Raw genomic sequence first — 116973 nt, forward strand, 5'->3', positions numbered from 1 at the left:
TCCAGGAGTTGGTGATGGACAGGGAGGCCTGGCGCTGTGATTCATGGGGTCGCAAAGAGGCGGACACGACTGAGCGACTGAACTGAACTGAATAGTAACATCAAAGGTCACCAATCACAAGTCATCCGAACAAATAAGAGTAACAAAAAACTTTAAAATATAGTGAGAATTATTAAACATGACATTGAGATACTAAGTGAGCCAATGCTGTTTGGGAAACCGCACAGCTCTGAGAGACGTGCTTAATGCAGGACTGCCACAAACCTTCAATTTGTTTAAAAAAAGAAAGGTTTATCTTGGAAGGGCAAGAAAGCAAAGCACAATAAAATGAGATATGCCTGCTTCACTGCCCTTCCCAAACCAATTTCAGCATAGGTCGACAGAGGGCGCAAGAAAACGGAGACCTCTTTCCTTCTTAACCACTGACGCCTTTCCAAGTGAAAGAGACCTTCAGGAGGTAAAGAGAGGAGGCGGGGACTAAGCTCTGCGCAAAAGAGCTGTCAAACCCAGGCGAGGATTGGCAGCGTCTTCCGGCATATCACGTGAGGATCCGTGATCAGCTGACAAGGGTCTAAATTCCGCAGGGAAGTCAGAGACGGAGCCAAAGGCTGAAGTTGATTGGTGGAGGAGGAGCCAGAAGGCTAGCCCCCGGAGGCGGATCCTTGGCGGTGAGGGCTACGATTGGCTTATGCGGAGTCACTTGGACTGTCAACCAGCGCACCAGGTACCCTAGGCAGACGTATGCGCATGCGTAAAAATCGGGTCTCTGATTGGAGGCCGTGAGTCACGAGGCGGCGTGCAGCGGCTGGAGAGGGCGTGGTCTGCGGGGCGCAAGCCGCGCTACGAGGCCGTTGGTTGGCCATCTCGAATCACGTGGTTCCTGGCCGCAGGAGGCGCGCGCTGGTGCGACGTCAACGCAGCCCACTAAGCTCCCCCGACCTGTCTCCTGCGACCCGGCCGTAGCTGAGTTCTTCGAAGGCCGGGCTCCGGCTGTTTGCTGAGTACTTTTGCGGCCGCTATGGACAACTCCGGGAAGGAGGCGGAGGCGATGGCGCTGCTGGCCGAGGCGGAGCGCAAAGTGAAGAACTCGCAGTCCTTCTTCTCGGGCCTCTTTGGGTAAGAACCGCGCGGAGGGGTCGGCCGGAACCTCGGCTGAGAGGACGGAGGAGTCATGCTCCGGGGCGGCGGTAGAGATGAAGGGCTCGAGCCTAAAGGACGCGGGGGATTGCGGGCTTACGGACATGGTCTAAGGCACCAGAGGGGACACAAGCCATGGCAAGGACGCCGGACTGTGGCACTGACAACATAATTTGAGGAGAGACTGTCCGAGATTGTGGAAGGGCTGTGGGCTGAGGACACCCGGGCCGAGGCGAAACCATCTGGAGGCAGGAAGGGGCCCCGGGCTGGAGACGGGCCAAAGGGCCAAGGGAATACAGCCGCAGGCCTTGAAGGGAATGTGGTCTGCGGGGACCGAGGGAGCCTGGAGGGAAGCCAGGCCAGGAAGCCTTTTGGAGCTCAAGGAGAGCCTATTTGAAAGATCCCAGACGGGAGTCTTGGGGCCTGAGACTGAGGACTTATGCCCGAGGGCGTCCCCTTTCCGAGACCTGGGGTGATGGATTTATGTGAACTCTGGCCCGGGCGTCAGGGCTAAGATGATCCTACGCTTGATGAACCCAGTCTCAGTTGCATGATGTGTTTCAGGTGAATGTGGCCCTGGTCACAGGTGACTAGTGTAAGGGGACCTGACTGCCAAGTGAGATCTGAACAGAGGAATCTCTGGGGTGGTGGAGTGAAGGCTGAAGAGGGCTGGGAGGCTGGAGACTTAAGTGGGGGTGAAACTTGGTTTAGGAACTGGTGGGATAAAAATGAGAGATGAGAGAGAGAAGGAAACCGAAGGGGCCGGACGTCTGCTGTGTGACCTTTCAGTAAAGATGGGGCGCTCAGTGTGAGCAGGGTGAGACTGGCATGCCCAGTTTAGGGAAACAGAAACACCTAATGCTTGTGGCAGATGTTTCACATGAGTTCATGTTGGCTCATAAAAGTTGTTCTGATGACCATCATTTTGAGGAATTTTAGTGGCTGAGGAGTGTCGAAAGCTCAGATCAGAAGCCTAGGCTCTGCCGTTTCTTGACCTTGGGCAAGCTGTTTAACTTCCCTTGTCATGGGGTGGGGGGGGCGGGACTTAGAGAAACCTGTCTCAGGCATTTGCCACTAGTATTGAAGTAGGACACATGTACAGTGTGTAGAATTGAGCCTGGGACGTGGTTATCACTCTGAAAGTGTTAGCTACCATCAGTGTCATTTCCAGGAAGGAAACAGCTGAGGAGCCTGTGCAGGGCTGATGGGGATAAAGGTGGGAGTCTGATGGGAGAAGTGGGGGTGGGGGGTGTCAGAGCAGGGAGAGACACTGTGATGAGTAAGGAGCTGAAAGGGGTTGGGGAAGGAACCGGGGCCATGGGGACTTGATAGGGTTAAGGAAGGGGGCTTGAGACCCCCCGGTGGAGAGAGCCAGGGAGGACTGAGGAAGGTTGTGTTGCTCTTGAAACTGGGAGGAGAGCTGCAGGGGAACAGGTGAGTGTGTAGAGAGTTAGGAGGAACCATGAGGAGGGACCGTGGAACCTGGCAGCAGAGAGGCAGAGACTGGGGAAGGGGTTTGTTTCCAGGGGGCAGACTGGGGCTTTAGGAGAGATAATGTTAGGAGGTTGGTAAGAAACGAGGAGGAGGGTTCTTCCCAGGAGAGGAGATGGGAACTGCTTATTGTTACATGCGGTGGATAATGTTTACTTATCCACCGCAAGAACTTGAGTAACCTGGCTGAGACCTACCTAGTGTGGAGAAACATCCGGGGCTGATGGACTGTATTGATTAGGTGAGGAATGTTTTCTTTTAGAGGCTGAGAGTGGGGAGAGGGTGTCTGTGTTTCTGCTTCCTTCACAAGAGGAGAAATTCCAGTGCAGTGTTTTGGAGTGGGGCCAAGAGCTCAGTTTTCGGTCAGATCATGGTGTTACTGGGTGGCTTCTGGTGTCTGGACCCTTTGGACTGGGGATTAGTGTACTGTTGGGCCATGCTTGGAGGGAGCAGCCAAGTCAGGGCCTGAAACACTTTGTCACCTGGCTGGGAAAGGAAGATGAAGACTTGATAACACTAGTAAAGCAGAATTGTCACATGTGATTAAGGGCTGAATTTTATCATTGGTGGGAGGTTCCTGACCTGAGAGGAAGCTGCATAAGCTTAAGGAAGGCCCTGGTGAGGAATGAGCTGGGCCCCTGGGAACCCTGGAACATGCCACAGGAGTGGGGGCTGGAGAGGGTGTTCCAGGCAGTGGGAGTTGTGTGAACAGAGGTCTAGGGTGAGGGGAGGTTCGGCCGGAAATGATGGGGAACCGAGATCCAGAGAGACCAGGGCTGGCTCCCTGGGGGAGAAGCCTCCATCTGGGAGGATGAGCAGGCGTTCCAGGGGTGCTCTCTGGTGGGAGAGCACTGCTTCCAACAGAGGAGGCAGCTTGAGCAAGGCCCAGATGTGTGAAGGTCAGCGTCTGAGGGTTTAATCCAGGGGGTTCTGTGTCAGCCCGTAAAGGTAGAACAGGCAGAAGGGGATGAGACTGAACTAGAACCAGGCCCCATCCCGGAGGGCCTTTTGGAAAAGGCTTGGATTTGTGGAGGTGCTGGAGGGCATTGAGGATCTTAATGGCTTGTTTTAGGCTGTTTGGGCTGCTATAACAAAACACTATAAGCTCAGTGCCTTATAACCATCAGAAATTTATTTCTCACATTTTTGGAGGCCAAGAAGTTCAAGATCATGCTGACAGGTCTGGTTCCTGGTGAGGGCCTTCTGCCTCACAGACAGCTGTCGTTTCACTGTGTTGTCACATTGTGGAAGGGCAGGAGACGGGGTGAACTAGCTCTTTGTGGTGTCTTTTGTAAGGGCACTAATCCCAGTCACGAGGGCCCCACCACATGACCTCCTGTTTCGAAAGGACTCCAGCAGCTGGTGTGGGGGAGAGTGAAGGCAGTAACAGTAATAACATCGGATAACATTTATTAAGGGGGCTCACTCTGACTCAGGCCTGGGCCAGGCACTTGATGTGCATCCTCTCATGTAGTCCTCACAACATCCTTCTGGAGGTGGACGGGTAGGGGTTAGAGTTGTGGATCGTTGTGCCCAGTCTTCCACTGAGTGGGCATTGGTGTTCATACCCCGGCCTGTCTCATCCCAGAGCCCTCTTGCTACCATCTAGAGGTTTTCTTTGAGGCTCAGGCCCATTTCTGGGCACTCCGTTTAGGAGGATGTTGGCAAACTAGGCGTCTCAGGGAGTTTCCTTCCCCTGGTTTCCCCATCTTTCCCGCCCACATGGAAGTTTTCTCCAAATGCCTGAAAGAAAGAAGAGCAGGTGTGTTCATCCCAGAGCCTTCAGCTCTAAGAGTACTTGCAGTGGTGCAGGGCAGGGTTGCAGATGGAGATCAAGGCCAGCGTGCCAGAGCCTGTCTGCCCGAAAGGCCAGCCCAGGAGGACATGCCTTGCGGGCAGGAACCACTCCTGACACCTGCCCTCTGGAGCTGGGGTTGCTTGGCTTCCACGTTTGACAAGCCATCTTTTCTCAAGGTCCCCCCATTCCAGGAATGCAGGAGGGAGTGTCAGGGCTCAACTCCTCCCTCCAGCTCCCCCTTCCCCTTTCAGGAACCTCAGTGATCCCAGTTTGAGAGGTCTGTGCTCAGATCAAAAGGGCCAAGCAGGGTCGCGCCTGCCTGGGATCCAAGGCAGCCTGGTTGCCTGGGATGTTAAGCCCTTTGCCCTTTGTTGTTTCAGGGCCGCCAACACTAGGGGGCTTTGGTGCACCAGCAGCCTGGGAGGGAGGCAGTACCAGCCGGCTCTCAGATCCAGGCTGCTTCTGTTCCTTGCCTCCTGCTGCCTTCCCCTCCCTCAGCTCCCAGACAGGGCTCAGGAGATGGGAGAGCGGCCCTGACTTCTGCCCTGGAAGCAGAAAGGTGGCGATTTCCCAAACACAGCGTAATTGTGGAAAAGGAGAAAGGAGAGGGAAAAAGCAAGATGTGCTTTTTCTTCCTTCTGGCTCCTGGTGGAGCAAGACTTCCTTGCTGTGCCCTTTCGGGATTTCAGACAGTGCTTCTGTTCCCCGGGGCTTTCCCCTCCCTGACATCTCCCCCTGACTCCCTCTCCTACATCCAAAACAAAAACTTCCTTCCACTCAGATACCAATGTGTTTAGCAAGTTTCTTCACTTGTGAAATGAAAGTCAGAGTGATACCTATTCCCTAGGGTTGTTCTAAGGAGAGATTGAGGTTATGCATGTAAAGTGCTGCGATCCTGGTGAGTGCTTATTAAGTGCTTGCTGCTGTTGTTAATATTAATATTAGGTATTGTGTTTAGAAGTTGAGCCTGAAGTCCTGGAGAGCTAGAGATAACAGAGTGCCATGTTGTATATACGGACAGCAGCCAGGAGATCATGGTGACATGATTCCTGCTTGAACTGTCGTTGGGCACCAGCAACCCTCAGGAGCCTGAAGGCTGGCTTTCCTGAGACCTGCCTGACCAGAACCTGGGGCCAAGGTCCAGGTGGGTGTCCCCTAGGCCCTCAGCTGAGCTTGGGATGGGAGTGACAGCTTCCAGACCGCCCTCCACCTGCAGAGCACGCAGAACTTCTGATGCCAGTGAATTGGGCACTGACTCACTGATCTCTGTCAACTGCCAGGATCCCCCACTCAGAACTCGGCGTCTCTTGCCCAGGCTCAGAGTGGAGGCTTTCCTGAAGGGACCCATGGTTTCCAAGGAACCCAGCCGTCATGTCACTGCAGTCTGAGGGTTCTGCCTCTCTTGGTGGACGTGGTCATACAGAGGTATGGATGCTTCTGTTCAGTCTGGGGCTACTAGGAAGCAAGGGCTTCCCTTGTGGCTCAGCTGGTAAAGAATCCACCTGCAGTGTGGGAGATCTGGGTTCAGTCCCTCAGTTGGGAGGATCCCCTGGAGAAGGGAAAGGCTACCCCCTCCAGTATTCTGGCCTGGAGAATTCCATGGGCTGTATAGTCCATGGGGTCACAAAGAGTTGGACACGACTGAGCAACTTTGACTTCACTAAGCGGCAAGGCTCTTTCAGAAACATTTTTTATTTAAAGTAAATACTTATTAGTTCTGGTTTCTTCCTTGCTGGGCAGGCTTTTCTCTAGTTACAGCAAGCAGGGACTACTCTCCTGTTGTAGGGCACGAGGTCTCAGTGGGCTCTAGAGCACAGGCTCAATTGTGTTGGCCTGACCCATAGCCGAGTTGCTCTGCGGCATGTGGGATCTTCCTGGATCAGGGGTCAAACCCGAATCTCCTGCATTGGCATGCGGCCTCTTTACCACTGAGTCCTCAGGGAAGCCCCAGAAACAGCTTTTAAGAACGGGAACCACTGGGTTCTCTGGCTGGAATGAAGGAAGCCTGTTGGGGGGCAGAGGAGATCAGCGTAAGAACCACAGGAAGGCGCCTGGCCCCTGCCTTTGAGCTCATGGTCAGGAGAGCACTGGGATGTGCTGGGGGTAGAGTAGATGGGAGGCCCCGGGCTCTGTGGAAACCGGGGGAGGGGTGCCCCTTGGCTTAGCTGGGAGTGGGGAGATGAAAGCCACGCAAGATGCAGTAGGAAGTGAACAGTAGGAATCTGCTCACTCCCCCAGCCTGGTGAGAGGGACGCACTCGTTGGCTCAGCACCTGCTGTGTCGTGGGCACTCTCCTGGTGCCGCCTGCGAGGTTCCTCGTGCCTCCAGCAGGCCTGCAGGGGTGGAGTCTTCTCCCCACTTCCCGACAAGGAAGCAGGGGCTGGGGCGCCACAAGCTGGTGCTGGAATCCAGGCATGCCTGACTGCGCTCCCCAGATTTTCCACTGACGCCAAGCGACTCTAGACTTCTTGCTGCCGGGTCGGCAGCCCTTGGAGCGTCACTCTCCTCCTTCCTATAACAGCGTCCAATCGCGCGTGCTCCAAGCCACGCTCTGTGCGGTGTGCCAAGTACTGCGCCTGTGTCGTCTCTGAGCCTCACAGACACCTCCCAGGTCGGGCTCGTCGTCTCCATTTTACAGATAAAGAAACTGAGGCGTAGGGATGGCTCGCTCAAGTCACGCAGCTCGCCGAGTGTCCGAGGCTGATTTCAGCCCAGGTCTCTGGGGCCCCAAGTCCATTCTCTCTCTCTTGCCCAGCCAGGCATTTCAGAGCTGGGTAGTTAGCGCAAGACACTGGATTTTCCCCTCCTCCCAGGGCCTGTGCAATCACGGTGGGGCCAGGCCCTGCTCTGCGGGATCTTGGCACACTGCAGAGCCAGAGAGGGGCTTAGGGCTTGTGGGCAGAGATGCTGAGGGATGACCAGAGACCCCGTGGCTCTGGCCCTTGACAGCCCTATGCAGTCAGCAGTGGGATGAGGCTTGGGGCTGGCTGCTGCTCCCTTGGCCGGGGGGCTTCTCTGTTGTCTGATGTTCCTTCACCTGCTGCGCTGCAAGGAGGGCTTGGGCTCTGGGGCGTAGGGAGGGGGTTGGCTTAGTGAATCCCTTCCCATTAAAAAGCAGAGACATTACTTTGCTGACAAAGGTCCATATAGTCAAAACTGTGGTTTTTCTAGTAGTCACATATGGATGTGAGAGTTGGACCATAAGAATGCCGAAGAATTGATGCTTTTGAACTGTGGTGTTGGAGAAGACTCTTGAGAGTCCCTTGGACAGCAGAGAGATCAAACCAGTCAGTCCTAAAGGAAATCAACCCTGAATATTCATTGGAAGGACTGATGCTCAAGCTCCAATAGTTTGGCCACCTATGCGAAGAGCCGGCTCACTGGAAAAGCCCCTGATGCTGAGAAAGACTAAAGGCAGGAGGAGAAGGGGGCAACAGGATGAGATGGTTGGATGGCATCACTGACTCAATGGACATTAGTTTGAGCAAACTCTAGGAGTTGGTGATGGACAGGAAAGCCTGGCATGCTGCAGTCCATGGGGTCACAAAGAGTGAGACATGACTGAACAACAACCCCAGCCGATAGCAGCGTCTCCTCCTCAGGCGAGGGGAGCCTGAGCAGTGCTGGCTGTTTAATCAAGAGGCGAGGCCAGAGCAGGTAGGGGCCTTGCCCCCTGCTTTTCCAAAGGACTCTCAGACACGGAAAGGAGGCCCCCGGATCCCTGAGTGAGCGAGAGGCAGGGCAGGGTTCCTGGCCCTGCCACTTGCTGGCAGCGCTGGCTTGGCGAGCCCTCGAGCCTCTGTGAGCCCCCGCCGCCTCTGTCTCCAGGCTCAGACCTGGAGGGTGACTGTGGGGATCACTGTGCAGTTTCAGGCAGCGCCCGGCTGGCTGCTGTACGGAGTCATGAGGATGGACAGTAGAGAAGGAGGGGAGGGCTGGACTGACCCACCTGGGCAGTGGCTGAGAATCAAGGTGGGGACCTCCAGACTGAGGAGAGGACCCAGGGCAGGTGGCTTGAGCACCACAGAAGGACAAGTCTTCCCTGGTGGCTCAGCTAGTAAAGAGTCCTCCTGCAGTGCAGGAGATCTGGGTTTGATCCCTGGGTTGGGAAGATCCCCTGGAGAAGGGAACGGCTACCCACTCCACTATTGTGCCCTGGAGAATTCCATGGACTGTATAGTCCATGGGGTCACAAAGAGTCGGACGCAACTGAGTGAGGACTTAAAGTGGGAATGAGTCCATCTGCATTGCCTTCCGAGGCCCCCCAGAGACTGCGGTGGGTGGGTTGTGACATGTGACGTGTTTCTGGGCTCCAGGAAGTGCCCAGGGGACCGAGGAGGGAAGAAGGGAGGCGGAGATGTTGCCCTGCAGACCCCCTGGCCCGGGTCCCACCAGGCCGTCTGCACTCCTGGCACGGCTCCCTCCCTCCATATGGTGGTTGCTGGAGGCTGGTGGCCGTGCCTGGGAGACCTGAGACCGCTTCCTCCGCCTTGGGAGGGAGGAGAAGGCAAAGCTGAGCGGGGGTAATTATAGACCGCCCTGCTCCAGGCCGGCCCAAACCGGTTCTGTCTATTCCTGGCGTGGCCCGGAGGAGCCGTGGGATGGGAAGCGGAGCACAGGCAGCTTGGGGGAAATCAGAGGGGGAGAGACAGCCAGCTGTCACAGGTGCTGCCCCCCGGGCTCATCAGTGACGCAGGGCCGGCCAGCTTCTCTGGCTGTTGGGCAGGGGTCCGAGGGAGGCCTGCTTTCTTTCCCTCAGGGAATTGGTGGGTTTTATCAGGGAGGCTGCCCTTGGATAATTGATATGAAGAGGCCTGACCTAACTCCTGACAGCCTGTCTCCTCAAGGAGAGGAGTCCTGTAGTGAGCCACGCAGATTTGTCAAGTGGCGAGACAGCTTGGAAAAGCAGAGGAGCTGGGATCTCTTTCTGCCCCTCCTTTCCTTTCCAAAACCCTCCTTGTTATAGGGCCTGGACCTGTCTCCTGGCTGCCAGCCTGGGGTCCCCCGCCTGCCTCTCCAGCCTCGTGGCCCGCCACTGCCTGCAGCGTACCCATCCCGGCCCCCTTCTCTTCCTTGCCCTGGCCTGGGTTGTTTGTGTCTCAGGGCCTTTGCACATGCTGTGACTGCTGCCTGCCGTGCATTTCCCTCTTCACATGGTGCTCCTAGGTCATCATGGAGGACTAAGCTGAAAATCGCAACAGTCACAGAGCCTTTCTCTGACCTGCCCATTCAAAGAAGCCCCTCGCCCCCTGGCCCTCTGGAAGGGTCTTGCTGATGTCCTGTTTACCAAGGTCAAGTCCCCCCCTTTGTGTGCTGCTGTCCTCTGCAGTGCCTGGCACATCCTAAATGCAGAGATGTTTGTTCCCCTGGAGAATAAATGGCTGTGTGAATGGCTTCTCTTCTGGGATCTGCCAGGGACCTGAGGCAAAACGACTTTCCCCTTCAGTGTCTCCACATCCAGGAGGCTGGTGCTCCAGAGAGTCTCCTGTCATCGCCTGGCCAGGGAGCTGGCCAGGACCCAAGCATTGAGGAGACCAGCCCGGAGGCCTGAGCAGATGTTAATCCTGTGGCTTTTCCACCCCACGGTTAGAATGACTGACCCAGCACAGAGTTGGCCCAGCTTAGCCTGGGATCCTAGAATTTCAGCCCAGCAGCCAACAGGCTCTGTGTCTGACTGCTCCATCGCGCTGAGCTGCAGGGAGCTGGCCGGAGCTGACTCTGCTCGTGGCTGATTACTCGACTTCGGGCCTTGCTGGCGTGGGACGGGCCATTCCTACTCATCTGGAAGCCTGAGGTTTCTCTGAGGACAGTGGGGTCTGGACAGGACTTCACTGCACCCACTGAGAAGGAAGGATGCCCTCGGGGGTCTGCGGGAGGGGGGCAGACCTGAGAGCACAGTCAGCGAACGCACCTGGTTGTTTCAGGAGAACTTTGCAGGGAAGGTCCCCCAGGGGACCCTTCTGAAATCTCTTCTGCCCAAAGCTGGTCCAAGTTCATCACCTCTCCAAGGCCAGAAGTGGATGCTGAGGAAGTCGCTCCAAATGGGCCCAGGCCCACAGTGTGTTGTGTAGCTGAGGTGGGAAGACAGTGGGGCCCAGCAGGGCGAGTGTGGGCGAGTGCGTCCTGGGGACAGCAGAGGGCAGGTGCAGTGTCTGCCCAGCCCAGAGGGCAGAGGGGAGACATTTCAGCTAAAGACCCTTACCTGGTGCAACTTGGATTCAGGAGGCCAGTCCCGGCCAGCCCGCCCTGGAGCTGTCGCCTTCCGACATCCCCTGATGGGACAGGTCACTGGTGGCTGCTTCCCAAGTGGTCGGTCTGGGTCAGCTTCTTTCCTCCCAGACTCGCCTGATCAGCTGAGTCATCTGGGGCCATGCTTGCAAATCCTGAGTCCAGGCCCCAGCCTGGGCCTACTGAGCCGAGTCTCCAGGGAGGGTGGCTCTGACTTGATTATTGCAGCAGACATCTGACATGGGTCCAAAGTATGGGCGAGCTGGCCCCACCACACTAGCAGTGCGGAGGGCAGGGGTGCTCCCCGCACAGCACCCAGGATCACCCCAGACATCCTCACCCTCTACAGCTGGGGTCAGCCAGGTTCCAGGGCCGGTTGACAGCAGAGATGAGGGGTGGGAAAGTGAAGATGATTTTGTGTCGTCTCATCAGAAAATACCCGCCTCTTCCCTTCAAAACGCAGCATTGCTCGATGTCAGGGAGGAGAGAACGTAAAATCCACTTGGCGGGACTCCCGAGCCCGTGCGTTTCATTCTCCTGAGTTACATGGGCGGTGGGCGTTCCGAACACTGACACTCACACCTCATGGGCTCAGCCTGGCTGGATTATTGAAGCTGAAACAGCAGAAGGACAAGGCGGGGCCTTATGGATGAGGCACTAACAGAGGGCCCCCCAGTTCAGGAAGAGGTTCATTTGTACTGCTTGGAGGTCCGAAAGCTGGGTAAAGCTGCCCATGTGGGGAGCTTTATTTTTTGAAAAAATGTACCTCCCCTGAACCTTCCAGGTTCCTACTGTTTCACAGTAAGTTTTTTGGAGGTTATTATTTTCCCATTTTACTTATTTATGGTCTCGCCACATGGCGTGCAGGATCTTAGTTCCCCAACCAGAAACTGAATCCCAGCCACGGCAGGGAAAGCACAGAGTCCTAACCACTGGACTGCCAGGGAATCCCCATGATTTTGCCACTTTAAACAGTCTTGTTTTGAGCATCCTTGCACCTTACTTTCGTAGGATAAATTGCTTGGGGTATGATTCACTCCTGGACCACGGGACCCAATGTAAGCCTTAATACTTAAATACATGCACTTTTTTTTCTCGAATAGGTAAAATATGTAGATACTTTTAAAATTCAGATAGTACTAAAAAGGAATATGTTTGTCCCCCACACCTGGCACCCACTTCTACAGACCCCACCTTAGAGAAAAGTATGGTAACTATTTTCTGTGCATATTTTTCCAGTAGTATGCTGTTTACATGTATGTTTCTGGTCTAACTTTTTTAACACAAGCGGGAATTTTCTGTATACTTATTTAAAAACAGTATTTCTTTGTGTGTGTGTATTTTTACATACCTGCCTAGTCGTGAATGGGTGGTGACACACTTTTAAGGTTGAGAGGGCTTCACTGAACAGCTGCAGGGTGCAAGGCACAGGGATAAGACTGAGGAAGGGACCCAGCACCTACGGCTGGACTCCTCTCCCAGAATGCTTTGCAGTCTCGTGGGGAAAGGGATTTGCAGAAAGCATGGGAGCCCCCGAGGATCTGAGCAGAAAGTGGAGGAGACTGTCGGAGGCGGGGCTTCTAGGGGTGGTCAGGAAGGGTCCCCGCCATGAGGGTGCAGCCTGGACCAGCCCATCGAGGGCCTGGACAAACTGTGGGAGGGGGTGAGGGCTGCCGGCTCTGTCTCCCTTGAGCTCACACAGAGTACCAAGCTGCAGCTGGACTCGCAAAGCTGGCTTCACAGGGAAGTGGGGGCCACCATTCAGACATGTAAGGGCACATTTCCACTGTCGCTGGGGCAGAAGGTGTGCTTTCTCTTTGGTTCCAGATCAGATCTCCTTACCTTTTTTTCCTTTCCTTTTTCCCAGAGGTTCATCCAAAATAGAGGAAGCATGCGAAATCTATGCCAGAGCAGCGAACATGTTCAAAATGGCCAAAAACTGGAGTGGTACGTGATCCCTGCTAGAGCCCCTCAATGGCTCTGTCTCCTCGTTTCCCTCGGCTTCCCTTCCCGAAGGCCTGGCTGAGGAGGTCAGCCTTGCAGGCCCCGTTCTCTTAATGCCATCACTGGCTCTACAGACCCGCTGGCCCACCGTCTGGTCGTTTTGAGCCCACTGGGTTGATTTACAGCTTGGGTTCCAGGGCCTGGGAGAGCAGACTTAGATGATAAGGATCAATAGATTATTGAATTCAGATAGACCCATGTGGATTGGTGAACTCTTGAAGGGGTTTCTCCTTAAATTCAGAATGTCAGGTTTCCAACAAGGATTGACTGTATAGCACAGGAATCTATATTCACTATCTCATAATAGCCTATAATAGAAAAGAATCAGAAAAGGTATACATATGTAACTGAATCACTTTGCTGTACACCTGAAACTAACACAGTATTATAAATCACACACACATCTACTTAAAAAATAAAATAGAATTTCAGGTTTCCCCAGAAGCAATTCCCTAATTCTTCCATCAGAGTCCTAATTCTGGGCTGAGGGACATTCAGGTGGGTCCAGCAATAACATTAACCATGGCTCCATTTACTGAGCACTCCCCTAAGCACCAGCAGGCATTGTTTAAGTGAACCATTACAGCAGCACCATGAAGGTCAGTACCATTAATATCCCCATTTCACAGACTTGAAAACTGAGGCTTGGCCCAGCCCTTTCCCCAACATGCCACGACGAGTGAGTGGCTGAAGCAGAATTCAGAAGCCAGAACTCCGGCTCTGGAGCCTAAACATCTCCTTGTAGCTTCCTGACCTTTGGAGTCCCAAGTGACTGGCATTTGTGTCCCAGCTCAGACTTGGCCACGTGACCCTGGGGAAGTTACCTGGCCTCTCTTCAGAGGACAGCAGGGAAGGTAACAGTCCGGACCCCGCGGGGCTGTGATGTGGGCCCAGCCGTCCCCACGCAGGGCGGTCGGCACAGCATGGCGGCAGCTCTACTCCCCACCCATGTCAGCAGCACCCCTCCCTCTGGAGGGGGAGGGAAAGCCCTTTGAGGACTCCGGTCAGCAGATTGGCAAACTGCAGGAGCGCTGACAAGGTCCCCGGCCTCGGCCATCTGTGCACGCTCACTCCAGCTGGAGCAGGATGCACACACGGACAGCGTCATAAGGGCCTCTACCTGGAAGAGGGCATCCCAGGTCACGTGGCTCTAGAGACTCTCAGGCCTGTGTTGGTGGGCGGAGTAGCCCTTCTGATCTGGCCAGGAAGATTATGGTCAGACCCTGGCAAGGCTGCGGCTTGAGCCATGTCCCCCGAGGAGAGGCGAGCAGGCGGGGAGGGGCTCCTTGAGGTCTGAGGGGCCAGAGATCTGTTTGGGAACTACCTGAGGGCCTGGAGGAGAGGTTCAGAAAGCCAATACTTGAGCCCTTCTGGGGCTACTTTCATAACAAGGCTTCAAACATCAGCAAGATTGTAACTAGTAAGGACCTACTGTATAGCACAGGGAACTCTACACAATACTCTGTAATGGTCTATATGGGAAAAGAATCTAAAAAAGAGTGTGTGTGTGTGTGTGTGTGTATGTATATATATATATATGCTGAAGCTCCAATACTTTGGCCACCTGAAGAGCCCCTGATGCTGGGAAAGACTGTGGGCAGGAGGAGAAGGGGGCAACAGAGAATGAGATAGGTAGCATCACCAGTTCAATGGATGTGAATTTGAGCAGACTCTGGGAGATAGTGAAGGACCGGGAAGCCTGGCATGCTGAAGTCCACGGGGTGGCAAAGAGTCAGACACGACTGAGCGCCTGCAAAACAATAATATGTATGCGTAATATGTATCACTGATCCACTTTGCTGTACACCTGAGACGAACATAACACATCACAACATCGTAAATCAACTATACTCCAGTTTTTAAAAAGACAGCAAGATTGAATCAAGAAAATCAAGCAAAGACAGTGTTGAAACCCAGAGAGGAACTTCTGACTTCTGACTACAAAGGAAATGAAACCTGGGACAGAGCTACAGAGGCGGGTGTGGAGGCTGTGGGCAAAATGGACTCTCATCCTCTGAGAGTATTTTTGGTTTTCTGAAAATCAGAAGAGTTTCTCCTGAGCTCTCACAGCATACATTGTGCCTGGAGCCAGATTCTGTGTGTATTTTTATGCACACCCCCAAAACAAAATACTGTTAAAAGAAAGATTTCTTTTTCAATCACGTGGATGTTGCTTTACTTCTAAAATTTGTCACCTCTCTCCCTCCCCCAAATAGTCAAACAAAAATCTTAAGCCATTTTTCCCCCCAATGATACTACCTTTCTGAAAATTCTGCACTCAAGTTTGGAGCCCTTAAAAATAGGAAAATCAGACACAGTGAAAACCTGAGCGGCTGAATTTAGTTTCCTGCTCTAAAGGTAGAGGACAGGGCCGGGCCCTCTTGTCCTCCTCCAACTCAGGAATTCCGTGATTTGGGCTCAGCTGGAGGAGGAGGAAGGGCAGGGGCTTCAGGAAAGACCTGGATGTGGCCATTGGAGCTCCCAGTTAACACAACTCCCACCCCTGGAAGAGGAGGGCTCCCTTTGTTTCCCTCAAGTCAAATTAAGAGATGGAGACGCGGGAACATACCTGTGGAAGGTGACAGGGCGCAGCTGAGTACAGGACAGCCCGGGCTTCAGGTGTGGTTGCTGCGGCTGCCCTCCACCCGTGGGCGTTGTCCCCACGCACTCAAGTTCATAGGGGCTTCCCTGGTGGCTCAGGGGTTAAGAATCCACCTGCCAGTGCAGGAGACGTGGGTTCGATCTCTGGGTCGGGAACATTCTCCTGGAGAAGGAAGTGGCAACCCCACTCCAGTATTCTTGCCTGGAGAATCCCAGGGACAGAGGAACCTGGCGGGCAACCGTCCATGGGGTGGCAAAGAGACACGACTGAGGGACTGAGAACCCATGTACACACAAGTTCACAGCGTCCACATCCCCTTTCCATTTCTGGACGTGAACCTCCTGGGGAACGGAACCCTATGAGTTCTCCCCAGGAGAGACTGGAATGTGGACAGAGGAGCTGGGGAGTTAGACCGGAAGGGCTGGGAGCCGTGGGGGGAGGTGAAGTCAGACTTGGAAAGGGGGAGGTGGTGGAGGGTGTTGTGTCTTGATTGCTCCTCTCTTCCCCAGCTCCCCCACCTGGCCCCATCCCAGGATGCAGTCTAGAATGCTGGTTCTAGGCTCCCCAGGGCTGGGGAACAGCGTCAGGGTGGGGGGGGGAGGGGATGTGGCACCGCTGGGATCAGGTGGCCTGAGGTCCAAGCCTGCACCTCGGCTCCCCTGGGCCAGTCTCCTCCTCTCTCAGGCACTCACTAGAGCTCAGCCCCCTCCCCAGGCGTCATCTGAGCGGCTTCCAGAGCCTGGAGCCCCCCTCTAAGGCAGGGCTCACCCTCTTCTGTTCCAGCTGCCGGAAGCGCTTTCTGCCAGGCAGCCCAGCTGCACCTGCAACTGCAGAGCAAGCACGACGCGGCCACCTGCTTCGTGGACGCCGGCAACGCGTTCAAGAAAGCCGACCCCCAAGGTGAGGGCCTCTGCGGACCCCGGGGGGCCTGGTGGACCCCTAGCACCAGCTGAGCCCCCTCCAGAGAAGGCCTCAGGTTTTCCGCCACGCCGCGCTGGGCAGCGCTCACACTTTAACTTGAGAATTGGCTCCTTTCCGCCTGGCATCCGTCTGCCTCTCTCTGGCTCCCAGCCTCCGCCTCCCCTCCTGCTCCGTGCCTGCAGCTGATGGCGCCCCTCCTGGAGCCCGGGAGCATGTGGGAGTGGGAGTTACATTTCAGACCCACCGCATGCCCAGGAGAGAGGAAAATCTGTTCTGTTGTCAGAATTAACACCCGGAGGGGGTGGGAGGGGGTGCTGAGACCAGCCAGGTAGGAGTCTCTGCCGAAAAAGGAGCGGAAATTATCCTAACCTGGCTTCCCTTACCCCCAGGGTGGGGGGATTGGAGAGAACCGAGCAGAGATGCAGTTGCCAGAGAGTAAGTTCCTTCAGATGAGAGCGTGTTGGGGACCGAAGCCCAGTTTGGGGCTGACTCACTGTGAGGAAACCGTGTTTGTCCCCCGCTGGGCTTATCTAAAGTAGATGCACGGTCCAGTGGGTACCAGACTGTTGGATTGGGGTGGGGGTGGGGGCTGGAATTTTAGTTGCTTTTTTTTAAAATTTTAATCTTAATGTCAGACATGGGTTGCCAACTTTTAATTTTAACAAGCAAAAGGCTTTTTTTTTTTAATGACCATCTATTGTCACTGTCCACTCACAAGAAAAGGGGAAATACACAAATATTAATTTAAAAAAAAAAAGGAGATGCATCATCTTGAAATAAAGGTCTGTCCTTCCCAAGAGAGGGCAGTTTGCACCAGTGCCCAGGGTCTTTTCAAGGATCTGTGAGCCCCAGTTCACATGCCAGCTCGGGGGGCATTGGTGATAAATTCATCATTGCCACTGATGTTTGGTTCCTAGTTGAGGGCTTGATGTCTGTGCGGACCAAATAGCTGTTCTCTGTCCCCAGTCTTGCTGGGCCGCTCCTCTGTAGCCGGGTGTCTCTCAGACGTTGGCCTCAGTGGTCACGTGGCATGCTCAGCCCGGCTCTAACCCAGGGGAAGCCTCCTGACCAGGTGTGTCCTGATGACTCTGCCCAAAGCTGAGCACACCTGGCTGGTAGCGCTGGGCTGCAGCAGGCTGCGTGCTGATGTGACGATGAGCCAGGGTTCAGGTCACAGGATGACCGCGATGCTGACCATGGGTTTGTTTTCAGCTTGAATCACCCCGGGAAGTCTGTGCATCCCCCTCAGAGGGTCCCACCCCTGCCCCCAGCCTTCCTTCTCTCTGGGGAACTGGTCAACCTGGAAATGCTGCCCGGGCACCTGTGACAGATGTTGGGCTGCTGCCCCGGAGTGACTGGAAGGACTGGTTCCTGGGGTGGAAGCTGAGGCCGGGCTTCTCAGCAAGTGCATAGGGCAGATTTGCCCTTAAACAAGCCCCAGTGCTTCCGGCGGACAGGCCCCACGGGTACTAACGTGATTTCTTTTCCCAGCTTTTGATCTGAGGCTTTTCAGCTGGCGCCAGGCCCTGCAACGTGTGGAGGGGGCGCTAGGGCCCAGGTGGGGGTGTGACCCGTGCCTGGCCTCCAGAAGCATGGAGGACAGCTGAGGTGTGTGGGCAGGCGGCAGTGGTTGGGTGTGACGTGCCCATCGTGGGGCACAGAGGGCGACTTGGTTTCTCTCAGCATCAGCCAGCCCGCTTCTCTGCCCTGGATGCGGAAGCTGGGAGGGGGCAGGTTTGGCACTGGGGGCGGCTCTCCAGGAACGGAAGGCCCCGTGGCGCAGGGGAGAGCCTCATGGGCAGGGCCAGGGTCGGAGGTTCTTATCGCTGAGCAGGGGGTGGTGTTGAAGGGTCTCCCAGCACCCCTGCGTCGTGACTGACCACCCACCCCCCACTCAAGGAGGGTGGGGCTCACTGGTCTCTGAGGCCCATGGGAGCGTGTTCTCCTGTGATCTGGGGCCATCAACAACGTCCTTTGGGTCTCCACTTCCTGGTCAGGGAAAGCAGAGATCACGTGTGAGCTAAAGCACAGATGGGCCCAGCCCGACACCAGCGTGGGATAAACATCCAGAGGGGTAGCCCCCAGCCCTTGTCAGGTGGGGACCTGGCCTGGCCACTTACCTTGTGAATCCCAGCCAGAGGGCCCATGTGGATCCCTGCCGGGTTTCCCCACACAGGTGGCCGGCTCCCTGGGGCCTTGCTGGCCTCATCTGCCTCATACACCTCTATCTGTCTCAGTGCTCCCTGCAGGAGTCCTGGAAGACCCCCACCAGCCCCCTGACAGGCAGCTGAGCCTGCGCCTCAGAGCTGCCAGGGCGGAAGGCGGGATTTGGCACCTGCCTTTGCTCTCCCTCTAGAGTCCGCCCTGAGTGTGGGCCACCCCCGTGGTGGCTGGGCATGGGGAGGTGCCGCCATAGCTGTCATTGGTTCCCCAGGGTTGCCCAGCTGGTTCTGGCGGCCGCTGTGAGTAGACTCAGGCCCGGGAGGCCCCTTACCCTGCCCACCTGGTGGCCAGGCACCGGGGTATGTGTGTATGTATCCCCACTCACCCTCTCCTGTCTGCTCCCCTAACCTCACTGACATTTTCTGGTATCTACTGTGTAGCAGGCACATGGCATCTTCCTTTTACCCATTCCGCTGCTTCCTGGGGTTCTGAGATTTGCCCCTGTTTTACTAAGAAGTCCAATCTCCCTAAGGCCAGTGCCTTCCCCTGTCTGGACCTCAGCACCGCCCTCTCCTCGCCTGCCCCCTGGGCTCCAGGTTTCTGCAGGTAGATGGTGGGGGTCAGGTTGCTGGGGTTTGCTGTGCTTGTCCAGGGCTGTGCGGGGCTGTTCACAGCTGGGGCCCCAGAGACTGGAGATAAGCTGGTTGTAGCCGCGTGTCAGCAGCTTGTCCGCTAGCGTGCCAGCTGGGGTGTCAGCTGGCAGCCTGCACTTCCAGGGACAGCTGTCCTGGAGTGAGGGGCCTCAACCCTGTGTGAATCCATACTGCTGGCTGCGTGTAAGCCGTCCTCCCCCGCTGCAAGGGCCCTTTGGCCCACAACACTCAGGCCAGCACCAGCGGGCCCCGGGGCGGCCGCTGTGGTGGTGATGGCGGAGGGGTTCCTGTCTTGCTTGGGAGCTTCCAGCCTCTCTGCCTCCAGGGCTCTGACCTCACCAGGGGCAGCCTTTGCCCCCTTGGCCTGCGGAGACCAAGCTGTGCGCCCCAGCATTCCAGGAGAAGGAGCCCCCGAGTCACTTACAGGGAGGCCCCTACTGGCCGCATCCAACCCCCAGGGTGGAGGACAGGGCAGGGTAGAGTGTGCAGAGCCCGTGCGCTACAGCCCTGCCGCCTGGCTTTTTAGCATCCTTACACTGCGTCGTTAGCTCCTCAGTTGCTTCGGGAAGTGCTCTGTCACAGAGCGTGTGAGAGTGTGTGTGTGAGCGTTTGTGTGTGTGTGAGAGACAGTAACACTGCTTCCTCCAGCTGTGTTTGTCCGTGGCGTTCTCTCCCTTTTCTCCTCCTCTCCTGCCCTCTTTTCCTCTTCCCTACTGCCCCAGGCTTCCACCTGTCAGCCTCACAACCTTCACCCTGTGGTGTACACTCTGAATCTTTTGGGGGGTCCCCCGAGCCCTTGCAACCAACCTCCTGACCCTCCATCCCTCAGAATAGTCCCCCAGAGTAGCTCTCAGACACCCCCTTTGGGCCTGTGAGATTAGGGGGTGGGGCTTGTGGACTCCCTGAAGAACCAACCACAGATCTGAGGCTAAGAGCCTCTGTTGACGCATCTCCCTGGGTAATGAGACTTTGAGCCCCCCCTTGAAAGCAGGCACCGGGCCTGGGCCTTCCTGGTGGCATCTCAGCCCGGTGGGCCCTGCTGACCCTGGAGCCCTAGGGGCAGGCCAGGAGCCTTCCCAATGCCCCAGACTACAGGTGAACACTCAGCCCTGCCCCAGCTCAGAGCCCACCCGCTGTGGTCTGTCTGGGCTCTGTCCTCCTCCTCCCACCTCCCCCAACGCCCTGTCCTCCTGAGATGCATTAAAATGATATTTAAAAAAACATCCACCCGAGAGCTCATCTCTATCTGCTAGAAAATGCCTCCCACTCATGCTTCTCTTTCCTCCAAATAACTTGGAGGAAAAAAAAAAAAACACCTTTCTCCAAGTTCCTAATTTAAAATGTCGCGCGAGAGAGTACAGCACAGGTACCCCAGTTCTTCCCAGCGCCACCCCGGTGTGTGTGTTTTATCAGCGACACCTGTGGTCTGAGGAGCTGGCAGGCGGTGGTGCTGGTCTGATGGGCACACGGGGATACGGCGGAGACCCCACGGCAGCGGCCTCGGGGTCACGGCTCCCAGCCGCCTCCTGCTGCAGTGGAGGCCAGGCCGGGGCAGGGCACACGGCTGGTTCAGGGTCCCACGTGGAAGGGTGGCAGAGCCCAGGCAGGACCTGGGTGTCCCTCCAGTGTCAGGCTTGGCTGCGTCTGCCGGCAGCTCGTCCCCAAGTGCAGGGCCTTGGCAGGTCTGGCCTCAAACCCCCAGGGAGTCTGACACGGTGCTGGCTGTGCCCTGTCCCACGGTCACTGGGAAGGTGATGACATCGTGGTGACCCCAGGGCAGAGGGCAGCCGTATGGGCAGGGCTCCCCGGAAAGCACATGCGCAGCAGGTCACAGCCAGCAGCATCAGTGAGTCAGACCAAGTTTCCTGGGGCTCGGGGGTCCCCTGCCTCCCCTCTGTGCCCAGAATCATCAGCCTGGCCCCTCCCAGTGCCCGCTGAGCCCTCCACGGCAGCCCCGTGCCTCCCTTCTCTCCTTAGCCTCTGCTGAAGTGACTTCACCTTCTCATTTCTCCTCCCCGCCTCCCTTGTTCTCTCTCCAGAGGCCATTAACTGCTTGATGAGAGCAATTGAGATCTACACAGACATGGTAAGGGTCACTGCGTGTCCTGTCTCCCTCCCTCCCCTTACCCCGCTTCAAGCCCTGCCATATTGCCTCCCCTTCTCTCCCTTCCTCTGGCCCTAAGAGCAGGTGAGAGACTGGGAGGGGAGGCGGAGGGGGACAGGGGACTGTCACCAGAGGCGGGCTGGGCTGGCTGGGTCCTCACAGAGCCCCGTGCCAGCCTGACTCCTAGTGGCTGCTCCCAGCACATGAGGGGGCAGACAGCCCCTCCCCAGGTCCTGTCTCCAGCCCCCCATAGGCCACCATTGTCCTCGCTTGCAGGCATTACCGCTGTTGGGGCCCTCACGTATCCATGGAGTTTCCCCTTCCCCAGCCTCCCCCAGCCCAGAATGAGCTCAGCCCCCGCCTGCCTGGGGGAGCATCCCCATCGACAGATGAGGCCTGGCTGCTGGTCTGAGCCCAGGGAGCCAGCCCGAGTCTCCAACCCAGGCCCCATCCGCGTCACATCCCCCCAGGCAGGGACGCTCGTCCTGCCCTGGCAGGTCTGGCCGATGCTGTCTGCTGTTGTGGTGTAGTTATCCCCGCCGGGTGCTGCAGGAGACACTGCGCTGGGCGGTTCTGTCTCCTGAGCGGCAGGCACTGGGACCACCACTGGGTAGAGGCGGGCAGAAGGCACTCAGCCCCTCTGGGAGCCAGGCTGCCTTGGGGAAGGCCCTGGGTGCCTGCGGGGGAAGCTGAAGAGTGGGTGGGTAGAAGGGCCATCTGACCACACGGGAGAGGGGAGGTCAGGAGGCAGGTGCGCTCTCGGGCAGCGGGGACGTTTGGGTTCTCAGCCTTGGACTCTGGGCTGTTCCTTCCGCCTCTCTGGACCAGTCACATGTGCCCCTGGGCTGGGGCCTCTGGCCAGTCTTGGTGCGCGTATTTCTGGTCTTGCCCCATCTGCTGTGCCCCCATGGAGGCTGGGTGTAGGGGGCATGCCCGCGGTCACCCAGTCGGGGCAGCACTCAGACCCAGGCCTGTCATGCAGGAGTCTCCCTCATAAGCCTCGTGCCTCTCAGGACCCTCCTTGGCGGACGCCCCTCCCACGGGTGGCCGAGGGCTGAATCCAGTTTCAGGGGACCGGGCGCCGAGGCGGGGGGTGTGTGATTGAGCTGGGAGGAGCACTCAGGACCCCCTCGTCACTGACGGCTCCTTCTCACGTCTCACCCAGGGCCGCTTCACCATCGCGGCCAAGCACCACATCTCCATCGCCGAGATCTACGAGACAGAGCTGGTGGACATTGAGAAGGTGGGCGGCAGGGGCCCAGCCTGGCCAGTGGCGGGGAGGGCTGCTGCAGCCAGTCCTCTGGGACCAGGCTGGGGGCCTGGGGCGCGGCAGAGCCGGGCCCGCAGGTGACAAAGGCCGCCTGAGCCCCTCTCCCCCACCCCATGTCCCCCCAGGCCATCGCCCACTACGAGCAGTCCGCAGACTACTACAAAGGCGAGGAGTCCAACAGGTACCCAGGCGCCCCCCTGCCCGCCCCCGGCAAGGGCCCCGGGCCCCGCTACCCCGACCTCCCTCTCCTCTCTCTGCCCCTCTCAGCTCGGCCAACAAGTGTCTGCTGAAGGTGGCCGGCTACGCGGCGCAGCTGGAGCAGTACCAGAAGGCCATCGACATCTACGAGCAGGTGGGGACGGCGGGGCCCCAAGCCCCGCTCTCCAGGGCAGGCACTGCGCTCCACCCTGCCAGCCGGCACCCCTTTTCCCCACCTCTCACCCTCCCCAGCGTCTCCCCCCTACTTCTCTGCAGCACCCTCAGTCATCCCCACGCCCTCAGCTTGGACTCGGCCTGGCTGAGCACCCTCCACCCATGACCCCATGCGGTATCATCACACTCTCCCTGGACAAGTCCTTCCCACACTCCTCACCAGGGCCTCCCAGGCAGACTGAGGGCGACTTCCAAACGGGGCCGGGAGGGGGCATCTCCGGGGAGTGTAGGCACCCTCCTGGGCGGGGCTCGGCCCCCTGGTGGGCTCAGCCTGGCCGGGAGACAGGCAGGCAGCTGGTCTCGGAGGAGCGCGGGGCGGGCACCGCCTCTCATGTTCCACAGCCTGCCGCCCCTCTGCCCACCGGCGTGCCAGCCTCCTGTCGGCCCAACAGCAGGGCCGCCGCCCCCATCACCCGCTCGGGTGCCTCCAGGAGCCCACGGACAGCTGGCCTCGGCCCTGGGGCCACACACCCAGCCCCATCATGCCCCTGTCCTGGGTCTCTCAGACCTGTGGCAGACTTGCCCGGGGCTGGTCTCTGGCTCCCCTGCCCCCGGGGTCCTGGGTTCACAGGGCGTCACTGGGCACGGACCTACTTCCCAGCTGCCCCCAAGTGCCTGGCAGTGACCCGGCCCTGTGGCTGCCTGCCGCCTCGTGCCCGCAGGTGGGGACCAACGCCATGGACAGCCCTCTTCTCAAGTACAGCGCCAAGGACTACTTCTTCAAGGCTGCTCTCTGCCACTTCTGCATCGACATGCTCAACGCTAAGGTGAGCCCAGGCCCCGGGGCCCCCCAGAGTTACCCCCACACAGAGTGACCACCGTGTGTGTCCCTAGACAGTCACCTGTCTACCTCTCAGGAGGGGCAGGTCCCTTGCCCCTCTCTAGCCCTGGCGGCTCCTTCGGGCAGGAGATGCTTGTTCCCACTGCATTTCTATCCATGACATCGCTCACCCTGCCTCTGTACCCTTTGCATTTCCAACTCCTGGCTTGCTCGGAGCCAGGCTTTTTCTTTTGTGGGAGCATTTTTGGAGTCCTTACCACAACCCATGAGGTTGGCACCACAGTCGCCCCACTTCACAGAGGAAGACACTGAGGCTGAGACCAGAGTCTCATTCAAGGCCATTTGGCTAGTAAATTGCCCCGGGAGTCCAGACCTTTCTGACTGCTGACGTTTGAACCAGAGCCTGCCTGCCCGCCCCACCCGTCCTCCGGGCTTCTCAGCACGAGCAAGGTCAGGGCTCGGAGAGGAGCTGGTGTTCTGCTGGAATCCGGGGTTTCTCAGGGTCTCCAGCCGCCCTACGCACCACGTGGTGTGCTTGAGCCCCACCCTCACTCACTCTGCAGGCATCTGCTGGGGCACTTGAGAGCTTGGGCTTTGGGGTCAGGCCGGTTCAGATCACCAGCACGTGTCCTGAGTCCTGCGCAGGTCACTGCTGTCTCTGGGTCTGTTTCCCACTTGCAAAACGGAGTCACCATCGTTTGACCCTCCTTGGGTCCTCATGAGGGTTAAACATGAGATGTCAGGCCTGGCTTGTGGATGTTTACCTGCCCTGGGGGCGCTGGGTGCAGGGAGAGGCCCCAAACGCCGGCCTGAGGAAGCCTTCTCCCTCCCCGGGCCCTTGTCCCCTGCCCTCCACCCCCCACCACAGCTGTCTCTGCAGCCAGGCTGGCGCTGAGCTCAGCTCTGGGGAGCCTCTCCACCAGGCACAGAGCCCCGTGTCTCTGGAGGCTGGGGTGGGGGTGCAGACAGCTGACTTAGGGCTGGAGTGGCCCCAGGTCCCTGCAGCTGCCAGGGGATCTTCATCAGCTCATTCCCTTCTTCCTCCCCTCCATCCTTGCTGATGCTCAGCTCGCTGTTCAGAAGTACGAGGAGCTCTTCCCCGCATTCTCCGACTCTCGGGAGTGCAAGCTGATGAAAGTGAGTGTGTGTGGTGGGGGTCGGGGGGCCTTGGGCTCCAGTTAGCACAGTCACTGAGATTTGTATGGTGTTTCTCAGGGGCCTTTTTTTATCTGCCCCCCAATCTCATCTACCATTCGGGTTCGCATTTTCTGGTTGAGACCAGTAAGACTCAAGCGGAGATGGAGATGGAGCCGGGGCCGAGCGGGGAGGCTGTGGGTTCTCATGCGCACATGGGCACGCGTGCAGGGGTGATACTCCGTGTCAGTGACCTTCCGAGCTGAGGGTGGGTTGGAACACAGCCCCTTCCTCCCGGTCAGCTTGGGCACCCTGACTCTCACCCACACAGGTACTGTGTGTGTGGAGGTCCTCTGGGTCAGGCCTCAGCCTGCCTGGCTCCTGAGCCCCGCCCCGTGTTCTTGCAGAAGCTGTTAGAAGCCCACGAGGAACAGAATGTGGACAGCTACACTGAGGCGGTGAGTGGCCAGCTGGGGTAGCTGCCCTCGCCAGACGTGGTCCTGTGAATTTCCTCCTTTTTGTCTCTGGCCCCAGCCCCTGGCTGTGGATTCCTTTTTCCCATCACCCCAGAATCCTCATAAGTAGTCCCAAGAGGTGCAGGGAGTGGTCTCCCCATCTTAGAGATGAGCTGGGATTCAGACCCACGTCTGTCTGCTCCTGAAGGCCAAGGTCTCTGCACCCCGCAGAGTCCCCCCGGGTGAGCAGTGAGGGGTCTCTTGGGCACTCTGGGTGACCCTGGAGGTGCGGGGAGGGAGGGATGTGTCATGTCGTCCCCCTTCCCTCCCCTCCCGGAAAGCTGGAGGCAGGTGGCACTAGGGGTGCAGGAGAGGTGGCCTTGGGAGGCCCCCTTCTAGGAACTTCTCTGATGACAACCTCCCCAAAGAGATGCTCTCCCCATCCTTACCCTGTTCTGAGCATTCTGGAACTGTTACATGCAGCCCAGGTGGATCTGGATCTGTCCTGTGTGACTCCCCGGGCGCCCCTCACTAATCATGGACCCCTGAATGATGTCAGGGACCAAGCTCAGCCGGTCCATCCCTCCCCAGACAGCTGGCCAGGGGCAGGTGGCGGGAAGCTCGGCGACAGAGCACAGGAGATGGGAGAGGAGGGGGCCCGACATGCGGGGGTTCTCTCTGCCCACCCCACTTCCACCCGCCCGCGGTGCTCAGAACAGGTCTTTGTCACATTTCCAAGCCTCAATTTCCCATCCATAAAGCAAGAAAGCTGGACCTTTTTTTTTTTCAGCTGTAAAATCTATTTTCCCCCCATGGGAGCCCTCATGCCTCAGCCAGTAAAGACACAAAAGGGAGAGGCTCTGACCGGGGTCAGCGCCACACATCCCCTCGCCCCTGCTCAGGGACAGGGGCTGACAGGACCGTCTAGAGGGTCCTGAACAGAGCCTGTGGGGGCTGGGACCGGGGACAGGGTGGGAGGTGAGGCCGGGCGCAGGGTGGCTGCTCACCCCGAGCCTGTTGCCCGGCGCGCACAGGTGAAGGAGTACGACTCCATCTCCCGGCTGGACCAGTGGCTCACCACCATGCTGCTGCGCATCAAAAAGACCATCCAGGGTGATGAGGAGGACCTGCGCTAAGCCCTGTGTGGCCCCCGGCGCCCGTCTCCCTGCCCCGTCCACTCTCCTCTGGCCAGCCCCTCCAGCGAGGATCGCCGTGTGAGCCCAGGGCGGGGGGGCCTGAGACCCTGGCTGCAAGACCTTCCCTCCTCCTACCGAGGACTCGGCAGCCACCACGCGGGCTCAGCATTGCTTCGGGGGCCCCCGAGGCTGGGCCCTCTGTTCTCGCTGCATCCCTCGTCCCCTGCCCCTTTATTTAAGCCCCCAGAGGTGCCCTTTGCCACCCCGACACGCAGGCTCTCTGGCGCAGGCCTGCTCACCGTGGGTGCTGCCAGGGGTCAGAGTCAGCATCCAGCCCCCCATCCCCCAGCCAGCTGAGTCGTGGAGACGGTGTCTCATCTCCATCTTCCTCCCTGGCTGAGCTCTGGGCCCATGTAGCCACCGTGATTCACTCTCACCGCTGGGGAGGGGGTGGATCCTTTCCCTACCCCGCACTGGGAGCCCCCAGCCTCCTGCAGCCCCGACCTCTCAGGATGGACCCAGCCCTGGAGCTGCGAGGGCCGTCCCCACGCCCACCCCTCCATCTCCTCCCCGCTCTTCCAGGTGTTGGTGGGAAGCTGCGGCTGCCCGAGGAAGGAAATAAAAGACAACACTTGTGCACGAGTCTCCTCCTCCTCACCTTTCTCCCCCTCGCCCTCAGGCCTGTGTCCTGTCTTCCTGGCCCTCCTGACCAGTCCCTGTCACCCAGCTTGGGCTCTGGGCACCCTTTGTGGGCAACAGGAGGGCAAGCTTGCCTGGCAGGATGCTCTGGGTCAGATCCTCCCAGAGGGGAGGCCCGGCATGGTGGGTCTAGGGAGGGGCCATGGGCCCTCTGGACCCTGACTTCCTCAGCTGGGATGATGGATGGCAGTGCCCTCCCAACCCAGGGATTGAACCCCAGTCTCCAGTATTGCAGACAGATTCTTGACCACCTGAGCCACCAGGGAAGCCAAGGCCCAAAAAAAAAAAAAGGTGGAGGAGGCACACCATGTCTCCCAGCCTCACACCCGACATCCGACATCCGTGCTTCCCTGGAGGGAAGGCCGAAAGCCCCAGTGGCACTGTTCCATCTGTCAAAGGTGGGGGAGGGAGCGGCTTTGGCAAGTAGAGTACAAGGACAGGTGGGTGTGGGGAGGGGGAGAGCAAACAGCAGGAACCCTTTGCCCAGGAAAGGAGGGCAGGGACCAGCCACCTCCTCCTGATCCAGCACGTGGACCGCTCTGTCAGGTGGATGGTCTGGTGTGCTTGTGCTTCCAGCCGGCCCTGGGCCAGGCCCGTCCCCACTGGGGGTAGGAGAACAGCCGGAGGAGCGTCAGTGCCAGAAGGCGGACTCAGTGTCACTGGTATGACATCAGGATGTGAACCAGGGCTGCCTGGGAAACCAGGGCAGGCTCCCCGGAGAGCTGCTCCAGCCTCGAGCCTGGAGGGAGCTCAGGAAAGGTTCAGGCTCTCCATGTGTCTAGAGAGAGGCCTCCATGTGACACTCCCCTGCTGCTCTGGCCCCCTCTGCTTCTCCCACAGCTCTAATCAATTGATAATGGCGGCCTCAAGCTCAGTTAAGACTCCTGAGACCTCAAATTGATTACCAGTGTCTGCCATGGCACTTGCAGAAGGCTAAGTAGTGTAGTGATTCTCAACCCTGGCTGTGCTTTAAAATCATATCAAAAGTGCTCAAGGGACTTCCTTGGTGGTGCAGTGATTTAAGAGTCTGCCTTCCCCAGCAGGGGACGCAGGTTAGAACCCTGGTCGGGGAACTAGATCCCACATGCTGCAATTAAGACCCAGCACAGCCAAATAAATTAATTTTTTAAGTTAAAGCCTGAAGAACACATTCTTTAGAAGTAGAAGAACAAGACTCCCCTCCCCCCATTTAATCCCCGAGTATCTATTAAGCACCTCCTGTGTGCCATGGCCTGATGCAGTCCCTGAGATTACAGCACTAACCAACATAGCTAGACCTGTGTTTGACACAAACTCCTTTCTTTTCGTCACCTTCCAGATCGAATCTTGCCTTGGAGAACTCTCTTGTCATGCCTCTTATGCAACAGTGTCCCAGGTGCTTGGCAAAAGGTCTGGTACATAGTTTGGGGATCTTAACATATTTACTAAATGCTCACTTCATGTCAGGCCTTGTGGTCCAGGTATTGGGGATTTGACTGTGAACAAAGGAGATCCAGTCACTGCCTTCACAGGTCTTGCAGTCTGCATGTGCATGCGTGTGTGTGTGTTCTCTTTCTGCCTGGAAGCAAGTGACAGGATATTATTCAAGGTGGCCAGGACAGCTGACCAATTCATGTCTTCTGGAAATAACATACCTGTATACACAGAGTCCCCACACCCTTGATGCTTTTCTAAGGACAAACATGAATATACATGAATATATACATGAATCCCAGAAGACCTCATCCTTTCTCCAGCACTTACTGTCACATCAGTCAAGGGATTTATTCTCCCCCAGCCTCCGTTTCGTTGTCTATAAGTTGGGATAATAAACTTTTTTCCAGGGTTGTTGTGGGAATTTATTGAGATAAATTCATAAAGGATATCTTGGCACAGAGTAAATGCTCAATACATGTTGAATAAATGAAGGCAGGGTGACAAGAATAGGATAGCTGTGAGGATTCAATGAGATCATCAGCCAACATGTCTGGCATAAAGTCAGCTTTCAGTAAAGAAAGACAAAGTGAAATGTTAGTCACTCAGTCCTGACTCTCTGTGACCCAACGGACTGTAGCCCGTCAGGCTCCTCTGTCCATGGAATTCTCCAGGCAAGAATATTGGAGTGGGTAGCCATTCCTTTCTCCAGGGGATCTTCTTGACCAAGAGGTCGAACCTGGGTCTCCAGCATTGTAGACAAATTCTTTACCATCTGAGCCACCAAGCCTTTTTCAGTAAATATGGTGGAGATTATTTGCCAGGACAGATAGCTAGAACTGTTTCCTTGGGGTAAGAAGAATGCATTTCACCACTTTAAAGGTGATGGGAGAGAATCCCCTGGCGGTCTAGTGGTTAGGACTAGCACTTTAACTGCCTAGGGTCTGGTTCAATGCCAGATGGGGGAACTAAGATCCCATAAGCAGCACTATGAGGCAAAAAAAAAAAAGGTTGAAAGTGATGTGATTAAAACAATAAACTACGGCGCTCTCGTTTGGCTTCCAATACTGACTGCGGCTTCTAACTGTGATCTTGGACAAATTACTTTGTGCCTCAGTTTCTTGATCGGTCAAACATAGTATCTACCTCTGCCTACTTACTGTGATAAATAAGCACTTAGTTCCTGGCATGTAAGGGTTATACTGAGTTTTATGTTTCTTATTCTGTCTTCAGCACAGCCCAGAGCAAGGGCTACCACGTCCAGTCTTTAGGTCATAATCTGCAAATCGCAGTCGCCTCGGCCCTGAAAATGACCAAGCAGGAGCGCGCAAGCGCGTTGAGGCAAAGTCTGGAGGGTGGCCCGGCTGGCGGCCATCTTTGTAAAGGGCAGCGACGGCAGCTTCTTCACGTAATCGGTCTGCGCGACCGGCAGGCGCCCGGCGATCCACCGGTAGAGCGGGGTGCTGTGGGGGCTCTGGGAATGAGTGGTTGAGGGGCATGATGGGGGAGGCGGCCGTGGCCGCAGGGCCTTGCCCGCTGCGCGAGGACAGCTTCACACGCTTCTCGTCGCAGAGCAATGTGTATGGGCTGGCAGGCGGCGCGGGCGGGCGCGGGGAGCTGCTGGCCGCCACCCTTAAAGGCAAGGTGCTAGGCTTCCGCTACCAAGACCTCCGACAGAAAATCCGGCCTGTGGCCAAGGAGCTGCAGTTCAATTACATTCCCGGTGCGTGGCGCCGTGGGGCTGAGGGGGGTCGGAACGTAGTGTTGAGAAGGTTTCTGAGGCTCTGTCTTGAGCCAGGTCACCATGATGGGCGGATGGGATTAGGGTGATGATGATTGAAGGGGGTCGAAGCTGGTAATCTGGAGGAACAGGGGTGAGAAGACAGGGATAACAGGGGCCTGAAGTAGTTCGGGTTCAGGATGACTCAGAAACCAGGATTCCTCCTACCGTGGTGATGGTGAGCAGGACCCACTGGGACCCAACAGTCATAATTTGTGGTGGTCAGAGATGACTGAGCCCTAGAGGTCAGGGGTCACCGTGGTTGGAAATATTGGGGTCACGAGCCTGCCTGAAATGTGAACTTTGAACTCTCCTCTCCCAGTGGATGCAGAGATTGTCTCCATTGACACCTTCAACAAGTCACCCCCAAAGCGGGGTCTGGTTGTGGGGATCACGTTCATTAAGGTACCCAGAGCCCATCCATCTACCCATTTTCTCCTCCTTACTGAGTCCTCCCCAAATCCCTCTTGCTGCCTCTAACTTCCCCTGAGGCCAGTCTCCTCTCCCAGGATTCCGGGGACAAGGGCAGCCCCTTCCTTAACATTTACTGTGACTATGAGCCTGGCTCTGAGTACAACCTGGACTCCATTGCCCGTAAGTGTGGCCTGGAGGGAAGGAGGGATGGGGAAACGGTGGGGGATGCAGTCCATCCCCCGTACCTAACTGCCTCCGCTCTCCCTGCAGAGAGCTGCCTGAACCTTGAGCTGCAGTTCACTCCTTTCCAACTATGCCACGCAGAGTAAGTAAATCATAGGCTTGATACGATAGGGAGTATATGCGCGCGCGCGTGTGTGTGTGTGTTGAGAGGGCAGAGGTTGTAGCATACTGAAGACCACAAACCCACCTATAGATAATTAAACTCGTTTTGTTTTTTAGAGCATCATGCATTTAAGGTAGCCATGGACCATACTCAGCTGATGGGCTACCATTTTGCAATCCCTGAACTAGATAGTGTTAGTCACTCAGTCATGTCCGACTCTTTGTGACCCCATGGACTGTAGCCCACCGGGCTCTTCTGTCCATGGAATTCTCCAGACAAGAATACTGGAGTAGGTAGCCATTCCCTTCTCCGGGGGACCTTCCTGACTCAGGGATCAAACCTGCATCTCCTGCATTGCAGGCAGATTCTTTACTGTCTGAGCCACTGGGGAAGCCCCTGAACTAGATAATTTGAGAGTTAATTGAGTGCCTGATTTCCAGACCTGTAGAACTCTCAAGTTTTGATATTCTAGATTTGGGCATTCCAAGATCCATAAATGCTTTTTTTTTTTTTCCCTTGAGTTATTAGCTCTGAGATTCCAAGATCTGAAAGATCCACAGTTTGATGATTCTGAGATTCTGTAATATTAAGGTCCTAACATTATCATATCTCAAGGAGACAGAATACAGACCATGTAGAGTACTGATGTTCTAGGATCCCAAAGTATAAGAGTTCCATTCTGGAACACCAGTGTTCTAGCATTGGAGTTGCCAAACATTTTCTATTTAATCTGTCTCACAGCTACTCAGGTTGGCCACTGTAACAAGGCAGCCATGGACACTGTATAAATGAATAGGTGTGGCTGTGTTCCAATAAAACTTTATTTACAAAAACAGGGGAGGGACTCCCCTGGTGGTCCCTTGGTTAAGATTTCACTCCCATAGCAGGGGACATGGGTTCAATCCCTGGCCAGGGAGCTAAGACCGTGCAAACCATGTGGCATGGCCAAACAAAACAGGCAGTGAGTTAGATTTAGCCTGTAGGTCATAATTTGCCAACCTCAGGTCTATTAGATGAAAGTTTGAGAAACTGGAGTTTCTAATGCACTAATATTCTGGGTTCTATGATCTGGATAGTCTACCAATTCTGAGTCTGAATATCATGATGGCAATTTCCAAAAGTTCTAATGTCTCGAGGGAGACAGAAAACAGAACTTCTAGAACACTGGGGTTCTAGGGTAAAGAGATGCTAGTGTTCTTAGGTTCTGCAGCCCATTCTCAGAGCTCCATGTTCATTCCTGAACCCACATCCAGAATGAAGATTCTAGCAGGTGAGGGCTCTAGAAACAGAAGGTTGCTGAGTTTCTGAGATTGGAAAGCTCTACAATCCTGTGATTCTTCAAGGGTCAGTTTCTACAGTTCTGCCTCTTCACTGTGGATCCAGTGTCTGAAGCCTAGAATGACAGGGTTCTTGCAAACAAGAGTTTTTGCAAGAGGAGGGTTTTAAAACTGACGAACTCTACCACACTCAATGTCCACCATACTGGGGTTCTAGAGTTTTCTGCTTTCAGGGTCCAAGTCGGGGATCAACTGGAGACCGTGTTTCTCCTGAGTGGGAATGATCCAGCCATTCATCTGTACAAGGAGGTGAGGCAGAGGAGGCATGATGGGCAGAGCCCTGCTGGGGCCACTGTGGACCGGGGTCGGGGAGTAGGGGTGGGGGTGGTGTGTGAGACCGCTGACTCCAAGCTGGTGGTGGGTATCGGTTTCCCCAGAACGAGGGACTGCATCAGTTTGAAGAACAGCCCGTGGAAAACCTCTTCCCAGAGCTCACAAACCTGACCAGTAGGTAGGCGAGTCCCCGACAGGCCAGCAGGGACCAGGGCAGGCAGGCTCTGAGAAATCCGGGTGGTGGGAATTGAGCCCTAGGGAAATCAAGCCCAGCAGAGGCCCAAGGCTCTTCCAGGGGTAGCGGTGGGGTGGATGATTGTAAGGAGGCGGAGGTGGGGGGTAGGGCCTGGGGCCTGGTGACTGCCCGAGGGCCCCTCTGTCCACCTGTCCAGCGTCCTGTGGCTTGACGTGCACAACCTGCCCAGCACATCCCGTCGACTCTCAGCCTTGGGCTGTCAGAATGGTTACGTCCGAGTCGCCCACGTGGACCAGCAGAGTCGAGGTGGTGATGGGGCGGGGTCGGACATGGTTAGGGGCGGGGCCTTGGGGCGGGGCGGGCGCTCAAGGCTGGGGGTGGAGCCTTGGGGCGGGGCGGGGGCTCAGGGCTGGGGGCGGGCCACTGGGGCAGGGCGGGCGCTCCGGGCTGGAGGCGGGGCTTGGGCGGGGCCCGGAGCGCTCAGGGCTGGGGGTGGAGCCTTGGGGCGGGGCGGGGGCTCAGGGCTGGGGGCGGGCCACTGGGGCAGGGCGGGCGCTCCGGGCTGGGGGCGGGCCACTGGGGCAGGGCGGGCGCTCCGGGCTGGGGGCGGGCCACTGGGGCAGGGCGGGCGCTCCGGGCTGGAGGCGGGGCTTGGGCGGGGCCCGGAGCGCTCAGGGCTGGGGGTGGGGCCCCGAGGCGGGGACGGACACTCAGTGCTGAGGACGGGGGCCCTGAGTCCTTGCTCTCGACACAGAGGTCCTGCAGACGTGGACCATCCTTCAAGACGGCCCCATCTCCCGAGTGATCGTGTTCAGCCTTTCGGCCCCCGAGGGTGAGCTCCGGGCGTGCGCTCGGCTCCCCTCACCCACGTTTGTACACCTCTCCCTAAACATCGGCCCCACCGTTCCTTCCTCCCTTCCTCTTGGGTGCCCCACTCCGGCCCAGGTGGTGGTCTAACCTTTAACCTGACCTTTTACCCTGGAGTTGAACTTCCGCCTTTAACCTTCACCCCTCACGGTGCGACTTCCCCTGACCCCCGACCCCCCCCCCCGCCCCGTCTCAGGACTCCTCACTCTGTGTCTTGCTGCCATTCAGCCCCAAACTCTTCTCATGGACTCAGCACTGTCCCCGGACTCACGGTCTCTTCTTTCCCCCAACGTGTTGATCTGTTCCTCTTACTCTGGTCTGTCCTTCTCTAGTGTTTTTCTTTTTCCTTCTCTATTTGGTTGCATTCGGTCTTTGTTGCGGCATGCGCGATCTTTCCTTGCTACGCACAAACTCTATGGTTACGGCGCTCGGACTTGGTTGCTCTGTGGCGTGTGGGATCTCAGTTCCCCAGCTTGCGTCTCCTGCAACGCAAGGCAGATTCTTAACCACAGGACCACCAGAGAAGTCCTTGGTGTTTCTCTCGGTCTGACCTCTGTGATCTGTCTTCCATCCCTCCTCCTGTGGTTTACCCTTGACACCCCCACAGTGATCTGAGGACTTTCGTATTCTCATCTAACCATCTAACCATGTTCTCATCTAACCTGGTGGTCTAACCTTGAATTTTATCTTGACCTTGCGCCTCATGGCATGTGGCATCTTAGTTCTTAGTTCCCTAACCAGAGGTCAAACCTGCACCCACTGCACTGGAAGCACAGAGTCTTAATTCCTGGGCCACCAGGGAAGTCCCCTAATCTTGGGCTTTTTTAACTGTTATCCAACACCTGCTCCTCCTCCTGACCTCTGACCTCCAGTCTCCTCTGTGATCTAACCTCTAACCCTCCGCCTGTAACCAACCCATCCTCAAGCCTTTCTACCAGGGGTCTAACCTCTGTTCCTCTTAGGTATGGAGAGGTGGGGAGGAGGGGCCTGGGCCCTGTCCCCTCACACCTCCCCCACCTCTGTTCCTTCTCCAGAGACAGAGGACAGGCCACAGCGGGAGGAATACAGTGTACTGGTGGCCAGCATGTTGGAGCCGGCAGTGGTATACTGGTGAGGGGCACGTGGGTGCGGGCTGGCCCCAGGCCTTTGCACCATGGCCTAACCTTCTCATTCTCCACAGAAAGTAAAGCTTTGGGTGCGGTGGTTCAGGGCTGGGCAGATAAAGGTGTCCGTGTCCCAGGGAGAGAAGCACCGAGTGTTTAAATCTAGAACTTGTAGGAGATGTGCTGAGGCCTCAGGGTGGGAACTGAGATGTCCAGCCCCTCTGGGATGGGCGTATGGTAGCTCACTCAGTCCTTCTCTTTGCGACCCCCATGGACCGTAGCCTGCCAGGCTCCTCTGTCCATGGGATTCTCCAGGCAACAGTATTAGAGTGGGTTGCCATGCCCTCTTCCAGGGGATCTTCCCACCCCAGGGATCAAACCTGCATTGGCAGGTGGGTTCTTTACCTCTGCCACCACCTGGGAAGCTCCCTTGGGTAGGTGGACAAAGCATGTTGGCAGATATTTAACCACCGGCTCTGTGTGGGAGAAAGGCCTGGTTTGTAGAGTCTGCCCATTTCAACACTCTCACCACGGTGGGATTTCGAGTCACTGACAGAATGCCAACGCACTCTCAGAGTTTCTGAAAATGTCCTTGTCAGCTCCTACGAGCCAGTGCAAGCCAGCTGTGCACACCTGGTGGGCCGTGAAGGTGTCCAGTCTGGGGTCCAAGCTCGCAGGCTCCAGGGGACTACTCGGGTGTCCAGAATGGAGGCGACAGGGTCACCAGATGGAATGGTGTGGGCTTCCATATGGGAGTGAGATGATCCCACCTCCAGGGGACTGTGTGAGGGTCCGTATCGGAGATGCCTGGAGCACCCCTGAGTGGATAGGAGGATGTCCGGCTTGGAGATGAGGGTGTCCAGGCTTCAGCAAGAACAGAGCCTCCAGACCTGACACATGAGGATCTGGTGCTCAGGGTGGCGGGCACTGTGCTTGACCCCAGTCTTCCCACTGTGGTCTGACTCCCAGGGACCTGCTGAGCCGGGGGCTCGAAGACCAGCTTCTCCTGCCCGGCAGCGATCAGTTTGACAGCGTCCTCTGTGGCCTGGTCACTGACATCGATCTGGATGGGCGGCCAGAAGTGCTGGTGGCCACCTACGGACAGGTGGGACCCAAGGGGTGAGACTGTCACGGCCCATGCCTTGTGCCGCTCGCCTTCCCCCATGGGATCCCAACCCCCCGTGTGACCCCATCCCCCCATGTGACTCCGACCCCCCCCATGTGACTCCAATCCCCCTGTGTGACCCTGATCCCACCCCTGTGACCCCGATCCCCACCGTGTGACCCTGACCCCCTCCCCCTGCAGGAGCTGCTCTGTTACAAGTACTGTGGCCCCAGGCGCGGGCTCCCTGGGGACCAGCGCGGCTTCCGCCTGCTGTGGCGGCGGGGCTTCTCCAGCCCCCTGCTGGCCATGGCACACGTGGACCTGACCGGGGATGGGCTGCGCGAGCTGGCCGTAGTGTCCCTGAAGGGCGTGCACATCCTGCAGGTAGCCAAGGGCCCTGAGGTGGGACTTCTCACCTGCCTTAGTGAGGGCATGTCCTCACGGGAGAGGAAGCTCTGGAGCCTGAGCCCACCTTTGGGCAAGGGGGGGTCTTGGCTGCAGGCCCTCTCCTGGGTGTGGAGGGCGGGATGTGGCTCCTGTTGGTCAAGGAGAAGGGGGCTGGGGCCTCATAGCCAGGGGTGAAGGGGACCTGGCTGCAGCATCCGTCACCCCCATCCCCCTGGCCTCCCTCAGCCCCCCGCACTTCTGTCCGTCCTTCCCCCCGCTCTGTCTGACTCTGTCCCTTCCTCGCGGCCCAGCCTGGATCCCTCCCATGAGCTATTTGCATGCTCCCACTGCCTCCTGACCTCGGCCCTCCCCCTGCAGCCACCCCTTCTTCCACATGTGTGACCTGGTTCACTCTGCCCGGGGTCTCACCTCCAGCCTGTCTCTAGCTTTCTGCCGCAGTCTAACCTCGAGCCCTTCCACTCTGGTCTAACCTCTGACCTCTCCACTGTGGTCATGCCCTTGACCTGCTGTCAAACGGCCAGCCTTCTTCTGTACTTTGACCTCTCACCCTCCCACATCAGCTTCACTGCCCTTATGGTTTAACATCCAACCCATTCCAGTGGTCCAAGGTCCAGCTTACAACCATCCCTTGCTATTTAACCTCCAACTAATGTAGACAAGATTTCCCCAATGGCTCAGCAGGTAAAGAATCCGTCTGCAGCTCAGGGGACACAGGTTTGATCCCTGGGTCGGGAAGATCTCCTGGAGGAGGAGATGGCAAACCACTCCAGTATTCTTGCCTGAAAAATCCCATGGGCAGAGTAGCCTGGCGGGCTACAGTCCATGGGGTCGCAAACAGTTGGACATGACTGAGCTACTAAGCACAGTGTAGTCTAACCTCTGACTCTCTCCCTATGGCCTGACACCCACTCTTCAGCTATAAGGTACCTCTGTCTCCTAACGTGCTGTTTGCCTTCCCCCTCCCTCTGGTCTGACTCCAGGCTCCTTCCCCATGTGGTCTCACCTGGGCTCTTGTCGGTTGGAATCTAACCTTACTGCCTCCTCTGAAGGTTTTGTTGGGGCCTCTTCCTTCAGCCTAGCCATCAGGGGAATGGTCCAGGTTAGACTACATAGAGATAGAGGCTGGACCCCAGGGGAAAGGTGTGAGGTTGAACCACAGTGCATGGGATGAAGGATGGACCCCCGAGTAAACCAGAATGAGGAGGGGTCTGAGGTTGGCCCAGAGGGGAAGGGGCTTCCCTTCCGCCTTGCTCGCACACACCAGCATCTCTTGCTGTGCTCTCTTTCAAGCCGTTTCACAGTGACCTCCCCGCTCTGTCCCTTGTCTCAGGATCAAACCTCAGACCCTCCAACCCGGGTCTGGCTCCATCCCTCGTGTGGTGACATATTCCTCTCTTGTCCACTGTGGTCTGCTCCTTCTTGGTCCTGTGGGCCTAACCTTTTCTGCCAGGGTCTCACCTTCGTCCGCATCTCCCATGGTCTAACCTCAGCCTCTGTTCAGTGGTCGGTCCTTGCTCCCGTGTAACTCGAGCTCCCCTTTGTTTTGATGCATCTCCTTCCCCCCTACCCAGAGTTCTAACCTCAGACCCGTACATCTGGGGCTGGGCTTTGTTCCTCCTGCTGGAAATTCACGGAAGGCCATGCCCCTGAGTCTGACCTTCACCGCATCACAGAGACCCGTTCCCACCTTCCACATGGTGGTCTTCTCTCCAACCTCTGGTCATGGCCAAGCTTCCAGCTTTGAGGGGGGCGGGGTAACCCGTACCCCTGCAGCTCCATCTCAGCTCTGCCCACCTCCTTCCTCCTCCTCTCATTCCCCACAGCACAGCCTGATCCAGGCCTCGGAGCTGGTCCTGACCCGGCTTCGGCGTCGAGTGGAGCAGAGGAGACGTCAGCCACAGAAGCTGGGGGACAGGGTGGGTTCCGGGCCTGCTGAGACCCCGGCTTCCTGAGCACCCACTCACCGCCCACCCCAGGTCTGCAGTAGTGCCTTGGGGCGCTTGCCTTCATGGTGGGAGAAACATCCTGAAGGAGGGGCTTGTCCTCCCAGACCCACCCCTGGGGTGATGGAGCCGTGGGTCCTGCTCTGGCCCTGCCCCCATGTGCCCTGTTACCCGCACTCCCTTCTCTGTGCCTCAGTGTTCCCATCTGAAAATGGGACGATCTCACCCTCCATGAGAATCAGTCAGTGGCGATGATTTCTATATCCAGAGGAACCAAACTCACACTCGTCTCCATCCTTTTGTTCGGCAAGCGTTTGACGAGGGCCCGCGATGTGCCAGGCTGGGTCTTGGGAGCCGGATTCCCCCGGAAGAACTGAGGGAGGGGACTCTGGGGACTGGGGATCCAAAGTCAGACCCAGGAGCGGGACTGAAGTGGAATCGCAGTGTAGATTTCAGAGGAAAGAAAGGAAGTTAGGCCCTACGAGGAAGAATGAAGTTCACCCTCCATGGGAAGACTTCGGGGTTAGACGTTTGGATGTGAGCTCAGCTCAGACCTCAATGGAAAATTCTGGATCTTGGGTGAGGGCTCAGTGGGATGACAAGGAAATTGAGCCTCAGAGGAAAGGATGTAGGTCGAAAGGACTGTCGTGAGAGACTTCCCTGGTGGTCCAGTGGCTAAGACGCCATGCTTCCGATGCCAGGGGGACCCAGGTTCAATCCCTGGTCAGGGGACTAGATCCCACATGCTGTAACTAAAAAGATCTCGCATGCTGCAACTAAGACAGCCCAGCCAAATGAATAAATAAGTATTTTAAAAAAGAAAAGACTCATGGGGAAGCCACAAATTGTAACAGAGGGCCTGAGGTCAGACCACCTGAAGTCGGACACTAGTGAAAGTTACTGTAGTTAGACCTCACACCTTCCCTGGTGGCTCAGATGGTAGGAATCTGCCTGTAATGCAGGAGATATGGGTTTGATCCCTGGCACAGGAAGATTCCCTTGGAGAAGGGAATGGCTACCCACTCCAGTATTCTTGCCTGGAGAATCCCATGGGCAGAGGAGCCTGGAGGGTTACGGTCCATGGGGTCACAAAGAGTTGGACACGACTGAGTGACTAACACTTTCACTACTTTCATACCTTCCACCAGGGGTCAAAGTTAACACCCTACAGAAAGTGATTGAATTTAGGTCCCCAATGGGGAGTCCTGAGATGAGACTCAGGAAGGCAGGACCCAGGCTTGTGCTGGAAAGGACTAAGGGTTGTCCTAATTGAAAAACCCGAGAATGGGGGTGGGGGGTGGGCAACTCCCCTGGTGGCCCAGTGGTTAAGAATCTGCCTGTCAGGGGTTATGGGTTCTATCCCTGGTCCAGGAACTAAGATGCCACAACTACGCCCATGTGCCACAAGCCACAACTACTGAGCTTATGCACTCCAGAGCCCATGCTCGGCAACGAGAGTTTGTGCACTGCAATGAAGACTCAGTGTAGCCAAAAACGTATAACAAAGAAAAGCCCAGAGGATTGGGGGACCCCGTAGCTATAGGAGTTGTCCCTCCTGTGGCCACTTCCATGGCACCAGAGAAGGAATCCAGGCCTCCATCACAGGGACCAGAGGAGGGGCGGGTGCCAGCAATAGAACCCTGTCAGGAGGCTTGGTGACCCATTCCTGAGCAGGGGAGGGGAGAGGGGGTCCAGGTTGGTTGGGGGATGGGGGCTGCTTCCTCCCTGGTGGTTTCGCGGCAGGGGGGGGAGACTCCTGCTTCCTGGGGAGGAGGGGCAGGCACTACGGTCATTCTGGCCATCTGTCCACCTCCTGCCGTGGAAATCCACACGTCAGTCTGACCATCTGCACCGCCAGTGAAGACCAGGCCGGCTACCAGTGCCCTGTGGTGGGTCTTTGGGAGGCTGGAGCCCACCGATTCTTGGCCACCCTGGACTTCTTACCTCCCAGAGCCCAAGCCCAAGCGTGGGAAATCGCAGGCAGCTGGAGCTGGGTCATTTCTCTCCCTCCTGGCAGCGAGCCCGAGGGTGTCCAGCCAGGACGGGTGGCGGTGGGCATGGGCCACTGGCCAGAGCAGGGTCTGCCTCCTGCTGCCTGTCTGCAGAGAAGTCCTCTATCACCCCCTGTCCTGGGCGGGAGTGGACCCTAAGGTGGGATTGGGGGCTTTTAACTAGTGATGTGGGTTCGTGAAGCCTGTACATGGGTGTGCACGTGTGTGTGTGTGTGTTCTCCATTTCAGGATTTGTGAGTTTGTGTTCCCGGTGCTGCCCGGTCCTTTGCAACTCACTTCCTGACTTCTTGCCAGCCCCTGAGTCTGGGACAGCGTGTCGTGTAGCAGTGAAGGGTAGAACCTGAAGGCACACTTGACCATTTTGTACCTCAGTTTCCCTATCCGTAAAATGGGGCGAGTAGCATTTCCTTCACAGGGTCTTCAGACGGGTCCGTTATGTCAACACGTGTCAAGCACTTACTAAAAATGTTGTAACAATGTCTGGCACGCGATAAGGGCTGCATTGTTATTATTATTAATGGTTGCCTTTGTGGTTGTTCCTGGCTGGCTCTGTGAGGCTCTGTCTGCAGGCCCGGCATGTGAATTTGGATCTTGACTCTGGCTAAAAACATTCTTGCCCTCCCCCCCAGTTCTGGGAGCCTGGAACTATTTGTAGCTCTTTCGCTGCTTTGGCCCTTGTATGGATCAGAGACTGTGTTGGGGGGGTGCATCATGGAGGATGCTGCTGAATGACCCCCCAGAGCCCCCTCAAACACACACACACACACACACACACACACACACACACACACACACACACACGCCCTCCGCCGCTGTCCATTGCCTGTGGTGCTGAACGCAGAGGGTGGGTGGGAGGCTTGGGCTGCCTCATCCCCCCTCCCCCGCCCCTCCTTTCTGCAGGCCCCTCCCCTGCCTCCCGCGCCGGCCTCCCTCTCCCCGCCTCCTCCTCCTCCCCTCTCTCCCCGGCTCCTCCTCCGCCCTCCCTGCGCTCTCCCCGGGCACCCCCCCCCAACTCCAGCCGACTCCCCCTCCCCCGTGTCCCTCCCCCCTCCTCCTCGCCTCTCCTCCCTCTATCCCCTCTCCCTCCCCTCCTCCCTAGCTCTGCCTCTCAGTCTCCAGCTCTTCCCTCTCTCCCTCTCACTCTCTCCCTCTCTCAGTCTCTCCCTATCGGGCGGAGTCGCCCACCACTGCCAATCCAGTGCTGGGGGAACCTGCTCTAGGCTGTAGCTGCAGGTAAGAGACCCCCAGTGAGGGGAGGGGGTACTGGGGGGAAGGATGGTGCTACCCCAGGTGGGTGGAGGGGGGCGTTCGAGGAGCCGCTTTTCCCTGAGCTCCGTTATGGAGAGTAGGGGGCTGCATATCCTGGGTTACGGGTACCAGGGCCCGAACGCCGAGTCGGGGGCCACCACCAGCAGCCAACATCCTCAGCCCCTCCTGCGCTTCGGGGAGCGTGGCGGGCTGGGGAGGGGGTGCCTCCTGGGCACTGAGGGGGTGCGAACACCCCCGCCCCGTCTGGGGCAGCCCCTCCCCACCTTCGCGTTCTCCGCCTCCACCCCCGCCCTCCTGTCTCGGTCTCGCCTTTCTGTGCCTCCACACCCCTTAGGGGTCTCGGTCCTGCCGAGTCTGCCTGTCTCTCCGAGTCCCTGACTCCCTCCGTCTCGCTCTCTCTCCATGTCTGGGTCTGGTCCGGCTTTCTGTTTCAGTCCTGGGTCTCTCTCCCTGCCTTCCTCTTTCGCCATCTCTGTGTGTTTCCCCGGGTCTCCCGTCTCTCTACGGTCTCAGCTTTCCTGGGTCTCTGTCTCTCTCCATCTCCGCGTGGGTCTTCCTGTCTCTCCCCTTCCTCTCTCATCTCCATCTCTGTCTCCAGGCACCTGGTCCCTGTTCCTCTCTCTTTCCTCCCCTCTTCCTCTCCCTGGTTAACTCTGCCTCCTACACACCTTTGTCTCCGCCCCTGGCCAGGGGAGACCTGGAGGAAGAAGATCCCCCACTCCCCCCCACCGCCGCCTCAGAGTGGGCTCCTCCGGGAGGCACGGAGTCCCCCAAACTCCGCTCCCTTCCTCAGCTGAGCTCCCCCGCCCCATCCTCCCAGCTGGCACTCGCCCATCCTTCCCCTGAGCACAGAGCTCCTCTGCTCGCCCCTGCCTGGTTTCTGGCATTCTCGCAGTGCCCTCTGTAGTGGAGACTGAATGGGTCCTGTCTTCAGTCTACCCTCCCATTCCTCTTCATATTGACTGGACCCCATCCCTCTTGCCATCTCACTTCCGTACCTCTTTTGCCGTCTGTCCATTTCGTGACTCATTCATTCTTTGGACAATTACTGAGCCCCTCTCACTGCTCCAGGCAGGGCAATAATAGGTCCTGGGTTGGGCCAGGCCAGTCCTTCCTGCAGTCTTGCCTCCATCCCTCTCCTAGTGTGCCAGCCCCAGACCAGGGGGAATGGAGCTCAGAAGCTTCTCCACTGCCCCTTGGGGGCTCTGGAAAGGACCCTTCTGAGTCTTGAGGTCCCTGGCCGATAGATACATCCTCTTCTTTCCTGTTGGGAAGGGGGGCCCCAGAGAAGGTGGGCGGAATAAGAGGTGTGGGGCTGACCCTGTAGCCCACGCTGTGATGGGGTGAGGCCCTCGAGTGAGTGCCCATGAGGGGCTCTGGGTGGGTTAAATTGAGCACAGGTTAGGAGCCCCAGGCCTCTGTCCTGCCCATGACTTGAAGCTTCGAGACTTGACCAAGCCCTTTGCCCCTCCGAGTGTCAGTCTCCCGATGGATGTATCACACAGCCTGAACGCCAAGACTGCGTGTGTCTCTGTGGGATCCCCCGGCGGGGACACTGTGTACAGGGGCAGCGTGGGGGGAGCCTGGCTCACTCAGGGGCAGGAAGCAGGCATGTTTAGAAGGCCGTGTCCCCACCGAGGGGCAGGGAGCAGGCAGCCCCTGCCCCCTGCCCTGAGCGCAGTTCGGGACCACCACCCGCTGCTTACCTACAAGAGGGGGTCCTACCTGGCCTGCAGCCTGACCTCCCCACCCTGCTCAAGCTTGCAGTCCCCACCCTACAGATAGGTCTCTGAGGCCCCGAGATGGGGTTGAGGCAGAACTGGAGTGCTCCCCACTGACCTAGCTGGCCACCGGCCCACGAGGGAGAGGACAGACGGCCCCAGGGACAGACAATGCCCGCCATCTGCCCTCCGGAGTCCCACCCTGGCCTCCACCTGATCCTTTTGCCCCTGGGTACCCAGCTTAGGTTTCAGGGAAGCTGGGGGAACGAGAGAGGCAGAGGCAGGACTCTCCAGCAGAAGCAGCCCAGCTGTCCCCAGTGACAGGGCTCCGACCTCTTGGTGGTTCATCACACAAATATTTATCCAGTGCTTTCTCTCCCTGACGGCTCCTCTCCTAAGGCTGCAGGGAGAGGAAACCAGGTGTTGCAGGGAAAAAAGCCATTGAACCAGGCTGCTTTGCCCAGCTTCAGGGCAAGGAGGGCGGGTGTCAGAACACCAACTGGCTGACCCTAGTTTCCCCTGACGACCGAGGTGGGAGGGGCAGCTGGTGGCGTGGGCCTTCCCTGAGTGAGGGGGTGAGATGCCATGGATGAATTCTTGACTCCCAGGTGGCCCTGGGTTCTCCTGAAAGCTAGGGGGTGATGAGGAGGGAGGGAGGAAAGAGCATGAGTCTTTGCTTTGGATCCTGGTGGGTTTGTAATTATGCCTAAGTTGTTGCTAATTAGGGGGCTGCTAATTAGACGTATCATTAGGGGCCTTGCCAAGGGGGTAATTGTGCTGTGGCCCTTTAAGGATCACCCCTCTACCCCGCCTACACACACACACACACACACACACACACACACACACACACACACACTCCTTCTCAGGGAAGTTCTGCCAACATTCTGCCTCCCTCCCCGGGCTCTGAGTCGTGAGGACACCGGTGTGCACTGGGGGCAGGCCGTGGGCTAGACTCTGAGAACTTTTTCAGACAGAAATGGATGTTATGGGAGAACTGAGGCTGGTGGCCAGGAGAGGGGTCAGGGAGCAGGGAGGACCTGAGGATCCCTCCCTTCCTTTCTGAGTCCTGTCTTATAGACTACTGGGTTACCATGGCAACACAAGGGCAGGGTGGGGGAGTTGGAAGTCAGGACCACTCTTGGAGAGAGAAACTAGGAGCCACAGGATGGCTGTTGGGGGTCACTGGACAAGTTACTAAGCCTTTCTGAGCCTTGGTCGGCTCATCTGTGAGATGGGTGGGGACTCCCCAAAGTGGGAGGGTGTCATTTCGAACAGAGTGATCAGGGAAGGTGACATCTTAGTGGAGAGCTGAAGGAGGAGAGGGAGAGGATATGCTGGGAAGAGTGTCCCAGGAAGGAAGAACAGCAGGTGCAAAGGCCCTGAGGCAAGAACTTGTCCGAAGAACAGGGAAGAGGCAGTGTGGCTGAGGCCAAGAGAGGGAGAGAAATGAGGCCAGAAAGAGAACGAGGGGATCAGATTGTGCAAGACCTTGTGAACCAGGGAAGGGACTTTGGCATTTGGAGTGAGACCAGAGCTATGGGGGGGTGGTGGTTCTGATCAGATAGAAGGATGTGAAATGATTTGCATTTTTAAAGGACACCTAGACACACAGGTGGCTACTCAAGTCCAGGACCAGAGGCAGGAAGATAAGTATTGACCCCACACCCATAAATGCAGCAAAAAACCCAACCTGGTGGCCACAATGTCACAGCTTCTAAGGAATCTTCCACCTCCCAGAGGCCCAGGTACACTGGAGAGACACTTGCTAGCATTGCGGGGCAGGATGTGAGTGAGAGACCCTCCAGCACCCCCTCCCCAGCCCTATCTGAGACAGAAAAACAAAGAAGCACCTATACAGCCCAAATCCTAAGCAGGAGCCCTCCGAGCACCAAATTGGAAAACACGGGAATCACTGAATGAGTTGAGGGCCCCCCCAGCACCTTGCCTCACCCACAGACTTATTCACTGTGTGTCCTTCTGTGCCTGGCTTCACTCTTCCATGATATGCCTGTGAGATTCATCTGCGATGTTGGGTGTATCAGTTGCCCACTCCCTTTCAGTGCTGTATAATATTCCACTGTGTGCCTCTTCTGCCCTGTACTTCTCCATGTTCTTGCCGATAGGTACCCAGCTTGTTTCAAGCTTTATAATCAATGAAGCTGCTGTGAACACTTGTGTATGGGTCCTTCATGGAATACTAAACTTATTTCCCTGGGTACATTCCTGGGAGTGGAATTGCTGAGTCCTGGGATATATGATGTCAACTGTAGTTTCTCATCGGAGAAGGCAATGGCACCCTATTCCAGTACTCTTGCCTGGAAAATCCCATGGATGGAAGAGCCTGGTAGGCTACAGTCCATGGGGTCGCTAAGAGTTGGACACGATTGAGCGACTTCACTTTCACTTTTCCCTTTCATGCACTGGAGAAGGAAATGGCAACCCACTCCAGTGTTCTTGCCTGGAGAATCCCAGGGACAGCGGAGCCTGGTGGGCTGGCGTCTATGGGGTCGCACAGAGTCGGACACGACTGAAGTGACTTAGCAGTAGCAGCAGCAGTAGTTTCTCATAGAGGCTACATGTCCATCAGCAGCGCATGATGCCTTTATCTTTCTATGTCTTTCTTGGTCTTTGCCTAGCACAGAATGTCTCTTTATGTCCCTGTCTCTGAATCTCTGTCTCTCTTTGTCTCTCCTGGTCTCTCTCCTCCCTCTGTTAGTCCCCAGCTTCTCCCCCATTCTCCACCTGCAACAAGCCCTGACTCCTGAGCAAGAGGGAGGAGGGGTTTGCTCCTCTCACCCAGACTTCCTCCTCCTCCCCCACAGGACCCTGCCCCCCTCCATGGCTCCCCTGGCCTTGGTGGGGTTTGCACTCCTCCTGGGGACTCCCCCATGCTCAGGGGCGGCCACCCCGACCCCCTCCCTGCCACCTCCCCCAGCCAATGACAGTGATGCCAGCAGTACGGGGGGCTGCCAGGGCTCCAACCGCTGCCAGCCAGGGGTGCTGCTGCCCGTCTGGGAGCCCGATGACCCGTCGCTGGGGGACAAAGCAGCGCGGGCTGTGGTCTACTTTGTGGCCATGGTCTACATGTTCCTGGGCGTGTCCATCATTGCCGACCGCTTCATGGCCTCCATCGAGGTCATCACGTCCAAGGAGAAGGAGATCACCATCACCAAGGCCAATGGCGAGACCAGTGTGGGCACTGTCCGTATCTGGAACGAGACAGTATCCAACCTCACCCTCATGGCCCTCGGCTCCTCGGCCCCGGAGATCCTGCTGTCCGTCATTGAGGTCTGCGGCCACAACTTCCAGGCAGGCGAGCTGGGCCCGGGCACCATCGTGGGCAGCGCTGCCTTCAACATGTTTGTAGTCATTGCCGTGTGCATCTATGTCATCCCGGCCGGCGAGAGCCGCAAGATCAAGCACCTGAGGGTCTTCTTTGTCACCGCCTCTTGGAGCATCTTCGCCTACGTCTGGCTTTATCTCATCCTGGCTGTCTTTTCCCCGGGTGTGGTCCAGGTGAGAAAGGACCCACGGACATCTCCTGGGTGCATGTATGTCTGCACAATCCAGAGGGGTGGCCTCCTGGGCTTGGAGAGTCAATGCCTGTATTTGCAGAAATGCATGCTGGCATCTGAGAGGGCCGCCAGGTATGGTTGTCCAGGTCATGTACTGCACAAAGGCATTGGGCTAGAGAGGGCAAATTGGGGCTAGAGTCTAGTGGGTACTCACAAGCCAGGTCTAGATGGCACTGCAAGCTCTGGAAAGAGCTCATCCATGCAGAATCAGATGCCATTTTGCAATATGCCCATCCGGAAATGGCATCTTTGAACTCTCACAAGGGTGCCATGTGTACTAACACGAGTCCTGGTGATCCGTGTAAGGCACACAACAGTCTAATCAGGTACCTGCCAGGTATGGTCATGTGTTTTCCTATACTCCCTGCCTTTTGCATAATTTATTCCCACTTTTGCAATTAGACATCCTCCATTTGCATAATTCATTTTACAGTTGCAGAATCCAGCCCTGGGTTTTCTGACAGTGCTAATTGATTTGAGTAACTTGGTGCAATTTGCATAGTTTACCCATGGACTTTGCATCTGCGTAATCTAGCTTTGTATTTGCCAGATATGCAGTCGTGGTTTGCATAGTTCATTCATTATTAATAATTGATTTCTGATGTTGAGATAATTTATACCACTTCACTGTAATTCACACCCATACCCAGTCCAACCTAGGCATAAACCCAGCCCACTGCAAAGACCACTTTGCATAATTTATTCCAATAGTGAGAAAAAATTTCGATCCACAGCTGCATAATTTACACCCGCATTCACATAATCACTTGCCTCTCATTTATCCAGTGTCTTAACGGGCCTATTGCTTAGTCTCCTTTAAAACGTTCGCCTAATTTATTTCCCACAGCCCCACAATTGCTGCCTACATTTGCATAATTTATTCATCGGCCTGGCTTAATTCACTCACATGCATAATTTATTTGAGGCTACCCAGGATTCCTTTATACAAGTGTATAATCTACGACGTATCTGTCAAGTTTTGCCAGCTATAGTTTCTTTCCAGGAAAGATCTAAAGTTAGAGGTATGAAAATTCTTTGCGGATGTTATCTAGGCAGAAGGAAGGAATGAGGAACCACAGTGAGGAAAAGAGGGAGGTGGAGCACCAGAAGACAGGGATGAGGGAGGAAGGGAGACAGTTACTGTGACTGACTCCTGACTGTGATGCTGAGTTTCCTGGCTGCCCAGGTGAAAAGCACAGACGAGGCTTCACACAGTTCTCAGGCACTGTTTTAAAAAGGACGCTATCCTGACTTGGGTTGTCCAGGTGGTCTGTGACAAGGATTTACACCAAAACTGTAAAATGGATTTTAGACACCGTGGGGAGGAGGTGGGATCGGGAGGGGGGAGGTTTCTCCTGAGAAGGAGCTGGCAGTGTGAAGGGTAGACTGTGAAATGCCACAGGTCAGGGTGCAGAAGTGGTTCTGGAGGATCCCTTCTGGAGTAACATGGAGACCAGACTTCTGGAATGCTTTCACAAAATAACCGAAAGAATGGGCATGAGATCAAGATGATGCCAGTCCCTCCTAGATGCTGTGAACGGGGGCAGGGAGAAGATGCGTCTGGCTCAGGGTTTTCTCCGGAAGTGCTGTGTGACCTCAGGCAAAGCCCATACCCTCTGGGCCTCGGTTTACACATCTGAACTATAGAAGGGGTTGGACTAGACCATTGGTTCTTCTTCTTTTAAATAGTTTTATGTGTTGGCTGCACTGGGTCTTCATTGCTGCGAGGGCTTTCTTTAATTGCACAGAAATGGGGGCTACTCTCTAGTTTCAGTGGGTGGAGTTCTCAATGCGGTGGCTTCTCTTGTTGCAGAGCATAGGCTCTAGAGCACAGATTCAGTAGTTGGGGTACACGGGCTTAGTCACTCTGAGGCATGTGGGATCTTCCCGGACCAGGGATCGAACCCACGTCTCCTACACTGGCAGGCAGATTCTTTACCACAGAGCCACCAGGGAAGCCCTTCTTCTTCAAATGAGGTCTTCTTTTTTCATTTCTGATTTTAGCGAGGTCCTCTTTTTTAAAATTATTTAATTTGACTGCAGCACTCAGGATCTTTAGTTGCAGCATGCGAACTCTTAGTTGTGGCATATGGGATCTAGTTCCCTGAACTGGAATTGAACCCAGGCCCCCCTGCATCGGGAATGCAGTCTTAGCTCCTGGACCACTAGTGGGTGCCCTTGAAGGCAGATGTGACTCTATTAGAATCACCTTTTGTTTACCTGCAGGAAGGAAAGCAGATCTCAAGTGTCTGAGATCTCGCTTCTGATTAAGAGAGAATCACCCACAGCGCAGTCACTGGCCAGTTCAATGAGCGCAAGGCAAGAGTTCATTTTACAGCTTGCGTGGAAAATTCAGTTTCTTTTCACAAACCTGTCTGGTGGCTTTGTGTGGTTGTACTGTTTCCAAGTCCTGCTTTTTCTCTGAACCAGCAGTAAACACAGCGACAAGGGGCTGTGAACAATGAGAGCTTAAAGATATTTTCTCTAGCAGGCTCATTTTAAAGATACCTCTGGGGCCATCTGATTTGTAAATGCTCTTTAATCTTTTCTTCCTTATCTTTAATGAGAAAGGTAACATATGCATCTTTACATGAATATATTTCAAGGAGAACTGTCAGGTACTGGTGGATGTTTCCTGTATGTGCCTTCTGCCAGACCATGGGCAGACTGAGCCCCAGAGTGCAAAGAGCTCAAGATAATAGTAATATAGTGACAGTATTATAAAAGTAGTACTACTGGGTGTGGGCTCAGTCGTGTCTGATTCTTTGTGACCCTATGGATTGTAGCCGGCCAGCTCCTTTGTCCATGGGATTCTCCAGGCAAGAATACTGGGGTGGGTTGCCATGGCCTCCTCCAGGGGATCTTCCTGAGCTAGGGATCGAACCCAGGTCTCCTGCATTGGCAGGCATATTCTTTACCACCAAGTCACCTGGGAAGCCCACTAGTAATAACGATCACATTAATTTCACATTTTGTGTACCTTCCATGTATCAGTAACTGACAAGGCTGAGTGCTAGGGGTGCATGAGCTCGTTCAGTCTTGGGATGTCCTCATTTTACACCAAAGAGGCTGGGCCAGGCATCCCTCTTCTAGAACCAGGATCTAAACTCAGCCTTGCCCTGTCTCTCTGGGGAGGTAGCATGTAAACACGAGAATTTGCTTTATGAGGCTGTCAGACGGCGAGCCAAACTTGTGCCTCTTTTAGAGTCAGAGTCCGATCCCTAAGAGCCAAACAAATCCTAAGGAAGGAGAATCTGGCAAAGGCTCTATTCACTGGTGAGGGAGGTGGGGAGTTGGGGGAAAGGAATAGGGGAGTCTGGGGACATGAGCAGAGAGCAGACCCTGGGTGATGGGTGGAGTTTGGAGAAGTGGAGGCATCTCGAGTGAGGAGGGGCGGAGAGGAAATGAGGTGGGAGAAAAAAGACAGAGAGAGAGAGACCAGCACTGCCCCTGGACAGGGGCTGGGACCACAGGGTGGGGCGTGTCCCTGACTTGGTGGTGGCTGAGAACGTCTGTGTTTGTTGCACTTGGGCAGCTGGCTGTGGTTCTTAGCGTGACAAACGGTGGATGGATGGATGGATGCGACCAAGGGAGAGACAAAAAGGGTGAGGGAAGGAGAGACATAAAGACATAAAGAGAGAAGGCAGGGGGCACTGAGAAGAATCTCATAGGAGAGAGAGGTAGGTATCTGAAAAAGATATAAAAGACAAAGGAGACAAGGAGACAGGGGCCATCAGAAAGGAAGAAACAGAGAAGGAAAGATAGAAAACCAACTGACATAAGGACTCCTCTGGCAGTCCAGTGGCTAAGACGCCGAGCTCCTCAGTGCAGGCGGCCTGGGTTTGATCCCTAGTCAGGGAACTAGATCCCGCATGCAGCCAAATAGCACTAGACCCGGTGCAGCCAAATAAAGAAATAAATATTAGTTATAAATAACCAAATACCTTTACAGCTTAAACAAACAAACAACAAGCCAGCTGACATAGAGAATGGGGCTGGAGGCAGGGAGAAAAAGAGATAAGGCCCATCCTAGACAGAAAGATGGGGAAAGGCAGAGAGAAGCAGAGACAAGAGCCAGAGAGCGCGAGAGACAGAGGGGGGAGAGACAGAGACACAGAGAGAAAAGGGGAGAGGCAGCGACGAAGAAAGACCGGAGCCAGACAGAGAGAGGAGGCAGAAACAGCAGCAGGGCCGATGGGGAGAGATGCAGAAGAGGGAGCTCGGGTTGGGGGCAGGGACCCGGCGCTGGGGAGGGCGGCGGCGGGCGGGCCGCGAGCGCGCCCCCTGCCGGCGCGGCGGTCCTGACCCGCGCGGCCGCCCGCAGGTGTGGGAGGCGCTGCTGACCCTCGTCTTCTTCCCGGTGTGCGTGGTGTTCGCCTGGATGGCCGACAAGCGGCTGCTCTTCTACAAGTACGTGTACAAGCGCTACCGCACCGACCCGCGCAGCGGCATCATCATCGGCGCCGAGGGCGACCCCCCCAAGAGCATCGAGCTGGACGGCACGTTCGTGGGCGCCGAGGCGCCGGGCGAGGTGGGCGGCCTGGGCCCGGGCCCCGCTGAGGCCCGCGAGCTGGACGCCAGCCGCCGCGAGGTCATTCAGATCCTCAAGGACTTGAAGCAGAAGCACCCGGACAAGGAGTTGGAGCAGCTAGTGGGCATCGCCAACTACTACGCGCTGCTCCACCAGCAGAAGAGCCGCGCCTTCTACCGCATCCAGGCCACGCGGCTGATGACCGGCGCGGGCAACGTGCTGCGGCGACACGCGGTGGACGCCTCGCGCAGGGCCACCCTGGCCGACGGCCCCGGGGAGGACGAGGACGACGGCGCCAGCCGCATCTTCTTCGAGCCCAGCCTCTACCACTGCCTGGAGAACTGTGGCTCCGTGCTGCTGTCCGTCACCTGCCAGGGCGGCGAGGGCAACAGCACCTTCTACGTGGACTACCGCACGGAGGACGGCTCCGCCAAGGCCGGCTCGGACTACGAGTACAGGTGGGTCCCCTGGGGGCGGGTGGGCAGGGAGGGCCAGCTGTCCGCGGGTCACAGGCTCCGCCGTCCAGCAGCCTCCAGGCCCCTCCATCTCCTGGCTGCGTCTGGCGCCCATCCTTACTTTGCCATGGGCAGACTTGCTGGATTCATTCATTCATTCATTCATTCATTCATTCCTGGGAGTCTACTTTGTACCAGGTACTATTCTAGACATTTGGCACAGGCTGCTGGACAAGACAGACAGCGTGGCTGTCCACTGACCGCGCGAGGGCTGCTGCTCCCAGGTCCAGGATATATCTGGGCCTTCTTGGGCTTGACGCTGCTCTGTGTTCCTTATTATTGCTCCATGATGTGTTTCATTACCTGGTAGAACCCACCACGCCATTATTAAAGTAAAAAACATATTTTTTAATCAGGTTTTTTTTTTTTTTTTTGCTGCTCTTGGTCTTTGTTGCTTTTGCAGGCACTTTCTCTAGTTGCGGTTCGCAGGAGCTCCTCTTGGTTGTGGTGCGCGGACTTCTCATTGCGGTGGCTTCTCTTCTTCTGAAGCATGGGCTCTAGGCACTCAGGCTTCAGTAGCTGAAGTAGTTCGAAGGCTCAGTAGTTGTGGTACACAGGCTTGGTTGCTCCAGGGGGTGTGGAATCTTCTTGGACCAGGGATGAAACTCATGTCCCTGGCCTTGGCAGGCACATTCTGACCCACTGCATCACCAGGGAAGTCCTAAAAATGTTTATCGATCACCTACTACCTGTGCCAGGGGTATACCTCGGTGAACAAGATGGCTAAGGTCCCTATCCTCAAGTTGCAATAAAGTTATAAACTATGAAACATACAAAAACATCAGGTGATGGCAAGTGCTATGGGGGAAAACAAAGTGGGATAAAGAGGAGAGAGATGGTGTCCGCATTGTCTCTGGGTCTTTGGTTCCACCATAAACCCACCCACCTTCTGAACCCTCCTGTGTCTCATTGCCAGTCTCTCTCCTCACCCCTCTTTGAGCAGAACTGTGACCTTATCCAGCAATTCCTACTGTGCACCTACTAGGTACCAGAGGTTTTTAAAATTTTTTTTGTTGAAATGTTGATTTACAATGTTGCATTCACTTCTGCTGTATAGCAAAGTGACTCAGTTATCCATATATATATTCTTTTTCATATGCTTTTCCACTACGGTTATCACAGGACATTGAATGTACTCCCCTATGCTATACAGTAGGACCTTGTTGTTTATCCATCTGACATCCAGATTTTCTTCAAGGGATCAACAGAGAAGAGTAAATAAGGTAGATAACTTCTGTGTCCTCATGGGACCACAAAATTCTTTCTGTATTTGTGCGGTAGACCTGTCTGTACCACACCCTTTCAAGAATTATAGGTTTGCAGTATGTTTTGTTAACTGATGTGCAAGTCTCCCATTCAGTTCAGTTCAGTCACTCAATCACGTCTGACTCTTTGTGATCCCATGGACTGTAGCCAGGCCTCCCTGTTCATCACCAGCCCCTGTAGTTTACTTAAACTCATGTCCATTGAGTCGGTGACATCCAACCATCTCACCCTCTGTCGTCCCCTTCTCCTCCTGCCTTCCCAGCACTAGTGTCTTTTCAAATGACTCAGTTCTTCACATCAAGTGGCCAAAGTATTGGAGTTTCAGCTTCAGCATCAGTCCTTCCAACGAATATTCAAGACTGATTTCCTTTAGGATGGATTGGTTGGATCTCCTTGCAATCTAGGAGATTCTCAAGAGTCTTCTCCAACACCACAGTTCAAAAGCATCAATTCTTCGGTGCTCAGCTTGCTTTATAGTCCAACTGTCACATCCATACATGACCACTGGAAAAACAATAGCTCTGACTAGACAGATCTTTGTTGGCAAAGTAATGTCCCTGCTTTTTAATATGCTGTCTAGGTTGGTCATCCTGCTTATTTAACTTATATGCAGAGTACATCATGAGAAACGCTGGGCTGGAAGAAACACAAGCTGGAATCAAGATTGCCAGGAGAAATATCAATAACCTCAGATGTGCAGATGACACCACCCTTATGGCAGAAAGTGAAGAAGAACTAAAGAGTCTCTTGATGAAAGTGAAAGAGAGTGAAAAAGTTGGCTTAAAGCTCAACGTTCAGAAAACTAAGATCATGGCATCTGGTCCCATCACTTCATGGCAAATAGATGGGGAAACAGTGGAAACAGTGTCAGACTTTATTTTTTGGGGCTCCAAAATCACTGCTGATGGTGATTGCAGCCATGAAATTAAAAGATGCTTGCTCCTTGGAAGGAAGGTTATGACCAACTTAGATAGCATATTTAAAAGCAGAGACATTACTTTGCCAACAAAGGTCCGTCTAGTGAAGGCTATGGTTTTTCCAGTGGTCATGTATGGATGTGAGAGTTGGACGGTGAAGAAAGCTGAGCGCCGATGAATTGATGCTTTTGCAGTGTGGTGTTGGAGAAGACTCTTGAGAGTCCCTTGGACTGCAAGGAGATCCAACCAGTCCATCCTAAAGGAGATCAGTCCTGGGTGTTCATTGGAAGGACTGATGTTGAAGCTGAAACTCCAATACTTTGGCCACCTCATGCTAAGAGCTGACTCACTGGAAAAGACCCTGATGCTGGGAAGGATTGGGGGCAGGAGGAGAAGGGGATGACAGAGGATGAGATGGTTGGATGGCACCACCGACTCGATGGACATGGATTTGGGTAAACTCCGGGAGTTGGTGATGGACAGGGAGGCCTTGTGTGCTGCGATTCATGGGGTCGCAAAGAGTCGGACACGACTGAGCAACTGAACTGAACTGAACTGAACTAGGTTGGTCATAACTTTTCTTCCAAGGAGTAAGCGTCTTTTAATTTCATGGCTGCAGTCATCATCTGCAGTGATTTTCGAGCCCCCCAAAATAAAGTCTGTCACTGTTTTCATTGTTTCCCCATCTATTTGCCATGAAGTGATGGGACCAGATGCCATGATCTTAGTCTTCTGAATGTTGAGTTTTAAGCCAACTTTTTCACTCTCCTCTTTCACTTTCATCAAGAGGCTCTTTAGTTCTTCTTCACTTTCTGCCATAAGGGTGGTGTCATCTGCATATCTGAGGTTATTGATATTTCTCCTGGCAATCTTGATTCCAGCTTGTGCTTCATCCAGCCCAGCTCCCATGGTTTCCTGTAATAATAACATGTACCATGTGTCTTTTCTGTGCCAGAAACGAACCTGGACAATGGAGACCAGCAATAAATGAAAGACGTAGAAATCCCTGCCTGCTCTAATGCAGCTGACACTCTCTTGGGAAAGACAGGTCATTAGAAAGTGTACATTCAATGTATTAAAATATCAGGGAGAGGTGAGAAGAGTGAAGAAAAAATACAGCACGATACAGGAGAGAGTGTTGACGGCTGATCTTCTCATAGGTTCCACTTCCTAAGTTGAAACTGAATTGTTCACATATCTTTGTTCTGTCATCCAGTAACATGGGACCCCTTTGGCCTCCCATGGCCTCCTCCCTCCATCCTTTCCCCTCATCCCACATCTCCAGCCTTCTTTGACTGAAGAAAAGGCATTCACCATGTAGGGCTTGGTTTCAATCAGCCTCTTCATCCTTCCACTCCTACCCACACCTCTGGTCTGCATTGCCCTCATCAAAACCCCAAGCCTTTGCAAAAGGAAGTGAGTACAGGTATCACTTGCTGGGATCAGAGGCTGCCTTCTCACCTGCAAATGACCTCAGAAAGGAGATGTTTGGAGTGAAGGAGTAAATGCTGCTCAGTGGTGGAGCCAGAGCTAGGAAGAGTTGACACCTTCCCATATGTCTCTGCTCTCCCAACCCAGTTGATATTCACAAGCCTGGCATCACTTATAAAGGCAACTTAGGTCTAGGACTGGGAGGGAGGACACCTAAGTTCCAGCCCAAGCTTAGCCCTGCCCCCTGTTCCTTGGGTAAGTTTCTGCATCAGTCTGGACAGGTAGGGCTGTCATGTACAGTTGCTGAGGTTGTGCACTGCAAAAGAGCAGCATGTCTAAGAAAGTGCTATTCACATAGTGGACATTGTAGATTTCTGTGTCTATGATTTCAGTTTCCAGATTCATGGAAAGAGTGTCTTGAAGAGGGAAACCTTTTTCTAATTTGCCCGCAGGCATCACTAGGCTAGGGTGGTCCTGTGGGGTTTTAGTTTCTCCAAATTAATAATGACCTCTGTGACCCCCAAATGGCACAGCTCTTCCAAGATTCTGAGATTTAAGCCTCTATAATCCTAACATGCTAAGGTTCTAAGGTTTTAAGATTCCAGGATTCCCGTTTTAGTATTCTAATCTGTACCCCAGCCCGTCTCTGATCTGATGGTTCTAAGATTTTCATCTTCTCAGATTTTGTGCATCCAGTGTTGGAATATGAGTCCTGTGAACCTAGCCTTCTATGATTCTGATACCTGGTTTCTCAAATCCCCATGTTCTTTTTCTCCCCAGCTTTTTATTTTGAAAAATTTCACACCTACAGAAGGGCTGCAAATATATAGTCTGGAGAACCTTCATATAACCTCCACACAGATATTAGCCAATTGTGCCTATTTTGTCCTGTGGGCATTCATGCTCTTCAATATATAATAATAGATTTTTTGAGATGCTACTTTACTTTTTAAATTTTTAGTTTAGATTGGAGTATAGTTGATTTACAGTGTTGTGTTAGTTGTGGCTGTACAGCAAAGTGATTCAGTTACACATATCCATATATCCATTCTCTTTCAGATTCTTTCCCCACGTAAGTGATTACAGAATATTGAGTTCCCTGGGGCTATACAGTAGGTCCTTGTTGATTATCTCTTTTATATATAGTAGTGTGTCTACGTTGATCCCAAACTCCTAATTTATCCCTCCCCCCCCACCTTTCCCCTTTGGTAACCATAAATTTGTTTTTGAAAAAATATAATAATAATGGTGGCACTTTATTAGAGTGAGGTGCAGACAGCATGACCATTCACCCATCAACAGAAGCATGCATCTGCTAAGAATAATGACATACTCCCACATCATCCTAACACACTGATCACACTCAGGATGTTTAAGATTGAGTCAATATTATGACCCAATCTACAGTCCATGCTTGCATGTCCCCGGTTGTCCTTGTCTCACCCTTATAACTGTGTTTTCACTCCCTCCCTCTCTTCCCATCTGATCCAGAAACCACCTGGCATATTTGGTTGTCATGTCTCTTTCGCCTTCTTCAATCTGGATCACTCCCTCGGTCTTTCCGTGACTTTGGTGATGCCAACACCTTGGTCTGCATTTTTCCTTTGGCTGCACCATGTGGCGTGTGGGATCTTAGTTCCCCAACCAGGGATCGAACCCATGCCCCCTGCATTGGAAGCATCGAGTCTTAACTACTGGACCGCCAGGGAAGTCCCTCTCTGATACTTTGGAAAACAATAGGCCACTTACTAGAACAATCTCCAATGTGGCTTTGTCTAATATTTCCTCATGATTAGACTCAGGTGATGCACTTTGGCAGAAATCCAAGTGTCCTCAGGGCATCATGCCAGGAGGCACATGATGCCCGCGTGTCCCGTTACGGACAATGTCCAGTTCCCCTGTATTAACTCAATCCTTATAACACTACCACGAGGAAGGCAGGGTTATTAATGCCATTTTACAGATAAGGAAATCAAGGCTCAGAGGGCTGCTGAGTCCTAACTCCCCGAGATCACACAGCTGGCACAGGCAGCTTGGAGCAGGTTGGCCCGCCCAGCTAGGTGCCTTACCCACCATGGACAGCGCCCTCTGCGCTGAGGGCTGCAACCGCGGAGAGCTCTTATTCCCTCCATCCAGGTCTTGTCATCCAGTTCTACCCCTGCCAGAACCCTGAGGTCTCTCTACCTCCCCCACGGAGGGAAGGAGGGGTAAATGACAGATTTTTCGCATTCGTTAATGCGCCAGTCATCACTGTTCCGCCCAAGTTTCACCCTGATGAACATCTCAGCCTCATTCCCTTCCCCAGCCCATTACAGAGCATCTTGCTTGTGCTTTAGAAACTTACACAGCCGACACTCTTTTAAACCCAAGCCAGTTCCTCTCCTCGGAGGCCTCCATGGCTCTCCTCTCACTGGAGTAAAAGCCAAAGTCTTCACCATGGCTCACCGAGGCCCCATGACACCTTCCCCTGTTCCCTTGGTCACTCCATCTCCCACCCTCTCCCTCCCTGCTCCCTTGGATGCGGCCACACTGGCGTCCCTGATCTTCCTCAAGCACTCCTGCCCACTGCTGCCTCAGGACATTTGCACTGGCTGTTCCCGTTAAAGGAACAGTCTTCCCCAGATCTCCTCCACGTGGCTCCCTCCCTCGGGTCTCTGCTCAGATGGCACCCCCGCCCCCAGACAAGCTTTCCCTGACCACTTTCACACAGCTCCTTCTCTGCACTCTCTACCCTTGTTCCTTTATTTTCTCCACAGAGCATCATCACCACCTGACTTTATATGTTTTATTACTCATCTCCTGCCCTGGAACAGAAGCTCCACCAGGGCAAGGATTCTTCTCTGATCTGGTTTTGCTGCTGTTTCCCCAACACTAAGAACAGTGCCTAGCACACGGCAGATGCTCAATACATATCCTGTTGAGTGAATGGACTGTAATTAAATCCCGAGATGTGTGCCACTGTGATATGGCTCTGCCAGGGGGCTGTTCCCGTGTTCCCACACTGAAAGCGTGTGTTGAATGATGCCATGTTAAAGACTGTGGATTTTCTCCTGGGGATATCTGGGAGGACAGAATGGTTTTTATGGGAAGTATGACAATGTCAATTGTGGGCCCTATGTCCCTGTTACTCCAAGTATGGTCCACGTTGCAGAATCATTCGGGTCCCTTGGGCGCTAAGTAGAAATGCAGAGCCTTGAAACCCAGGAGCTACTGAACCACAATCTGCATTTTCACAAGATGTCCCAGGGAATTCCTGAGGACACTGAGATTCAAGAAGCATGGCTGTGAAACACTCCAAACTCCCTCTCCACCCTAAGACTTTGCATGTACTGTTCCCTCTGCCAGGTCTCCTGCCCACTAAATCTTCTCCCATGAAGCCTGCCTTGATCTCACCTTCATCACCTGTTTAATGCCCCTCCCCGCCACTACTCCTGAGGAGTTCCATGGTAGGAGGGAACCCCTCCATGGTTCTTGTTTTCCCTCTGCATCTCCTGCTCGGGAAAAGCCCACCTTCGTTCACCCTCGGTATTGTTTGTTTCACGTCTGTCCACCATTATACTTGTAAGTTCTTCCAGTGGTGCTGCCCTCTCCTCCAGGAAGCCCACCCTGACCCCTTCCAACCTCCCCAACCCGGCCCACAGCCCTGAGAACGACTTCACCCTTCTCTCTCCCCGCTCCTCCACCGCAGCGAGGGCACGCTGGTGTTCAAGCCGGGAGAGACGCAGAAGGAGCTGCGCATCGGCATCATCGACGACGACATCTTCGAGGAGGACGAGCACTTCTTCGTGCGGCTGCTGAACCTGCGCGTAGGCGACGCGCAGGGCATGTTCGAGCCCGACGGCGGCGGGCGGCCCAAGGGGCGGCTGGTGTCGCCGCTGCTGGCCACCGTCACCATCCTGGACGACGACCACGCGGGCATCTTCTCCTTCCAGGACCGCCTGCTGCACGTGAGCGAGTGCATGGGCACAGTAGACGTGCGCGTCGTGCGCAGCTCGGGAGCGCGCGGCACCGTGCGCCTCCCCTACCGCACGGTGGACGGCACAGCGCGCGGCGGCGGCGTGCACTACGAGGACGCGTGCGGCGAGCTCGAGTTCGGCGACGACGAGACCATGTGAGAGCGCGAGCCCGCCGGCCCCGGACCAGGGAGACGACAGGGGCCCGCGAGAGGGGCGGGGCCAGGGCGGGACGTGGTCCGAACGGGAGCGGGGCCTGGAAGTGGGCGCGGTCGAGAGTGGGCGTTGCCCGAACGGGGGATGGGGGGGCCCGAGGCCTCCGAGTGGGAGAATCTCGGAGAGGCGTAGTTTTGGAAGGGGCTTCCCTGGTGGCTCATGGTAAAGAATCTGCCCGCAATGCGGCAGACCCGGGTTCGATCCCTGAGTCGGGAAGATCCGCTGGAGAAGGGAATGGCAACCCACTCCAGTATTCTTGCCTGGAGAATCCCATGGAGAGAGGAGCCTGGAGAGCTAGAGTCCATGGGGTCGCAAAGAGTCAGATACAGCTGAGTGACTAACACAGTCTTGGAAAGGGGTGGAGCTTTGATGGAGCCCTGGAAATGGGGAGGCCCGGGGAGGTGGTACAGGGTCCAGAAAAGGGGCGGGACGAAGGAGAGGAGGGAGGAGACTGGAGTGAGGAGTGTGGTCAAGATGTTGGGACGAGACGTGGGCGGGTCCTTCGCGAACTGGGCTGGTTTGGGAAGAAGCGAGTGGGACACCAGGAAGAATGGCCAAGTGAGGAGAGAGGAGAGGAATTCGGGTGGGGCCTGGGGAGAAGGATGTGGCGAGCTTAACTGGTAGGACGGAGGAGTGTGCCCTGAGGTCCCTTTCGATGTGGGAAGGCGTCTGTGGAAACGGAGGGCGAGGCTGTGGGACAGAGAAGGGGCAGGGCCCAAGGACCCAGGTGGGGTCTGAGTAGTTGTTGTTCAGTCGCTCAGTCGTGTCCGACTCTGCGACCCCATGGACTGCAGCTCGCCAGGCTTCCCTGTCCTTCACCATCTCCAGAAGTTTGCTCAAACTCGTGTCCATTGAGTCGATGATGCCATCCAACCATCTCATCCTCTGTCACCCTCTTCTCCTGCCCTCAATCTTTCCCAGCATCAGGATCTTTTCCAATGAGTTGGCTCTTTGCATCAGGTGGCCAGAGTATTGGAGTTTCAGCTTCAGCATCAGTCCTTCCAATGAATATTCAGGACTGATTTCCTTTTGGATTGACTGGTTTGATCTCCTCCAACACCACAATTCAAAAGCATCAGTACTTCAGCGCTCCGCCTTCTTTATAGTCCAAATCTCACATCCGTACCTGACTATTGGAAAAACCATAGCTTTGACTATAGAGACCTTTGTCGGCAAAGTAATGTCTCTGCTGTGTAGCTTTGTCATAGCTTTTCTTCCGAGGAGCAAGCGTCTTTTAATTTCATGGCTAGGACACAAGGCAAAGGCTGAGGACAGCGGAAGGGGACGGGGGTCTAAGGAGATGGGGCGTGCCCTAAAGGAGGTGGGCAGGGGGAAGGAGTGGAGCTCTTGGGTAGGGGGAATGTGGGCGAGACTTTGGGGAAAGTCGGAGTAGGAATATGGGGGCCTACGAAGAGACACGGGCTGGGATGTGGGAGACCGAGTCTCCGGAGAGGAGCTGGCTACGTACGTACGCAGACATACAGACACAGCCAACAGGCGCTCCAGGCACATACAGTCACGCAAAGTCACGGACACAGAGTCAGGACTGTTCTCACGCTCAGACACCCGGCCACCCCCTTGCGCAGATGCCCAAGTCTCCCGGTGTGTGTGCAGGCAGCATCACATCCCGGCTCCCGCCCGCTCCCTTCCGCCCCCGCACGCCGGTCTGTCTCCCTCCTCCCGCCGCCCACGCTCTTCCCCGCCCCCCAGCAGAGCCCCCGCCGCGGCCACCTCCCTCTCCCCCTCCCAGCCTCTGCGGCTAGGCCTCCCAGCTCAGCTGCTCAGTGCTCACCCTGCTTCTTCACCTCTCCCTTTACGTCTCTGCGTCTCTCGCTCTCGGGGGAGTTTGTGTCCATCTCTAGATCTCTGTCCCCAGGATCCAGCTCTCTGACTCGGGTTATATTTCAGTCACAGACTCTCCATACCTTTCCATCTCTCTCTCTGTTCTGACTTGGGTTGAGGGCCCAGGGCACAATTCCAGGCCCCATCTCTCACACCCAAGAGGCAGAGGGCGTGGAGGGAGTTGTCTTTCTGCTTGTCCCAGTCCTACTTGTAGTCTACAGCTTCCAATCAACTTTCCGCCTGCGGCCGCGGGCTTCCACAGGCTCTCTCCTCCCCACCCCCACCCCCCACCCCCGCCACCCCTACGGCTTCCACAGGCTGGGACACCCTCTGCACCACCACCCCCCCACGCCCCCGCCCAGGCTTCCAGCTGTGGTTTCAAGAGACAGAGAGCAGGAGGCTAATTAGCGTTTAGGGAAACACATCCTTTTTCTGATGGGCACGCGCTAATTAGAGATGCTTCCAGACACAGCCAGGCTGGAGGGCTGACCCCAGGCAGGATCAACACGGAGATGGAAGAGAGACGCCCAGAGATATGGGGTAGCGGGGAGAGATGCAAGAGAGAGACAGAGAGGCAACCAGATGGGTGAAAGACAGGGAGACAGAAGAGACCTAGGGAAAGAGAGACAGAGCCAGAGTAGTGGAGAGTCCGAAAGAGAAACAAGAAAAGAGAGACAGAAAGACGCAGACTTAGAGACAGATGCCACGAGAGACGGAAACTGAGTGCCAAAGGCCCATCAAGAGAGGGGAAAAGAGGGATTTCCCTGGCGGTTCAGTGGCTAAGACTCTGCGCTCCCAATGCAGGGGCCACAGGTTCGATCCCTGGTGGGAGAACTAAGATCCCTTGTGCCACCTAGTGAGGCCAAAAAAAAAAAAAAAAAGAGGGAAATAGGGATTGGAGACTGAAATGGAGGAAGACTAAAGGGAATAGAGGTGCGAGGAGGTAAAGAGAGACATTCTTCTCTCAGAGGAGCCCAGGGGGACTCAGGGAAGGAAAAGTCCTGCTGATGCTACAGAGAGAGAGGAGTTTGGGTCAGCATGAGAGAATGGGAGATAGGATGAGAAAGAGACTGGGTGTAAAATCAGAGCCTGCAAGGGGTGGGAAAGCGGAGTTTCCAGGAATCGAGGGCAGGCGTGAGGATGACAGAATGTCAGGCTGGGGAGGAAGGCTGTTTTCTTTTTAAAAAATGATCCATTTTAACTGAGCTATAGTTGATTTACAATATTGTGATCATTTCAGATGTACAGCTAAGTAGTATATATATATATATATATATATATTCTTTTTCAGATTCTTTTCCATTATATATTGTTACAAGATATTGAATATAGTTCCTTGTGCTATACAGTAAATCCTTGTTGCTTATCTGTTTTCTATATAATGGTGTGTATCTGCTAATTCCATACTCCTAAAGCTGCTTCCTTCGACCTCAGAAAGTCCTGCCTTCATCTAGCTCCAGTTCCTCTTGCTGTCCTCTGCCGGTTGGGTTTCTCCTCCTTTTGGATCCCATGAGGGCACACTCATCAGAGTGCCAGTTGGTGCACGTTGTCACTGGGTGTCAGGGGACCACGGCGTGTCTGCCACCGAACGGGTGTCGGAGGTGTGTGTATCACCTTGTCAGTGTGTCAGCGTGTCAGCAGCTGTCTACTTGTGTCAGAGTCTGTGAGGAGCATGTGTCAGGAGACGACCCCATCTGGCTACGGTGTTTCAGCACCATGGAGAGCTCCCAGCCCACTCGTAAGGTGGGGGTCGGGCTGCCATTCTTTCAACCAACAGAAATTTTTAAATGTCTTGAAACCGAGAGTGGGTGAAGGTGGAAGTAAGCATACGTCCCCTTGTGACTGTCTTGTGTGTCCATCTTTGGGTGTCAGTGTGTCCTGGGCGTTCATGTGTTGAGATATGTCTGTATGGTTGAGACCCTTTTGCTTAGATTGTGTCCAGTTTGGCTGTTCCATTCTGTTCCATTCAGTCTCTCCGACACTGAGAGATGGAGATGGGGAGAGGAGAACACAGAGAGAAAGGCAGAGAGCCGGGGAGAGACTGAATAAACAGAGACACCAGGAGGCATCAAGAGGGAGGTATAAGGAAGGAGACTACATGGAATCACAGCAGGGGTCTTACAGGTTGGCATTGTTGTCCAGGCTGTGGTGGGGGTGTTGTGCTAATTGGCATCTGGTTCCGTGCGATTTTGTCACTGCATAGGGAATGTCTGCGGGGTATGATGGTGTGTGAGTGTGGGCGGTGTGATTGGCTGTGCTTCCTCTGCTGGGTGACTGTGTGGGCTGGGTGTTTGTGTTTCTGGGTTCTGGGGCCAAGCCTTGTGGTTCCTACAGCTGAGATCGCTGCTAGTGGCAGAGCTGTGGGTTATTGTGGGGTTGTGGGTCTTCATAATTGAGGGGGATCTGTTGTGTACCTGAAGGGGATGGATAACTTCTGGCTGTTTCTCCCCTCCCATCCCCTGGTTACTATGGCAGCTGGGACGCTGAGAAAATCAGTTAGCGCTCAGTTACCCCTCCAAATGAGGACAAGGGGCAGGAAGTTGGGGGTCTTCCAGGCTGAAGAATTTGAATTAACAGCTGTCTATGGAGGTCACAGTATATGCCAGGCACTGTTCTGGGCATTGGGGATACAGCAAAGAACATAAATGAACAAAGACTGCTGCTTTGGAGGAACTTACATCTTAATGTGAAGAAGCAAATGGCAAACAACAAACAAGATAAACCCACTTGGTGATGTGTTAGAAGATGATTTGAAACAACAAAGACGTGGAACATGGGAAGGGGACCGAGGGTGCTGGGGTAGGGGAAGGCATAAATTTCAGTATTAAAGAAGGTGGAGGGAGTGGGTCTCACTGGGAAAGAAGGTAAAGTTTGAACAGGGAACTGGAGGAATTGAGGGAACAAGCATGGGGGACCAGTGTTCTCAGCAGAAGGAACAGCTAGTGCAAAGACCCTGAAGCACAAGCAGGCTTGTTATTACGTTCTTGGAACACTGAGGAGGCCAGTGTTGCTGGGGTGAGTGTGTGAGGGGAGAGGGATGGGAGGCCAGGAGGGGAATGAGGGCCAGATTGAAGGGAGCCTTGTGAGCCATTCTCAGGACTTCAGCTTTTATTCTCTGTGAGATGGAAACCATGTGAATGATTTTTTTTTTTTTAGGGGGGTTTTGTTGTTGTTTGTTTTTTTGGTGGTGCTGGGTCTTCGTTGTTGCACAAAGGCTTAGCTCCCCATGGCATGTGGAATCCTCCCAGGCCAGGGATCGAACCCATGTTCCCTGCGTTGGCAGGGGGACTCTTAACCATTGGACCACCAGGGAAGTCTGTGTGAATGTTTTGAGCAGAGGAATCACCCAGTCTAACTTTGGTTTTATCAGGATCCCTCAGGTTGATACTTATTTTGAGTTTTTTAAATTTGTTCTTTTTGTTTTGGCCACACCACACCACATGTGGGCTCTTAGTTCCCAACCAGGGATTGAACCCGTGCCCCCTGCATTGGAAGTGCAGAATCTTAACCACTAGACCATGAGGGAGGTCCTCAGGTCGATATTTAATACAAACTCGGCAAAGATCCGACTCATTGGAAAAGACCCTGTTGCTGGAAAGATTGAGGACAAGAGAAGGGGGCGGCAGAGAGTGAGATGGTTGGATGGCATCATCGACTCAATGGACATGAGTTTGAGCAAACTCTGGGAGATAGTGAAGGACAGGGAAGCCTGGCATGCTGCAGTCCATGGGTCTCAGAGTCGGACCTGACTGAGCAACTGAACAATAGTAGCAGCTTCTTCAGATGTTTCTGAGCTTGTCTCTGTCAAATGGGGATAAGCAGAGAATCTTCCCCCCAGGGTGGTTGTGAGGATGAAATGAGATTACAGAGCCTGAGATGGAGCGAATGCCCAAGAAACCGATTGGCTAATGGGCGAGTTATTGGTGAGTCATTGGGGGGGGGGCCTTATGCTGGGGATTCTGCCTCTCCCTTCAGGAAGACTCTTCAGGTGAAGATAGTTGATGATGAGGAATATGAGAAAAAGGATAATTTCTTCATCGAGCTGGGCCAGCCACAGTGGCTTAAACGAGGGATTTCAGGTGAGGGGTGATGGGTAGGCTGTGGGAGAGGTAAGGGGTCCAGGGTGGGGGCACTTTTGGAGGTTCAGTTGTGGACCCTTCAAGTTCATGGATCTGAGCTTCCCAGAGAAGATCTCACCTTCTCCCTGTCTCTGTCTCTCCCCAGCTCTGCTACTCAACCAAGGTGAGTGGAGTTACTTCTGGGCTTTGGGAGGGGGGTCACTGGAGGGAGGGTCTCAGGGGTGGGTCAGAGCCTCAAGCTCCCCTCCAGATCAGGTTTGAGGCAGATTGCAGGTGCCATCAATTTGGTGGGACCAGTGTGAAATTGGGGTGACAGAGGCTTAAAGGCCAAGATCATGTTTTGTTTGTAGTTAAGATGGGGAAGAAATAAGTCATAGAATCTGATGTGGGTTTGTGGTGGCACCAGAGGGAATCAGGTTTGGAGTCGAATAGAACTGGGTTCAGGTTGGGGTTTTGGATCAGTATTATGACTGGGTCAAAACTAAAATTAAGATGGAGATTGGCTTCTGGGTTTGTGGTGGGATCTGATTAAAACTGGGGTCAGATTGAGGTCAAAGCTAAGGTTGGAATTTGAGGTGAGTTTGAAGGATTTGAGGGTAGATCTGGGGCCAAGGTCAGAGATTTGGGGTGAGAGTTGGGACTAGGGTCAGGGGCTTGGAGATAGTGAATAATTTTGGAGTTGAGATCAGAATTGAGGTTGGGGGTTAAGATTAGGGATAGGCTGAAGATGGTATTAGTCAGGGTAAGTAATACGAGCTGCTGTAAGAAATAGGCCCACAAATCCCAGTAGCTTAGCACAATAAAAGTCATTTCTCACTCAAGCATAGTTTTGAGAGTGTTCTTAGTTGGTGGGTGGCTTTCTTTTGAGACCTAGGATTGGGTTGGTACTGGGCTTGGAGCAAAGGGTCAGTATAATCTATCTCTCTCTCTCTATATATATATATATATATACACACATATATATATTCTATTTAATCTATATAATCAATATAAATATATTTTATATATCAATATACATCTATTTATATAAATAAATAATATATTTACTATTATGTATTTTATATATTATATATAATTATATAAAACGTCTTCCACAGGGTGATATTGGTGGTGGTGGTGATCATAATAAAGTAACATTTTTTGATTATTGTGTGCCAGACACTTTTCTAAGCCCTTCACGTGAATTAACTCCTATAACTCATAAACACCTTATGAGGTCAGTAGTTATTGTACCCATTCTGTAGATATGAACACTGAGGCACAGTGAGACTAAGGCATTGCCCATGGTCACACAGCTCCTCTACTATATGAACCTCAGAGTCCACCAACCGAACTTCGTGGACCAGCATGTGGGAGCTGGGCCTCAGGTTGAGGAAGGTGGTGGTCAGATGGGAGGTAGGGACAGGCTGAGGAAGCCTTACCAAGGAGGCATCCCAGAGAAGAGCACTGTTTTCTTTATGATTTGAAGAGGTGGTGAAGGCATCGCAGGTGCCCTGGCGTCTAACTCCCATCCCTCATGCTGCAGGGGATGGGGACAGGAAACTGACGGCTGAAGAGGAAGAGGCTCGGAGGATAGCAGAAATGGGCAAGCCGGTTCTCGGGGAAAACTGTCGACTGGAAGTCATCATTGAGGAGTCATATGATTTTAAGGTGATTTTCTGGGGGCCCACTTTTCTGGAGTCTTGCCTGATCATTTCCTTGGGGAGAGTCCAAGAGGGGATCAACTATGAGGGTCACAGGGAGGGGCACCCAAGGTCTGAGGACACCCTCTACTTCCCTCCATTAGCACCATGGACAGCACATGCCTCCCTTGTCCCTTCTTGCTAGTAGAACCCAGCTATGGAAAGTTGAGGACCCCTGAGCATGAGGTGTGAGCCCCAACCCCCAGGACCCCTCATGGAGCTGCCCTAAGGTGGTCATGGACCATGGTCTCTCCCCACCCTCTCATCCCCAGAATACGGTGGATAAGCTCATCAAGAAAACGAACTTGGCTTTGGTGATTGGGACTCATTCATGGAGAGAGCAGTTTTTAGAAGCAATTACGGTGAGCGCAGGTAAGTGGGGAGGGAGGAGAGAAGAAGAAGAGAGGGATGAAGAGACAGAGACAGACAGAAAAAGAGAAACGACAAGGAGAAGGGAAGAGGCACAAGGAGAAAAGATCAGAGAGAAGACAGGAGAGACACAGGGAAACGCAAAGAAAAAGACCAAGATACAGAGAGACAAAGGAAAAGATAGGGAACGAATACAAATAGGAGAGACAGACACATAGAAAAGCACAGAATCCTGGGAAAGGACAGAGATGCAGAGACAGCATGAAAGATGTAGAGAATGAGGAAGCAGAAGGCCAGAGAGAGAGGCAGAAAGTTGGCGGAGACAGGATCAGAGGTGGAGAGCTGTGGGAAGGAGGGGTCCCAGCCTGGGCTTTCTCCTGGCATTCAGGCAATTGGAGGGTGGAAACAGGTTAAATGATGAGGCCTCCGCTACTGGGCCTGGGCTCCTCTGTTACCATGGAGACAGTTACCAGGGCACCCAACTCTCCCACCCCAGTGGGGCTCACCCCTTAGGCCTCAGAAGGCCCACACTGCCCCCCTGTGGCCAGATGTATGATGACATGGATTCACAGGCTATCTTGAGACCCTTTGTGATAGAGATTGGGGAAACTGAGGCCCAGAGACATAGGAGGGACTGGCCTGAAGTCCCACAGGGAATCCAGAAAGGGCCAGGGTGGAACTCAGGACTTCTATTCCTTGCACAGCATCAGGTTTTCTTCATGGAGGCCAACCCTGGTGGAAACTAAACACACACAACGAATTGTGGTTGGAAAGAAACTGGTTAGTGGGATCAAAATAAGCCAGGCATCAGGGATGGAAAAGTACAAGGTAGCGGGCCCAGAGACACTAGATTGTAAGCCTAATAGAAGGGAAGGGGCATCCCCTCTGAAGCCACATTCCTCTTTCAACATCTATTTCTTTTTTTTTTTAATATCATCCATGAGTTTATTGTATTGTGGATTTATTTACATTGGAATCAATCGGCTTTGTGTACCTAAATAATACACTTGTTTTTGTTGTTGCTCTTTAGTCGCTAAGTTGTGTCCAACTCTTTGCAGCCCCATGGACTGTAACCCACCAGGCTCCTCTGTCCATGGGGTTTTCCCAGGCAATAATACTGGAGTGGGTTGCCATTTCCTTCTCCAGGGGATCTTCCTGACTCAGAGATTGAACCCATGTCTCTTAGGTCTCCTGTATTGGCAGGCGGGTTTTTTACTACCACCACCTGGGAAGGGATTCTCTGGCCCCAGTCTGATGTAGGGACATTGCTGGAGACAAAGAAATGCTCATGACAGCTTGGGCCCTATTCTCACAGAGCTCACTGTCCAGTGGGGGAGACAGACCTGTCACAAGAGAGTGACAAGCCAGAGTGGGCAGGCCTGGGTTGGGGGAGCCCAGATCAGGTGTCTGACCCAGCTTGAAGGTCAAGGAGGACTTCCCGGAGGAGGAGGCTTCTGATCTGAGTCTTCAAATAGGAATAGGAGTTAGCCAGGAAGAGAGCACCAGGTGGAGGGAAGTGTTGTGTATGGAAATGTGGGAGATTGTGGCACATTTGGGGATGGTGACTGGTTTCAGACATGAAGAAGAGGACTGGGATGAGCTTGGAGGTGAGCAGGGGCCAGACCCCAAAGGCCTTAGAGGCCACAGGAGGGGGCTTGGGTGTCATTTTAGATGCAGTGGGAAGCCATGGAATGTTTTAAATGAGGGAAGCTTCTGGAGAGGGAGAGCCTATAGAAGGAAGCGGGAGAGAGTGAGAGAGGGTGGGAGGGGGTATGAGCCGAGGCTGTCAAAACTGGCAGGAGAGACATCCCTGGTGGTCCAGTGGTTAAGACTCCGGGGTCCCAATGCAGGAGTCACAGGTTCCATCCCTGGTTGGAGAACTAAGATCCCATGTGCCGCACGATCAAATAAATAAGTAAATAAAATTCAAAACTGGCAGGAGATGGGCCAGGCAAGGTTTCAGAGGATGTGGCAAGCAATTTGAGCTTCAAGAACAGTGGGAAGCCAGAACAATGTCTCTAGGGACATAGTGAACATGAGAGGGTTCATAAAACTAAAACTGTGGACATGAGATGGTGGTCGTGGAGGCCACAGGTCTATAGAAAGCAGGTGATTAGATTAGAGGAAGTAGTGATAATAGTAACAGTAACAATAATCACTATGATGATGATAATGGTGAAGATGGGTTGAGTGTCAGGCAGCTTTGAAGTCCATTTCCTGGGGGAACTCATTTAATGAATGTCCCCAGAGTATCCGGGTTGGGGCTTGATCATTTTGTACTTTGTTCTGCAAATGGCTTTTGGTTCCTCATGTGAACACAAAGCGTTCTGGTTCTCACTTCCTTAGGGGATGAATCATGTCCCACCTTGTGCTTAGAGGAGCTTTTGTATTTCCTTTACCTCCTGTTCTCAGTGGAACGTTCTTTGCAGGCTGGACTTGGTTTTGAGCATCTTTGAATCCCCCCAGGCACTGGAAAAGGCCTTCAACAGCAATGGCCAGAACAATAATAATCGCAGTGGAGATGTGCCAGGTCCCATGGAGACCACATCACAGGGCCTGACTCATGCAATCATCACAGCCTTCTCGAGGCAGGTCCAATTATTGCTTCCATTTCTCAAATAGCTATTTGGAGGCTCAGAGAGGTTAGGACACTGATTCAAGATCACACAGCGGATCCAGCATTTGATACCAAAACGTCAGATCCAGAACCACAGCATACTCATAAACCTCCCTCTAGATGAGAGGTGCTGGAGAAGTAAGCAGAGGCCAGAGCCTGTGGGTACTGGAAGTGTGGGAGTGCAGGCCTGGGTCTGAGAGCAATAGGGAGCTAAGGCAGGATTTGGAACAGGGAAGAGGGAAGCCCCAAGAGATGCAATGATAGCAGCCCCCTCCTTCCTAAGAGGGTGTCCTCCCTGCTCCAGCATGAGCCATGTGGTCAGTTAGGAATTCATTCAGTGACAGACAACAGAAAACTTGACCATAAGTGGCTTAAGCACACTAGTTATTTCTCACATGGAACAAAAAAACAAAACTGTAGGAGACAATAAAAAGTTAGCAGCAGCCTAGTAATGTTCATTAAAGGCCCAGGCTCCTTCTTTATTTCTCTTTCCCATTCTCAGCCGTTGCCCTCATGGTTGCAAGATGGCTGCTGTACCTCCAGGTAACAAGTCCATATTCCAGGCAGGGAAAAAAAAAAAAGGCAAGGAAACAGAAAGGAGCAGAGTGCCTGTTGCATTTGAGTTTCCGGTTCTAATTTCCAGTTCCATTTTACTTATTTTATTTAAGCCAAGTGGCTATGTGAGGTGGAAAAGTAGGAAAGGGATATATGACCCAAATCCCCAAATCCACCAGTCTCTCTCTGCTTCCATGGCCACCAGCTGTCCTCTGCTCCTTGACATTCCAATGAGCCAATGGGTGAGACCATAGAAAGTGGCTTCATAATTTGGTGGCTGGTTTTTTGTTCCCTGACTTGCTGTGAGCCACTGGTCAGGGGTTACAGTGTTTCTTATCAGTACCCCTCCAGATGTAATTCTTGGCACACTCAAGTGTGTTCATTGCTTCTCATTCATTGCTTTCTGCTTATCAGTTTTGGGTGAGGGTAGGAAAACATTTCATTTGCACTTTCCCATTACACAAATCACTGCAGGTCAAAAGTGGGTTAAATTCGGTCACCACAGGTGACACAAACAACTCAGGATGAAGCATCCTTTACAAAACTCAGAAAACACATCCATGATAACAGTACCCCTATCGGGAAAGCCAGAGCTTTCCAGAAACCCTCTGTTTCTGTCTCTTGGCCAGACTGGGTCACATGGCCCCTCCTGCAAGGGATTCTAGGAAGCAAGTGTTTAGCTGAGGACATGACTGCTGCTGGCTGCAAGGAATTCTGGGAACATGAATATTTTTATCCGAGGACATCACTGTTGATAGCCCCAAGGGGTTCTGGGGAAGTGACTGATGTTAGCGGGGTACAGGGTTCTCTCTAGGTGCAGGGGATTCTGGGAAAGTGAGCACCTTTAGCTGAGCATGTGACTACCGTCAGCTGCAATGAATCAGAGGAAGTGAATATTTCTAGGTGCAGACATGACTGCTAGTAACTGTAAAAGCTTCTGGGAAAAGCCATGTCTTTAGCTAGGGATCTGGCCACCCCTAGCAGAAAGGACCCTGGAAAACTGGATATTTTTAGCTGGGCACGTGGCCTCCTCTAGCTTCAGATGATTCTGGGAATATGAATATTTTTACCTGGGCCCAGACAGTCTCCTAGCTGCAAGGGATTCTGGGAAAGTAATTCCTCTGGGAGTGAGACTCTCTGGAAGTTGAACAGAAGGGGGGCTCTGTAGGTGAGGGAGGAGGCACTGGTGTGTGCTCCAGCTGGGTCGTGTGCCCACAGGGGACGAGGAGGAGGAGGAGGACGGGTCCCGGGAGGAGCGGCTGCCGTCGTGCTTTGACTACGTCATGCACTTCCTGACGGTGTTCTGGAAGGTTCTGTTTGCCTGCGTGCCCCCCACTGAGTACTGCCACGGCTGGGCCTGCTTCGGCGTCTGCATCCTGGTCATCGGGCTGCTCACCGCCCTCATCGGGGACCTCGCCTCCCACTTCGGCTGCACCGTTGGCCTCAAGGACTCTGTCAACGCTGTCGTCTTCGTGGCCCTGGGCACCTCCATCCCCGGTAAGCTCTCGGGAGACTACTTGTTGGGGGGGGGGGGTCTCAGGGAAGCTAGGCAGGTGGAGGAGCCCAGGAGAAAGGTCCTGCAGAAATAGGGTAGTAGAATCACACAGAACCAAGTCCGGTGGGTCCCTTGGAAACAGGAAGGTGGGTATAATAGAATCTAGGTAGGGGGAGCCCATGGATTCAATTTGCTGCTGTTGTTTAGTCACTAAGTCGAGTCTGACTTTTTGTGACCCCATGGACTATAGCCCGCCAGACTCCTCTGTCTATGGGATTTCCCAGGCAAGAATACTGAAGTGGGTTGCTATTACCTCCTCCAAGAGATCTTCCTGGCCCATTGAATCCACGTCTCATGCATTGGCAGGTGGATTATTTTTTTTAACCACTGAGCCATGTGACTTGAATTCTCCCCAGAAGCAACCAGGTGGAATGTCCCATAGAAGTAAGGTGGTAGGAAATGGTAGAAACCAGATGATGGATTTTATCAGAAGGAAGTGGCAGGACATTGAAGAGACAGGTGTTGGAAGGCGAGGGGCATAGAAAGAAGGTGGGGACTTTGTAGAAACCATGCAGTGAGTTCCATGGAAACAAGATATTAATATTCACCTCCCCTCCCCCTGCCAAGGAACCAGATGGAAGATTCCATGGACCTCTGTTCCTCAGCATGATCAGAACCAGGCCACCAGGCTTTAACCAGGCCGGTTAAGGCCATCAAAGGGGCAGAGCAGGGAGGAGATGCCACTGAAAGAAGACTCAGAGGCTACAGCTTCAGTATATGCTACTGAATCGCCATGGCCAGGAATCTCTCCTTCCCCCCAAATCTGCGGGAGGGTCCCTTAGAAACCCGGTGGCGCAGACAGAAATTCCTGCAGGAGGGAGAAAACTAAGCGGGGAGCTTCACGCCTTTCTTTTCCTCGTCAGCAAATGCACCCCTCAGCCAGGTGGTGGCGCTGTAGGCCCAGAAAGCAGGTGGTGGGGCCTGCAGAAAGCCGCCACCGGTGAATGGGTCTGAGGCCTGCCCTCCACTCTGGAGACCTACGAACTTAGCAAGACATCCCTGGATGGAGGCCAGAGAAGCAAAGCTGTAGGCTTGACAAAAGCCAAGCGGGGAACTGATGGGCAAGAGGTGCCGGGTTGGCGGGGGGCTGACATTTGTCCAGGCAGGTGGCAATGGGCCTGTGGAAACAGGCAGGAGGAGGTTCATGGGAAACAGGGAGTGATTCCCATTGAAAGCAGGCAGCGAGTCCCAGAGAAAGTAGGCAGCGGGCCCCACAGAATAGAGCAGATTCCACAACACTATGGTAGTGTGTCCCACACAAAGTAGACTGAGTTCTACAAAAGGCAGGCAACAGATCCCACAGAAAGCAGGCAGCAAGTCCCATATAGAGCAAGCAGCAGAGCCCATAGAATACAGACTACGGTGGGGAATAACAGAAACTAGGCAGGGGACCCCATAGATTCAATATGTCAACTGAATCCTCGCCCCAAGGCAGATAATGAGATGTCCCATAGAAGTGGTGGGAAATGGTAAAAACCAGAGGATAGATTCCATACAAAAAATGTGGCAGGGCATTGAAGAGACGGGTGATGGGAGAGGGTTTTATAGACTAAGGTGAGGACTTGATAGAAATCACATAGCAGGTATAGAGAGAAGTGCTGAGTTCCAGAGAGTGGGTAGTGGATCCAGACATTGCATGCAGATCTTGCATGCAATCCATGGATCGTGCACTGCATGCAGACCAATCCCTTAGAAAGCAGGCAGTGGATCCCCTAGAGACAGGTGATGAGTTCCAGAGAGCAGGTAGCACATTCCATTGGATGCAGACCCCTTCCATAACAAAGCAGGCAACTGGGCCTGTAGCCAGCAGGCACAGGTCTTGCAGCTGACTTTGGGTTTCCCTGGTGGCTCAGATGGTAAACAAATCTGCCCTCAATGCGGGAGACCCAGGTTCGATCCCTGGGTCAAGAAGATCCCCTAGAGAAGGAAATGGCAACCTACTCCAGTTTTCTTACCTGGAGAATCCCACGGGCAAGAGGAGCCTGGTGGGCTACAGTCCATGGGGGTCACAAAGAATCAGTCCCACACGACTGAGCGACTAACACTTTCACTTTGCCCCCTGAGTGGGATCACCAGAAGAGGGAAACCGTCTGGTTTCTACCATTTCCCACCACTTTGGTTCTATGGGACATCCCATTGGTGGCTTTGGGATTCAGTTGACATATTGAATCCATGGGGCCCCCTGCTGGAGCTCGGACCACACTGGATCCTCGGGGTCAGCGGGGTGCTGGTGGGTCTATCTGGGAACCAGGTGACTGACATGCTTGCGATGGGGGGAGGGTGTCACCCGCTGAGCCCCCTCTGACCCTCGGTGTCCCCGCCCCGCAGACACGTTCGCCAGCAAGGTGGCGGCGCTGCAGGACCAGTGCGCCGACGCGTCCATCGGCAACGTGACGGGCTCCAACGCCGTGAACGTGTTCCTGGGCCTGGGCGTGGCCTGGTCGGTGGCCGCCGTGTACTGGGCGGTGCAGGGCCGCCCGTTCGAGGTGCGCACCGGCACGCTGGCCTTCTCCGTCACGCTCTTCACCGTCTTCGCCTTCGTGGGCATCGCCGTACTGCTCTACCGCCGCCGGCCGCACATCGGCGGCGAGCTGGGCGGCCCGCGCGGCCCCAAGCTCGCCACCACCGCGCTCTTCCTGGGCCTCTGGTTCCTCTACATCCTCTTCGCCAGCCTCGAGGCTTACTGCCACATCCGGGGCTTCTAGGGCCCTCCGCTGGGACTCGGCCTCCAGCCTCGAGACGGCTGCATCCGTGCTGGACTGTATCTCCTTGGTCCTCCGGAGATGCAACCTCCTCTCCGGGGACTCGGCCGCCTGTCCCCCAGGGACGTGATCGCCTCCCCCACCGCCCCCACCCCGTCCTCCGTCCCCACTAACAGCCTTCACTCTTCCCCTCCTGAGCCTCCCCAGGTCCTCCTGCAAAGAACGGCTCCTGCAGTCACCTGCAGCTCCTGCCCCCGTCCCTGTTAGTTACTGGCTATGTTCCTGGAGAAATTTCCACCTCAAGGCCCCTCCCCCGAGAACCCTCCCCCATCTGTGACCCTCTCCTCTCTCCCGAGACTGCCAGCCTTGCTCCATCCCATAAGTCCCCGATCCTCAAGAGGAACACCCCCCACCTCCTTCCAGGAACCTGTGCCCCAGGACCTCAGAACTTATCCCTCCCTGAGGGGCACTTGAAGGAGGCCGGTCCATCCTAGGATGTCACGGATCTCAGGCCTTCCCCCAACCCTCAGGGAGCTCCGTCGGCCTGGGGGGGGGGATAGGGGGACAGGTGGGTGCGTGCATGGGGGAGGGGACACACCTCCCTCCTCCCCCACCTCCGATTTCTCCACTCAGGCCCTTGGGAGGACGCTAATTCTCGAGGCTTGGAGAAGGGGGGGAAGGGGAGACGTTTGGGGTTTCAGAGCTGGAGGAGGCGCACTTTGGACCTGTAACTTCTCACATTCCAGAGCCCCCACGTGCCTCCACTACCTCTGAGAGCCCAGCCATGCCTTGGCGGGAAGGGGGCCTGTGTGTGTATATAGTGTGTTTGGGGGAGGGGGGATGCGGGAGGGTGCATGACTCGGGGAAAAGGGGGGTGACAGACTTTTCTTTTGAGAGGGCAGTAGATACCCAGAGCCGTGAGAAGCGGCTTTGGGGAGGAGGCCGGGGATCCACGGGAGTATAGCCAATCTCCCCCGACAATCTAGAACGCTCACTTTGCCCTCAGTGCCAGCGAATTCGGGCAGGACCCTCGAAGAGGAGACCGAGGGTCCCAGAGGACCAATGCTACAAGCCAGCAAATGCTGCCACATCTCTGCCTGATGGGGAGCAGGGGTGGGTGGGAGGGTGGGATGGGGGTCGGGGGGTCTGGGCGGGCGTTTTTAACTTTGGAGGCCACCTGTGTGTTGGTTGGCCATGTACATTTTCTTACTGTTGATGCTTCCTGCCCAAAGGACATACTTGGGGTGTGAGGAGTGCTGCCTACTTCTTGGGACCCTGAGGATGACTCTGCAACCCCCATAACACCCTGCTTCCCACCGGTTTTTAGCGTCCTATCCTCCTGTTGTGCATCACCCCCAACATCCCAGACCTGTTGCCCACTCCCTTCTCTACTCCTAGCTCATTAGCACTAGTCGCTGTCTCTTTGTAATTTCTGTAAAAGTTGCCATAAAGCTGAAATTCTGCCTGGAAAAACGGCCTCCTCGTGGGAAGTTGGAATTCACGACGAGAGAGCTAATGAAGTCTTTGAGATTTGGGCAACTGGAAAATACACCAAGTAACCTGGGTTTTTCCATGTTCCCAGCATCCTCTGCAGGAGACACCCGCTTGCACCAGCCACTCTGAAGGTCCGCCCAGAGCTTCCTTTCGACACGCCCCAACTTATTACCCGGGAGCTTCACTAGCCACGCCCCCATCCTTCACCCAAGAGCTTCCCTCACGCCCCCTCCACACAGGCGCTTCACTGGCTACGCCTCACTCATTAGCTAGAGCCTCACCAGTACCCCCCATCCTTCACCCAAGAGCCTCCCTGGCCACACCCCCTCCACCCAGAAACTTTCCCTAGCCACGCCCCCATTCCCTCCTCCACAAACTCTTCTACTCATAGGGTATCCTGAGAACACAAAAGAGGAGGATCCTGCGTTGCCTGAGGAAGAGAGCTGGGGTTGATGGGGGTTTCCTAAAGAAATCAGGTAACTTTCTCAGAGGATTTGTGTATGTGTGTCCCCGATAAAGGGCACAGCCTGTTTGAAAGTGTCCAGCCTTGTGAGTTAATGACTGTTTGGTCGTCTTGCAAGTGGTTGAATCCTACAGGCAAGAATGGAGTGTGGACACGTGGGGAGTGGATCTGGGAGGGAGGGACTGGACAGTGTGAAGAATTTTCAGCCCAGAGAGTGAGGGCTTGGAGAGCCAAGTGGGGATAAGTACAAAGGATAGGCTTAGAGGATTCAGGTGAGTTCATGCGGAACTTGAGATGCCTGTGAGACATCGAGAGGGGACATCAGGGTGAAGAGACATCCAGGGGGTACCTTGAGCTCAGCCCAGGTAGCTGCACTTGAGAGAGATTTGGGATTTGTTGGCAAGGAGGTGTCACCAAGCCACAGGAGGGGGTGGGGCTGCCCTGGGGCCTGGGTAGCAGAAGAAAGCACTGCCTTGAGGACCCCTAACGTCTAAGGGCCATGTGGAAGGTGGGAGACCTGTCGAGGAGAAGAAGCCAGAGAAGTTGGTGGGAAACCAGGAGAGTGTGGCACCTGAAGCCAAGAGAAGTTTCTAGAATGAGGGCGTGGTCAGCAGGACCCAAGGCCATGAAGAAGTAGAGGAAGATGACAGCTTAGAGGCTCCCCTTGGGTTTAGATCTTGACTTGAGCAGTTGAGGGGAGAATGTGGGGGCAGAAGTCAGACTGAAGTAGAGTGATGAGGGGGTAGAAGGTGGGGAAACTGAGTCAGAGCCTGTAGATCAGACTTTGGAGAATCTTGAGAGAAAGGGAGTTTCTAGAGGAATTTATGGGCCTGAGAGGGCTTTTCTTGAAAGATGGGAAGAGGTGTGGAGCAAGAGGGCACTGAAGGCAAGGGCTCTGAAGCTGGTGAGGACAGTGCCAACAGCAGTGGGCATTAAGGAGTGCCACGATGCTTGCAGTGTACTGGGCTCAGCCTTATCTGGTCTGCCATCGGTCCTCAGAGTCGCTCCCTTCTACCAGTGAGGAAACTGAGGCTCAGAGAGAGGAAGCAACTTGCCCAAAGTCCCACAGCAAGGAAGGGCAGAGATGATGTCCAGGGTGCAGAACAGGAGCAGGATATCTCTAATTCTACCAGACATGAACCAGGACAAGAGGGACAGAGGCAGGGAAAGGTGTGAGCCTGGGGACAGGAAGAGGAGTGGGGTCTCAGCTTCAAAGAAGGGCATCTCCAGATCTTGGGATGTGGGCACAAGAAGGAGCATCACAGATGCCCGTTCACCCCACTAGCAACGCCATGTTCCTCACCTGGATGCAAGGGCTTCCAAGGGGCAGCTTGGGAGCAATTTGAATTATTTGTCATAGGAGATGACATAACATAATGATTTAGTGTCTTGGTGCTTCAGTTCCTTCATCTGGAAATTGGGGATAATATAATAATATTAATAAGATGGGGCTTCCCTGGTGGCTCAGGTGGTAAAGAATCTGCATGCAATGTGGGAGATTTGGATTCAATCCCTGGGTCAGGAAGATCTCCTGAAGAAAGGAATGGCTACCCACTCCGGTATTCTTGCCTGGGAAATCCCATGGACAGAGGAGCCTGGTGGGCTACGGTCCATGGGGTCACAAAGAGTTGGAGACGACTGAGCGACTTTAACAGTTTCACTTTCAATATGATAGGAATTAATAGTGCCTAATAATAATAGGAACTAATAATAAGAAGTCCCTGTTTCACAGAATTATTGTGTTTAATTGTATGACTATTGTATTAAATATACATATATATTTTTTAGACTAACAACAGTAAGAGCTTAGGCAAGAGGGGAGGGGTCTACAGAAGATGAGGTGGTTGGATGGCATCACTCGCTCAATGGACATTAAGTTTGATCAAACTCTGGGAGATAGTGAAGGACAGGAAAGCCTGGTGTGCTGCAGTTCATGGGGTCACAGAGAGTCAGATACGACTTAGTGAGTGAACAACAAAGTAAGAGCTTAGTAGTTGGGAATAGTTATACTTTCCAGGTATTTTCAGTTTACTTGTTCATTTACACACACACACACACACACACACGCCATCCTGAAACAACTAGCCTCAAAAGGACAGAGAAATGCAACACTTCCCATGAACTGTTTTGTCACCTGAGTCCTGGTTGTTCAATCATCAAACCCAGGGGACAAGAAACAGACTAGGGGGAGTATGCCTTCCTCTCCCTGCAGACCCTGGGATTCTTTCATTCACTTGTCCATTTCATTCACATGCACACACGGGTGCCTGCCTTGTGTCTGGAACTGTGCATGGCACACTGCAGTGACCAAACTGTCGCTGGGCCCTGTTCTCCCCAGGCTGACACTGTGGTAGGGGGACAGATTCCCAACAGGGTGCCAGAGGTGGTGGTCTCACTGGGACTTGTGAGGGCAAGGACTCTGTAGTAAGACACAGCAGGACGCCCATGTCACTGAACTAGGTGACTCAGGCAGGTGTTAAAAAGGAGATATTAACAAGGCTGTGCACAGTGTAGGGAAACAGACAAGGGATGGTGGGGCAATCTGGGGCTAGAAGATAAGATGTTCCCATTCCTATCCTGCCAGGCTGGTTTCTGGAACCTGGAGAGGGTGCTCTGTGTAAGCCCTCATAAGTGTAAAATGTTAGTCGCTCAGTCGTGTCCGACTCGGCAACCCCACGGACTGTAGCCCACCATGTTCCTCTGTTCATGGAATCCTCCAGGTAAGAATACTGAAATGGTTGCCGTTTCCTTCTCCAAGGGATCTTCCCGACCCAGGGATCAAACCTAGGTCTCCCGCATTGCAGGCAGATTCTTTACCCTTTGAGCCACCAGGGGAGCCCCATAAGAGCTTCCTATTCATATCTTTTATTAATAGCAGTTAGGTATGAGTTTAGATGTGACTAGCAGGGATCCAAAATAGTAGTGGTTTAAATAAGATTAGAATTTATTTCTCTCTTGTGTAACAGTTCACAGCTGGTACGGCAGCTCTATTTCAGGAAAGTGAAAGTGTTAGTCGCTCAGTCCTATCCGACTCTTTGCAGCCCCAGGGACTGTAGCTCTTCTGTCCATGGGATTTCCTAGGCAAGAACACTGGAATGGGTTGCCATTCCGTTTTTCAGGGGATCTTCCTGACCCAGGGATCAAACCCAGGTCTCCTGCATTGCAGGCAGATTCTTTACCGTCTGAGGTGCCAAGGAAGCAGGCAAAGTAGCTGCTCTGCTTGTCACTCTGACATAGCTGGAATATGACCCTCATCTAGTTGGTCCAAGATGGTGCACCTCCATGACGTCATCATACAACCAGAAGGAGGGAGAGGGGAGGACAGGTCCCGGATCCACCGTCCTCTGTGAGGCTTTGACCCGGGAGTTCCACGTATTGCTTCCTTCTGCATCTTATTGTCCAGATCTGAACCATCTGGCTTCATTGAGCTGGAAGAGGAGCTAGGGAAAACGTAGTTTTAGTTCTGAGTCATCATGCTAAAAGTCATAGAGGATTTTTAAAGAAAGATGACAGATTGGATGTTGAGGAGCAATGAACAGTCTCTTCTGCAGAAAGCTTTGCAGAAACTCATAGAATTGATGCTCTGAAAAGCAATCAGATTCTAGGTATGAAATCACCACTGAAATTAATGCCAAAGAGCCCCAGATTCTTTGTATCGCCTGCTCTTTTTTTAAAAAAAATTTTATTTTGTATTGGGGTATAGCTGATTAACAATGTTGTGATAGTTTCAGGTGAACAATGAGGGAACTCAGCCATACATATACATGTATCCATTCTCCCCCAAACTCCCCTCCCATCCAGGCTGCCACAATTGAGCAGAGTTCCACATGCTATACAGTAGGTCCTTGTTGGTTATGCGTTGTAAATATAGCCATGTGTACATGTCCATCCCAAACTCTCTAACCGTCCCTTCCCCTGATCCTTCCCCCCTCCCTGGCACCCATAAGTTTGTTGTCTGAGTCTGTGCATCACCTGTTCTGAGATTAAGGTCTTCATCTGGATCCAGTCCTGATCCTCTAACGTTCCCAGACTCTGAAATGTGCATTTCCTCTGCTTCATCTGTCTTAACAGTTTCCCAAGTCCTTAATCTATTTCTTTCAAATAAATCTTCAGCCTAAAACCTCCCCCTAATCCCTCAATTTCCTCACCCACCTGTCCGTGACACGCCAAGCATCTCATTCTGGGTTCGTGTTGTTACCTAACAACCACCCCAAACTTAGCAACTTAAAAATGACAGGTTATTATCTCTTGTGGTCTTGTGGTTGGCCCCAGTTCACTTAGGCTCTCTGGGTGGACTTGAGGTCTCTCACGATTGTGATCAGCTGTCAGATGAGACTACAGTTATCTGAAGGCAACTCACTAACTCCTAAGATAACTTCCTCACGTGGCTGACAGTTGATGCTGACTGTCAGCTGAAAGCTGAGCTGGGGCTGTTGACAGGAGCCTGTGTTTTTCTTGACAATTTCTGTTTCCCCTTCTTTTGGATCTTGTCTGTACACGGCTGTCTCCCTCCCCACCACCCTGTCTCTCTCTTTCCAGAGGTCTCTGTCTCTCTTTGACCCTGTCTCCTCCATTTCCTTGATTTCCCCTCTGTCTGTGTGTCTCTGCTTTGCTTTCTCGATTGTGTCTTCATGCGTTCCCTCTTTATCTCAGTTTCCAAGTGTCAGTCTCCCCCCACCTCCCCTGTGTCTGTGTCCCTCTGTGTGTGACAGTTATCTATGACTGAGCAACAAACCACCCTGAAACTTGGTGGCTTCAAACAATGATCCTAACAATTCTATGTGTTGCTGGTGGTGTTGGCTGAGGTCACCATGTGGCTGCGTTCATCTTGGAGCTTGGCTGGGGTTCAAATGTGCAAGGTGCCTTCATCTGTGGCTGGCAGTGGGTACTGTCTATGGGCTGGGCCACTTCAGCTCTCCCTGGAGCCCCCTTGGCTTAGTGAACTCTTTATGGCATGGTGTCTGGATTCCAAGAGAGCTGCTTGGAAAGCTGTAAGCCCATGTCTGCCATATCCCCTGGGTCAAAGCACGTCACAGGATTCAAGGGGCGGGGTAATAGACACCACCTCTCGGTGGGTGGAGAGGGTGCCTAGAAGAAGGGGAGGAGTTGTTGGCCACCATCCGTGGTAGCCGCCCCCCCCCCAGAAGATATCCACGTCCTAATTTCTGAAGACTGTGAATGTGTTCACTCATGTGACAAAACAGGATTTTGCAGGTGTGATTACGTTAAGGATCTTGAGATGGGAAGATGATCCCAGATCAGCCTGGATCAGTGTGGATCCTCAGAAGGGGGAGGCAAACAGGAGATTATACCACACACAGAGGAGGAGGCCGTGTGAAGATGGGGCAGAGATTTGAAGATGCTGGCCTTGAAGACTGGAGCAATGTGGCCACAAACCAGGGAATGTTGCAGCCCACAGAAGCTGGAAGAGGCAAGGAACTGATTGTCCCCTAGAACCTCCAGAGGAGTTGCAGCCCTGCTTGATTTTGGCCCATGGGGACTGATTTTGGACTTTCAACTTCTGAAACTGTGAGAGAATAAAGTTGTGCTGTTCTAAGCCATTGACGTTGGGCTGGTTTGTTACAGCAGTAACAGGAGTCTAATACAACATGTCTAAGGTTAATTCACCACTGCCTCTTGTCTGTAAGTTTCTATAGATCTCTATATCTTGAACTCTTTTTTTTTCAAATTATGATAAAATACACTTCACATGCTTATAATTGAGGCTTCCTTGGTGGCTCAGGTGGTAAAGAATCTGCCAGCAAAGCAGGAGACCTGCGTTGGGGAGATCCCCTGGAGAAGGAAATGGCAACCCACTCCAGTATTCTTGCCTGGAAAATCCCATGACAGAGGAGCCTGGTGGGCTCTCGTCCATGGGTTTACAAAGAGCTGGACACGACTTAGTGACTAAACGACAACAACAACACTTCACATAAAATGTACTGTTTTAGCCATTTTCAAGGGCACAATTCGGTGGCATTTCGTACCTTCAGGATGTTGCGGAACCACCATCACTGTCTAGTTCCAGACCTTTCTCATCACACCCCACCTTCGAGCAAACCCTATACCCAGTCACTCCCCATTTACCCCCACCCCACCCCTGCCCCAGGCAGCCACTAATCTTCTTCCTGTCTCTGTGGATTTGCCTATTTTGGGTATTTCATGTGAATGGCATCCTACGATATGTGGTGTTTTGTTTTAATGTTTAAATTTTATTCATTTATGTATTTTTGCCTGTGCTGGGTCTTTATTGCTGCGAGCGGAGGCTACTCTCTAGTTGGGGTGCGCAAGCTTCTCATTGTGGTGACCTCTCCTGTTGCGGAGCACAGGCTTCAGTAGTTGTGACACCTGGGCTTAGATGCTCCACGGCACGTGGGATCTTCCCACACAGGGGATCGAACCTGCATTAGCAGGCAGACTCTCAACCACTGAACCACCAGGGAAGTCCAATACGTGGTCTTTTGTGACTGGCTTCTTTCACGCAGCATGAGTAATGTTGTCAAGGTACATCCACGTGGTAGCATGAGAAACTGAACCAATAGGATGAATGGATAAACAGATAATAAAAGATTTATTTTAAATAATTGGCTTATGTGATTGTAGAGGCTGGAAAGTCCAAAATCAGTGGAACTCAGCGAAGCACCAAGGTTGCAGCTCAAATCTGAAAACAGTCTGGAAGCAGAATTCCCCTTTTCTTGGGGAACCTCAGTCTTTTTTTCTTAAGGCATTCAGTGGATTGGGTGAGACGCACCCACATTATGGAGGGTAATCTCCTTAACTCAAAGTCAACTGATTTCACCGTGACTCCCATCTGAAAAATACCTCTGCAGCAACCATCTAGGCTGGTGATTGACCAAACAGCTGGGCATGATAGCTTAGCCGAATGAACATTTACAATTAACCATCATAGCCAGGAGGGAGGTATTCCCTTCTCCTTTTACCTCCCTTTCTGCGCATCCACCATGTCCCTGGTTGGCCACTGTGCTAGGCTTGTTTGTAAGGTGATTCCAGGAAATACTGGAGGAGAGACAGAGAAGGAAACCATTAAGGGGTGTGTTGACGAACAGGTCACCCCCTGTGGGCAGTGAGGTCCACTGGGGAATCTAGAACCCTCTTTGGGAGCCCAACCTGGAGTGAAGAAGTTGGGGTCTTTATTAACTCCCAGCTGACGAAAGGGAGGGCTGCTTCATTCAGTGGGGAGTTACAGGTGCCAGTGTTGGGGGCTGCTGTTGGGTCAGAGGGGTGTGAATGGGACTTCCCTCTTCCCCCAGGAAAATGCATGTTAGTTGCTCAGTTGTGTCCAACTCTGCGATCCTATGGACTGTCGCCTGCCAGGTTCCTCTGTCCATGGGAGCCCCCAGGCAAGAAAACTGGAGTGGGTTGCCATTCCGTTCTCCAGTTCTCCAGGGGATCTTCTCAACCCAAGGGATTGAACCCAGGTCTCCTGCATTGCAGACAGATTCTTTACCATCTGAGCCACCAGGGAAGCTCCTTAGGCACCAAGGAATGAGGGGGGATGCAATTGTGCCCAGGTGTCCCCCTCCCCTGACCCCACACCCCCAGCTCCTTCTCAGCACTCAGCTTCTGCAATCCCAGCAACAGGGATGGGCTTGCTCCTGGCATCTCCTCTGTGTCCTCCCATCCCCCTGAGGACTGAAGTCAGACTCTCGGGAGGACTTCCAGACAACTCAGGTCTGGGGGTGGGGGAGGGCTGAGAAGGCCTCCAGGGGCTCCCGGGGTGCCTGCCCGCTAGCTCCTCCTCCCCTTGCCTTCTCCTTGCAATTTTCTCCCCATAAGGTGGAGGGAAGGAAATGTCAAGGATGATGGATTGAAAAGGGGCAGCTGAGGTCAAGAGAGGAGGGACCGCAGGGTGGAGGGGAAGGGGAACAGACAAGAGGCAGGAGGGAGGGAGCAGGGGAGGGAGAGGGCCCAGAACAAAACATCATCGGGTGTGGGGAGGGTAACAGAGAGGGAAACCAGAGCCCTAACACGCAGCGCTGAGGAAGATGGGAGAGGCTGAGAGATTCCGGCAGAGATGGTGCCAGGTTGAAAGTAATCCTCCGGCCTCTTACCCAGCACACAAAGCCGAAGAGAGGCTGCCACTTGGAGATGCACAGGAGAAAACCAGAGATTGAGAGACGTAGAGACAGGATCTGAGCAGGGCAAGGCGGGGAGAGGGAGAAATGGAGAGACTCAGACAGGGGGAGATAGAGAGACCCAGGGACAGAGACAGACAGATCTAACAGTCCCCAGGGACCCACGGTTGGGGCATAGAGGTGGAGACATGGAGAGAAAAAAGAGATAGAGAGATAGAGGTCCCCAGAGAGAGAGATGGGGATGGGAGTGGGGGTGAGGAGACAGAAAAAGAAAAGCAAGGAGATCAAAAGTGAGAGTGAGAATGTGTGAGAGAGATGGAGATAGAGACACGCACAGAGAGAAAAAGATGCAGAGACAGACGGATAGACCGACAGACAGACACACAGCCAAGGACACAGTGAAAGAGGAAGGGGAGAGGAGGCGGATGAGGAAAAGGAGTGAAGAGGGGAGACTCGAAAAGAGACAGGGAGGCAGATGCAGAGAAAAAAGCAGAGAAAGGCCAGAGAGGTGGGAAGGGGGCTGGGGCCGGGGGAGAGTCACGGCCTGTGCCCCTCCCCCACCGGGGTCAGGCCCGGTCTGCCCCGTGGCCTCTGCCAAGCCATGGCTAATGGTATGATTGATTGGCGGGGCGGCAGGCAGCAGGTGACAAATGAGCCGCGGGAGTCACCAGCTCTGGTGATGGATGGCCTGGCGGCGGGCAGGAGGGGCGGGCGTGGGCTGGAGGGGGCGCCCACCAAGATAAATGTTTCCTTCTCCTGGAGCCGGGCCAGGCACAGGGGGAGGAACTGGCAAGGAGTCTACGAGAGGCCTGGGCAGCGAGGTGCAGGAAGGCAGAAATGCAGGGACGGGGGTGGGGGCGCAGAGAGGTGCAGAGACAAAGGCCAGAGACACGGGTCCCCAGAGACGAGGGAGTGGGGGCGGGGGTGGGAGAGAAAGCGAAAAGGAGAGATTGGGAGCAGGAGAGAGAGATGGAGGCGGAGACACGGAGAGATCATCCAGAGAAAGAGAGAGACAGAGATGAAAAGAAAGTAGGGCAAGAGACACATGAGGCAGGCGGCTGGAAAGACAGACAGACGCCTGGAAAGACAGACAGAAACACAGCCACAGGGGGCCCTGATTGAGGACCCTCTCTTCCCCTACCTCTGAGATACAGACCCTCAGAGAGAGACCAGGAGTGGGGAAGGGGGGCAAGGGGGACATGGCTGATGACAAAGAGGGGAAACTGAGGCAGGGAGCTGGCAGGCTCAAGAGAGAAGATGGGGGAGTGCTGAGCTGCTCCAGACAAGGTTCCTCCCCACCCGCCACTGAGAGCTTGGATGCCACACTGGAGGAACCGGTGTTGGGGAAACCTGGGAGGTCCCCCAGATCAACAGGGGTGGGCTAAGGCCTGGGGTTTCCCATGTGCAAGAGAGCGGGATGAGGTTAGAGGGTGAAACCCCTCCTAGGGTTGGTGTTCACGTGGGAGTCTGTGCCTCCGCTGAGATGCACGCACACACACACACACACACACACACACGAAGAAACACATCCAGACCCACATATCCAGAGTGTGTGTTAGTCGCTTAGTCGTGTCCAACTCTGGGACACCATGGACTGTTACCTGCCAGACTCCTCTCTCTGGCCATGGGGATTCTCCAGGCAAGAATACTGGAGTGGGTTGCCATGCCCTCCTCCAGGGGATCTTCCCGACCCAGGAACTGAACCCAGGTCTCCCGCATTGCGGGCAGATTCTTTACCACTTGAGCCATGAAGGGAAGCCCAAACACACATCCAGAGAGAAAGGCATGAGAGCGGGTAAGAGGCTTCCAGATACCCGCACACCGGGGCCCGCCCAGCACCTCCTGGATGCGGACAGCCAGCCAACACGGGGCACCCGCCAGCTGGGGGCCAGGCCTGGACCCGCCGGCACCCTCCCCTGCCTGGGACAAAGGGTCCAGCCAAGAACCACTGAAGGGAGACAGCTCTGCAGAGGAGGCTTGAGGTCCCAGAGAGTTGGGCTGGTGTGTGTGCGAGTGTGTGTGTGTGTCTGGATGAGACAGACAGGGGCAGAAGGAGTGAGAAAGCCAGCCTCCCCCCTCGTCCCCCCTCCAGCCTCTGGCCTTTCCCATCAGTTTCTCTCCCAGACATTCCTATTTTCCCCTGCTCTTCTCTTTAATTAAAAAGATTTATGCCCAAGAGTCCCAGCCCCTCCTCCTTGTTTGGGGCCTGAGCTCAGAGCGATGGGAGGAATAACTCTGGTCTCTGTCTCTGTCTCTCTGTGTGTCTCTCTCTCCCTCTCTCTCCTCACTCTCTCCCCCTCCTCTCTGCTCTCTCCGCATTGCTCTGGGACTCGGTCTGACCCCCTTTCCTTCTTCCTCTCTTTCCGCTGCTCTGTTTTCACCTCTCCCTAAGCCACCCAGCCCCCCAAATTGGCCTCACCCAGACCCCCACCCAGTTAAGATACAACTGCTTCCTTCCCTCCATCCACTCCCCCCACCCCCGACCCCCATCACAGTCAGATCGGGACTCCCTTCTTGTCTTCAGGATCAGCTTGGGCCTGGGGACCTCAGCACGCCCCTCCAGACCCAAAGAGAATCTGGGGGCCTAGATCCCTGACTCCCCCACCCTAAGCCTCGACTGAGGGCCATGGGGGAGGGGAGGGGGGCATACCCAGAAGAGCTTTGCATCTTTAATTAAAAAGTGATTTAAATTAATTTTCTGCTCCAAAACCCCTATCTGGGGGGCGGGGTGCGTGGGGCAGTGATTAAAGGCTCTTCTCTACCCCTCTTGCCTTCCTTAAAGGGCCAGTGTCACCCGAGGAACCGTGCCTGGGAGAGTTTCAGGGGGAGCATCCATTGGTGTGAGGACCCCAGACTCAGTCAAGGCTGCCCGGAGGCCCAGGGTCCTGGCAACTTCCAGCTTAACCATTTCGCCATCACTCACTCCCTGCCCCCTCGGGCCCCTGTCTCATCCAGCTGACAGGGAAATCGAGGCTTAGAAAGGGAAGAGCTGATCTGAGGTGGATCTGGACCCCAGATCCTTGGAGGAGACCCAGAGATGGCCAGGGAGGAAGGCTGGTGGTGTGCCGTGGAGGGGGTCAGAGGACAAGGGTCAGGGACACAGAGAAAGACAGGGACAGTCCTGCTGGATGAGACAGAGGCGAGGGGATGGGTCGTGTGGATGTGAAGCTGAGCCCTCATTCTCATAGGATGGGGAGGGGCCTTCCTGGGGGGCTGGGGGGACCGGGGCCATCACCCTCGCCCTCCCCCACAGCCCTCCAACATGCCCTCCCCCTCTGGGAAGTGCTGCTGCTGTCCTAATCTCAGTCCTTCTTGCTGTAACTCCAGCGGTCTCACCCCCTTCCCCGGGGCCTGGGTGGTTTTGTTTAATTTCCACAAGATGGGAGGAGGAGGGAGCAGTGGGGTGTGGCAGAGATGGAGCTGTTTATGAGGGTCATAAAAATATCCTTAGAGAGCCCAGCGGGGGGGGGGGGGCGCGTGTGGTCTCCAGCCAGCCCTCTCAGCCCCCTTCTCTCTCTCTGAGACTCGGTCCCACCTCTGTCCCTCCTTTCTCTAGGTCTTCGTCTCCTCCTCCAATTTCTGTTCCCTTCTCTCTGGATCTCTGCCTCATTTCTCTTTGGAGCTCTTCCTCTGGGGTGATGGTTTCTAGCTGTTGGGGGTCAAGTGTCCTTTTTGACCATAGGATGAAAACCAAGGGCCATCTCCCTGTAAAATCACATAGGCACCAGGTCCATGCTTTGCCAGGAAGACTTGAGGGAGTTCACAGGCCTCCTGATACCCACTTACACATCCCCTTGAGAATCTGAGGTCACCAGAGGATAAAGACCCTACTGTAGGGCTTCCCTAGTGGTCCAAGAGTTAAGAATCTGCCTTGCAGTGCAGGGGATGCCAGTTCGATCCCTGGTCTGGGAAGATCCCTTAGTTGCCAAGGAGCAACTAAGTCCATGCACCACAACTATTGAGCCTGTGCTCTAGAGCCCGTGCTCCACAACTAGAGAAGCCACTGCAATCAGAAGCCCATGCACCACAACTGGAGAGTCAGCCCTGCTCACCGCAACTAGAGAAAGCCTGCATGCAGCAATGAAGACACAGCACAGCCAAAAATAAAATGAATAAATAAAAATTAAGAAAAAACACATGTAAGGACTTCCCTGGTGGTCTAGTGGTGAAGAATCTGCCTACCAGTGCAGTTCAATCCCTGGTCCAGGAAGACTCCACATGTTGTGGAGCACCGAAGCCCATGCGTCACAACTACTGAGCCAGCATGCTATAACTACTGAGCCACATCCCACAAGAGAAGCCACTGTAATGAGAAGCCTGCACACTGCAATGAAGACCCAGCACAGGCAAAAATAAGTAAATTAAAAAAATTAAAAAACAAACAAAACACATGTCATTCTTTTTTCAAAGACCCTGCTATAGAAAAAGTCAGTGAGAGAATGAATCCCAGGGGTCTTGCTCTCCCTCCCCCCAACTCCATGCCCTCTCCTGCCCTCCCTGGCCTCAAAAACATTTATGCCCCAGGGCCTTTGCACCTGCCATTCCTCTGCCTGGCATGATAAGCAGACACCTGCATAACTCCCTCCATTCCCTTCTTCAGGTTTCTGCTCAGATGACACCTCCCCTGAGAACTTGCCGGTCCAGCTTTTGTCATCTCCCTGTCTTTATTCTGCTTCATCTCAGAGCACTTATCACCTCCAGGCATGACTTTATACTTACACATTTATTTACCTGACTCTCCTCTCTCCCCCACACCATCCCCAGTAGCATGTGAGCGCCAGGAGGCCAGGAAAGGTTGTCTTTTGCTCCCTGTGACATCTCCAGAACATCACCCAGCACACAGTAGGTGCTCAATAAACTTCTGTTGCAGACACCTTCTTTATCTCACTAGAATATCAGTTTCAAAGGCTGCCTGGGTCCCAGGCTCCTCCGGGAATCCTTTGATCTCCAGGGGATGTGTAAGCAGTCACATCTTAACCTTCAGTTTCAGAGATTCCATCACAAACTCCTGAGAACCACTGAGTGGGATACAGGGTAACAAACTTGCAAAAGGCAGAGGTCAAAAGTGGGCAGAGGGACAGAGTGAGGTTTCTAGGCACACACACTTCACACCTCAAACTCACCATATTCATACACAGAAACAACACACCCACAACAGGCCAAACCAACAATCGGGCACACAGACACAGCCAAGGATACACACACACACACACACACACACACACACACACACACACACACGGATACACACACACATACACACACACACACACACACACACACAGATGGCTTCAGGGAAGCACACAGTGTCCCTGTCTCCCAGAGGTGGGAAGTTGAGGGGTGGGGAGGGGTTGTCTGGAGCAAGAAGAGAAAGTAGCAAAAGGGTTTGGTGACTTCCAGCCTCTGGTTCTCCTCTGATCTGTCTCACAGTCAGAGACAGACAGACAGACAGGGAGAAAGAGAGAGCAAGGAAAGGGTGAGGCAGGAGAGGGGCTGATCAGAGGGCCTCTGGGAGTCTGGGGGGTCAGGAGAGACGTATAGATGTATGGGAGGGGAGCAGAGATGGGAGAGAGAAAGGGAGAGACACAGCGAGAGACAGAGACACAAAGAGAAAGAAAGCAAGACAGAGAGACTTGAAGATCTAGAGGAAAAGAGTGAAGCAGGGAGATGGAGAGAGAGACGGGGAAGGGTGGAAAGGCGGGGAGGGAGAGACCGACAAGGACCCGGGGCGGCCGGGAGGGGGAGAAGGCGGAGGAGACCTGATCGCGCTGGGGGGAGAGGGGGCGACGCGGAGAGAGGGAGGCCGGAGGGGTGGGGACCCGGGCGGACTAGACGCGCGGAGGCTCCCATACAAAAAGCCGCCCCCGAAAGCGGCCGCAGCCCCGGGGAGCGGGGAGGAGGAGGGGAGGGGAGGGGAGAGGGCCCCGGACGCCCCCGCCTCGCCCCGCCCGGCCCGCGGCCGAGCCGCCGGCGGACAGCGGGTTAAGCATCTCCGCTGTGGAACTTCCGGATGTGACCACAGAGAGAGGGAGAGACCGGGAGAGGGGGAGAGAGCGAGACGGAGCCGCCAGCATCCCTTCGGCCCGCCAACGCTGGGACCCCGCACCGCGCTGGGAGCCGCCGCGCGCCCCTCCAGCCGCCCCGGGCCCGGCCCCCCTCGCCCCTCTGTCCCCCTCCTCGCGGTCCCCGGGTCTCGGGCTGGTTCCCTCCTGCCAGGACCCGGGGGAGGGACTGGGGGCCCCGAGGAGGGGGCCTCGGGCGGCCCTTCCTCGCCTGCTCGCCCCTTCCCTCGCCGTGACCCCCGCGGGGGCAGGAGGCTGGGGGTCCATGCTCGGAGCCTCCGCACTGCCGGGCGCCTGCCGCTGACAGCGGTGGGGGTGGGGGGGCCGGGCACCCAGCCTCCTGCCCCACCCCCTGGCGTCGGCACCGCGGGCCATCTGGGGCCGCTGCCCCCGGCTGCGGCCTCCCCGCCGGCCAGGCCCTGGAGGGACCCGGGAGCTGCCGCCGGCATCAGCCCATGGCCCGGAGGGTAGGTGTGAGGGCGGGCGATCTTGCGCCCCGGTCGGTCGTCGCACCCCCACCTCCCTTCCCATCCTTCCATCGCCTCCTTGGGGAGCTGTGGCCCCCTTCAGCCCATCGCGCTCCCTCCGCCGTCTCTTTCTCTCCTCCCCCCTCCCTGCCCCTCAGTCTCCCCTTCTCTGCCCCTGGTCTCCCCCTCCAACCCAGGCCCTTTATTCTACCCCCTTTCTCTTTCTGCCCTCCCCCATCCTTCTCCCAGGTCTACTTTTGTTCCAAGTCCTCCCGGAGGGTTAGGGGTGGGGACAGGGCTGGGGAGGTGGGTCTGGCCAGGCAGGGCCAAAGGATTCTCTCTCTCCTGGTCCTGGGGGATGAGAGGTCAGCGAAGAGTTGAGTATGCACCTTTGGAAGTGGAGGTGGGGGGTGAGGGGGCAGGAACATCACAGGATTCCAGGACGTCCTAAGAAGTGCGCGATGAGCAGTGGGGGGCAGTTGGATTCAACTTCAGGACTCAGGAGAAGTTAGGAGAAGAGGGCAAAGACACACACTCAGAGCCCTCCGCGATGGCAGGAACGCTGGAACTCCCCCCTCTGCCGTCCCTCTGCCTCTTCAAACCTCAGTTTCTCCCTCAAAGGAAAGGGAGGGACCTGGGTGCTTTCAGGTTTCCCTGGCTTCCCTGGTGCGTTTGCTCCTGTGATGACAAGAGAGAGAAATCTCAAGCTTGGCTTCTCTTTGGGGCGGTCGGCACAAGTGGGTTTGTGTGGTTGTGCCAGGTTATACTCGGTTTCAACAAGTGTGTATTGAATGTGTGCCAGGCACTGTGCTAAAATATCTGATGCCTTCATTCATTCATTCATTCTTGAGCATGGCTTTTGGTTCTCTGTGTGTGTGTGTGTTTGTGTGTGTGTGTGTATGTGGTGGGTTCACGTGGGGAGTGGAGTGTGACAAGTTGTTAAGATGCACTCAGATGTGCATATTGGTCTGTGAAATGAAATTGAAGTCGGGGAGACTGTATGCGTACATTTGTGTACAAACAATGCACTGCTTTGATGGGCAGTGTCCGTGAGCAAAAATCAATCTCTCTCCCTCCTGCTCCTCTCTCTCCCCTCCTCTGTCTCTCGGTCCCCATCTCCTTTTGCCTGTTTCTCCTGCATCTTCTCACTGTCTATCTCTCCCTCTCTACTCTTCCCTCTGTCTCTGCATCTCTCCTTATCTCTTGTCTCTTTCTCTCTTTGCCTTTTTTTTTGCCTCTCCCAACATTTCTCTCTCTGTCTCTCTCCCTCCCTCTAAGCTTTCTTTCTCTCATTTCCCTCCCAGTCTCTCTCTTCTGTCCCCTTCTCTCTGAATATCTCGCCCCTCCTCACTCTGGGAGAAGCTGACAGTTACCAACCAGCCAATCCTTGACCCTCCGACCCTCAGATCTGAGACCTGGGTCAGTCTCTCTTCCTTGACCCTCCTGCCCATATATCGGGAATCTCTGATGACACATTTTTCATAGTCCATGGGTCCAAGCGAAAGCTTGAGGACGGGGCCTTCAGTCCCACCCAGACAGCTCTATGTAGACAGGAGGACAGGTGGCTGGGCAGGGTGGGGGGATCTCCTGGGTGAGAGGGTAGGGAGGTTTCTTGTTGTGTCAACACCTCCCTGGGGCTTCCCCTCTCACCTCCCCCCCAGTACGATGAGCTGCCCCACTACCCCGGCATCGTGGACAGCACCGCAGCCCTGGCTGGCTTCTCGGAGGCGGTGTCCTCGGCACCGAGAGCCCCCGGGCCCTATGGCCCCCACCGGCCTCCCCAGCCCCCGGGCTTGGACAGTGACAGCCTGAGGAGGGAGAAAGATGAGATCTATGGGTGAGTGGGACAAGGCTGAGGGCTCTCGGGATGTGCCCCCCTCACCCCGTTTCTTTGTCTCTCTGGATATGTTTCTCCCTGCGTCTGTCTCTCCACCTCTTTCCTCTGGGTCTCCAGTCCATCTCCCGGTTGCACCATACTTCCCAGCCCCACCTCACCCCCGCCCACCCCTCATGAACCCTCTCTCCTCCTGCTTCCCCCAGCCACCCGCTCTTCCCGCTGCTGGCCCTGGTCTTTGAGAAATGTGAATTGGCCACGTGTTCTCCCCGTGATGGGGCTGGGACTGGGCTGGGCACACCCCCAGGCGGTGACGTCTGCTCCTCCGATTCCTTCAACGAAGACATTGCAGCCTTTGCCAAGCAGGTGGGCACCCAGCATCCGCGGTGTCCCAGGAGAGCCAGTGAAGTGGCGGGGGTGGGGGGGTGGGCAGGAGATGGGATGTGCCCTCCCCTGCCTCTCTCTTTCTCCCAGGTCCGCTCCGAGAGGCCCCTCTTCTCCTCCAACCCAGAGCTGGACAATCTGGTGAGACCTGGGCCCTCCACAACACCCCCTCCTCCAAAGGGGTCTCCTCTTCCACCCTCCATAGCCCTGGGGTTGACTGTGGGAGCAGAGAGACCACCTGATCCACGTCCTCAAATAGTGATAATTTTTGCCCATTTGCACTGCAGTGTAGTGTAGCTTAGCGTTTGTGAACAGACTCGAGGGGACTCGATGGCCTGAGCTCCCCACAAGCAGGCAAGCAGGCTTGCGGGGACTTGATGGCCTGAGTTCAAATCCCAACTACACTTACTAGTTCTACGATCCAGGGCAAGCAGGTCTACCTCCTTGGGCCCTTTTTCCTCATCTGTAAAGTGTAGCTAGTAATAATTTCTATCGTGTAAGGCTATCGTGAGTACGTGCTAAGTGGCTTCAGTCGTGTCTGACTCTTTGCGACCCTGTGGACTGGAGTCCGCCAGGCTCCTCTGTCCATGGGATTCTCCAGGCAAGAATACTGGAGTGGGTAGGATTTCCTCCTCCAGGGGATCTTCCCAACCCGAGAGCGAACCCACGTCTCTTACATCTCCTGCGCTGGCAGACCGGTTCTTTACCACTAGCGCCACTCTGGGAAGCCCCATTCTGACTATATACTGAGTCAATGCCTGGCACAGTTTGGGGACTCATTAAGTTAGCTAGTTCTATCAGTCAGCAGAACAGAGTCCACACCTAAATAAATGAAACCACTTGGCTGCAAAGGAGAGAAGAGAAGGGAGAGAAAGAGAAGAGAGGAGAGGAGAGGCAGATAGAGGGATAAATACCCCAGCTTGTCCCTTCCTTTCCTGGTCCGGCTCCCCCGGGGGCTTCCTATTGGCTGAACCCTTTGGCAAAGGACTCTGGGAAATGTAGTTTTCAGGTGAAGGGTGGGACCCATATCAGAGGCCATGCAGGCAAAGGATTGGGTGTTTTTATTAGAGCTGACCTTAGCTCACCCCTCTTGTGATGAGTCCTCTTCTGTCTCTTGCACCTCTTGCTTCTCTGTCTTTATTTCTGATCTCAATCTCACACTGCCTCATTCCCTAATCCTGGGTCTCCGTCTCTGTTGTCAATTTCTCTCTGCCTCTGTCCATTGGTCTTTGCTCTCTTTGTACTCTCTCTGTCATCCAACGCACTTTTGCTGTTTCTCTGTCTCTCTTCTTCCTCCTCCTCCTCCTCACCTTCTTCTGCTCCTTCCTTTTTTTCACCTCCTCCTCTTCCTCCTTCTCTCTGTCTCCCTCCCTCCTTCCCTCCCTCTCCCCTCTCCTCTGTCTGTTTTCAGATGATACAGGCCATTCAAGTGCTCCGCTTCCACCTATTGGAGCTGGAGAAGGTAAGCGCTTCTCACTTCCCCACATGCCCTTGCTCCCCATCCCTCCCCTTCTTGCCCCCTTCACCCCTCCTTCAGGCTCTCTCCCTACCAGAGTTGGAGCGGAAGGCCACCCCCCACCCCTGTGCACCCCAGCCCTGGCCCCCGGGTGGCCCCCCCAGTACCCCGGTGCCCCCTCAGGTCCACGACCTGTGCGACAACTTCTGTCACCGCTACATCACCTGCCTCAAGGGGAAGATGCCCATCGACCTGGTCATCGAGGATCGGGACAGCAGCTGCAGAGAGGACCTCGACGACTACCCGGCCTCCTGCCCCAGCCTCCCAGACCAGGTGGGCTCGGCATGGGGCAGCAGGCACCGCCCTGCCACCAAAGGCATGCCCAGAGAGCTGGGGGTGGGTCATGCACACCATGACACAGCCTCAGGCAGGCACAGCCAGTCACAGCCTGACCATGGCACATGCACCGACTATGCAACAGCTGTACAGACTGCGGTACAGCTGGACGGACGCACGCACGTACACCCCAACAGCAGCAGATACCCCCTGTGAGCTGGGCTACACCCTCACAGGTTCACACACAGCCACACAAACCAGTACACTCACAGCCAGGTGATAACATGCACTGCACTCTTAAACACGCACAGCCCAGCGGCATAACAGGGTCATAGGTCTCACAGCCTGACTGAGACGCTGCCATTCTAGAGTACGTGTGTGTGTGTGTGTGTGCAGTGCATAGACCCCAGGCATACAACAGCCACCCAAATGGCCCCAGATCCTGCCATACAAATTCAGCTACAGTCACACTTAGACCCAGAGTGACCCCAGTGCCTGCACACATGTTGCCCCAGTCCCCTAACAGTTGGACTCCAGCTGGCGTGGGCACACACCATGCCAGTCAATGACCACGTGGCTCCAGATCCATTCAGTCTCAGATGCCATCAGACCACAGTTTCCTAGACTTGAGCACCCAGGTAACAAACAGCTATGCAGATCCCAAGGAGGCCCACGCCCACAAGGCTGTCACGCTATCGACACACTCAACAATTACACAACATGACACCCGCCCCCAGATACAGGCACACAGCCGCACCACAACTCTACAGACTTGAGCATGCGGAGTCAGAAGTCACAGGTGAGCCTCTGCCCATGAATGCATGTGCTAAGTCACTTCAGTTGTGTCCGACTCTTTGCAACCCTGTGGACTGTAGCCCACCAGGCTCCTCTGTCCATAGGATTCTTCAGGCAAGAATACTGGACTGTGTAGCCTTTCCCTTCTCCAAGGGCTCTTCTCGACCCAGGGATTGAGCCCACGTCTCTTATATCTCCTGCATTGCAGGTGGATTCTTTACCAGCTGAGCCACAAGGGAAGCTCAACAACCCATGGTACGCACTCCCTCAGTGGCTCACCCTGTGCATGGGCTAATCCGTTGCAACTCCCTCGGAGGCACAGTCATATCCCATATCTTCACTCAGCCACCAACACACTCCCATGGCCATGACACCTCCCTCCACATACAGAGAATCATGGAGTCACCTGGCAGCTCATGCAGGAATCAGGATAACCACACACACTCCTGGCCCTTAGAACTAAAGCCAGAAGCTTAGAAAACTAAACGTAGCCTTGCCCTTGTCAGATACAGCCACTTGGCCAGTTCCGAGAGTGACACAACCATGCTCAAACACCGCTGCGTGTCTCAGCTCCGCCTAGGTGACAGCCACATCACAGACACCTCTTCTCCAGGGACGCCCTTGCCATGATGGGCAGGGACATAAGCACGTTCACACTTACATGCCACACAGCAGTCTCAGGACAGCATCAGGTGCACTGATGGTGTTAGTGGTAAAGAACCCGCCTGCCCATGCAGGAGATATAAGAGATGCGGGTTCGATTCCTGGGTCGGGAAGATCCCCAGGAGGAGGGCATGGCAACCCACACCAGTATTCTTGCCTGGAGAATCCCATGGACAGAGGAGTCCGGTGGACTCCAGTCCACAGGGTCGCAAAGAATCGGACACGACTGAAGCGACTTAACACACATGTACCCACAGCATCCGAATGGATCCAGCACCAGAAGGGGAGGATGACAGTTCCAACAATGCTCAAAAGCCTTCAGACCTAATGACTCTACAGTCTGCACACAACCCATCCCCAAGGCCCACAAACTCTAAATTCCGCACAGATGTTCTGAGCCCAGAGGAAACTTCTCTAAGCTACCAAGTGTTTCAGGCTGAGCCCTGGCAGAACACAGATGATACAGCCACTCTGGGTTATTTGCAGGGCTGGGGGACTGATTACAAAGCAGTGGGCAGGGTCTAGGACATTCAACATGGGAAGGCAGTCACCCCAGGGCTCAACAACAGCCTGTGGCTGTTTCCACCCCCATTTCCACCCAATCTGCCTCCCAGCAATTGAATGACAAAGGCTTGATGCTTCTTGATGTATCTATGCAGGTTAGTAGGCCTCTTGGGACACAAAGCTGGGACAGAGGTGAATTCAATGCATCATCAAATTCCTCAAAACATGTAGGAGTTTGGATAAAGAAAATATGGCCTTGGACTCTCTGATCTGTAATTTGGAGCCCCCCAAATCTCTGAAAACTGAAAATTGGTGTTTTTTTTCTTCCCGTAAGTTTAGTGCAAACTCATTTGGCAGCAAAATCTGACCTGAACTAATGAGAGGCTATTTATAGCCTTTATTTATTCCACTTAGTTAAGTATTCATCCATTTTGCTGCAGAAATGTTAATGACTTTGATGACGAGGTTATGCCCCATACCCTGCTGTGGATGTTAGGAAATACACGGCATGTGCACTGGTTTTACTGCTGAAAGATGTGAAAAGTTTTGAATTTTGCAACACTGCTGGTTTCCAAGGATTTCAGATAAGGTGCGGGAGATCTGTACAAGCTCATCGTTATTGAACGGTTGCTATGTTCCTTTACGTAAATTAACTCATTGACTCCTTACCACACCCTGAGAGGGGGTGGGTTGGACGGTTATTGCTTTCCATTTTTCCAGTTGAGGCACAGAGAGGTGAAGTGACTTGCCCAAGTTCGCACAGCCAGCAAAGAGAGAGATGGGCTTCACACTCAGAAGTCCTAGCTCCAGAGCCCGTGGCCTTAGTCACTGTAGTATTTTGCACCCCAAGCTTTGACACTGACTTCCAACTCCTATTTTCCAGAACACTACATGGATTAGAGACCATGAAGACAGCGGGTCTGTACATTTGGGGACCCCAGGTCCATCCAGCGGGGGCCTGGCCTCCCAGAGTGGGGACAACTCCAGTGACCAAGGTGAGAAACTTGAGAAGCAGAGGGGAAAGGTGGGAGTCAGGCTGAGGACTGAAGTTAGACAGCAGGTAGGACTTCCAGAGGGGCAAGGATCACTGGGGTGTGGAGTGATGCCTCAGAGAGGGGTTCTGGGTCCCTCTGGCCCCCCGCCTTCCCTGTCCACAAGCACAGCACCCCTCTCCCCACTCAGGAGATGGACTCGACACCAGCGTGGCTTCTCCCAGCTCTGGGGGAGAGGACGAGGAGCTGGACCAGGAGCGACGGCGGAACAAGAAGAGAGGGATCTTCCCCAAGGTGGCCACCAACATCATGAGAGCCTGGTTGTTCCAGCACCTCTCGGTGAGAGCCCTGGGGCCCTGGGCATGGGGTGGGCAGAGAGAGAGATGGGGCGGAATGTCTGCATAGAGACTGAGACCTGGAGATGGGAGGCTGAGTCAGGGGGGAAATTGAGGGAGACTCTCAAGCAGATGGGAACTGACAAGAGCAAACATCCATGGATGCCACCTGTGTGCCGGGTGCCACTAAGGACTCCTGACTTGTTCAGTCCTCCCTTCCAACCCACCCACCCATTCACCCATCTAGCCAAACATATCATCCACCGTTCACCCAAACATATCCCTCTGAGGGCAGGGATGTTATTAGCTCCATTTTGCAGATGAGGAGACCGAGGTCTCACAGCCCGAAGTGGGTTCAAATGCCGGCGGTTCGGCCTTAATCACTGCACCCCTCTGCTTCATAGAGCGGGATGGTAAAATGGAGACAGGAAGATAGACAAGGGGAGGCTGAAATGAAGATAGGGATGGGGAGATTTAGGGAGCACTGAATCAGAGCAAGAGAGACACAAGGGCAGATTGAGTCACAGAGGAGGAGAGCCAGCCAGCCAGACACAGGGAAAGACAGAGACTGGGACGGGGAGAGACATAAACAAGGACCTAATGGACTCAGCAAGGGCTGGTGCTGGGCTTTGCCTCCTTTTCCCGGGGTGGTGGAGTCCCACCCCCACCCCAGCTCCACCTCCCTGATGAGAGTTGGCCAATTAGCCTCTAATTGCTGGAAGAGGTGGGGGGGAGGCAGGATGCAAGGGTAATTGCCCAAAGCTTGGTTCTGCCTCCCTCCGTTGGGCTCTGGGGAGCATAGAAACTTAGACATGATGGCCCTCCCAGCCCTGCCCCGGCCTGGGCTCGCCAATCCCCCTGGGGAACCTGGGCAGGCCACGCCTTTGGGGATCAAAGGGCAGCCAGGCAAGAAGGGTAACTCTCGCTGGTGGCTACAGCACCCGTACCCCTCAGAGGAGCAGAAGAAACAGCTGGCGCAGGACACGGGGCTCACCATCCTGCAAGTCAACAACTGGTGAGTGACACAGGAGGCTCGGGCGGTCCGTGGGCCGGCCCGGGGTGGGAGGCCGGGCGCTGTCCGCGGTGCTGAAGGAGGCCCCGCAGCCCCTCGGAGCCTCTCTTCTTCCGGCGGCCCCTGTTATCTGTCCTCTCTAGCCCACTCGCTCTCTGTCTCTCTGTGTTCATTTCGGCCTCTCCTCTACTCATTCTTTGCACCCTCCTCCGTTTCCATGACCCCCTCCCAGGTTCATTAACGCCCGTCGTCGCATCGTGCAACCAATGATCGATCAATCCAACCGCACAGGTACAGGGAGAAGGTGGGGATAGAGGGCCTCGTGTTTCTAGGGGAGTGCCAAAGCCTGGGTCAGGCATCTTGGGACTCAGACTGCATCCCGCAACAGGGCAGGGTGCAGCCTTCAGCCCAGAGGGCCAGCCCATGGCGGGCTACACCGAAACTCAGTCACACGTGACCGTCAGGCCGCCAGGTAAGGCCCCGCCCCCTTAACTAAGCCACACCCCAGGGCACCAGGCCCCACCCCTAAACAAGATGCTGCCCCTCCTTCTGGGATTACGGTGTTGAGATGCTTCATTTGCATAAGAGGGGAGCTGGAGATGCAAGCACAGGTTTCCTGCTCCCTGTGTTTTCCTCCCAGAGTTTGCTTCTTCCAGACTTCACCCATCCAGTGGAAAGTTCCATTTTTACTTAAAGGACCAGCACCCTCTTAAACAGGCTTCCCTGGTGGCTCAGCAGTAAAGAATCCACCTGCCAAAGCAGGAGACACGGGTTCGATCTCTGTGTCGGGAAGATCCCCTGAAAAAGGAAATGGCAACCCACTCCAGTATTCTTGCCTGGGAAATCCCACGGACAGAGAAGCCAGGCAGGCTACAGTCCACGGGGTCGTGAGAGTCAGATACGACTTAGCGATTAAACCACCCCCCTCTTAAATGATGACTCAGTTTGTCCTGATAGAGGATCCCTTCAGGAAAGAAGGGGGAGGGGGGCATATGGAGGTGTCTGGTGAACACCCACTAATACTCCACTTTTGTCTTCCAGGATCAATGGGGATGAGTTTGAACTTAGAAGGAGAGTGGCATTATCTATAGAGGCTGAAGTCAGGAGAAATGTGAGTGTCCTAGGTCTAGGGACACTGGGTTGGGGGTTATGCTACTCCCAACCCTTTGTAAGACCTTCAGACTCCTGTAGTGAGCCCACCCAGAGCAGGGTGCCCAGCCCTGGGCTGAGTGGTGCTGGGGACACAGGTGGTGCTGGGGACACAGGTTGTGCTGGGGACACAGCAGTGACTATGCCAGCCCAGTCCTGCCCCTATGTAACTCACAGTCCAGATAGGCCTGTCCCTAGACAGTAATGACCTATAGTAAGCACGTCATTACAGGCTGGGAGGAGGGAACCCAGGAACTGGAAGAGCCTGGAGCGGTCACTGAACCCAGGCTGGGAGGTTCAGGGAAGACTTCCTGGAGGAGGGGACTTCAGAGCTGAGACCAGGAGAATAAGAGGAGTGAGACAGGAAAGGAAGGAACAGTATATGTAAAGGCTATGAGATAGTCCATTGGGCACACCCCTCTCCCCCCACCCCCACAAAAAAGGACTAGGCTGGCCTGAGGTTGGTAAGTCAAATGGGTAAGTAATGAACTCAGGGCCCGTAGAAAGGCTGGGAGATGAGAATGGAGACCCGCAAGGGCTGACCCATGGAGGACTCTGGAAGCTTGAGCCTGAGAAGAGAGGTGGACAGGTTTGTTCAGGGCCTGGCAGCTCCATAGGCAACTCAACTCTGCCCTGACCAACCATGGACAGGCGAGCCCTGGTCCCAGGGGACCTCTGGGACAGCAGTGATGGAGGGAGCATCTCCTCCTGCTGCCCCAGGAAGCTGCCTTTTCTCCCCCGACTTCTCTCTCTGCTCTTTTCTCTGTCTCCAACCCTTGCCTTTTCCTTTGTCTTTCTCTTTGTTTCTGTTTCTCTCACTCTTTCTCTTTCTGCATCTCCATCTCTGATTATCTCCACTGTCCTGCTCTGTCCGTCTCTCTCGCCTGTCTTTATTGCTTTCTTTATCTTGACTGTCTCCTTGTCTTTTTATTTTTTCCACTCTGTCTCTCTCCCTCTTCCATGTCTGTCCCGATTCTCTGCCTCTGTCTCTCTCTGCGTGTCCCTCTCCCTCTAGGGTTGATGGGGACGGCACAGAAGGCCTGATATAGGTCCAGACCACCCTGCCTCCTGACTTGGCCTCTCCTCTCCTCTTCACAGACCCCACCCTCTGGACTGTGACCGCTTCAGGCTCTTTCCTGCTTCCAGTTGCCACCTGGCCCACCTCCTACAGCCCCCCCCCAACTCAACGCCTACCTCCCTGGGACCCTGCTGTGACATGAGGGGCCTGAGCGCCCGCTCGAGGGTCTCTCAAGGACAAAGACAAGGCCTCCTGGCCCTGTACCCCACTTGTGCCCTCACCTCTGCCCAAAACCCAAGCTGAGATCCCAGGCCTGGGTCTTCAGAAGAAGGTGGCTGGGGACCCCCCGACCCCCAGGACAGAGAAGGGATTGGGGGTGGGCTGGGGCCATCAGGGAAGGAAGGTCACCTGGATCTGACATTTGGGGAGGTTCCCTTCATCCTCCCAGCCCACCACCCTCTTTCCCCTCTCCCCCTACCTCCCTCTTCTGTTGTCTTCTTTTTTTTTTTAATGATAAAGTCTTAAAAAGCCACCAATCTGAGTTCGTGGGTCTCTTCCAGGATTCAAATTCTCATAGTTTGAAGTTCATGAGTCACAAATTGTAACAATAATTGATAGTCTGTACCCTGCTCTTTCCCCAGGCCCTCTGTATGTATCAGTTAGCTATCGCCATGTAACAGACCACACCAAAGCTTCATGATTCAAAAGCCAATTAATTTTTAGCTCATTTTTCTAGGGGTTAGTGTACTAGGCTCAGCTGGGCAGTTCTGGTGGCTTCAGCAGGGCTCTCTTGTATATCTGTGGCCAGTCGCGGGTCAGCAAGGAGGCTCTGCTGGTAGGCAGTGGGGACAACAGGAGTGACTGGGCTGTGTGGTGACATAAACCAGCAGGCTGTTCTGTTTGTTCACTTAGAATACAGGCTTGGTTGGACCCTAAGAGAGAACAGAGGGGCCCATGGCTTCTTGAGGCCCTGACTCAGATCTGGTCCATCTTTATCTCCACTATCTTCTCTTGACCCCCAGAAATCTGAAGGCCAGCCCAGATTCAAAGGAAGAAAAATACACTCCACTCCTTACTGGGAGTGTATGGGGAGCTGCAAACTCAAATCGAAGGAGATGTGGATAGAGGGAGGGCTGAAGGACTATTGCATCCACCTCCCACCTGGTGGCTCGCAGATGACTTTCTCCATCTGCCCCATGGGAGACGAACAGGCTGGGAAGCGAAGAGACTCGCCCACTGAGAGTGGTGCTGATCGATGTGCGTTCAAATCCCACCTCTGCAACATAATGGCTATGGTACACTGAGCAAGTGGCTTCACCTCGCTGGGCCTCAGTGTCCATATCTGGAAAATGGGAGTGGTAGCAGTTATGTACCTGATAGGATGGCTGTGCTGGTTCATGGAAGTTTTCTGAGGGAAGTGCTCAGAACAGCACCTGGCATGCAGTTTATGCTCACCAATGGCAGAGGTTGTTATTTGTTAGTGAAGAAACTCAGAGCTGATGGGCAGACTGAGCCAGCTGGGGTTCTCGACTTAGCAGACCTGCTTCCCCAGAGAAGACAGACAAGGCGGGTGCCTCTCTAGCTCTGTTCCTCTCGCTCTGTTTTGCTCTCTCTCCATCTTTTTCAGTTTGTCTCCCCACCCCCATCCCCTCCTCGGAGCTCTCTGCCTCCTTTCTTTCTGTATTTCAATGACCTGTCTCCCTCGGAGGAGGGGCACCTGCCTGCTCACCCACTCCCTGGGGGGTCGAGTACATTCAGAAACATGCAGAGATGTGGAAACACACACACGCGTGTGCTGGGGAGCTCAAGGAACAGCCACAGATCAGCCACCTACATATGGGTCTTTACACACACACTCACACGTGATCACACAACAAAGCTCCCACTCACACACACGCAAGTTTGTTCACACTTGTGCTCACACACGCCAGTGTTCACACTCTCCCAGACTCACATGTCACACCTGTGGGAGGGGTGCCCACAGGACTAGGGCAGAGGCTGACACACACACAGTCAAGCAGATGGTTTCACTGGCAACCCAGGCAAAGTTCCAGAAACAGAGTTGCCCAGAACTCTCCTCGGAAACAGCCAGACAGCCGGGAGGTCATGAATCCAGACTCCAGCCCACCATTTCTGGATTCAAATCCCCACTCTGATACTTACCAGCCATGCAACACACACTTGGACGTCTCAGACAGGCTTGGAGACATATGGAGACCTTCACAGCCTCCTCCAAGGGCCACTCCCCCCCCCACATCTCCTAAGAAGCTGCACTGTGCAAACAGGGAAACTGAGGCTTGAGGCCCCGGGTCTTCTCTGTCCAAGGCTGCGTTAGACCCGAGAAGGCTGGTGTGAAGGGATCTGGCAGAGCTCCCGGGCCTGGTTTCATAACCCGGGAGACCCAACTTCTAAGACTGTAAAAGGAGGTTTTGTTCATTCATTCATTCATTTGCTGAGCAGATGTCTTATGCCCTCTCACTGCCTACCTCCAGGGAGAGCTACTCGGCCCAAGATGAGGTGGTCGTGGGTCAAACGTGCCTCATCCGAATGAGCTTCAGTCGTGTCCAACTCTTTTGCGATGCTATGGACTGTAGCCCTCCAGGCTCCCTCTCCATGGGATTCTCTAGGCAAGAATACTGGAGTGGGTTGCCATGCCCTGCTCCAGGAAATCTTCCCAACGCAGGAATCAAACCTGCGTCTCATACCTCCTGCATTGGCAGGCGGGTTCTCCCACTAGCACCACCTGGGAGCCCCCCTCATCTGAACATCAGTCTCTGAACATCAGAGACCTTGACCTGGGGGTGGGGGGTCGACATCCTAGTGGGGAAGACCCATGATGAACACATCATTTAGTCTGTTAGAAGTTGATGGTGTCTTAAGAAGCAGAGCGGGGTAGGGATGTGGAGTGCCAATGCTTCTTTCATACATTTATTTACCTGAAACTGCTTGCAATGCAAGAGATGCGGGTTTGATCCCTGGGTTGGGAAGATCCCTTGGAGAAGGAAATGGCAACCCACTCCAGTATTCTTGCCTGGGAAATCCCATGGACAGAGGACCTGGTGGGCTACAGTTCACGGGGTCACAAAGAATTGGACATGACTGAGCAACTAAAACAACCAGAGACTGTTCTGGGAGCTTTATATCTACCAACCCAGTAAACCCTTACACTAAGCCCCAGGAGGAGGTGTGATCACTGACTCCATTTCCCAGATGAGGAAACTGAGGCCCAGAGAGGTGAAATCATTCACCCGGGGTCACAGAGCTGGAGAGTGGAGGTTGCCATTTGAACCCAAGTAGCCTGGCAGCTCAGAAGCCTGTGCACTAACCATTTGCTTCACAGCCTCTCATTAAAAATAATAATAATAATTCTAAGAGTCCATTATTTTTAAAGGGCCTACCACAAACTGCCTTCTGAGTCAGGTATTGTTCTAGTGACTGTGATTAGAGTTTGTCTCTCCCCAAACTTTTGGGAACTGAAATGGGATGGATGAGAGCTAGACAGCAAGAAGGACTTCCACTGGCTTTCCTGGTGGCTCAGATAGTAGAAGACTCTGCCTGCAATGCAGGAGACTTGGATTCGATCCCTGGGTCGGGAAGATCCCCTGGAGAAGGGAATGGCTACCCACTCCAGTAGTATTGCCTGAAGAATTGCATGGACAGAGGACCCTGGCCCATAGCATCGCCAAGAGTCAGAGAAGTCGTGTCTCAGCACACACACACGGGGGAGGGTTAGAGGGGAGGGGGACAGGGCTGGACCAAGACCTGAGAGCAACTCGGAGGGGAAGCTCTCACACTGGTGTGACCTGGCCTGGCTGGCGATGGGGCAGCTTGGGAGGTTGGCAAGTGGGGGAGGGGAAGCTCCTTTCTTCCCCTCCCCCACATTCTCCAGCGCCGACTGGAAATGCCTTTCATTTAATCCTCTCTAATTAAACCAATTGAATGTGCCATGGGGGAGAAGAGAAATTGGATGGGAGGTTAATTGTAACTAAAAATACCTCCCCCACTTCCTGGGGTGAGGAACCAGCTGAACCCTGCTTTCTGGGGCAGCCTGTGCAGTGGGTGGGTATTGCTGAGTGGGGCGGGCCCAGGGAGGTGGGGACTCTAACGGGTCTACGGGGTGGCCTGCATGCTGGGTGGTAGTAGGCCCCGGGTAGTGGTGTGTGTGTGTGCGTGGCTGCTGGTATAGTGGCCGCCACCAGGACTGCGTCCGCCGCCGAGCCTGTTACTGAAAGGGATGTATGTCATTGACGAAGGGCTGCGTGGTGGCTGTGGCTGTCACGCTGTCCCTCGATACAGGTTGTATGCCTCCGTGTGAGCGTGTGTCCATGACTACGAGCCTCTACGGTGGGTCTTTGTAACCGGGGACCACCTTGCGTGTGTCCATAGCCTGGGCTGTGTCCCCACCGCAGCTCTTCTCTGCAGACCAGACCTCGTGGTGGGCGCCCCTGAACTGAGCAACTTAAATGCAGTGGAGAATTATCGGATCCGGGCGGCTGGGACCAAGACGTGGCACCGAGCAGCCAAAGGCCAGGTGGGCGTGACCACCACGCGATGGGCGTGGCCGTCGTGTGTGGGCGTGGCCACCACGAAGGACACCCCCGCAAACAGCGAGCAGATGAGGCCCTGATAGTTGATTTTGACGCTCCTAAGAGGAAAATAGATGCCCCGTCCACCAAGTTCTTACTTGGTCTGTACGCGTGGGAGAGTTCTGGGTCTACTGAAACAAAGTCTAACCCGAATCTTAAAACCGGATAATCACGGCCCCTCCATCAATCCCCAGGTCACAGATGCAGGACTCCTTGAATGAGGGGAGACCAGGGCCCCTCAAGGAAGGACCCCAGTACTCTGACCCAAATCCATACTGTTAATCTTTTTACCAGTTTTCCCAAAAGGGACTAACAGCCTTTGACCAGGGTCACTGTACATTGGGGAAGAAGAAATAATCAGACTTTCAGGGACGGCCAGACTCTGGGATCTGAACTAAAGCTGATTTCTGAAGACCTCAAATGTCACAGTGGCATCAGTCAGAGGGGGCTCGTGGATTGCAGGTGATCAGTTTTTATTCTGCTCAGATGCGTCTCACCGTGGCCCAGGGCATCCCCAAATCCATCGTGTGATAACCTACCGGATTCTGGAATGCACAACTGAGATACACATTCTCAACAGCTGGCAGAATGCCCACCTTGGTGTCTGACTGGGATGGTGGAAGAGGCCTTGGGGCTACCTGGTATGGTCCATAGCTGTGTCTGGGGATGTGTCTGGGTGGGATCCTGTGGCCAAGCGAGTCTTTATACCTGGGGACTTCCTTGCACACAGCAATATCTCTCTGTGCGTGGCTTTGTAGCCTCTTGTGAGCTTCGTGTCCACAGCAGTGTGGGGTCGTCATGCGCGGACGCATTCGAATGTAGGACCAGGCAATGAGCCAGGGCTTCCTCCAGAGGGCGCTGGGGAGCCAGAAAGATAGCAGACTTGTGCCTGCTAAGTCGCTTCAATCGTGTCCGACTCTTTGCGACCCTATGGACTGTAGCCCACCAGGCTCCTCTGTCCATGGGATTCTCCAGGCAAGAATACCAGAATAGATTTCCATGCCCTTTCCCAGGGGATCTCTCCGACCCAGGGCTCGAACCCACATTTCTTATGTCTCCTGCATTGGCAGGCGGGTTGTTTACCACTAGCGCCACCTGGGTGGCTTTATTGAGATGTAATTCACATACTATAAAATTCACCGATTTAAAGTGTATAGTTCAGTGCCTTTGGTGTCTTCACAGAGTTGTGCTTCCCTCACCACAGTCGATTCTAGAACATTTTCACAACTCCCTAAATAAACTCTCAACCACTTAGCACTCACTTTCGATTCTCCATCCTAACGCCCAGTCCCAGTCAATCACCCATCCCTTCTCTGACTCTATGGATTTGCCTGTTCTGGACATTTCTTATTAAGCAAAATATAATAAATGACAATCTTTTGATTATACATGAAATTATACTACATGAAGTCTTTTGTGTCTCCCTTCTTTCACTCAGCATAGTATTTTCAAGGTTCCTCCAGCTCCTGTTGATAATATTCCATTGTCTTGGAAGAATGTAGAGCAGAGAAAGGACAGAATTGGGTTTGCGCTTTGCCCTCAGGCTGCCACCTGGAAAGTGGACTGGGGGGCATTATGAGTGGAATTCTGTCCCCCAGAGAGATATACTGAAATCCTCACCTGTGAACGTGACCTCATTTAGAAAGAGAGTCTTAGCAGATGGTCAAGTTCAGATGAGGTCATGGGGGGTGGGCCTTAATCCAACATGACTGTTAATATGTTCCTTATAAAAATGTTGCTTATTAAAAGGGAACATTTGGACGCGGACAGACACTGCAGAAGGAAAAGAGTCACGTGAAGACGGAGGACTGCAGTGGTGTAGATACAAGCCAAGGAATGCCAAAGATCACTGGGCGAGAAGCTCCCCCAGAAGCTGGGCAAGACAAGGAAGGCCTCTCCTGTGGGTTTCGGGGGTGATGGGCCAGGGCAGGGATGGGGAAAGGATCTGGGGAAATAGGGCCAGACTTTTTTCGTGGTGCACAGCCTTTTCTAGTTGCAGCACGTGCGATCTAGTTCCCCGATCAGGGATCAAGCCCATGTCCCCTGTGTTGGGAGTGCGGAGTGTTCACCACTGCACCACCAGGGAAGTCCCACGGCCAGACTTTTTAGAAGTGAGAGCGCCACCCAATTTCTACATGGCACCTGAAGATATCAAAGTGCTGAACCCTAGGCTTGTGGCAGGCGGGGAAACGGCAGAACTCACTTGCTCCTGGAGGAGATGGTTGCTTTGGCATTGGGAGTGGGAAAAGGAGGTTAGTCCTGGGAAAAAAAGAGTGAGCCATTAGCTGCTGATTATTACTAAGAGGAGGACAACTAAGATGAAGACCAAAGACTAACCACTGAGGTCACCACTGACCTTGACCAGAGCAGCTGTGAGTGTGTGTGTGTGTGTGTGTGTGTGTGTGTGTGTGTGTGTGTGTAGGGGGTACTCTGGGAGAAGAGGACATGTTGTGAGTCTTCCATGTGAGCCCAAGGGTTTTACTGGGTGTCATTGTGTGTCCTCTCCTTTTAATTCTTCTCTGTAGCTAATCATGAGTATTTCTCTGGGTCATTCTAAATTCTTTCTAAATTAAATTTGCTAGAAGCTGTGAAACATCCCTTTGTTTGGTGTGCCATTCGAATGATTGTAAAAAACCTATTTCCTATTCCACTTCTGGGCTGTTTCTGGTCTTTTTTTCTTCCAATAACATAATAGCAAACATCTTTGCATATTCTCTTTTTGCGGAAATTCTTTTTTTAAAAAGGATTCTCCATTATATAACATTTAGAAAAGCTGGAAAAAGTAATAAGAAGGGAAAAAATCCTCTGGAATGCCCCACCCAAGAGGCTTTGAGCATGAGGTTAGTTCGATGAAGCCCATTGTGAATGGGGGCAGAGCCTATATGCTTTCCACACAAAGCATCCAAACATAAACACACTCCAATCATTACAGGTGCTTCTGACCCCTGGGTTAGTGGACACAGAGGCCTCCCTCCCCCACGACCATGACCATGATTCCTTCTGTCCTATACAGTGCTCTGATGGACCTGCCTTGCGCTTGCCTCTTCCTTATGCTTTTCCCCAAACTCCTGGCCATTTCCTTAGGGTACATTCCCAAGAGTACAAGAACTGTGTCAAAAGTTAAGAGCATTTGTCAGGAGTCTTAAGCACCGATTGCAGAATTTCCTCTCCTTTTGAACCGTCTGTACCCGTGCATGTGAGCTAAGTCGCTTCAGTCGTGTCTGACTCTTTGTGACCCCGTGGACCGTAGCCCACCAGGCTCCTCTGTCCATGGGATTCTCCAGGCAAGAACACTGGAGTGGGTGACCATGCCCTCCTCCAGGGATCTTTCCAACCCAGGGACCAAACCTGTGTCTCTTACATCTCCTGAATTGGCAGGTGAGTTCTTTACCACTAGTGACACCTGGGAAGCTCTTTGAACCATCTGTATTTCTCTCCAATTCCCAAGTGAAGTTCCATGCATTTTGGGGTAATTTCAAACACCCAAATAACGTTTACTATGTGCCAGGCCCTGTTCTAAGCATTTTATATAACATATATGGATTCACTTAATCTTTTTTTTTTTTTGATACACTTAATCTGTGAAATTGCCAACATCTGCTGGATCATCGAAAAAGCAAGGGAGTTCCAGAAAAATATCTATTTCTGCTTTATTGACTATGCCAAAGCCTTTGACTCTGTGGATCACAATAAACTGGAAAATTCTGAAAGAGATGGGACTACCAGACCACCTGACCTGCCTCTTGAGATATCTGTATGCAGGTCAGGAAGCAATAGTTAGAACTGGACATGGAACAACAGACTGGTTCCAAATAGGAAAAGGAGTACGTCAAGGCTGTATATTGTCACCCTGCTTATTTAACTTATATGCAGAATACATCATGAGAAACGCTGGGCTGGATGAAGCGCAAGCTGGAATTAAGATTGCCGGGAGAAATATCAGTAACCTCAGATAGGCAGAAAGTGAAGAAGAACTAAAGAGCCTCTTGATGTAAGTGAAAGAGGAGAGTGAAAAAGTTGGCTTAAAGCTCAACATTCAGAAAACAGAGGTCATAGCATTCGGTCCCATCACTTCATGGCAAATAGATGGAGAAACAGTGGAAACAGTAGCAGACTTTATTTTGGGGGGCTCCAAAATCACTGCAGGTGGTGACTGCAACCATGAAATAAAAAGACGCTTACTCCTCGGAAGAAAAGTTATGACCAACTTAGACAGCATATTAAAAAGCAGAGACTTTACTTTGCTGACCAAGGTCCATCTAGTCAAGACTATGGTTTTTCCAGTGGTCATGTATGGATGTGAGAGTTGGACTATAAAGAAAGCTGAGTGCTGAAGAATTGATGCTGTTGAACTGTGGTGTTGAAGAAGACTCTTGAGAGTCCCTTGGACTGTAAGGAGATCCAACCAGTCCATCCTAAAGGAAATCAGTCCTGAATGTTCATTGGAAGGACTGATGTTGAAGGTGAAACTTCAATACTTAGGCCACCTGATGCAAAGAGCTGACTCATTTGAAAAGACCCTGAAGCTGGGAAAGATTGAAGTGAGAGAAGGGGACGACAGGGGATGAGATGGTTGGATGGCATCCCCATCAAGATTGCTGGGAGAAATATCAATAACCTCAGATATGCAGATGACACCATCCTTATGGCAGAAAGTGAAGAAGAACATGAGTTCTTCAATGGACTGAGTTTGAGTAAACTCTGGGAGTTGGTGATGGACAGGGAGGCCTGGCATGCTACAGTCCATGGGGTTACAAAGAGTCGGACACGATTGAGTGACTGAACTGACTGACTGAATCTTTGAAACAATCCAGCAAGAAAGATATTCTCATTACCCTCCATTTTGCAGATGGAGCAGTTGATGTCCAGAGAGGTTGGGTAACCTGTCCAAGATTGCACAGTGAGTATGTAGCAAGGCTAGGATTTGAATCTAGATCGTCTGGCTCCTGAGTCCATTTTCTTCTTCTTTTTTTTAATATTTATTTTTATTTATTTATTTTGGCTGCAACAAGCATTAGTTGTGGCACGTGGGATCTTCAGTTGTGGCATGTAAACTCATAGGTGTGGCATGTGGGATCTAGTTCTCTGACCAGGGATCGAACTCAGGGCCCCTGAATTGGGAGCTCTGAGTCTTAGCCACTGGACCACCAGGGGAGTCCCCTAGTCCATGCTGAATCCATGATTCTACTCTGAGTGGCGACTTTGCTTCTTCTACAACCAAGGAGAGCTCCAGGGTGAAATTTACTCAGCCATCACTCAACTGATGAGAGTCTTTGTGGCTTCCAATTTTCTGTTAAAATGAGGTGGATCCAGGTTTTATGGGGCCTGAAGTTCATACGATTTGGAGAGCTCTATTTTGGAAAACTACATAACTACCAAAGCATAAGGTACAGGATCTTGAAAAAGGTCTGAACAAGTAATGGTCCTAACGCCCCAGATGGCATTAGCATCACAGTAAACTCCCCTTTAGAGTAATAGCCTTAGCAAGTAGAAGCGCAGAATAGCGTCAAGCAGTCTGCGCATGCGTGCGTTTGCGGTGGAAAGCTTCCCAAAAGCTGAGTTTAGACTTCCCGTCCGGATTCCTAGAGCAATTGAGCCGGGGACATGCTCTGTGCTCAATAAATAGTTGTGGGATATCTTTAACAGGATACAGAAATACTAATTGTACAGGAAAATTGGGCAAACTGAAGTATGTTAAGACGAATAACTTCTGCTCTTCAACAGACATCGTTAAAATGGAAAGGCAAACCACAAATAAAAAGACATTGGTAGTACAGACATTCAACACCAATTTGTATCCAGACTATCTAAAGAACCTCTACAAACCAGGGTGAAAAAAAGACAACCCAACTGAAAATAGAGCTAACACGTAAATGGGTGCTTCACAAAAGAGATGATCCAAATATCCAATATGCACATGAAAAGATGCCCCACGTCATTTGTCATCAGGGAACAGAGAAATGCAAATTAAAAACCACAAAGTGGATCTACTGGAACACTCATACTGTGAGAGGGAAGGTAAATGGATGAACCACTTTGAAAACTGTTTAGCAGTTTCTTTTAAACATAAACATACACTCACCTTAAGTGTAGCAATTACCTAAGGCAGCAATTCCAGTCATTAAGTGTTAACCCAAGAGAAATGAAAACAGGTCCACATGAAACCTTACATGTGAACATTCATAGCAACTTTATTTCATAAATAGCACCTCCCCGCTGGAAATAACCCAAACATTTAGAGAATGAAGAGACTGTGGAATATTCAGACAATGGAATACCGCAAAAAGGACATGCTGTATGATTCCATTTATGTGGATTCTAGAAAGGAGAAATCTAATAAATGGTGACAGAGAAAAGATCAGCCTGGGGCTGAGGCTGGTGTAAGACACTGACCATAAGAGGCAGGAACCACGGAACTTTCTGGAGTGTTGAAAATGTTCTGTGTTGATTGGGATGGTGGTTACACAGGTGTGTTTTCCAAAATGAACTTTCATTTTATTGTACATAAACTGGACCTCAATACATTTAAAAAGAAAAATCACTCTTTCCTGCCTCCCCTCCTCCTCTCCCTCCCTCCCCTTTGCAGAGATGGCCATTAGTTAAGTTTGCTGTGAATATGTTATAGCTGGTGTGTAATTCTATTCGGTTACATGAGCGTGAGAGTATGCAAACCAAGGGCTTCCCGGGTAGGTGGCTCCGGGTAAAGAATCTGCCTACCAATGTAGGAGACATAATAGACATGGGTTCGATGCCTGGGTTGAGAAGATCCCCTGGAGGAAGAAATGACAACCTGCTCCAGTATTCTTGTTTGGAGAATCCTGTGGACAGCAGAGCCTGGCAGGCTACACAAACAGTTGGACACGACTAAGCATGCATGCATGCAAACAAAATGTTTTCACTGTTCAAAAAATGGCATCATTTGACACATGGTTCTGTAACTGCTTGCTTTCACTTAGTATAACTTGGAGATATTTTTCGTGTTAGTACAAAGCCATGTTGTTTGGCATGTCTGCATAGTGGTCCATTATATTGGATGGGTTTAATTAATATTTAAGCAATTTCATATGGAGAGATATTTAAGCTGTTTCCCATCTTTTGCTCCTACAAATAAAGCTGGCATGAATATCCTTGAACATATGTCATTTCCAGACATATGTGTATCTATAGGATAATTTCCTGGAGGCGGAATTACTAGTCCAAGGGAAGGGGCATTTTTACAGGTCATTTGGTAGATTCTCCTGAATGTCCTTCCAAATAGGCTGTACTGAATTAATTATTCTTATTTCCCCTAATTGCAAGTGAATCTTAGCATCTTTGTACATTATTCTGGGCCATTTCTATTTCCTCTTCTGTGCGGACTCAAATCTTTTGACTCTGTCCTTCCTAGGCTCTTTGTCATTTTCTTATTTGTTTGTAGCAGCTCTTTATATATTCTAGACCTTAAGCTTCAATTCATCATAGATGTTACAAACACCTCTCCCAGTCTGCTGCTTGTCTTTTGGCTTTGTTTATGATGACTTTACCCCTTCAAAACATTTTCATTCTTTTATTGTCTCTATCCCTTTTCTGTTATGGCCCCTGAAAATGACTTCCCAACTCAAGGTATTAAAACTAGAGAAATAGGGATTTCCCTGGTGGCGCAGTGGATAAGAATCTGCCTGCCAATGCAGGGGACGTGTGTTGATCCCTGGTCTGGGAAGATTCCACATGCCACGGAGAAACTAAACCTGTGGGTCACAGCTACTGAGCCTGAGCTCTAGAGTCTGTTCGCTGCAATAAGAGAAGCCACGGCGATGAAAGCCGACAGACTGCAATGCAGAGTAGCCCCTGATACTACTAGAGAAGGACTGCGCACAGCAACGAAGACCCGGTGCAACCAAAAATAAAAATAGAATAAATTTTAAAAGATTTTAAAATACGTGAAAGAAGGGAGGAAACTCTAAATGCCCAGAGACGGCCATAAGAGCATCTATCAGAATTGGGTCACAGCTCCTCAACGGTGAATTCCATGGCCCTTCCTTAACAGTTCCAGAAGCTCTCACTATTCATTAGTTTCCCAGGGAAACAGGTCTATTCTGATAGGTGACCCAGACTGACCCAGGTTAAATGCTAGCGAGGCTGTTGAGGAAATGGGTGCTTTCATCTTCTTTGAAGGGAATTTGTACAACTTCAGTGTAGCAGGATCTTTCAAAATGCAAAGTTGATAGACATTCATTCACCCACCTTTTAAAATTTGCTCTTGAAGCATGATATACAGAAAAGTGCATGCATCTTTGGCTTGGCGAATTTTCCCAGAAAATGAAACCTACCTGTGCCACCAGCATCCAGACCAAGAAACAAACCTTGAGCGCCCCCTCCAGCAGCCTGGTTGGTGCTGCCCCGCCCCGTCCCCAACCCCCATTAGGTTGCATGGAGCTGTGGTTTAGGCCCTTCTGTTGCAAGAATTGATCACGATTTACTTAACTATTCTTCTGTCCATAGGCATTTGGAGGGGTTCTAGTTACAAATAATGCTATCGCCAACACACAATACACTTGTGCGTTTCTGTGGAGTGTGTGTTTACAAGTGGAACTGTCGGCTCATAAGAGGACGTGTCCAGGTTCAATTTTAGGAGATGCTTGAATTTTTTTCCCAGTCATTTTACCAATTAACGCTCCCACCAGCAACGTATGGGAGCTCTGCTTGTGCCACATACTGACTTAGCATTGGGTTTTTTATGTTAGCCATTCTAATGAGTGTTATTGTGATATTAATTGTAGTTTTAATTGCATTTCCCTGACAGCTAATGATGGCAAGTATTTTTTCATGGGCTTATTAACCATGGTTTTCTATTTTGGGGGTTTATATTCAGTATTTGCCACTTATAAAGCAGTTGCCTTATTGATTTGAATTTTTTTGTATAACATAGTTTCTATATTTATGTAATATGTACAGTTAATTATATGACATATTTGTCATGTATATATATATAGTATTTTCTCCAAGTCTACACTTGCCTTTGCATTTTTTGTTGTTTTTCTTAGTATCTTTTGTAGGGCAGTTTTCTAATTTTGATTTAGTTCAATTACCATTTTATTACTTGCACTTTTATTTTTATTATATTATTTTATTAATGATTCTAATTGTTTATTAATTTTATTTTTATATTTATTTATGAAACTTAAGTCCAAGACTTCTGTATCAAAATGAACCTTCTGAGAAAAATAGTTCAGCTGCATTCATTAGTCAGAGGAAAAAAACACTGGAACAGAGAGGTTAAGGGGCTTTATCCAAGGCCACAAGGTGTTGAAATTTGTTAAATGCTTTTTCTGTTTTTAGTAGGGTGAATCACATGAATTGACTTTCAAATGTTAAATTGACTTTGTATCACTAGAGTAAATGCCACCTGGCCACGATGTACTACTGTTCTTTTTATCTGTGGCTGATAGTGAATTGCTAGACCTCGAGAAAGGGGTTTTGGGTCAGCATCAGGGCAGTGCCGGCCCAGAGGCGTCCTCTTCCACACTGTGAATGAGCCACTGTTGAGTGTCATGTCTTCAGTCCCTGTCTGCTGGAGGTCACCAGTGAACCCATCCAAGCCTGTCCTCTACGTCTCTAACTATGAATTAAATGCCTTAATATTAAGTTGGCCAAAAAGTTCATTCTAGTTTTTCCGTAGGCTGCTATGAAAAACCCAAATGAATTTTTTGGCCAACCCAATAGATACCCAGCATTGTGCCGTTTATCTATTTCTTCTTGAGTTCAGGTAGTTTGTGTCTCTTTCTTTCTTACTGTGTGTGTCTCTTGTTCTTTCCTCTACCCCACGATGGTCTCTGTCTTGACCACATCCATCCTGCCCCACCCAGATTTCAAACTGAGTCATAGAATTTAATTGCACCATTGTTCACAGCATTCCCTCTCCTTTTGATGTCCGTGGGGGAGAAATGGTTGGGGAGTCCCGAGGGGATGGCTGACAACTGCCCACGGACAGCACAGCAGAATGGCCCCCATGACCAGGCAGCCTGTGGGCCCACAGAACACTGACCCCACCCCACCCAGCTCCCGAAGCCTCACACGTGAACGGCCAGTCTGGGGTCTCTGAGCTCGAGGGAAAGCAGAGGCTGTGAGGACAGACCCTCCGGGAGAACAGTCGCCAGGGGTGATCAGACCCTAGACCTGGAGTCTGAGGTCCCTGCTCAGCCTTAACTCCCATGATCTACCCCAGGACACATCAGGTGGCCGCTGCAACAGGAGGGATAAGAGTCAGACCTCAGGGAGGACCAGCAGAGACGGTTGCTGATTTCTGGATGTGTGTGTGCATGTGCTCAGTCACGTCTATGCAACC

At 53.6% G+C, this 116973-nt stretch overlaps 4 protein-coding genes across 17 annotated transcripts; all 4 read left to right on the forward strand.

Annotated features, from left to right (window-relative positions):
* Positions 1-882: 882 nt before the first annotated feature.
* NAPA (NSF attachment protein alpha) lies at positions 883-26951 on the forward strand. Of its 4 annotated transcripts, none has more exons than XM_081515492.1 (12): positions 883-1116; positions 12522-12601; positions 15266-15277; positions 16044-16160; positions 21037-21083; positions 22267-22344; positions 22497-22552; positions 22639-22723; positions 23466-23570; positions 24653-24721; positions 25126-25176; positions 26208-26951. In XM_081515492.1, the coding sequence occupies exons 1-12, from the start codon at positions 1019-1021 to the stop codon at positions 26307-26309; spliced, it is 900 nt and encodes a 299-aa protein (XP_081371618.1). In that variant the 5' UTR covers positions 883-1018; the 3' UTR covers positions 26310-26951. The 4 variants fall into 4 exon arrangements, with proteins under 4 accessions (XP_081371618.1, XP_081371619.1, XP_081371617.1 ...); XM_081515493.1 differs by lacking the exon at positions 15266-15277 and adding an exon at positions 20352-20363; XM_081515491.1 differs by lacking the exon at positions 15266-15277.
* Positions 26952-29660: 2709 nt separating this feature from the next.
* Positions 29661-38475, forward strand: KPTN (kaptin, actin binding protein). 6 transcript variants are annotated; one of them, XM_081515486.1, is made up of 13 exons: positions 29661-29871; positions 29994-30144; positions 30524-30606; positions 30711-30795; positions 30886-30940; positions 32472-32547; positions 32676-32749; positions 32964-33073; positions 33522-33599; positions 34669-34744; positions 35707-35842; positions 36044-36226; positions 38074-38475. In XM_081515486.1, the coding sequence occupies exons 1-13, from the start codon at positions 29731-29733 to the stop codon at positions 38200-38202; spliced, it is 1377 nt and encodes a 458-aa protein (XP_081371612.1). In that variant the 5' UTR covers positions 29661-29730; the 3' UTR covers positions 38203-38475. The 6 variants fall into 6 exon arrangements, 4 of the variants coding, with proteins under 4 accessions (XP_081371612.1, XP_081371613.1, XP_081371614.1 ...); XR_014060839.1 differs by having other exon boundaries at positions 29849-30144; positions 35707-35856; XR_014060840.1 differs by having other exon boundaries at positions 29849-30144; positions 35707-35856; positions 38079-38475.
* A 7561-nt stretch (positions 38476-46036) lies between these two features.
* On the forward strand, positions 46037-82517 carry SLC8A2 (solute carrier family 8 member A2). 2 transcript variants are annotated; one of them, XM_081505819.1, is made up of 11 exons: positions 46037-46714; positions 51098-51762; positions 59122-59544; positions 65420-65523; positions 65669-65686; positions 67049-67173; positions 67478-67577; positions 71965-72243; positions 74630-76628; positions 76889-76973; positions 82175-82517. In XM_081505819.1, exons 1-9 carry the CDS (start codon positions 46037-46039, stop codon positions 75004-75006), a joined length of 2769 nt encoding a protein of 922 aa, XP_081361945.1. In that variant the 3' UTR covers positions 75007-76628; positions 76889-76973; positions 82175-82517. The 2 variants fall into 2 exon arrangements, with proteins under 2 accessions (XP_081361945.1, XP_081361946.1); XM_081505820.1 differs by lacking the exons at positions 65669-65686; positions 76889-76973; positions 82175-82517 and having other exon boundaries at positions 74630-76476.
* Positions 82518-91002: 8485 nt separating this feature from the next.
* MEIS3 (Meis homeobox 3) lies at positions 91003-108044 on the forward strand. Of its 5 annotated transcripts, none has more exons than XM_081515498.1 (13): positions 91003-91585; positions 93247-93422; positions 93626-93785; positions 93894-93944; positions 95215-95265; positions 95443-95592; positions 98441-98552; positions 98740-98888; positions 99823-99899; positions 100129-100187; positions 100285-100368; positions 100938-101007; positions 106450-108044. In XM_081515498.1, exons 1-12 carry the CDS (start codon positions 91574-91576, stop codon positions 100985-100987), a joined length of 1131 nt encoding a protein of 376 aa, XP_081371624.1. In that variant the 5' UTR covers positions 91003-91573; the 3' UTR covers positions 100988-101007; positions 106450-108044. The 5 variants fall into 5 exon arrangements, with proteins under 5 accessions (XP_081371624.1, XP_081371623.1, XP_081371625.1 ...); XM_081515497.1 differs by lacking the exon at positions 106450-108044 and adding an exon at positions 102144-102595; XM_081515499.1 differs by lacking the exon at positions 106450-108044 and adding an exon at positions 102144-102595 and having other exon boundaries at positions 95494-95592.
* Positions 108045-116973: the final 8929 nt, after the last annotated feature.

This window comes from Giraffa tippelskirchi, chromosome 7 (assembly GCF_054371585.1).
Source record: "Giraffa tippelskirchi isolate mGirTip1 chromosome 7, T2T-mGirTip1v1.2.pri, whole genome shotgun sequence".
Taxonomy (NCBI): domain Eukaryota; kingdom Metazoa; phylum Chordata; class Mammalia; order Artiodactyla; family Giraffidae; genus Giraffa; species Giraffa tippelskirchi.

Bases quoted from the DNA above. Each gene is read 5' to 3' on its own strand.
- NAPA (XM_081515492.1), top strand. From the start codon at position 1,019: ATGGACAACTCCGGGAAGGAGGCGGAGGCGATGGCGCTGCTGGCCGAG. The intron at 1,117-12,521 runs GTAAGAACCGCG...CCTTTTTCCCAG, and splicing joins TTCTTCTCGGGCCTCTTTGG to AGGTTCATCCAAAATAGAGG. The intron at 23,571-24,652 runs GTGAGCCCAGGC...GCTGATGCTCAG, and splicing joins TCGACATGCTCAACGCTAAG to CTCGCTGTTCAGAAGTACGA.
- KPTN (XM_081515486.1), top strand. From the start codon at position 29,731: ATGACCAAGCAGGAGCGCGCAAGCGCGTTGAGGCAAAGTCTGGAGGGT. The intron at 30,941-32,471 runs GTAAGTAAATCA...TTCTGCTTTCAG, and splicing joins TTCCAACTATGCCACGCAGA to GGTCCAAGTCGGGGATCAAC. The intron at 34,745-35,706 runs GTGAGGGGCACG...TCTGACTCCCAG, and splicing joins GAGCCGGCAGTGGTATACTG to GGACCTGCTGAGCCGGGGGC.
- SLC8A2 (XM_081505819.1), top strand. From the start codon at position 46,037: ATGGCTCCCCTGGCCTTGGTGGGGTTTGCACTCCTCCTGGGGACTCCC. The intron at 59,545-65,419 runs GTGAGAGCGCGA...CTCTCCCTTCAG, and splicing joins TTCGGCGACGACGAGACCAT to GAAGACTCTTCAGGTGAAGA. The intron at 72,244-74,629 runs GTAAGCTCTCGG...CCCGCCCCGCAG, and splicing joins CCTGGGCACCTCCATCCCCG to ACACGTTCGCCAGCAAGGTG.
- MEIS3 (XM_081515496.1), top strand. The intron at 93,423-93,625 runs GTGAGTGGGACA...TGCTTCCCCCAG, and splicing joins GAGAAAGATGAGATCTATGG to CCACCCGCTCTTCCCGCTGC. The intron at 98,553-98,739 runs GTGAGAAACTTG...CTCCCCACTCAG, and splicing joins GGACAACTCCAGTGACCAAG to GAGATGGACTCGACACCAGC.